The 124068-nt window shown below is 42.1% G+C and overlaps 4 protein-coding genes across 6 annotated transcripts; 2 read left to right on the top strand and 2 right to left on the bottom strand.

The window, feature by feature from the left end:
- Nucleotides 1–9734: 9734 nt before the first annotated feature.
- HSPA12A (heat shock protein family A (Hsp70) member 12A) lies at nucleotides 9735–61442 on the top strand. 2 transcript variants are annotated; one of them, XM_035138290.2, is made up of 12 exons: nucleotides 9735–10031; nucleotides 19169–19254; nucleotides 21220–21344; nucleotides 28106–28292; nucleotides 30874–30978; nucleotides 36077–36190; nucleotides 48475–48646; nucleotides 50186–50272; nucleotides 50395–50499; nucleotides 52135–52393; nucleotides 53839–53942; nucleotides 54251–61442. In XM_035138290.2, the coding sequence occupies exons 1-12, from the start codon at nucleotides 10004–10006 to the stop codon at nucleotides 54883–54885; spliced, it is 2007 nt and encodes a 668-aa protein (XP_034994181.1). In that variant the 5' UTR covers nucleotides 9735–10003; the 3' UTR covers nucleotides 54886–61442. The 2 variants fall into 2 exon arrangements, with proteins under 2 accessions (XP_034994181.1, XP_034994180.1); XM_035138289.2 differs by having other exon boundaries at nucleotides 9736–10031; nucleotides 21217–21344.
- Nucleotides 61443–62645: 1203 nt separating this feature from the next.
- SPMIP5 (sperm microtubule inner protein 5) lies at nucleotides 62646–73611 on the top strand. The gene is made up of 6 exons (XM_035138542.2): nucleotides 62646–62754; nucleotides 65239–65460; nucleotides 68546–68732; nucleotides 70298–70395; nucleotides 71173–71407; nucleotides 73554–73611. The coding sequence occupies exons 1-5, from the start codon at nucleotides 62697–62699 to the stop codon at nucleotides 71340–71342; spliced, it is 735 nt and encodes a 244-aa protein (XP_034994433.1). The 5' UTR covers nucleotides 62646–62696; the 3' UTR covers nucleotides 71343–71407; nucleotides 73554–73611.
- Nucleotides 73612–78724: 5113 nt separating this feature from the next.
- LOC118096365 (inactive pancreatic lipase-related protein 1-like) lies at nucleotides 78725–98741 on the bottom strand. 2 transcript variants are annotated; one of them, XM_035138115.2, is made up of 13 exons: nucleotides 98667–98741; nucleotides 97974–98022; nucleotides 96844–96998; nucleotides 96082–96207; nucleotides 95115–95249; nucleotides 93604–93712; nucleotides 93015–93134; nucleotides 92809–92928; nucleotides 90028–90146; nucleotides 87768–87897; nucleotides 86931–87042; nucleotides 80535–80702; nucleotides 78725–78880 (listed from the first exon to the last, which is right to left on the bottom strand). In XM_035138115.2, the coding sequence occupies exons 2-13, from the start codon at nucleotides 98020–98022 to the stop codon at nucleotides 78817–78819; spliced, it is 1407 nt and encodes a 468-aa protein (XP_034994006.1). In that variant the 5' UTR covers nucleotides 98667–98741; the 3' UTR covers nucleotides 78725–78816. The 2 variants fall into 2 exon arrangements, with proteins under 2 accessions (XP_034994006.1, XP_034994005.1); XM_035138114.1 differs by lacking the exon at nucleotides 98667–98741 and adding an exon at nucleotides 98388–98487.
- A 3898-nt stretch (nucleotides 98742–102639) lies between these two features.
- Nucleotides 102640–123653, bottom strand: LOC118096576 (pancreatic lipase-related protein 2). The gene is made up of 13 exons (XM_035138534.2): nucleotides 123218–123653; nucleotides 120456–120504; nucleotides 118811–118965; nucleotides 117590–117715; nucleotides 115163–115297; nucleotides 113789–113918; nucleotides 109385–109501; nucleotides 109180–109302; nucleotides 108440–108558; nucleotides 106648–106777; nucleotides 105241–105352; nucleotides 104023–104190; nucleotides 102640–103549 (listed from the first exon to the last, which is right to left on the bottom strand). Exons 1-13 carry the CDS (start codon nucleotides 123218–123220, stop codon nucleotides 103486–103488), a joined length of 1431 nt encoding a protein of 476 aa, XP_034994425.1. The 5' UTR covers nucleotides 123221–123653; the 3' UTR covers nucleotides 102640–103485.
- Nucleotides 123654–124068: the final 415 nt, after the last annotated feature.

Here is a 124068-nt window from a genome sequence, read left to right as displayed (position 1 = left end):
GAGGGAGGAAGCCAAAGTTGTTGACCTTTTTTTTAGGACAATATTACTAAGCAAATAGGTAATTTCCACCATCACAATGGTACCAAAGTACTACTATGGTTATGGAAGTTGCTGCAAATACTTCCTCATATGGATAAAATATTTGCAAGGGGAAATGTCGATCGTGCCAAGGTCCATCAAAATCAATAGTTACACTGACTCGTCGGGAATATTTGACGCTATGGAGTAACAGAGCGACCCGGGGGGGGGAGGATTTTTGCTCCATTGCTTTTCACTGCCGCTGTTCCCTTCACAGAGCTACAATTCCCTGGGAAGAGAGATTGACTGATAAACCACACTGGAAATTGTAGCTCTGTGAGGGGAATAGAGGTCTTTGAGCAACTCTTAGCAACCTTAACAACTTTCCCCAAGGTTCTTTTTGAGAAAGCCAGCACTGTAAAAGTGGTATCATAAATAGTGCTTTAAAAATCAATGGCGTGTGTTTGTCTAACTTCCATTGAACTCAATGGGGACTATTTCTGGGCAGACATACTCTGTACATTTTCCTCAGCAAATGTCTACTCAGAACTTGGTTAGGATTTTGAAAAGTCAAAGCAAGCACCCACCACCTTTCCCTCTGGTCCCTTGTCTTTGTTTTTCATCTATGATGAATCTGATAAGCTTTGACAGCGAAGCACCTTGGTGAGGCAGAAACTGACAGAGAAATTCTACTTTTGCCAGCTCAATTCTTTTGGCTCCATTGGATATGAAAGGATACAAACCTAGCCTGGAATCTGAAACCTTGCCTGCAGTGACCTTGTTTTAGCAAACTCTATTCTTATCTTCTAGTACTCATTCCTGTCTGTGCTGCCATTCTTGGCTGTTTCTCAGCATGTATGATTTCTACTTTTAGAAAGGCCTTTTCTACTTCTCTTCGCTAGATGTTTGCATTTGATTTCTAAGGAATGGGATATGGCCATTGTTCTCTTGTCTTCCCCATTAGCATGTACCATCACTACTCTCTTTATCCTAGCTTCCTCAAAGGAATTCTGGGCAATGCACATGATTACTGTCTTTTATCCTGATAGCAATTATAGAATGTAGGCTAGACTGAGAGAGACAGTGTGCCTAGAGTGCAAGGTCACCCAATGAGATTTGAACTCAGGTCTATCTGGTTATAGTTCAGAAATCTAGCCACTACACCACAGTAGCTCACCAAGTAAGCTGCTGAGCATTTTATTACTTGAACAATAAGAGGAATGCATGGAGGTGGGATGCTGAACTTTTTCCTCACTCCCATGCTTTACTACCCTGTAAACCAGAGGTTCTCAACCTGTGGCGCATGGACCACTGATTCTGCACAAAGGTTGTGGAACAGCTGAGAATATGACGACTTTGCAATATCTGGACTTGCACATGATTGATTTTTTTTCCCTGATGGAGATCAAGGACCAGATTAATGTGATTTTTTTTTCCTGATGGAGATCAAGGACCAGATTATTGAATAGGCCAAGAGGCTGCTCCTGGAAACACCAAAGGGGAGGAAAGGGCTGTGGCTCACCGGAAGAGCATCTGCTTTGTATGAAGAAGGTCCCTGGTTTGATACTCGGCATCTCTAGAGAGACACCTGTCTGAAGCCCTGGAGAGCAGCTGCCAGTGTAGTGAGCTAGATGGATCAATGGGCTGACTGAGGAAATAAGGCAGCTTGCTATGTTCTTGTGCTTCTTAAAGGTGGCAGACCCAGGCACCATGAACAGTGGTGAGCTAAATGGCCTCCACAGTCCTTTTTGGGTGCTAAGGTCAGCAGAGGGGCCTTCCGCCTCCCTCGGTCTGGTGGGTGCCCTGGGAGCGGGCCTTCTCTGTGGCAGCCCCCAAGTTGTTGGATTCCCTCCCCACAGAAGTGTGCCCGGCTTCTTCATTATGCAGCGAATGCTGAAGGTGCACCTCTTTCCCCCGACCTTTGACACATGAGATGTGTGTTTCCAGGACCCACCCTGTTCCTATGATCTTGAATTTTAAATTGCTGCATGCTTGGAATCGCTTGGAATCCTCCTCCAGAACATCTGTGGGCTGCCCCCTCACTCCGTATGTTCAAATCTCTCTTTGAAAATGTTCTTCTGAGGCCTTTGGGTCTGTTTAGCTACTCTTATTATACCCAGTGCAATGGTTTGTGAATCATGCACTTTAAACTCTTGGTTTTTATTGCATTGTTTATATTTGGCTCTTTGGGGTAGAATTTCTTATTTTAAGTGTGTACAGAGCCATGTACATTGACGATATTATATAAACAAACAACAACAAAATAATAATTGTAAGCCACCCTGGGACCTGTTGATGATGGGCAGGTCATACATTTAACTACAACACAGACAGCAGACTCCAAGCTTTGCAAAGAAAGCAGACAACACATTGTGGTAGTCACCGCTGGAGACAGAGACAGAGAGATAGTCCCCTGCCCACAACAGCAGAAGTGACATCCACCACTGGAAAAAGCAAAATGTGTGCAGACTTCCTGAGTAGTTCCATAGTAGTTCCCGAGGCTTAAACTCACGGCTTCCTGAGGCTGCTTTTAGGTTTAGCATTTTAAAAAGATATTGGAGGAAAAGTAGTACGAGGCTGTGGGCAACTTTGAATTGGTCCCCCAGTTTTCCAAACCAACCGGAATGGGTCTAAATGGTGGGCCATTAACCCCAATAAATAAAGCAATAATATTAAATTGGCTCTTCCTTCTTTTTAAAATGTTTCTCACCTGCTGCTCTCCCCTCACTTTAAAACTGTGAAATATTATTACTACGGTAGTAGCAATCTATATGGTAGCCAGAAACAAGTGACATCCCTACTAAGATAAGGAGCAAACTGAAATAATGTCTTATAATCAGTATGGTCAAGGGTAGTGCATGGTACAGTATATAAATACTGGCTGCTAATAACTTTCTTTTTTTCAGTTTACTTATGCTGTAGAAACAGGGATTTTTCTTGCCAGGAAGAAAAATCTGTTTTCTGTACATTCACCCTATCCAAATATTGATTCTCTCTCCCTCTCTCCTCTTGCATTCTGCAGACAATTTCAGGAAGCAAAGATTTATGCTCACATCAGAAAACATCTATTATGAAATCTATGGGAACCTTGTATCAGCAACAGTAGTTTGAAAAGCTCTGAGATGAGGCGCTGTGCTTTCAGGTTGTTTGGGTTTCCAAGTGTCCTTGCTGAGATCAGCAGCCACTGCAGGGTTAGGAAGTCAATCTTGTCTTCATTTTCAGCTCACTTCCTCCCTTAAAAACAAAAAAGCCCCGAAAACTAAACTCCCTGAATGGAGTCCCATTTCACTTCAAAGCTAAGGGAAAACATGTGAGTTGGTGAGCATTCTTCCAATGACTGAAAGCAATCTCATTGTCTACACTGAGTGGAATCTCGTGACTTAATGCACGGTGATAAAAGTTGTGGCAAAGTAACATCTAGGGCGAAACAAGTGAAAGCAAATAGATAACAGATGAACCAGTTTGTAACTGTTACAACTAAATAATAACAATAATAACAATAATACCCCGCCCATCTGGCTGAGTTTCCCCAAAGATATTGAGATCAACAAGAGTCTCAATGGCCAATCCCAACTTCATCTGTAGTAAGCATATAGTGAAAAGTTGAGGGAAATCCACTCTTCTGCTCTTGCTTAAGCAATGCGCTTAATCCACATTAAATGAACCCGAGGATGCATGCAGAAAGTACTTGTTACCTCGTATGCTACAGTGTGCCTATCCCTATACAGTAGCTGAATTTCACCTCATTACATTTATACCCCTTCTCTGCTCCATGAGCTTCTTGTCTGAGTGGTGATTTGAGCCTTATTGGCTGTGAGCACTGGAAGACCTGCTCCCTGCCTTGCAGGCCTTTTCCGCCTTGACTGAGGCTGGGGCTGCTGAGCAGAATTTTGGGCTGGCGTATTGTTCAGGGTCTCTTGTTTAGGGGGGTGTTGCTGCTGCTGCTGCTGTTTTTATTTTTTTGTATCTTTATTATTTATCTTATGATTTATGTGGAAATTGTTCAATTTGGTTGCGGACTTTTTGATGTTTTGTTTATTGTTTACGACTACTTTTGTTATGTTTGTAGTTATGTAATGTTTTCATATGTTGTAAGCCATCTTGAGCATGGTTTTAACTTTGGAAAGGCAGCATACAAATAAAATGATTGATTGAAAATGAGTTTCCCCAGTTCAACAACCTTGCACTGACCTACTCCTGGATCATTAGGTAGAGGGAATATTTTTCAGCAATGCAAATTACAGATCCATATACCCCAATCTGGTTCAGGACCAGAGTAAGAGCAAGGCTTAAAGCCCCACTACCACCCACACTATGGTCACAGTGCAGATCAGGCTTCCAGAAACTGCCATTTGTATTGCCAAAGAAGGCTCCATTAAAGGCTTTCAGAGCAGCTTACAAGAATCATTACTAAGGCTCATAATCATTTTATTTCACCTCTCCTTAAGCCCTACTGAGTCCCACTGATAGCTCCTCCTTGTGCATGTCTGGTGCCATGTAGTCTACATAAGAAGCCAGACTTGGAAAATTAGTATGTTGCTCATATAGTCTGGTGTGACCTGCAACAAAATGTTGCAGTCTGCATTGTTCCAATTCAGGGTTCCAGCCATCCATGCTCTTTTCCAGAATGTTCCATTCAGTTTCATTCCCCCCTTTTCAATTTTCTGTACCCCCTTCCCAATGCTCAGCCAGCACTTTGTAGACATTAAGTATGCTTGATTCTTCTTAAGACATTTTTTTGGGGGGGAAGAGTTCCCCCCCAGAGTCCCCTCTTCCCTAAAGTTTTTATGTACTTTTACCAGCCTTAGGATTTCCTCAAGACTGTGAGATCTCCCTTTTGTGTGTTGTTGGTGCCATTTTGACTACATAAGGATCCACACCCTGAAAATGAGTTCACTTTTGTCATACAAGATGATGATGACATCCACACAAATCAGAAGACTTGAAATATAACCCCCATCATTTCAACAAATCACAAACTGATAATAAGAAACTCTTTGATATCAAGTACCCCTTGTTGAAACAGAAACAAATCGAGATGATGTCTACTATTGATAATTTCTGCTACATGCAAGCACACATGTCTGTATACAGTGGAACCTCGGTTTATTAACACCTCGGTTTATGAATTTTCGGTTTATGAACGCCGCGGACCCATCTGGAACAGATTAATTCACTTTCCATTACTTTTAATGGGAAAGTTCGCTTCAGTTTATGAATGCTTCAGTTTATGAACAGACTTCCGGAACCAATTACACCCATGTTTCAGTTTATGAACGCTTCAGTTTAAGTACTTCGCGGACCCATCTGGAACGGATAAATCCACTTTCCATTACTTTCAATGGAAAAGTTCGCTTCAGTTTATGAACGGTTACTCCGCGGACCGTTTGGAACGGATTAATCCACTTTCCATTACTTTCAATGGGAAAGTTCGCTTCAGTTTATGAACGCTTCAGTTTATGAACAGACTTCTGGAACCAATTGTGTTCATAAACCGAGGTATCACTGTAAAGCCTTTTTAAAAAGCCATTCTTATTTATTTATTTTTAAAAATTAAACTTGTTTGTCAGGCCTCCCTGGTGAGATACACCTTGCTTGTTCCTTTCTGCCCTTGCACACACAATAATTTTAACAAGGGCTTTTGATGCTTTACTTCTATTTAGAAGTGCCTATATATTTGGAGAAGACATATCTCTTTACTTCATTTAAAATTGGACCCTGGTGGCCAGTGTACATTAGCCCAGTGTTTCTCAACCAGTGTGCCTCCAGATGTTTTGGGACTACAACTCCCATCATTCCTGACCACTGGTCTTGCTAGCTAGGGATGATGGGAGTTGTAGTCCCAAAACATCTGGAGGCACACTGGTTGAGAAACACTGCATTAGCCCACACTCCAACATGTGGGGGCTGATTTAAACGGCTGTGTGTGGCAGCTGTCTCCCCCTAATGTATTGTTTCTGTGCCTGTCTTGACAAGCAGTTTGGTTGCTTTTCTCCACTGAGCTGCATGATGAGCCAATGCACACCAGCAGTCAGCACATGGGGGTGGGAATGTCATGGGGAGCAATTTAATGCAGCCTGCATGCTGTGGTCACGTCATCATCCCTTGCATCCTTTTAATTTGCACACTGCCCTGAGTACTGCTGTGGGAGGGTGGCATTAAATACTAGAAATCTCTGTGTAGTTTAAGGATGCTGAACTGAGGTGGTTTAGTTACTTTGTGCCCTGTTCTGACCGCAAGCTATGGGGCCTGATGGACACCTGAGGGAGGCTTACCAGCCAGATAGCATCAGGCTAGAATTGCAGGACCTTGGATAGCTCCAGGCAGAGCACCTGTTCAGATGTTTAGAGCTGAACTACCGTAAGCTCTTCTGGGCTTCTCATGGAACTGACTACCTCTCCTAGGCTCAACTCCATCCCCAAGGAGTGGATGACCTCAAAGTGGTAGGCCTCTGGCTTGGAGTCTATAATTCACACACTACTCCATTCATTCCTACATAGAGCTTTGGCTCTCAGATACTGCTACCAGCGATCCCAGGTCAGGGGTCTATGACTTGGGAGGCTCATCACTAGCAGACTTGGTCTCAGTGTCCTGGCCTATGGCTGGTGTCTCTGCACCTTCCAGAGCAGCAAAGCTCCTCTTCCTCTCTGCCCCTTGAGTCCTGGCTGTCTCTTAAGGTGAGGTTCATGCCTCTACAAATATCATAACTACCTGACAGGTTGAAAACCCACATGATGGGACAGGTGAAGCTGATAGATTTCTGGGGCTCAGAGATCTATCTTGTTGTTTCTGGACACACCAGAACAAAACAGGTAGTACTCCAAGAAAGATTGCTTACAGGGACTGTGCTCAAAACACAGAGGTAGATACAATATATACAATACTACTATATATCTACAAAGTCTGCATAATGTCTTGTCTGAGAGCTTCTCTCAGTCCCTGAAAGGCTATGTCATTAAGCACTGATGCCAGAGGAGAAAATTTCTGGAGCCAACGACTTGTTTGTATTTTCTCCAAAATTTTCAACATAACTTCCTGAATTTTATTTGATCGCCCTTTCCCCATATTTGCTAACTCAACCAAATCCAATCACTGTTAGCTGTTGCTAAGTTGCTAAGTAAGTTGCTAAGCTTCCAAGAAAAATGTTTTATTTCTGCACCCACATGCAACACACATGCAACCATACTCCTCTTGCCTTACTCACAACACCTACAATCAGGCTTGTAACTTAGGAAACCTGACTTGAAACAGATTAATGCTGTCATGTGCTTGACATTCAGAAAGATGGCTCTATCGAACAAATTCCATTTCAATGTGGCTATTTGGGTTGCTTCAATTGGGGGGGGGAGGGGGAAGGATGCCTGTCTCTGTGTTGTACTTCCTATTACATTTATTGTTGGTGTTCTAAAATATCTAATTTTAAAGCCAACAACGTAATATGTATCCAGGGGTCTGTTAATTTTTTATTTTTGCTGTTAGGAAACTCTAACATGAAATGAAAGTTGTCTGGTTTCCTGTTTCCTATGAGTTTGCCATCAGATTCTAAATATATAACTGTGGCAGGCTAAAGGCCAGATGTTATTCCCTGCTGTGTGGTATCGAAGGGGAGGAGAAGGCAACCCAGAGCTCCACAGCCTGCTGTCCTTATCTCCCTGGGAATTTCTCTCATAATGATGAATTGCAGGGGCTCCATTGCCAGAGCAGCTGATGCCTAATTTAAATGCTGAGGCTGAAACCCTTTATGACCACTGACGTTCAACGCATAAATATTTCCAAAGCTTTTTTTTAAAAAAAACAATCTGTGAAGACATTTCACAATTCTGCCTCCTGTCCTATAAATTTGTCTCTTCAGCCTTTTGTGCTATGGTTGTTCCCAGGGCTTAACTTGACCCAAGGCCATGTTTTCAGCAGCAGGGTTCACTGAAGGAGAGGGGGAGATAAGATGTTTTCTGGACTCAAACTCCCATCAGCCTCTGCCAGCATAACCAATTGTGAGGAGCGATGGGAGCTGTAGTCTGGAGGACACAACACTGGCTTCAATGGATTATACTCCCCAAGGTGCTCTGCAACTTTCAGTTTACACCTAGGGATGCTGTGATAATCACCAGTTTTTTGGAAATATAAAACCTAGCAGGTTAACTCAGAGAGAATCTCTTTCTGAGCATTTGTAGATACCCCTTGCCAACAATTGGCCCCCTTTTAAAAAGCTGGTTTTTGTGGATTGTGTGTGTGTGTGTGTGTGTGTGTGTGTGTGTGTGTGTGTTGTTGTTGTTGTTGTTGTTGTTGTTGTTGTTTTTAAGGACAGAGCTTTCAGTTTTTCAACAATTTGGTGTGCTCCAGGCAAGCCCTGTGAGCTTCTGTCCCACTGGTTGTCCCCTGATGCTGATTATGAAAAGGACAAGCAGATAAAACAAATGTATCTTTCTTTTGTTATGTAAAGATCATATGCTAGGTCTCTACTAAAGCATTTTATGGCGCTCTGAGAGATTTTTCATTGTCTAAAAAATAAAATAAAATGCCAGTTTGGCACAGTTGGGACTCATTTTCCCGAATGCTGTTTTCAGCAAACTTACAGATTTTTCCCCCCCTGAGATGTAACCTCCAATCCATGAAACCATCTTTTCTGAATACAAACATTTATGACAAATAAACAGCTTTGCTCACCAAGCATGTACTGGATCCTAATATCTCCCCCCCCCCCTCAGTGATTCCTTGTCTACTGTATTTGATAGAGTATACCTTTGTATTTCATAGAGTATACCTTTGTGAAAAGCAGTATTTTTTATATAAAAATAACAACATGATCACAGGACATTGTAAGATGCAAGAACCCTGTCATTTGCTCCTTAACTGTGGGAAGTTCTCCTTCTAAGAGTTGTGTCAAGCTGTTAGCACATCCATCGCTGTTCCACTATGTGCTATGTAAAGTCTTCGTGACATAACTCATAACCAGCAACACTACACCCAAAACCAAGACGGTCACCACTCTGTATCCATTTAAGTTTTATTCTTAATTCTCTCAACCCTGCACACTCCTTCACTGCGTATAGCTGCATAGGAGTGCACATCCAGCCAGTTTCCATTTAATGAATGACAGCAAGCAGATTTTCCGCTGCCTCTCCATCCACATGACAAGCCTATATCTCATCCCTGGTGGGTCAACTGGGACATCTTGCCATGGACACTGCGTCCCCTCTTATGTTAGTTTTCCGCAGTGGCTCCAAGACACTTTCTGATGCACCTTCCATGATCGTGAGGAAACCCACAGACTAGAACCAGTTCACGTCTGGCTTGAGCATGGAGATACATACCAGCGTGTCTGAAAGATGCCTTAAGTGGTCAGATGCATTGGGTATAAGGATCCTAATTGTAGCTGCGATTTAAATAAATAAAAGCCCAAGGCTTTTCCAACACCTTTGGAATTAAGAAGTGTTACTTATTTTTTATTCTTTTAAGACAGCAACAGCATTCTGGTTTGGGCTCGTCCAAGCCTATTCCTTGGAGATCTCCTTTGTCACTTGCTGCCACGACTCCCTCCCGCGCCGGTGCGTGAAGTGGGGTGGCGAAGGGGAGGGGGGGACATGCCGCTCACTTCCAAGGGGAGGGGCTCTGCAGAAATCCGAGCAGCCAGAGCCTTGCAGCAGGGAAGAAAAGGCTCGTGAACACACACACACACGCAGAGAAAGAGACATAGACACAGGGGTCAAACGCTAAGCCCGTCCCTTTGGCTGTCTACACAGCCAGCCGTGGGTGGGGAAGGAGGAGGAGGAGGAGGAGGAAGGAGAAGACGCGAGCAGAAAGAAGCCTTGGCGTCGCCGCTCGCCTGCAGAACTGGGAAGGGAGCGACAGCAGCACAGCCGCCTCGCCCGCGCTCCCAATGGCTCCGGCTGCCGAGTGAAGCGAGCGACGAGCTCGGTCTCTGGCGGCTGAACGCGCCTGGTGAAGCTGAAGGACGGAGTCGAGGGCGCAGTGAACGCCTCCAGCCATGGCGGGGACGGAAGGCGTCACGGCAGGTAATGGGGGCTTGCGGGGAGGGTAGGCAGGCGGGGGCAGCGCGCCTTGCGTGGAGGGGGGCTTGCCTTCGGGAAAAGCGCACCTCTCCAATATGCGCGTCTTAGGCAACGCGCGCGGGGGGGAGGGGAGCCCCAGCTGGGAAGGCGCTGCGGGTCTGGGCTCGTGCGGTGTGAGGGAGCGGGGCCGGCAGGCAGGAGGGGGGCTGAGGGCCGCGATCGACCCCCGGCTACATCGTGGGAGCCGGATACCGGCGTCGCGGTTTTTCTCCGCCCCAGCAGGAAACAAACTATAGCGCTGGATCTTGGGTGGTTCTTGCAGGAGACCGTCTGAAATGAAGCCGAGTCTCTGGGTAATGGATGCGCAGTCCCTCCCAGAGGCAGGTATGGCTTGGACGCCGCTGTGTCAGCAGCCTGAGCTGCATATCTGGAGGGTATGTGCAGAAAACGCAATGCACCCACATACATGCATGCATGAGTTTATGCACACGTGGGATGTGGCAACGTTTTGTGTACGAGCCATATGCCGGCAGGAGGGAGCATACTACAGGGGTCGACGTGTAAAAGTTGCTTTAGGATTTGCTTGTGCGCAAAAGGCATCCTTAAGGCAGGGCTTCCCCTCATTCGTGAATGGACCTTGCACAGTAATCAGCACATCTACCTATGAATTTGCAGCGCGGCGGACGTAAGGCAAAGGAGGGTCGCAAGCAGCCTTTTATATTTGCGCGGCTGCTGCGCGTACGTCTGGAGACGCCTCGATGTGCAAGTCCAGTTAACAGCCCATGACTTGACTCCACTGTCCTGAGCCTCCGGGACCGTCTAGCCAGTAGGAAGTGGGCGGGGGCAAGATCCTTGAGGAGGTGATCTTGGGGGGGGGGGTGCCCTGAGACTAATACAGTCATGATTTAATGGAGAGGTGCTTTTTCTCCCTACTCCCACGCTTAGTTCCCCCACCCAGCCCCACCTCTCTTCCTTGCAAGTTGCGCTCCCAGAGAGCAGGAGTTACAGTACTTGCAAAGTGCCTCCGCCTCGTTTCTGCAAAAGCCGGCCTGCCGTCACGTGGGGATTCGGGAGGGAACCGACTGCGCCGGATCGGGAGGTGAAGCGACCGGCTATAGGATCCAGGTGAAAAAACAATGCGGAGGAATCCGAGGCGGGCACCTCCCCCGCCTCCGCGGCGTCTCTCTCTCTCACTCCGGCTAGGCTGCGGGGAGGGGGGTGCTCCCCATCTCTCCGCATGTGCTCTGCGGCTGGGCGGGGCACTGGGCCAGAGATCGCCCAGGCTGGCAGTGCAGCGAAAATTTCCCAGAAGCTGCGATGGCCAGCTAGGAGAGGCGAAGCCTTCCCTTTCCTTGCTCCTCTGCCTCTTGCGGATCTTTCCCAGAAAAAAAAAAGCGGGAGGGGCTTCTAATTCTCAGGATTCAGGAAGGATATATGAGGGAGCAGACAGAAGCGACTGAGATCATGGCGAACAGGGATTGGAAGCGGATGGGTGGGAAACCTCATTCTTCCAGCGGTTCCTTTTGCAGGCTTCCTTTCCTCTTTGGGAATCGGACACGAGAGTCGCACCACCCAAATTGCTGACAGCCTCGCTTAGCTGCAGTGGCGGATTCTTTCTCCTTCATTCCAGGGCCCTGCTGCCTTCCCCCTATTCCTCATGGGTTTACTGATAAGAGAGCATGCCATTCAGCACAGTGACTCTGCACTTTGCGCAGCCTCTGTGGGGTTACAAAGAGCTCGTCCGCAAGGGGGCACCCATAGGATGGGTCCATTGGGTGCTCCTCCTTGCATTTCCCCAGTGCAGGTGGGCAGAAGCTGTGACCCACCTGATGTAGATAACTCACTTGGTGGAGCATGAGACTCTTAATCTCAGGGTCATGTTGGGCAAAAGATTCCTGCATTGCAGGGGGTTGAACTAGATGACCACTGGGGTCCCTTCCAACTCTACGATTCTATGATTGCAGCGCCCTTCCCAGCCTGCATAGCCAACGCCCTGCATCTGGAGGGCCACAGGTTTCCCTGATGTAAACCTACCCCAAGTAGAGTATCCATAGCTGCCAAGTTTTCCCTTTTCTCACGAGGAAGCCTATTCAGCATAATGGAATTTCCCTTAAAAAAGGGAGAACTTGGCAGCTATGGAGTATACACCCCCACTTAGTATTATTTCAGTTCCATTTTTTCCCAACACTGGTCCAAATGGCAATTCAGCTGGTATAATTTCTGGGTGAAAATGTCACTGCCCCCACTTTGCAACTTGCATATGGTTGGTGGTATGCATTCCTTTCTCATGGGTTATCCATATTGCGCCCCCTTTCCCTTGCTCTATCTGCCTCCCTGGCCCCTCATGTCCCAGCCCCATCACTGAGGGAGGCTCTGTTAATGGTCCCCCATGGCTCAGATGTGCAGCTTGTAACTGCTTGGAAGCAGGGCATTCAGTGTAGTGGTCCCCAGTTTGTGGAGCTCCCTTAAAATTGAGATTAGACAGACCTCTTTGTTGTCAAATTTCAGGTGCATGACTAAGGCTTTCTTGTTCCAGCAGGCATTTTACAATACATGCTTGTTGTTTTAATTGTCCCATTTCCCATGGGCTGTACACCACTGAGAAGTGCAAATAATTAAGTAGTATATGCATGTATATTATTTAATAGATCAAGGAGAAGGGGCTAAAATGGGGGTGGGCATAATAAGCAATTGGACAACCCTAGGCCTGACCCTGTTTTCCCAAGAGTCTGTGGTGAAGAATTGTGGCCTGCTTGAGGGTTTCTCAGAAGAAACCAGTGCTTCTTGATTTCTGATGTATCTGATGGGCTGGCTGGACTAATAAAACACAAGCAGGTAATAGTGACGCTTTAACCCGTGTAATTTGCTTCGTGGTTGTGAGTTTCATAGAAAATGGGAAATCCTTTGTCTTTGAGTCCTTAAATTTGTACCCGTTTACATTGTGGTGACAGTGCAAGGAGAGACTTAAATATCTGAGAGCCGCTTCGTCTGTATGCAGCCTGCAAGGAAGTGGTGCATAATCAAGTTATTTAAATGCAGGGCACCTGAAGCAGGGAGGAAAGGACATCATTTACGGAAAGTGGAATTGTGGAAAGTAGAGTGGGGGAGACACAATCTTTAAGATAGTTGGTTTTTATTTGCTGATAGTGAAAAGTGCTGGAATCTAATAAGATCTGTTTACTTCCCACAAATGAGTGCTGCTCTTTTAAATGTGTTTTCCAAATATCAATTTGGAAATTGCTCTTTTTTGGCGAACATGTTCAACGTATTAGAGATACAGGCACTGGGGAAATGAGAAAGGTAGAAAAGCTGGTTTACTCAGCTGTCGTATGATGGATGTCACATATTTCCCCCCACATGATTATTGAATCTGGTATAAACTGATGCTAAAAGAACACCAAGTAGGAAGGCTTCTATGGTATTCAAGAATGTGATTCAGTAGAGTACCCATTTGTCATATGTGCAATGCTGACATCTGGTTTATTCACTGATATAGTGAACAACAGTGTTGTTTTTAAAAAATGTAAATAATGATGTTGCATTCTGAAACTGATACATGGCAGAACTAATGGTGATGAAATTTGATTGTCGTAAAAACTTTGCTACGAAGACAAAACTGCCTAAATCAAACTCAAGCAGTAAAAGATTGCAGCAGGCATCTGCTATTAATTATTTTTATGGTTCCAGGTCCTACAGCACTGCGGTCTTTTGAGCATAAGGCTCAGACAGACAGCAGAGTTGATCCCCTGAAGCTTTAGATACCACCAACCCAAAGAAGTGCAATGCATTTGGTTTGAATGGTGTCTGTTTAGCAGATCTTTTAGATGAAACATAGCACTTAGAAATACAGACGTCCAGACTGTTTAAAAAAAAAAAGACAAACAAAAGAAACCTAGGGAAAACACTAGAAAGTGTTGTGCAATGCTTATTGGGTGGTCTTCTGTGGGAGTGAGATTCAAGGACATCAGCTACAGTGGGTCTCTGAAGTCGCAGCACAGAAAAGGAGTTTGCCTTGTACAAATGAAAAAAGCAATTAGTAGCTTGAAGAAACTTTGAATTATTTTTCGTAATGGCAGAGTTGGGGAACTTGTTGCCCAGCAGCTGTTGTTGGATTAAGGTCCCCGTCTTCCCTGATCGTTGTGTCTACTGGCAGGGGCTGATGAGAGTTGGAGTCTAACAACATTCGGAGGGCCACAGTTTCCCCTTTCCTTCTTCCAAGTGCAGGAGCCCTGCTGGGTGATGGGAGAAGACGCTCTCCTGCTAGTAAGCTGTCAGTTCCACTGATATTAACTGTGGTGTCAAAGACTGAAGGGCAGGATCTTATCCACAGATAAAGCTCCCTTCCTATTATTTCCCCAGAGTCTAAATAGAAGCTTGAATTACTGCTTGTGGGCCACTCTTGGGGAACTTCTTTCCACTGGGAACTAGGATAGAAGGCCCTGGTGAGATCCTATCAGAACTCGCAAAAGGCCGGCAGGACTAAGAGCAACCTTTGGCCTTCCTGACATTGCTGAACTACAACTCCCATCAGCCCCAGCAAGTATGGCCAATGGGCAGGGGTGATGGGAACTGGAGTTCAGCAACAGATTAAGGGTTGGAAGTGGCATGATGTATTGGTATTATGAAATAGTAGTGGATGGGTTGGTAGGATGCTGCTGTCATCTGACACCTGGTGGCATTGCTGCTGCTTACTGCCAGGAAGAGGGGATAGGTTGGTGTGGTCCAAATGCACCTGTGGATCCAATCTAGAGCTCCTGCCAGTGAATTAACACTGTGCTCACCTTGCCGCCGCCCCCCCCCCCCGCCCCCATGGTAAATAGCAGCTGTGAACGATGATGTTGATGGCCCAGCACAATGTCCACCACTGGAAGTAAGTGAGGCACAGCTGGAAGAGATGCTGTTCTAGCATTTGCCCTGGATATGTCAGTAAAACATCCCTGAGCTAGAAAGTAGCATAGAGTTCCTCTATCCTAAGGCTGCATCCTAAGTGTTCCAGTACTCAAGCACAGACCTTGCATTTGCGCATCCAGTCTCATAATGCATATCTGTATGTTCCAAATATGAAATTGGCACTGTAGGAAAGTGAATCATTGTTTATTACATTTAATTAAATGTTTTTACAAAGAAAGGTTTTAAAGGAACCAAAACCTTTTCATTTAAGACCCAGTAGAACTACAGTGCTTTATTAACAAAGCTTTATTCCTTATTTGGTCTGTGTGCATCTAATCAATCCTATTCAAACTTCTCCAGGAATTAAGTACCACATAATTTGGTGGGACTTAACTTCCAGGAGCATGCTAGATAATTATCCATAATTGGTAATAACAATTGATAATAACTGGTGCAATGGGCGGACAGGAAATATGGGGCCACCACTGCTTAGGAGATTCTAAAGGGAGAAATGCCCATGTTCTTGCTGTGAGAGTGTTGCAAGAGAGGCAGAGGCAGCTGTGGCAGCATTGTGCAGGCACATGGCTCTGGAATGGGTTGATGGCATCAATGCACCCCATGCCTGCAATGGGTGCTTTTAGTGCAGGGGTGAGGAACTGGATCTGACTGGTGGGTTGGATCCAGACCCCTCCCAAGCCAGCAGACCACTTTGACAGGTGGTTGAGGTCACCCACTTCTCAATTACTGAAGAGGAAAGACTCCCTGGACTAGGAACTTGATCCACCCACAGTACCTCCATCTTTTCAGAACATTATATGGCACTTGTAAAAGTGCAGGTTCTGCAGATTGAAGCAGTCAGGTAATCCAATTCAGAGAGTAGAGATGCCCATTCTTTATGAAAGGAATCCCCCAAATCACTATGAAGACAGTCCAAAAAAGACTGATTCAAGTTGCATTGGTATGGAAAGCACATTTCACCCCAGGGGCATCTAAATCTAGGGCAGCAGTTACAGCAATTAATTAGGAAGCATTGTAACATTTTTTGCAGGCTGAGCCTTTGCATGCTTACTCAGAAGGAACTCTCCATCTGTTCTGTGGGGCTTATTCCCAGGGAAGTATGCATAGAATTGCATCTGTGTAAAGCCACCATCTCTTCTCTGAAGTTGTAATCCTGTATACACTTACTGGGAGAAAGCCTGATTGAACTCAGTGGGACATATTTCTGAGTAGACATATATATACAGTGGTACCTCAGGTTACAAACACTTTGGGTTACAGACTCTGCTAACCCGGAAGTTGTACCTCGGGTTAAAAACTTTACCTCAGGATGAGAACAGAAATCGCCCATTAGCTAAAGTGGTACCTCAGGTTAAGAACAGTTTCAGGTTAAGAACAGACCTCCAGAACGAATTAAGTTCGTAACCAGAGGTACCACTGTATAGGATTGTGCTGTAAAGTGTCTTTATTGACCTCTGTTTTCAAGTGTGACTATTATTCCAAAGATTTCATCAAATTGGAGTGTGTGGTTTTGAGCTATTTCTCTGGGTAAGATCTGTTCATGCGGTTTTCCCGACAAAGATGGTCTGCTCATAACATTTACTATTCCCAACAGTATGTAGAAGCATTTCCTCCTCTCATTTTGGAATGACACAAGCAAATAGTTCTGCCCTTGTTCATGATGCAGCAGTTCTGATGATACAGGTAGTACTATAAAAATTAGGAGGAAAGAGGGATTAAAGACCGAGAACAAACCCAATGCAAGTTGCTTTAGCCGCAATTTGTGACTTTTAAATCCCTAAAATAAAAAAGCACTGCTGGTGCCAGTGGCTGCAGAAGATCTCCAGCATCTGAGCTTGCATCTGTAAGAAAGGAGGATGGATCATTCATGTCCTGGAGAGCAACATCAGTCTTCACTTCTTGCAGGATGATGGAATAGCCACAAAGAGTGGGTAGTTATTATAGCAGGGATGGGGTGCCAGTGGTCTTTCAGATGTTGCTGGATTACAGCTCCCATCATCCCAGAGCAGTGGCCCATGGTGGCTGGGGCTAATGTGAGTTGGAGTTCAACAACACCAATATTCCCTGTTCTTGTCTTAGAAGATGGTGAAATATCTGAGGAGGCTTTCTACATGACATTCAGCCATGGGCTGAAGTGGTCCTTTCTGCTTTGTGTTCACATTGCTGTGCACCATCATCTTTGCACATAAGGAACAGGAGACTTAACCATGTGAACCTGTACAAGGTTATTCTAACACCCACATTTATTCAGCGGGACTTGCTTTTTTTCAACTGTGCATTGGATCTCCACCCTGGATGACAACAATCCTGAGACTGCTTCTGGGAAGCAAGTTTCAAATCTCTGCAAATGAAGAATGCCATAAAAATAAGTTGAAGAAATATGGTTTTGTTAAGATCAGCCTGGCTGCATTTATGCACTGGAATAATGACCTATAGATTTCACTGTCCAGGCTACTGAGGACTTGATGAGGCAAAAGCAGGGAAAGGGGAAATGCTGTCCTGACAGCTTGTTTCTTGGATGCAAAAGCCTCTTATGGCAGTGCAAGCTTTAAGCAGTACCCCCCACTGTTTTGATTACAGGATTTGTGCTCCACTGTGGTGTCCATGGAAACCCCAGAGAAAAAAGGTGCAATATTAGCTAAATTAAGCTACACTGCAATACATTTTACTCTGATAAGCCCAAATCAACCTCTTCCTCCTTGAGAGGTGTTAAAAATAAAGTAGTAACAGGCACATGGCAAACATCATGTTTTTCACACAGGTTTCAATATTTGTGAAATTGTCATAGTCGGAGCATCAATGCAACAAAGTCCATGAACAGAGTCATGTGCAATTGCATGTTCCTTTGTAATGTGTGTGATATGTGCCAAAAGAAACACAGTACAGGCTTGCCACGTTGTTGCCTATCTGGGCGTTTTTTCTTTCTTTTAGAAATAGCAACTGTGTCACTTCTCACAATCCAGATCAGGACCGTGTCATGCAGGAAGAGAGATCCTTTCCTCTCAAGCCATTCTCCCCTGCCCCATTCCCTCCCAGAATTACTGTTTCCCTGGAGATGCCATTGCAGGGAATAACATCTTTTCAGGGCAATTACCGGTAGCAGCATGGCCAGCAGGTAAATGGACGCTCCCTATGCACTGCTATTTCACCCTGATTCTGATCTGTGCTGCCCCAGCTTGTATTTCTAAAAGTAAAAGAAACCTAGGATCTATAACCATATGGCAAACATATCCATCTAATCCAGTCCTACATTCCATGTTTAGATCCAAATATTGGGAGGAGAGAAGTCTTGTAAGAAACCAATGCAGTTCTGTTCAAAGAGGTAATAATGCACGTCAAAGCAGAGTTAATTACCGTCGTCATGTCCAGATCAAGTTTTTCGCCTTTAGGGTTCTTTGGTACCATGTTAAGCATGGACATGTCAGTTTCCCTGTTACCTGTCAAGATGGGATCCCAAGCTTCAAAATGGTTCCTCAGATCTCTTCCTTGCAAGTTGGGATCCCCGAGTAATATCCAAGATACTTCATTTAAAGTCAGGACTCCCCCCCCCCCCGAGGTGAAACAATGTTGATTTTTGCCATTTGTCAAGGTTTGGGGAGAGAAAAAATTAAATTGCCATCTTGGTTGCATGACATCACCACTCTCCAACCAGTGCCGTTCTTAAATTACCTACAAAAATATTATTATATCCTGAAGATGGTTCTTCACAGTTATAAAAGATTAGTCAGATAACTGGGTGATCCAACTCCAATTTCTCCACTTAACTCCCTCTGAGCTGGAAAAGAGGGGTGAGGCATGCAAGTCCTTTCCAAAATAGACAAGTGTCAGGTCAAGGTAAAACCTGAGTCCTGGACTCTAACCACTACACCACACTGGTGCAGCATGCAACATTTGCACTAAGAAGGTTCCAGAAAGAGCTTCCATCTCTGCTGCCATTTGTATTACGCTCTATGAATCATGGGGCATATGCTTAGCTGCCTTTGAAGACCAGTCAAAATGAATTAGTTTCAGTTCATTTGTTATTAGAAGAATGTAATTTAATTGTCAAATTTAAATAATTATGTCATTAATTACAGAGACAAGTAACATAGCACTGATGTCTTTCTTTCTGTGACTGTTTTTGTCACATTTGACAAAGTTGGTGTCATTAACTAACATGCGTCTTTTTTTTCTTGTTTATCTGCTCTGAAGAACATTCAGCTGACTAAAAGGCTCCTCCTATTTTCTTTCAGATGTCGTTTCAACAGCTGCCTTTGCATCTCCAGCTAGAAGTCTGGGAGACCCAGGGATAACACCTCTGTCTCCATCCCACATTGCGGTGAGAAATGTAGCCTGTAGGCTATATTACTGGTATTATTTTCTCCTCATGCATGGCTAAGAGTTTATTTCATTTCTTTTTTAAAAAAAAAATCTATAAACCACACTTTCATATAAAAAAGTCATAAGGTGGGTTACAGACTAAAATAATAGTATTACAGTAACTGGGTTACCTTGGGCCAGTCAGTCTCTCAGTCTAGCCTCCCTTGCAGGGTTGTTGTAAAGAAAAAATTCAGAGGGAAAGAATAGTGTAAACCAGGCATCCCCAAACTTCAGCCCTCCAGATGTTTTGGACTACAATCCCCATCTTCCCCGACCACTGGTCCTGTTAGCTAGGGATCATGGGAGTTGTAGGCCAAAACATCTGGAGGGCCGCAGTTTGGGGATGCCTGGTGTAAACGTACGAAATGTATAAATAAACAAAGGTTGAGTTTGCTGCAGGCAGAGGAGAACTTTTGGGATAGATCCTCTTTGCTACTGTCCTGAAGCTGAGGATGAAAATAGTTTGTGTCAGTAGCACTGACCTTCAGTCTATCAAGGCCTGGAATAGCAGACCAATGTGGTGATGTACTAGACTGAGTGATTGTGTTGCATGACAAGGTCAAGAATGTTCTGAGCTTGCAAAATTTCAAAGTCAGGCTTAATCTCCCACAGAGAGTCCTATTTTGACATTTTGTGTGCCTTAGTTAACAATCATTTACAGTTTTTATTGTGATGGTGAGAAGTATGCTTCATGCTTCGTATATAACATCACAATTATTTCAGTGCCCTTTTTTCTTTATGAAAGTTCATTTCTCAAATGAAATTTCATTCCAGCTAGAGACTCCATAAGAACAGATGTTGCTTCAGCAGCAGCCCACCCCAGACTAAGCCTTTAGCAGAAGTCTTATCTGAGAGACTAAATTCATCTTGCCTGGGAGGAGCCTTTTTTATTTAAATGGGCCCAGCCTGCTTTAGTAGTTGGTGGCTCTGACAGAACATGGGCACCTCTAGGGCATCTGAGGTGGAGACAGAGAAAGGCAACACAGTCTCTGTAGGCCAGAGAAGTACAGGCGCACCTGGGACTGATCCGGAGGGCGATTCCTTCTCCCATTCAGAATCCAGATCACGTTCCCTAAAGACTGATCCCAAGGTCCTTCTCTCTTAATAATGTCTACAGGCTCTTAGGGGGAGGTAAAGAAGATAAACATTTCCCCCCACTCATCCCAGGTTCTGATCCCAGTGAGTTACCATATTTGACATGCTACCATTTAGGCTTAGGTGACATATATGTTAAAAGTAAAGGTAAAGGTAAAGGGACCCCCTGACCATTAGGTCCAGTCGTGACCGACTCTGGGGTTGGCCGAGGGAGCCGGCGTATAGCTTCCAGGTCATGTGGCCAGCATGACAAAGCCGCTTCTGGCAAACCAGAGCGGCACATGGAAACACCGTTTACCTTCCCGCTGTAGCGGTTCCCATTTATCCACTTGCATTTTGACGTGCTTTCAAACTGCTAGGTTGGCAGGAGCTGGGACCAAGCAACGGGAGCTCACCCCGTCACAGGGATTCGAACCGCCGACCTTCTGATCAGCAAGCCCTAGGCTCAGTGGTTTAACCACAGCGCCACCTGGGTACATTGATTTAATAATTGCATGCCATTGGCAAGCTGGAGCTTGCTGTTGTGTTTTTCTCATTCTTTTCTGAAATCAGTGACTGACCCATTTAGCTTGCAGAACGTACAAAGAATTTTGAGTGCAGCCATCATTCTTCTGAGGCAGCATCACAGTCACAAAAATTAAGTATTGGCTTAGTGATGTGCTAAATTCCCGTTCCAGCTAGCATCTGGGGCCTGCTGGTATTTGGGGATTGCCAATTTCGGTCACTCCAGAGGAGATTATTGGTGTCGTGTTTGGCATTTAAATATAGCTAGTAACGCTTGCAGCCCTTTCACATAACAGCAAATATATTTCTGTTCTTTTGACAGAAGGACTCTGATGCAAATGATGCAGAGGAGCAGTCCTATCCTGTTGTTGTGGCTATAGATTTTGGCACGACATCCAGCGGCTACGCCTACAGCTTCACCAAGGAACCAGAATGCATTCATGTAATGAGGTAAATGTCACCAGTGCAGCCTTATGTGGATAGTGAGCGCAGGGCCTGTGAGTATCCAACAAGGGTGGGGAGCTCTTTTCTGTGCAAGGGCTGCGTTCCTCCCAGGGACCTCTTGCCAGTGTGGGGCAGGGCCAGAATGAATCGTATGCAGCGCAAGAGAGGCTACTCTTACCCTTTATGCAGCAGGCAACATTCTAGCCAAAAGCAGAGGATTCTACACTGGCACACACCTCTCCATCCTCCATTCATATAAGCAAGAGGAGTTACCATAGTTTAAGGACACATTCTAGCCAGAAAAACACATTTGCCCAGGGCATAGGTGTGTGATTTAGAAGCGTGCATGGCCTATGGACCAGATAGAGAATCTCGCAGGGCAGCATTTGACCCTAGGGTCTCAGGTGCCCCCCCCCCTGAGCAGTGCTTTAGTCACTACCAAACATTAGCTTAAGAAAACTCTGTGGGAAGGTTACCAAATGGTTGGCAGTGGAACTACTGGGAGGTTGGGGTGGAGAATGAATTTTATTCTCTTGCACCACCATAGTGGCTTGCCTTCCAAATGCTGTACAGCGAACTAATAGTTGCATGCTCAGGAAGATAGTAAAATCTGTCCAATCCAGTCAGCAGATCCAGTGACTTCTCTTTCAGCTTTGTAACAATAACATTTGGAGGAGACAATCTCATGAGCGTGTTAAACCGTCACATCTCTATCAAATGTGAAGCTTCACATTTGAACTGTAACATACAAGCTGCGTGACTACTGGTAGTGCAGAGGTTTTTTTAAAGACAATATTTACATTATTAGAATCATTTGCAAAATAATATTTATGTACAGGAAATGAAATTTCTATCTGCAGTGCTCTTGAGAGTGTTTATGTTAAAATAGAAATCTCAAAGTTATAGCCCTGCTCTTTTCAATTTAAAAATGGGCTGCTTTTCCTCGTGGTGTATATCGATCCTTTTCCTGATATTTCCTTTCCAGATCTTTTTAAAAAATTAAAAAATGTTTCCTTGTCTTTAGTTGTTAATACAGCAACAGCATATATCAATGAAGTGAGTCAGGCAGACAGACAATCAAGTGTGAAGCTTATTGTGCACTGACAGTAGGCAAATGAGAAATCGCGAAGCCAACCAAAATCATGGAATCATAAAGCTGGAGGGAATTTCAAGGGTCAGTAATCTATTCCACTGCACTAGCCCAATTTGTTAGACCTAAATAATTCCTGACAGATGCACATTCAGTCTCCCGTTCCAAAAAAAGAAGGGGGGGGATACACCTTCAGGGAAGATTTTATGACTTTCCCAGACAACTTGTTTCATTGCCCAGACATTCTGCCATAGCACCAATTGGCAATGCAAGGGTGAAGATTGGACAGCAGTGTCACACTCTGTTTTCACCAGGGTAAAAAAGTTTTCTCCTGTCCTCTGGATTCACCAGCTGCTGCTGGTCCTGCAGGGAGGGGTGGGGGTGGGGTAGGAGTGTGCTGCAGAGGGAATGACTTTTGAAAAGTAAATTGCAGGCATGGGACCTTGAGTCCAAATTAAGGCCCTGGCATGGGGAATTTTAACCCTTTGCCTCCACCCCCACTGCGACCACATTCTGGATTGGCGGGTCCACACCTGATATTTGTGTGAGGGAAAGCTTCCCTTTAAGCAAGCTACGCACACAGTCCTCTCATCTAGTTGAGCCTGCCCTTGCAAAGAACCAAAAGAGAAAGCGGAATCCTTCTTCTGTCGCTTAACATTTCCTTATTACCAGCAGAATAGTTTGCAGAGAACAGAAGAAGTCCCTATCCAGAGTTCTCCTAGTCTACATTAAGGATGAGGAGGTGATGCTCAGGGTTGGTAAATGTGCAGTGGGGAAGAGGTGAGGGAGAATCAGGAAAGTAGAGAGGTGCAGAGATGGTGAGGGATGGCTGTAGCTCAGTAGTAGAGCACATGCTTTGCATGGAAAAGATTGCAGGTTCAATCCCTGGTTTCTCTAGGTAGGGCTGGAAATGCTGACTGTAATTGCAGAGAGTCACTGCCCAGCAGTGTAGACCAGGGGTTGTCAAATCTGGTCCCTACCACCCACTAGTGGGCATTTCAGGATTCTAGGTGGGCGGTAGGGGGTTCTGTGGCACAAGCGGAATCCTTCCATCAAGCGCTGGTGGGCGGTAAGGAAATTTTACCATCAAGAAAGATGCATTAGTGGATTGTAGGTATAAAAAGGTTGACTACCCTTGGTGTAGACAGCCCTAAACTAGATAGACCAAATGGTCTGTCTTGGCATAAGGTCCCAGAAAGGTTTTACTGAAGAAGTGGGTATGTGGCAAGCTAGCTGGATAAAGAGAGGAGCAATTCTGCAGTCGGGAAGCACCACGGCCTAAAACATGCTCTTTAGGTTCTCCTTTCTTGCTATAATTAAGTCCAAAAGTTCTGCTAGCAAACGTAAACAGGCCATCGCTATGCTGCTCATTTTCACCAGTGGAATCCTTTCTGGCAGAATTTTCTTCGCTTTTAACCTTCGCACATCATCATATAATGAGATCTGTATGGATGGCTCACTGCAGCTTTTGGTGAGCTCACGTATCTGTATTCACCGGGGATCACAGACATTTAAAGCCCTATTTCCCAGTAGGGTTGTCTTTGTCTACATAAACATCACTGTGAGTTACAGGCTAGGTCTGCCAGAACATGGCTTTGAAGGAAATATTCCTGTAATAGCAAAACAGTAGCATTAGATACATTAAATAAAAATTAAACATGGCACTAAAGGCACAAGACTCCTTCAGTTGATAATCCTAGCCCAGGGCTTCAGTTCCATGCCAACAATAATATTCTGTAAGAAATGGGCATATCAAGAATATTTACACACAATTTGTTCTTTTCCTTACCATACTGTGGTGTAAAGGACTGAAGTCTAAACCCTGGTCTACCCCAGATCCTCCTCAGCCCCTTCTCTCTTCTTTTTAAGATGTCATGAGGCATTGCATATTTTCACCCTCATCTTTGTATCCTTATGGACTAGAAACCTGCTATACTCTATAAAGAAGGAAAAAAAGATTATCTGGCAGCTGAATTGTATGTCTGTGTACTGGTTTGTATAGTGTCCAGTGCAATCACTGAATGCACACAGCTTTGCTGTAGCATCACATTTTGGGCATCCAGTGTGTACTACAAATTAAAGGAATTTTGTTTTCCAAAGACTAAATCTTTGCAAATCTTAGCCATGATACCAGTGAGATTACTGATGCTGATGGAACTAAAGTTCAAAGATGTTCATCCCAGAAAAGGGGTCTAATGCAGTTTCTATTTAGGAAGGAATAGATGGCTGTCACAGTTATTCAACTCGTAAGTGCACTTTCTATTAACATAACACTCCATGAATGAGTCAAAATTACAGTCATTAAGGACTCTCAATCAAAACAGTATATTTCTTCTTGCGTTGAATGTGCAGCTGGTGCGTAGGATTTAACAAGCAGCAGTTTTGGCTCAGTCTCTGAACAATCCAGTTTAGAATAGATGCCCTCTTACCTGGTTCTTCCCTTCTCTCTCCCCGCCCCCATGAATATCAGAGGCTCATTAAAATCTAATTAAATCAGCCATCTTAAGGTAATGTCATTTGCCTTTTGAGCAATAGGATTTTTGTACATTCTGGTGACTACAAACAAGCTCAGTCAATGTACTTGTATCCCTTAAAAAAAAAAGAATGAAACATGGAATTGTCTCTAACATGGAATCAGCAGTTTATAGAAATGTCTTTAACAATAATTTTATAGCAGGGGTGGCCAACTCCTAAGAGACTGCGATCTACTCACAGACTTAAAAACGGGCAGTGATCTACCCCCTTTTGGGGTTCAGGTCAAAGTTGTTGAGCTTTTTTAAGGGAGAATGAAAGCCCTGTTTTTAGGGGAGGAGCCAGTGATCTGCCAGTGATCTACCACAGGCATCCAGTGATCTACCGGTAGATCATGATCTACCTGTTGGATGGGCCTGCTTTATAGCATCAAAAAGAAGAAGAATGTAAAAGTTTTGAAAATCAGGAATTTTTGAAAATCAGGTGTTGCAAAATGAATTTCTCACGTGAGTGGGATCTGCAACAGTTAAATTTTATGTATTTATATTATTTTTGTTAGCTGCCTTCACTATTTTTCCGAAAGATGGAATACAGATTGTACAAATGTCTAAATCACTGCAAGGCAGGTTCTTACATACATATAGCAAACAAGGAAGAAGTGAATAGGTTTTAGTAAACAAAACCCAACAGAAATAAATAAACAAAAATGAATTAAATAAAAATAGAGATGTCTTGGGCCACATTCTGTACTCATAGCATTCCATTTGTATAAGCAATGTGCCCAGATGCTGTAGCTTATGACTCCCAGTTAGAGCCATTTTGAGATGCTCCAAAATACAACCAGTAGATCTGGTCTGAGATCTGTAGCCCCAAATAACAGGAAGAGAAATCAGGAAAGTTTTATCATCACAGAGCTTGCCTTCATAGAGATAGTTCTCAAGAATTGGATGTAATCATTCAGCAAAGCTGATCTTTGCAGGCATGGAGACTTCATTCCTTTGCAAGACTGAACACACATTTGTAAAAGGGGAATTCAGAGGCTGGGGACTGTATATACCTGGGGAACATATGTGTCAAATCAAATTTTATTAAACGGTCACAACCCAAATCGACTCATACAACTATTCAACAAAGGATAACACAGAAATAAACAGAGAACAATTTCAATACAATTTAGGCCATAACAACACTTTAAAGTTCAAGGACATAAATAAAATGAAATATTCGCATTCGCCAGCGTATTGACATTGGAAAGCTCATGTTTCCTGCGTCTAATAGCAGATACACAGAATTTGGCAACATTGATCGTAATTTTAGGGACCTTGTCTTCTACCAAGGCTCTCAGACATTGGGATTCTGGTTCATTTTTAAGCTTTTGTAATGCTGGGGTGGTAAAGGTCAGGCGTAGATCCTTGTAGAAACTGCAGTGCAACAATACATGCAAATTTGTTTCCACTTCCGATGAGCCACATGGGCAAACGCGTGACTCATACGGTTTACCCTCATACCTGTCTAGCAGCAGGGCAGAGGACAACACATTAAATCTGGCCAAGGTAAATGAATGTCTATACTTGGGTATTTGCAGTTTTGCCAGGTAATTTGCAGGTGAGAACCCTCTCCCAAAATCTCTTATTGTGGCATGTTTGTACCTGGGGAACTTCTTGTGGTGCTGAGAGCGATGAAGCTCTGTTGTATTAGAGTGTTTTTCCTAACTAAACCAAATTTAAAGGCTGTGGTATCTAGCTCTCTGGTGCTATTGGTGGCATTAATGAAGAGTGAAAAGTGACAGCAACAGCAGCTGGAAGAAAATCTGTGCTGGATGTTGCAGAAGTGGCTCTATGCACACTGCAGAGATTTTCTTCAGGCCCTTTAACATCCACCATCTAAAGCTCATTCACTTTCTCTCTGAAGCTCATTAACAGTGTCACTACTTGGTGTATTCATATGCTTCCAGCCAGATTCATGAGTGCTGAGGAAAAGTCAGGCTGCTGCAACCTGCTTCCTCCCCTACAAGCTTTTCCAGCAAACCTGAATAAAAAAGCCTTGTCCATTATGCCAAAGGTCTTCTGGTCCAGCATCCCTTTTCTTCCAGAAAAACCAGATGACGCTCCATTAATAAGGGGCGGGAAAAGGAGATGGGAAGCTCAAAGAGTGCACAAAAATAAAGATTTCAATGTCCCAGTACATTTTAAAATGCATTGCTTCTTCCATGGCACCACAAATAATAATAATTGTACAAAAATACAAATTATATAATACAATACTATCAAAACAAAGTATCACTAGTTATATTGTCTGTTGTATAATTGTTTTGATTTGAATATATTGCATCAAATACTCATTTGATGATGATTCTACAAATTAGAAATAAGCAACAATTTAACAGTTCTATAACGTTTATTTGTACTGAGTATAACATTCATTGTTCTCATTTGTTGTGTTTTGTTTGCTTCACGTTGCAGCTTTTCAGGTTACGAACGCGGCAAACCTGGAAGTTTACTTCTGGTTTTCGTCGCACACACTGAAGTGATTTGCGTGCTTCGAGCATGTGCAGAAGCGCTCTATCGCACTTCGGCACATGCAGTAGCAACACTCTACTTATAGACTTTTCGGGGTGCAAACAGCACCCCGAAACGGATCACATTCGTAAGTAGAGGTACCACTATATGTTGGGCCAGTAAAATATAGTTTTTTGTGCACCCTTGAGATTTCCTCTCCCACCCCTCCCCATTTTCTCTTCTCCAGGCTTGTTTGCATGGAATGCTAACCATGGTTTATGAACCATGGTTTAGTTAACCATACTAAACCATGGTTTAGTTGATCATCTGAGCAGCTTAACCATGGTTAAACCACACATGTTCATGAAGGTTTGTTAGTTTATAAACCTTGGCTATCATTAAATATTGCATGCAAACCTGAATCATATCCTTAACTATGGTTATGGAGCTGTCACCACCCTAAAGCTATGCTGTGAGTGATCATAAAGCTGTTTTACTCTTTTGATGAGCCTGTTTTATTGTTTTTATGTGGTTTTTGTATACAACTTAGGGAGGTATCACTTAGGGATTTTTATAAAAACTATTAAGTGATTTAGAAATGCTTTCAAATAAATGCATACACTCCAAACAGCTGTTGTATTCTCTGGACTGCATGTTAAAATATGTTAAAATTTCATTGATTTTAAGTGGTGTCTTTTGTATTTTAGGCGATGGGAAGGAGGAGATCCTGGTGTGTCAAATCAGAAAACACCAACCACTATCCTCTTAACTCCAGAAAGAAAATTCCACAGTTTTGGTTATGCAGCCAGGGATTTCTATCATGACCTTGATCCTAATGAATCAAAACACTGGTTGTATTTTGAGAAATTTAAGATGAAGCTTCACACAACTGGTGTAAGTAGCAGATGAATTCTATACTTTTCTCGGGTTAGGGGAGATGTTTGATTCAGTTCACATTTAAAGGCGAACCTACATAATTTGCACCTTCCAAAACAATATGCAAATGGAAGAGTGGCTGTTCTTCAGAGTTTTCGTAAACATGGCTTATTGGAAGAATGTCACAATAAAATGCTGAGGAATTTTCATGAGGACTACTTTTCTGGGGGGGGGATGCAAACTGATATGGAAGTGTGGAGAACTGAAGTTAAGAGCAGAAAATTGAGAGAAACTGAAACTGACAGATTTGCTCATTTCTGTTTCTGCATAAATATTTCTTTTTCCTGGTTCTAGGCAGATGTTATCATAATGCACACAGCTTTCTAGCTAAGCTTTATTTAATATGTGAAACTGGTAACTTAATACTTTTCTGCAGTATTTTTCTTTTCCCTCTCTCTGAAAGGTTATTTAGCCTTTTAAAATTAATACCATTCATGTCACCACCAGTTAAATTCTGTTTCACTTCATAAGCCACCAACACATCATGTCATGCCTGGAGGTAGAATTTCCTTCAATACAGGCAGGTTGCAGGAATTCCGACTGAAATATTTAGGGCTGGTTCAGACTTTCTGTGGCAGATGTGTCTCCCAGTGAACATCATCAAGTATGAAGGAGACATAATGTCTTGGCAGAAATATAGGGGCAGGTAGGGGCCATGAATGGCAGTCAGCTAGGTTTTACTCAGAGTAGACCCATTGAAATTAATGGACCTAACTTCGTCATGTTCATTAATTTCAGTGGGTCTACTGTGACTAAAATTTAATTGAATTCCACCCCATATCCTCGTCTACCACCACATTTAGGCACATCTTATATCTTGCAGCATTCACTATGTCAAACACTGGCATATGCAGAGCTAGTGTATCTGCTGTATGAATAATGATGTTGCATTTAGTGTGCATTTATATAGGACACTTCAATCACGTTGATCCTGTGAGAATGTTAAGGATAGTAGGGAAGGTTATATTGAATAAGTATTATCCTTTCCTCACTAGCTTCAGTTTCTCTCAATTTCACTAGCTTGGTTCACCGAGTTCCAGACACCTATTCCCTATTCTTTGGGTAGAAAGTGACAACTGTTTGGAACAGAATAATGCAGAGATGGCTGAAAAAATGGTAAAAGTAGACAAGGGGGAAATGTTGCAGGCAGACTTCACAGTAAGCTTTGAACAAACGAGTCTTGGCTTTCAAACCAAACGAAGAAACATTGGGAGATTTTGGCAACTTCCTTTCCTGACAGTCATATTATTAGCTCTGAAGTTCTAATGTATAGCAGAGTCTCTTTGACGTGTTAATTCTACCCTCATCCAAAAGAAGTCACACTGTGCTTCAAACAGATCCAGGCAGAGGAAAGCGTTTTGATAAGGAAAGTAACCAGAGTGGATCCCTATGGCTTTGCTGACTCTTTTCTTTCCAATCCACTTTCCTGTGTTTTATAACTAAGGAAAGCCAAAAGATCTCTAGGTTCTGGTTTCATAATATTGTGCATTCTGATCCTAAGCCTTTGGCATAGTTGTTGGTTCTTGTGCTCACATTTTGGCCAGTTGCATGTCATCTCAGGCACTTAAAAGAGCCCCTCACCCTACATGTGCCCACTCGACCTCTTTGATCGGTGGAATTGGCACTATCACAGGTGCCTCATAATACCTGTTCCGCCTTTGTAAGAACTTGAACGTTTAGCATGGCAGCGCCTTAACTTTGAACTCCCTGCCTATTGAGATCAAGTAGGTGCCTTCACTGAGCTCATTTCGGTGCCTGCTAAAAACATCCCTGTTTACACATGCCTACCTAGGTGCTTAGAAAGTTGAAGTAATTCTACGCTGTTTTAGTATATTCATGTTTTAAAATAGGGTTGTATTTCCCCCCCCCTTAAGTTTACTTGTTTATCTTTTGTAAAGTGCTTTGGGGTTTTTTGGGTTGTTTTTTTATAATCAACCGGTGTATACATTTTAGGAATTAAAATAATATTTAATAGCTGCTGGGCACACAGAAAGCAGCATAGGGGGTTAAATTTGGCCTACCATATATTCTGGCGTATAAGACGACCCCCAACTTTTTCAGTCAAAATATAGAGTTTGGGATACACTCGCAGTATAAGAAATATGACCTGGCGTATAAGACGACCCCCGACTTTTGAGAAGATTTTCCAGGGTTAAAAAGTAGTCTTATACGCAGGAATATACAGTACTTTGAAACACAACCAACAAGCAAAAAGCTTGATCCTTTATGAAAATGAAAAATGTCACCCCCAACCTGGTGGCCTCCAGATGTTTTTTGATGAGAACGCCCACGATCCCTGGCCATTGACCATTGGGGCTGAATAGGGTTGTAGTTGAAAAAATCTGGAGGGCACCAGGTTGGGATTGGCTGAATGGTGAACTTCACTGTCAAAAGGAAAAGGTGTAATGCTTGGAGTCACAATTTTACCTAAGTGATGGAGCTCAGCAATAGCAAATTCCATTCTCTCCACCTCAGAGGAATGGATCTTGACACTTACCACTTCCTTTTAAACATGTTCTAAACATTTTCTTCCCCCTAGAATCTCAATCTGGAAACAGACCTGACAGCTGCAAATGGCAAGAAAGTCAAGGCACTTGAACTATTTTCTTACGCTCTGCAGTACTTCAAGGAACAAGCATTAAAGGTAAAGGAACACTTTCTGTCCCCAGCTCTTTGTATTTATAACTGCGACAAATGCTGGCCCAACAAATTTAACCTTGCCATACTTCAGCCTGCAGCAGTTCTTGATGTAAACAAAGTGGAGCAGCTGCAGGAGATGCAGAAACGGTGATGGTGATGAGGTGTCCTAGATACTTACATACAACCTTCTTCCTCACCAGCAAAACATTTCTGCAGAACTCCATAATTCATATGCTGTTGGTTGTACTCTAGCTCTGTAGGAATTAATGAAAGCCATTTCCGATATAATTCTAAAGTAACCAGAATATTTTGGCTACCCCTCAAAGGTCCTCCTACCTGCTCCACTCTGGCTTTATCTTAGGAGCTCCTTCTAATAGTCATGGTTACTCAATGTTCAGAGCCAGTATACCATTGCATACCAGCTGCCAGAGGTAAAATGTTGGTCTTGCTTGCAAGCTTTCTCGAGGTATTTGACTGACTACTGCTGGGAAAACTTGAGTCCAGGGCAGAGATTAGCTCAGTGCTCAAACCAGGGGTGGTGGTGTCCCAAATTAAATCCCAACTTTTGTTGCTATGCTGTGGTATACTTTGTGCTCTATTGTTCCTCTCTTCCTGCCCCCCAGACTTCCCAGCCTTTGCAGAAATGAGCAGACAAACAAATTCAGGCAGCCTCACAATGCAATACATTTGTTCTTCCAAATGTACATATAATTAAGCTATGGAACTCCCTGCCACAAGAAGTGGCAATAGGGCTGATAAAGATAGCCTTAATAGTTCTGTATTTAAATACCTCTGTGTTTTAGATTATTTGGGGGATAAAACAGGGTAAGGCCATCACCTTCATGTCCTGTTTGTGAGCTTGCTGAAGGTGTATGAATGGCTCAAATTCCCCTCGTCCCTTCCTAGATTCTCTTCAATTAGTTCTTTCCCCTGCTGACCCACCCACCACCTATTTTCCTTGTTCACCAGGCAGGTCTGGCCTTGCCATCGGGCAGCACAGGCTGGCTAACTCAGGTGGCAGATGGTTCAGGGGGAGGGTGAAGTGAGGTGTTGTCTGTGCCCTGTGGCATCTGCCTCCTAAGTTAGCCTGTTGTCCTCAGCTGGTGGGTGCTGTCCCCTCCACAGTGCTGAAGTTAGGTTCTGCCGCCAGCTTGGCTGCCTTCTGTTTGTGTCTTGTCTTTCACAATAGGCAGCACAGAGTCTTCGGCTGGCCCATGTCTGCCCTGCATATAATTTCTCAGCCCACAAAGCCCAAACACCATTTCCCCCGTTAGTTAGATAAATGGGTGCCTTTTCCTGCATAGGTAGTGAAATGCCTGCTCTCTCTACTCTTCTTCCAGATGGGAGAGCTAAGGTGTGCAGTTTTAAACGGGCCAGCCACGGTTCCAACTCTTTGTCACAGAGCAGGCGCTCATGTAGTGTTCAAGGCTAGTCTGCAGCAGAGCCAGCTCTACATTATAGAATCGTAGAGTTGGAAGGGATCCTGAGGGTCATCTAGTCCAACCCCCTGCAATGCAGGAATCCCTTGCCCATTTTGGGGCTCAAACCCACAACCCTGATATTAAGAGCCTCATGTTTGTCAAGCTTAAATAAGCAGATTGTTAGAAAATTAATCTACTCTGCTTTTGTGTGTGCTTTGAGTAGGCTTATTTATTCTCTTGCCCCTTTCCCCCACCCACAACTACAGCAAGAAAGATAGAAAAAAATATGCTACCCAATGGCAGGAATACCAAACTCGGGATGTGATTTGCTTGTAGAACATCCCTAAAAATGTGAAGGTAAAGGGACCCCGTGACCGACTCTGGGGTTGCGCGCTCATCTCGCATTATTGGCCGAGGGAGCCGGCGTATAGCATCCAGGTCATGTGGCCAGCATGACAAAGCCGCTTCTGGCAAACCAGAGCAGCACATGGAAACACCGTTTACCTTCCCGTTGTAGCGGTTCCTATTTATCTACTTGCATTTTGACATGCTTTCGAACTGCTAGGTTGGCAGGAGCTGGGACCAAGCAACGGGAGCTCACCCCGTCACAGGGATTCGAACCGCCGACCTTCTGATCAGCAAGCCCTAGGCTCAGTGGTTTAACCACAGCGCCACCTGGGTCCCTTAGAACATCCCTAGTACCTTCTTTTCAAATAAAATAATTTTCTTGTTTACACCAAAACAGCCAGCACACCATACAATTACAAATATATATACAAATAGGGACATGGGTGGCGCTGTGGTCTAAACCATAGAGCCTAGGGCTTGCTGATCAGAAGGTCGGCGGTTCGAATCCCTGTGACGGGGTGCTCCCGTTGCTCGGTCCCTGCTCCTGCCAACCTAGCCGTTCGAAAGCACGTCAAAGTGAATAAACACAACAAACACAACATAAAATCTTGAACGAAAAACATACAAACAAAGAATAAGTGTAAACAAAAATTTAAATCCAAATCATATATACATAAAGATAACACAAAATTAAATCATATGTATAATAAACAAGGACATCCTGAAAATTAACAAAAATCTGAAAAGCTACACCCCACCACCACCACCCCCTCCACCGCTTGTGACTTCCAACCTCTCCTATATACTGATTTATGTTTCCTTGGTAAATTGCATACTTTATTATAATTTTCTTTTCTCTTTTTCTTTTTTGCTTTTTGTGCCCTTCATACCTCTGCTACAAGATTCGCTTTCTCTACCTGTTTCTTTAGATATTGTTTAAATAATTTCCAATCCTTTCCTGCTTTCTCTTCACTTAACCCTTTCAGTACCCCAACTTTTATTGCTAAGTTTTGATATATTGTTAATTTAATTAGCCAATCTTCTTTACTTGGAACTTTATCACTTTTCCAATTTCTTGCAATCAGGAGTCTGCCAGATACTGTCGCATGCATCAATATACATCTATCTCTTGCTTTTATTTCTTCATATAGCATTCCCGAAAGGAATATTTCTGGATCTTTTCTAAACGAATACTTAACTATGTTTTTAAATTCTTTACATATTTCATCCCAAATTTTTAAATTTTTTTTACAATGCCACCATACATTTAAGTAAGTGCCAACTTCCTCTTTACACCTCCAACAAATATTATTACTTCCTTTGTACATTTTCGCCAATCTTGCCAGTGTTAGATACCACCTATATTGCATCTTATATACATTTTCTTTTAAATCATAATTTGAAATATACTTTAAACTTTAAGTTGTGTTGTGTTTATTTCTTTTCCTTTTATTACTGTGTATGTTTTAAAATAAATAAATAAAGTCTTTTAAAAATCAAAAAAGAAAAAGAAAGAAAGCACGTCAAAGTGCAAGTAGATAAATAGTTACTGCTCCGGTGGGAAGGTAAACAGCGTTTCCGTGCACTGCTCTGGTTCGCCAGAAGCGGCTTAGTCATGCTGGCCACATGACCCAGAAGCTGTACGCCGGCTCCCTTGGCCAATAAAGCGAGATGAGCGCCGCAACCCCAGAGTCATCCACAACTGGACCTAACGGTCAGGGGTCCCTTTACCTTCATACAAATGGCGACAATTATCCCAAATAGCACATAACCCAAATGAAAGTCATGATGCAAGGATTCCTACAAAGGATTGACATAGCAACATACCACATTCATTTTGACAGCATTATGATTCATCGGAATGGTTGCCAGCACAAAGTGAGCCCACCCTTGTTGGTTATTGGCTTGTGTTTCAGCAGAAACTGTTTTATAACAAGATAGCTCTATTGGCAAGTACTATCAGGATGAGGAAGAAACATGAGGGAGCTTGTATAAAACCAAGAACAAAATAGTATGTAACTGAGGAGGTTCACCACTGCAACAGTTCCACAACTGCAGGGTCTTCCTAAGCATCATTGATACATGCAGGGTCTTTATAAATGCCATAGTCATACCAAACTTCAATATATATGACAACACATTTTATTATATAGCCGCAAACCCAATGAAAACAAATAACCAAAACCATACAATTTCTAACATACATAGAATTAAAATATATGGCACTTGCTTAAATGAAGGGCAGAAACAAACCAAGATACAGTTAAATTGATGAAAACTCTTTACAGCCAGCAATCTGGCAGCAGATTGAAGAATCCATTAACTGTTTCTGTTATTATTGGGACCATGGGGAGAGGGGAGAACTTTTCTCCCTGTACCCTTTCCTCACTTTAAAACACCATTTGGTGCCGCCTTTTTGCTCTAGAAACACTTTCAAACATGCTGGACCTAAGGCCATTTTTATTAGATTGGTTTGAAATGTGGCACATTCATAGACCTCCTCAAGTTGATCATGGGTACCAAGTACTAAGTTACAAAAGCTAAGCAGATGCCATTTTTAATAAGCTATAGAGCAGGGGTCAGCAAAAAAGTTCAGCAGGGAGCCAGTCCACTGTCCCTCAGACCTTGGGGGGCGGATGGCGGACTGTATTTTGAAAAAAATAATGAATTCCTATGCCCCACAAATAACCCAGAGATGCATTTTAAAAACACACACACATTCTACTCATGCAAAAACACCAGGCAGGCTCCACAAATAACGCAGAGGTGCATTTTAAGTAAAAGGACACATTCTACTCTTGTAAAAACACACTGGTTCCCGGACCACCCACAGGCCGGATTTAGAAGGCGATTGGGCCGGATCCAGCCCCTGGGCCTTAGTTTGCCTACCCATGCTATAGAGCTTATAGCGGCAGAGCCTTTCCCCATATCATGTCTAAACTAAGGGAACATTCCCATGCCTCTTCAACACAGCAAATATGATTAATGCTTAGGAGCATCAATTTAGAGCAACCTACCACTTTTACTACAAAGGCATAAGGTACGCTCTTGTATTTGCCTGGTTTTGTTTGTGTAAGATGAAGAACTTGCCCTTCATCATGGTATGTTTTCCTATGGACCTCCTTGAAGGTGTAACTGAAACCCAGGTTTCAACATTCTATGCATTCTTGGCATGTCAGCCAGTTATTTAAACAGCCTGACATAGACATAGCAACAGAAACCATGAAAAGTGTCAAATTATTTTCACAGGAGCCACTGGGAAACAACATCACTTCTAGAAACAGCTGGTGTCAATTTTGCCTCTCACCACAAGTTTGCTTTCTTTTATTCCAGGAGCTGAGTGATCAGGACTCCGGGTTTGAAAACTCAGAAGTGCGCTGGGTCATCACGGTGCCAGCTATCTGGAAGCAGCCGGCAAAGCAGTTTATGAGGCAAGCTGCGTACAAGGTAAGTATTGAAGGTGACCATCAGCCAAAATAGCAGGCAGAGGGAAGCTTTTACAGCCTCCGAACTGTGCATCCTCAGTCAATTCTCTTGTTAAGTTTTTCTTTAAAAAAAAATCACAAAAAGTAGGTTTATTGTTGAGGAGTTGTTTCATTTGGAATCCAAAATGCAGAAGGAAATAAGATGTTTCTAAGCAGCTCCCTACTCTGATGGGCACAAACTTTCTTAAGTTGCAGACTTTCTTAAGTTGCAGCCACACCCACAGACTTAGAAGCAGAAAAAAGCAGTTGTTCTTCAGAATAAAACCAGACAGGAACTTTTACAGCAGTCTGGACCCAGGAAAAAAAAAAGGCCATCTGATTTTCATGACCATCAAAGTGCTGCCTTTTAAAGAGTATCCTGCCTCCCCCATTGGAACATGAACCAGTCACTGAAATATATAATTGCAAGAGGTAGGGCCTGTGAAAAGCCAATTGGGAGCTGGCTTAGAAAAATGACATCATGCATCATTGGCAGGACAACCCCTGCCTGCAAGCAAGGCAGATTAGCATTTAAATTGAGATTTAATGGTTCATGCAGACACATAATGCACAAAACACTTCCAGGAAGGACCTGATTAGGGTGAAAGGTGTGTGACAGGCAGGAGAACACAAAGGGAATTAAACAATCACGCATTCTAGTTAGGACTGGTTGGTTTGCATTCTTTTCTGACTCCCCAAATTGGAGTGTTTTCCCTTTTAAAATGAAAGTTAGTTAAAGCAAGCAGGCCGATGGAGAGGGAATAATACTTGGTCCTGTGCAGCTTCCAATCATGTTGGTAGAGGGAGTGTTTGAACGGTAGGAGCATCCAGCATTATTAAATCCCCATAGTAAGTCTCAGATCCTTCATGATGCTTTTGATCAAGAAATCAAAATAGAAGTGATGTAGCTCTGTGGCAAAACATTTGCAAGCATTAGGTCTCAGGTTTAATCCATGATACCTCCAGGTAGGTCTGGGAATGTTCCCTGACAGAAACCCCAGAGAGCTGCTTATTGTCTATGTAGGCAATAGTTAGATGGGCCAATGGTTTGACTTGGGTGAAAGGCCTGTGTCTAGTGAGCAGAAAATGTGTCTAAATTTCTACTCTGCCTAGAATTTCTAGCTGCCCAGAGTGGCTGGGGAAACCTAGCCAGATGGGCAGGGTATAAATAATAAATTATTATTATTATTATTAAATAAATTATTATTACTCAGAAATGCCAAATTCTCAAACCAGAAAGAATAATTTTGTAGTCAAACCAAATTAGTCATGATTGCCTACCTTGACTTTCCTCTTTATTCCAGTGGGGAGGGAGGGTTGTGCAAAATTTGGAATTATTGATGGAGATTGAGATAATGGACATTATTTGGTGGGGGGCATTGAAGGTAACACAGGGGCTGGAAGAAACTATGGTGGAGGGAACTGTGTAATTTGCAAAATTCCCGCTCACTGACAGTTGGGAATGCAACTCCACAGGGATTATATTTTGGTTTCTGAAACCAGAATACAGAAGAGAATGGGAAGATGTATCTGCATGCACAAGCACCTGTTTCATGGTCATACTTCACATGGTCTCATGACCCACCTGAGTCTTTTTCAGGGCCTTAGCTCAGTAGTGTGCTGCTACTTCGCATGTGGAAGGTCTCTGGTCCAATCCCTGGCATCCCCATATAGGAATGGAAGAGATGCTTGCATGAAACCTTGGACATCTGCTGCCAGCCAGCACTGAAAACTGAGGTGCCTGGAATAATATTTGACTCGGCATAAGGCAGCTTCCTATGTTGCTAAGATGGCAATAAATGGCAAAAGGTGTGATGTAGAAATGAGGGGAAAGGAAGGTGGTGCTCACTCTGTAGCTTAAAGAAGCACATGCCAACCCTCTCACCTTTTGATCACTTCCTTCTTCAATGCTTAATAATTCCAAAGACAAGAAATTGATGATCCTTTGTTGGGTCCAAGCCTGCTTCAGCTAAGTGATTTTATTCAGACATAAATGTGCCCCTTATCCTTTATTTTAGACCTGTTTGTCTTTGCCATATGTGCATACTATTTTCCCACTAGGATTTCTCGTATTTGATTGTGTGCAGCTAGGAAGAATTACACAATCCACTGGTAGTAGGGTGGTCAGGTGTAAAAGAGGGCAGGATCCATGCATCCTTTGTGAAGGCAAAATTCCCTCCTCAGCAGAAGTATTGAAGAGGAAATTCCCTATTATATGGAGCGGAATCCGTGTTCTCTTTTTGCACTTGGCCACCCTAAGCGGCAGTACAACTATGCAATGCATGTTTTCTAAATGTTTGGGTATTTTGAGTAACCCCTTAAAATGCTGTTTAGACCCCCACAATCACTTTGAATATCTTGTACTTGTCTCTAATGTTGAGCAACATTTTTCTCAACAGTCTATAGTGTGGGATTGCTAATGCTAGTGCCAGAAGCAAATCACTTAAAGGTTCTCATGGAAGGACACGGTTGTAGGTAAAGCTGAAACATTAGAGACTCGTGTATTATCTTTGTCTGTTGTCGCTTGCCTGTTGTTTGTGTGCATGTGTACCTGTGGAATGGTATCTAATAGCCGAAGGAGAAAAGTAGACTAATGTTCTAGCAGCATTTCCCATCTGTGGCGCAATGGAATGTTGTTGACTAATGTCTGCATCTGTGGTAATTTTTTTTTGTCTGTGATTGTGTGTTTACCAAACAGATCAATAAATAGCAATGAAAGAGAGCTTAGGAAGAAATCGTAGGGAGGTGACTCCACAAAAGCCGTAGCAGTTCATATCTACAGTTCTGTTGTGTATTGTTGTAAGCTACTTTCTGTACCTTTTGGGGATGAAAAGTGGAATAGAAATGGATGGGAGGGAGGAACTAAGATAAGAAATTCTGATACTGGGGAGATAGCACTAAAAGAAGGAAGGAGATGCTGTGGACTAGCAGTCGACAGTACAGTGATTTATGATCCCAAAGGACAGATATAGGTCACACTGAGCACACTGAAACGTATTTTAAAACTACTACTCCAGACTAATAGTATTCTACATTCAAATAAGCAGATTTAAGAAAAACAAGTCATCTTATGTCTGAAAAATATATTTGGCAGAAGGTGCAGCTGGAAGAGAAGGAAGTATATTTTGCGTGACTTCCATAGCAATGTATTAGTTATAGTGAGCCACAATGGCACTTGTCAGTTTGTGGAAGTTGTCCATACACATACCCCACACTAAATAAAAAAGGCATCCCTGTTTATCTACTAGTAATAAAATGGTTTTTTTGCTACCCAGGATATGTTTGCTTCTAGGCACATAGTCTACAATATGACAAAGTCCTATAAAGGTGGGCTACACAAGCAATTACACCCCCCATGTACTTAAAGATAATGGCATCTTCCACAGATACTTTCCAAAGCAGTAATGCTGTGTAGCATGATGTTGTCTTTCATACTTGTGGCTGCTAGCATACTAAGATATATCTTAGTGCATCTTTAAGAAAGGATGGGCAAGAAGAAGATTATTCACATGAAAAGGCTAATGAAAGGGATCATAATGGACACACACACAAATTACATCTGCATATATTTGCTTGAGAAATTTTGGCAAGTTTGCATTCTTTCATTAGGAGCTAGCCAGAATATTCTTGTGTCCTGTTGTGATTGCTTGCTTCATCTTTTCTCCCTGAAGAAGGGATATGGAAAGCTGTGGTTCACCAGATATTGTTGGCCTATAACTCCCAGGAAGCATGGCCAACAGTAAGGGATGATGGGAGTTTGATGGGATATTGTTGACCTCTAACTACCATCATCCCTGACCATTGGCCATGCTTCCTGGGGCTGATGGGAGCTGGAGTCCAGCAACAGCTGGAGGAGCACAGGTTCCCCTTCCCTTCCCTACATTCAAAACACTTCAGGAAACATTGTAAAAAAAAAATTCAGCACCCCTAAGAATTGGTTGGCTTTTTGTTTATTTTGATCTTTTGCTCTGAAACTTTTTAAAAAGGCTTCAGACTTCCTGTCAAATATCCACTATAAAATGATGGATGGTCTTTGAATTCTCTGGTGTTGCCTCTTCCTTGAACTGAGCTTCAGGTGCTGAATCTTGATTTTAGAAAATGGGATTGAATGCTCCTGGTCAGAAGGGTTTTCCTTCAGCTTGACAATTTTTTATTTTTTTATTTTCGGAAGGGGGACATTCTTTCAGCTCCCATTTCACTACAAATACTTCAACCACAGCATGTGCACTGCCTGGAATTTCTGTCACATGCCAGTGGAAATCACAATATTGCAGAAGGGGCTGTAATGTTTTTTGAAGGGAGGAAGTTCAACCCTGTTAATCCAGAAACAGCTAAAGGAGATAAGAAATCTGATGAAAATTATCCTATCCAGTAATTTCTGCAAGTCTCCTTTTGAGGAAATGCTCCTGACTGGTATTGAGGGGTTACACGTTTATCTGTTTTCCTGCCTTAACTGTATTATCTAGCTTTTACCCTTCAGTCTATGTGGGGCAATGAAGAAAGCTTGAAGAATGTTGTTTACTACACACTGAAGTTATAATGAGTAGGAACCCCTCAGAACAAAACAAACACAGATGATCCGAACAAAAAGGTCTATGTATAGGTCATTAGCAGTCAAAGAGCAAATTGGATTTCAGTTTTTTAATCTACCCATCAGTCTTGCTTGTGCAAGACTACAATCCCTTCAAACCAATCCTGTTTTCCCATTTCCCTCAGATTAGAAACCCAATCCTGAAAAGTAGTGCACTGTCCCTTGTTTTCAACATGTCCAGTGTACCTGATCGTATAGTTTGGACTAAACGGCAACATTTTTCCTTTGCCTCGTAACAGTTTCCTCTCTTACATAACAAATAAGAAGTTTTATATGCATGAGCAGAATGGCATCCTCAACTTGAGTCGAAGGAAGACCAACTTTTGGTTTTCGTTATTGCTGAAAGCAGACAGATAGCTCATCACTCTGACCAATTAGAAAGTATCTTATTTCTTTTTAAATTTGTGTGTGTGTGTGTGTGTGTGTGTGTGTGTGTGTAATTTGAATGTTATTTAGAATGGGATATATTTAGTGACATACAGTGGTACCTGGCAAGACGAAATTAATTCGATCCACGAGTCTTTTCGTGTTGCGATAATTTCGTCTTGTGAAGTGCGGTTTCCCATAGGAATGCATTGAAATTGAATCAATGTGTTCCTATGGGAGCGGGGAAAGTGCAAAAAAAAGGTGCCAAGTCGCCCGCCATGGCCACTCCAGAAGTTTTTAAGGCTCTGGGGAGGGGGAAGCAGGAGGAGGCCCAGGGGTCTCCTCCCGCCGCAGCCTCTGCTCCTTCAGGCGCCACCGCTGTTCCTGCCAAGGGCTGCCTGGCGAGCCCCGCTGCTGCTCCTGCCGGATCCCGCCAGCCCGCTGGGGAGGAGCCGCCATGGCTGCCGAGGAGGGCAAGGCCGGAGCCGCGGAGGCTGGAGGCCGCCATGAGCGGTGCGCCACCGCAGGAGGCAGAAGCGGCGGCCATGGACCTCACCGGTGGAGTCCTAAAGGTAAGTGGCGGCGGCGGCGGCTTCCCTTCCCTTCCCCTCGCGAGGCTGCTTCGTCTTGCGAAGCACGGCCATTTGGCTTCATCCAAAAAATCGCAAAACGCTTTCATTTTGTGATTTTTTTGGTGCATGAGGCATTCGTCTTGTGGGGTACCACTGTACTAGCCACATACAGCATTGAACACCAATGCTATCTGCACTAGATCTTTAAAGCAGGACAATGCCACTTTAAACAGCTGTGGCTTCCCCCACACAATCCCAGGGAGTGTTGTTCCTTAAAGATGTTGAGAGTTGTTAGAAGATCCCTATTCCCTTCAAAAGAACTGCAGTTTCCAGAGTTCCCTGGATCAGGGTCCCAAACTAAGGCCCGGGGGCCGGATGCGGCCCAATCGCCTTCTAAATCCGGCCCGCAGACATTCTAGGAATCAGCATGTTTTTACATGAGTAGAATGTGTCCTTTTATTTAAAATGCACCTCTGGGTTATTTGTGAGGCATAGGAATTCGTTCATATTTTTTTTTCCAAAATATAGTCTGGCCCCCCCACAAGGTCCGAGGGACAGTGGACCAGCCCCCTGCTGAAAAAGTTTGCTGACCCCTGCCATGGATAGATTGTTAAACAGCTCTGGGATTCATAACTCTTTGAGGGGAATAGGAGTCTCCTAACAACTCTCAGCACCCTGAACAAACTACAGACCCCAACTCCCATAAGACCCAGCCAGTATGGCCAGTGGCTAGGGATGATGGGAGCTGTGGTTGATCAACATCTGGAGGGCTACAGGTTCTGCACCCCTGCCCTTGTGCCACTGATCCAGGAATTCCCCCCCCCCCCCAAATTTCATGGCAAGATATGGTGGAATTCTGAAGCTGGAACTATGTTTGCACTTCCTTTAGCTTGTATACATAATCATTTTTGTGACTGGTCTTTGCAGAGGCAGCTCTCCTTTTTTGTAGGAATTGGAATGTTTCAATGCAGGATTCCTAGGGGTTTTTCCACCAAATATCTGATTTAGTGTTTTCTATTAGTAGAAGCTAAAGAAGTATTTTGGAGAGTAGCTAATGTATTTGATATTTGCAACAGACATATTATAGTTGTTATCAGTTCATTGCTAATTCCTACATCTGGTGTAGAAAGGCAAAAAGATATTAGGGAACAAAGGCAAGTGATGATTTAAAGCTGCAATCCCTCACTCCTGCCTTCATTTTCTGCCTGCAGAATATCAAAAGCAGTGCAAATTAGACACATTAGCAGTATTAGGGGAAATGGAGAAATCCACTTAATTGTCACTTGTTGGTAGAGACAGATTGTTGTCAAAGAATGGATTGGTGTTATTACTGCAAGTTCCTGTGGATGTGATTCTTCTGGTTGATACTTACAAATTACCTTTTCTGCATAAGCACTAATGTTTGTTATGAAGCTATAATATGCTATAAGATTGCAGCATTTTTGAAGCCATAATTAATTAAGGAAGCTTAATTGATCATGGTGTTAAAATGCATAGAGCAAGAAGCACGTGCTAACAAATTTCAATTTACATTTGCTAATTGCTGTGGTTAGGTTTGCACAAATATACGTTCCAGGCTAATGGAATACACCCCCAGTCCTTCATTTGTACATGTAGCGCAGCAAACTGCTAATGGCTTAGGTACTCAAGCAGCGAAGGACCCGCTGTTGCTCCTTGTAAATGACCAGAAACATTTTAGAGCAGTCGTGCAAAAATATGACCTCTGAAACTGAAAGGCTTATGCAGACTAAATGAGCTATCAACTGTTAGCGCTATCTATAAAAGCTGTTTGACTGAGCCTCAGCGCTTCATGGAAGAAAATAAAATGCATCACTGATTTACGCCCTTAGTGCTATGACTTCATCCATTGGACCAATGCATCTTGTCTGCATTTCTGCAGCAGCTGTGGTTTGCGAGAAGTAAAAGCCACACTGCTGCAGTGCAACAGAGTTCTTGCTGGGTAGAGCAATGGCTCTCTCCAGCTTTGGAAGGAAAAAAAAACCCCTCACAGGATCAGAATCTACTGATCTGGCCGTTAAGAGGTTTTTCTTAAAGGATTTGTACTGTATACCTAAGGTCAAAACAAAATAGGACAAAATGCTGTAAACAGTGGTTTCTGCAGCATCCTGGTGCAAGGAAAAGCACAGGCTGCCTCATTTTTGGGCTGGGATGCTTGGTATCTCAGCTCGTCACATGCACAACCACCCCACCCCCAGAATCATCATAAATCCCATAGATGCAGTGGCAAAGCAATCTCTAGGCTTCTGTATTAGTGTAATAAGTGGTCGGCATCCCACATTGTTCACATGTGTTCACACAGTTAACATGATTTGTTGATACTCCAGGTCAATTTTCATGCCCGTTTTTCCCATGTACTGATTTCCTCAAAGCCATTTCCTGTGGAAGCTCCCAGCCTGATCTGATTTCACCACATTCTTCAACAACTTTCAAAACCAAAGCTTTAAAGCAGTTTTCTTTTTTTGAGAAGAGTCTCCTAAGATACACCGCAGTTGGGATTGGGGCAGGTATATGTTTTGATCATCGCTAGCAACATGGCATGGGGAGGAAGAGTTGTACATCTTAATGTAGGGTTTTTTTCTGTAGGTTTTGTCCCTTCACTCTGGTCCAGATATATGGGCTTCAGTCTTTTCCTACTGGGCCCCACTTGGAGCTCCTGAAAGTGGGTCCCCTTGCTGCAGTTTAGGGTTCCAGGTCTGAGCTCAGGACAAGCTGAAGACCACCAGTTTAAATGGACCCAGGAGACTAAATTCAGGCATACTTCCCTCTTACACACATGAGCAGAAATAAATGTCAGAGAAAAACTGGTTCAACTGCCTTCACTGGTTGAATTTATTTTCAGCTTAGCCTTGATGAGCTGTCAGATCAATATTCATGTTGACATGAAAATAATTGGTAGCAGAAGGGCTAAATGCCACTGCTGCCATATATTACGCATAATTCAGTGAGCATTATTTGATTTTCCGTTGAAATAGTTCATTTCAAAAGTATGATTGCTGCAAAATACCACAAATCCTGAAGACTTTGCTTCTTTATATCTCTGATCCTACAAAATTTAACCTAAAAAATATTATTCAACTCAGTGATTATTACAAAAGCACTCAAATAACTACAGAATTTTCAACAACAAGGCACCACCTCTCTTACTCTCCTGGATGCAATTTCCGTGAATCTCACCTGATACAGAAGACAAGAGTGAGGACTGCATTTGCTTTTTGGCTTTCCAAAAAATAAAAATTCTCCCTCTGAGGCATCTGGAAAGGCAGGAGCTAGAGATGAAACAAGTTTAGAAGGGGGTGTCACAGGCATGTTTGGTTTGTTCTGAGTGCATGTGCCACAGAAGCTTCAGTCAAGTGGTTAAGCTCAGCACATGCAGCAGTTGCTTAGCAGAGTTCACTTTTACTGTGCACCAAAAGCACACACCTACGGCATAAACACACTCTGTAAAGTTGTTACCAGTAGGAATCTCTGATCCCAGAGAGGGTTATTTGCTTCAACTTCCTTACTGTTTCAAAGTCTCTAGCAAGTCTGGAGTTCAGCTGCTTCCAAAGTTCTTCACAACACTCAACACTATAACTTGAGCTGAGCTAATTTGACCATCTTTTCTTTGGTGGTTTATTGCTTCCTGGACAGGAATGGGGAAGCTGTGGCCCGTCACTTGTTGTTGGACTCCTCCCATCAGTCTCAGCCAGCATTTCTAGTGGTCAAGGATGATGGGAGTTGTAGTCCAGCAACATCTGCAGGGCTGCAGGTTTCCTGTCCCTGCTTTAGGGGTTAGCACTCAAATGCTGAGAGTTCCCATGTTGAATATGCTGACTTGTCTCTTTGCTGTTGCGATAGATTCTCTCCACACACACCCTTAATACTGTGGCATGTTACAGTATACTGTAGCATACATTTGTTGTTTAGTCGTTTAGTCGTGTCCGACTCTTCGTGACCCCATGGACCATAGCACGCCAGGCACTCCTGTCTTGCACTGCCTCCCGCAGTTTGGTCAAACTCATGTTCGTAGCTTCGAGAACACTGTCCAACCATCTTGTCCTCTGTCGTCCCCTTCTCCTAGTGCCCTCAATCTTTCCCAACATCAGGGTCTTTTCCAAGGATTCTTCTCTTCTCATGAGGTGGCCAAAGTATTGGAGCCTCAGCTTCACGATCTGTCCTTCCAGGGAGCACTCAGGGCTGATTTCCTTCAGAATGGATAGGTTTGATCTTCTTGCAGTCCATGGGACTCTCAAGAGTCTCCTCCAGCACCATAATTCAAAAGCATCAATTCTTCGGCGATCAGCCTTCTTTATGGTCCAGCTCTCACTTCCATACATCACTACTGGGAAAACCATAGCTTTAACTATACGGACCTTTGTCGGCAAGGTGATGTCTCTGCTTTTTAAGATGCTGTCTAGGTTTGTCATTGCTTTGTAGCATACATACAGTACATAATACAACCTTCAAGCTGTTCTCCACAAACACTGTGGAGTGCTTACATGCACTCCATCGTGATGCTTCTTTTTGTTTCTCTGTGCTTGTGACATATTATGACGAAGCTATTAGGTAGAGCCTCTTGGTAAGTATTGCAAATGACAGCCATGACATGACAATGCAATGCCCCCCCCCCAGCCTTGTATGGGACGGTAGGAAGCAAGTGTAACTATGGCAAAACAAGCAAGTTTATACAGCCATACACATCCTTCAATTTACACCATTTTATGCCTCTTCTGCTGAAAGAGAAATAAGGAATCTTTACCGCTGCTCCGTTTCAAAATGTTTGCAAATACAGTGGTACCTCGGGTTACAAACGCTTCAGGTTACAGACTCTGCTAACGCAGAAATAGTGCCTCAGGTTAAGAACTTTGCTTCAGGATGAGAACAGAAATCTTGCTCTGGCGCCACGGCGGCAGCAGCAGGAGGCCCCATTAGCTAAAGTGGTATTTCACGTTAAGAACGGACCTCCGGAACAAATTAAGATCTTAACCAGAGGTACCACTGTAGCATTTTATAAGATCAATCCCAGCACAAATACTATCTATGTGCCGGGAAATAATGTGTATGGTTATGTACACTGTGCAGTGCTTATAGAGCAACCTTACTGGTAGATCAGAGGAGAACTAATACCCAAAGCACTCCTGGAGACATGGCCAGAGAGTGTCATGGTATTTTCCTATCTAGGGGATTCCTTTTTAGGTTTTATGATTACTCTCCATGGCTTCCAATAGAAATGCATACATCAGCTCCAGGGTTTGTGTATGTTTCTTACTGTTTTGGGGTGGGGATGGGGTCCAAGCCTTCTCCCAGCCCACCTTGGCCTCTACCAATGGTGGTATGTCAAGGGCTGCTGAGGGTTTCAATGGTGGGAGGGGCCTTACGAGGTCAGACCATGGGTATCCATGGGAGGAGTAAGGAGCAGTTGGGTCTCCAGCTCCCAGTGAACCATGATCTCCATATCTCCAGCTTTCTTTTCTTTTAAAGTTAAGTATAAATTATCTGTAGAACCTGAGTTATGAAGCAACAATGTAGAGGCATGATTATTCTCATTTTTCCATGGAAAAAAATAGCCTGCTACTCCCCTCTCTAGGGTTAACTACTTCCACCTGAATGGAACAAGGCAAGCAATGAGTAAAAGCATTGCAAAGAAGATAAACCAAATCAGGAAAGCTGTGTGCATTGGTGTCATACAGCATTACCTGATGCCATTCTATGAATATTTTGCGCTCTCTTGAAAAAAGAGTAGCAATAGAAGTTGCAGTATTTCAAATACCAGCAGTCTTCCTTCAGTTCCGTCCTGTATATCTGCACAGAATAAAAAAATTCCTTCAGTAGCACCTTAAAGACCAACTAAGTTTTTATTTTGGTATGAGCTTTTGTGTGCATGCACACTTCTTCAGATAATCTGCACAGAAGTGAGCCTCATTGACTTCAGTAAGGCTTACTCCTAAGTAAGTGGGTATATGATTGCAACCCTAGATACATAGAATCTTCAGCATTCAAGGATTAGGTCTGTGAATTCAGTGTGCATAACTCTGGCAGGAAAGTGTCTAGCATTCACAGGTGCATGGTTATGTTTTTGAAAGTATTACTGGCTGCCACAAAATCTAGAAAAGATATTCAGGAATATAGCAGTTATTTTAGGATGCAATCCTATACCTGCTTATTTGGGAATAAGACCTAATAAACTATATAATAAGACACATATATAGGATTGTTATGTTAGCAGCCCAGATATTTCCATTGCACTAGGCAACATGCAGAACAGAATAGGTTTACTTTACATGATTTGGCATTTTATATTATTTACACATTGGGAAGAGTGTGAGAGCAATATAACTCTGTTTTAATGCTGATGAGGCAGAGAAGCCAAAGCTAATTTTGTTTCTTTTTGGGAAACTTTTTCATGAAATTGAACTAGATGCTTGAAAAGGAGATGAATTTACTCTTTAAACATACCTTTTGTTTATCTTGCTATATCATATGCAGCTATGTCATCCTATTCAGTAGGGAAAATGCATGCATCTCTCCTAGTTATGAATCCTTGAAATGAACTAGATGTTCTTCCCCCCCAACCATGATATTTAGCATATGAAAATAAGAGAAGTGAAAAGAAAGAAGCATAGATGAATGAATGAAAATCTCAGGATTCACAAAGCTACTTCACTGTGAAGGCAGATGAAAATCAAAGTTCAGCTAATCATTTCCTCTCCCCTCCTTGTTTGATTCCTTTATTCACAGGCAGGAATGGCATCCCCAGAAAACCCTGAGCAGCTCATAATTGCCCTGGAACCAGAGGCTGCATCTATCTACTGCAGGAAGCTCCGCCTTCATCAGATGATAGATTTAAGCAGCAAAGGACCTGCCAATGGTTATAACCCAAGTGAGACCATTGCCACTGGCTTTACACCAGGTAGGGCTGATTTAATTGGGCTACGATTAGTGTTCAACCTAATTTCCTACTCACCCTTTCTTGCCAAAATCTTTCATAGCAAGATGTCTTCCAAATTTCCCGGCCAACTCTTGATTTTCACACTGGGAGAACCTGGATGGCTAATTGCCAGCCCCAGCAATAGAAACTACCCTGTCATGCTCATTAAAGTGTGACTTGTCAGCTGTTCCACAGTTTTAAGTTTTTCGGAACTGTGTTATCAAATATGAGCATGTGCCAAAGGTGGAATAAAAAATATGAGAACGTTTTCCAGATGGACAGGGGAATTCTATACCCGTGCTGGTTTTATGAATGGACGAGAATGGAATGGAAACATGCTTAGGTTCATTGATCTGTGCCAGGTTGGGTGGGGAGGAACAGCCAACCCAACACCTGTATTGCTGTATGGCTGCCAGGTCAGGGCTGCTTGGACATACCAGCAGGAGCACCACACTGGCTCTACCTATGTGCCTGCAAAGCCTCCCCCTTGCCATCATCTCACCCTAGCCCTGTTTAGGGTAAGCTGTAGTGACACCAGTCTTGAGTGGGTGGCTCTGCTCCACCACACAGGCCACTGCTGCCTAAAAGGGGTTCAAAGTGCGGCATAACATCTCTGTTGACGAGTGTGAGCATAAAATTAGAATACTATTTCTTCCCAGATTTCCTGTCACTGGGGAACAAATGTTTTGAACATCCATTGAGACATTCTCATGGGAAAGTTCCATCAAAACAATCAGGAATTGTGCAAGACTGCAATTCTGGGGACAGCTGTACATTAATCAAGGGACTAGAGTAGATGACCTTCCAATTCTGTGGTTAAATGCTACTCCTAGCATGATATTAAAAGAGTAACTTCCAACCTGTTGCTTTCCTTGATCTAAAGTAAACTATGATGCCGTGTTCATTCATAGTACAAAGAGTGCTTGCAGTTAAAACAGTTGTTCTTTCTTATTTAGTGATAGTAACGAACAATGTGTATATCTTGAGTCCCCAATTCACAGATGGTTTGTTTAACGTATGCAACTCTCTTATGGGCCACCAAAATAGTTTGCGTTTATGCTACCATGATTCTTGAGTGTCTTAAAACCAGCAAGCAATTGGTAACACACCTGATCACCCATATATATATACATATATATATATATCACCCATATATATATCACAAGTACTATCCCTTAATACAGATTTAATTTAGTCAGACTTCAAATTCTATGTTGATGCGCCCTCTGTTGGCAGAATTGTGATTAAGAACCAACAAAGATCCCAACAGAGATTACAATTTGTTCAGTTAAAAGCCTTTAACTGGTGCCACTGTCCTGTTTAGAACCAATTTGTTGTAAGAATTAATGGAATGTCTGTGAATTGGGGTCACGGCTTTTATCCCCAAAACATTAGGACAAGTGCTTAGCAATATGATGACTAGCCAGCTTTCAGTGTTCTTCCGTTTTGCAGTCTGCAGGGTACACATCCAACTTGTTCATGTTTTCTTACCATAAGTGTTTTGTCTCTGTCATCCTCCAGCTAAAGAACACATTCGGCGTAACCGTCAAAGCCGCACCTTTATGGTTGAAAATGTCATAGGAGAGATCTGGTCCGAGTTGGAAGAAGGTAGTGTCCTTTCCTGAGTCACCTTGGCCCTTGCTGCCTTTTGTCAGCAGCAGCGTCTGTGCAAAAATGTAGTTATATCACTGACTCTAATACATGGCTTGTGATTCCTTTTGTATTAACAGGCGACCGTTACATAGTTGTTGATAGTGGAGGAGGGACAGTTGATGTTACAGTCCACCAGATAAGGTTACCTGAAGGACACTTAAAGGAACTCTACAAGGCAACAGGTGAAGCTGCATTCTTCACTCCTACTCATTGTAGAACATCTGCATTTAACCAGTAGAGGGCAGCATGGCAGGGCAGTGCTGCTCACTTGTGCTTTGGTGGGTCATATAGCTGCTGCTTACCAAACACACCAAAAGGAGTGCCAGATTGGCTCTGCTGGTGTGTTTGCACCGTGTTGAACTCACCACTGCCTCACCTCTCTACCTCCTGAGAAGCAACCAACCAGAGGTCAGGTGAGTGGTGGTTCTGTAACATGCTGCCCACCACTGAATTTCATTGTTATTAAATGAAGTGATGACAATGTTCACAGACATATGCGTGCTTTGTACCAAGAACGAGCAGATTGTGTTGTTGTTGTTGTTGTTGTTGTTGTTGTTGTTGTTGTTGTTGTTGTTGTTGTTGTTACCATCACCGCCACCCACCCTTTACCAGCAGATTCTGAATCAGGTTACAGTAATCTAAAAATCAATATTAAAAATAGTTAAAACAAATCACAGTCACAGGAATAGGGTGGGTCCTGAAAACACACATCTCAGGTGTCCAAAGCTAGCTGACAACTGCATAGGGAAGGTGCCTGAGGGGAGGGATGTTCATAACTTAGGGGCTGCCGCAAAGAATGCCCTTTCCCAGACCATACACACCAAAGTCTGAGGTTGGAAGAAAGACCACTGCTGATCTTAATACCAGAGAAGTCTTGTATGGAAGGAGCCAGTCTTTCAGGTGTTAAGTAAATTGACATTGGTTTCTTTTTATTTAACATGCTTCCCCCATCAGTTTTTCAGGCAAGGCAAAGAGCATTGGCAACCAAAGAGAGGAGAGAAGGGAGAGCTTTGAAGTTTTAGGAGGAGTTGGAGCCAGAAGATAAGAAATGGGAACTTCAGGAAAGGGAGAGGAGATTATAAAAAGCACATTAAAATTGTGTACAGTCATACCTTGTGTTACATTCGCTGCGGGATACGTCTTTTCATGTTGCGAATGGGCCAAACCCAGAAGTCCTGGAACAGTTTACTTCCGGGTTTGGCGCGTCCGTAACCTGCACGCATGTGCAGAAGTGCTAAATCGCGCTTTGTGCATGCTCAGAAGCGCCACATTGTGTCACGTGCGTGCGCAGATGCAGCGCTTCAGGATGCAGCCTTTTCATGTTGCAAACAGGCCTCCGGAACGGATCCTGTTCGCAACCAGAGGTACCACTATACCTGGACCAGACTAGTTGCCTAGTTGTGTCTTTAAGTGCGGAATCCATAGGAAGCTTCTCCATTTCGGAAGTACATGGATTCCAAGCAAACACATAGGGTGTTTGAAATGATTGAACATGGCTGAGTTAGGTCTATTAATTTCAGTAGGTCTCCTCTGAGCAACAATTAGTTGAATTCCACCCATGTAGCTGACTTCTGCTTATGACATGCTTCTCCTGAGGATGCTTACTCAATAATCACCTCCCTGAATTCAGAACTTAATCCCTACTAAGTGTGTTTAAGATTGCAGCTCCAAGTTTGTCTCAGCTGCACACAGCATGCTTTCCTATGGCTTGATTTTCAAGTGCATATCGCAATGCCCATGCAATATTTAAAATCTTTTGGTTGCATCCTTCCTTAAGCGATATGTTTGAGTAACAATTCTAATTGTCTCTGATGCAGGTGGGCCACATGGTTCCTTAGGGGTAGACTATGAATTTGAAAGGCTCCTGTGTAAAATATTTGGAGAAGATTTTATTGAACAATTTAAGATCAAGCGGCCTGCTGCCTGGGTTGATCTGATGATAGCGTTTGAATCACGCAAAAGGGCAGCAGCACCAGATCGGACTAATCCACTCAACATCACCCTGCCTTTCTCATTCATTGACTACTACAAGAAATTTCGAGGACACAGTGTGGAACACGCCTTAAGGAAAAGCAAGTAAGTACTTTTAAGTTAACAGAATCCAAAGAGATTCTTGTGTTCATTGCCACACACACAAAAAAGGAATACAGTGGGACCTCGACTTACTAATTTAATCCGTTCCGAATGCACACTCGTAGGTCGAAAACTTTGTAAGTCAAGTTTCCCATAGGAATGCGTTGGAAACGAAAAAATTCGTAAGTCGAGGAAACCGCATCTAAAAACTCCTAAGTCGAGGAAACCGCACCTAGCCACGAACGGGTTTTCCGTTCGGATGTCGGAAAAATTGTAAGTGCACAGCCACTTTTTCCGCTCGTAACTCAAAAAAGTCGAGGTCCCACTGTAATCAATCCAAGTAAGACTGAAGAAAATTAATTCCTGGCTATATGTGAAGGAGACAGCATTCTATTGTATGAAATATACAAACTGCTTCATGGCCTGAGGCATCAAAGATAAAAATGTAGAGAGTGATTTGCAAATTGTATTATTGAGCTAGATCTGATCCTATAGTTTGCATTGCTTGCATTGTATGAATTCTGACTGTATGGCTGTAGCCCTGGGATGTCTTGCTTGCTTAGAATGCTTTTCAGTGCCTCTGTGTCTCTGCACCAAAGTGTGTCAAAGGGCAAAGCAAAAAGGAACAGGACGCCCAGCTCAAGGCTGGATGATGGCTGGCTTTGTCTGACGCGCAGTCTGATGCGCAGAACAGGCAAGATAAGCCAAGGCTGCTTGAGGCAGGCACCGGGGCAGCATTAGTCAGCATGTGTTTACGCACATGGCGTAATGTGTGTTTATGAGAACCACCGGACACAGGAAGATGCGCACACCCCCTTGCGTGCGTGACCCCTTGCGTGCGCACTCTTACAGAGGAGGGGGAAAGAGCCCAAAAGAAGGGTATAAGAAAGCTTTGCAATTTGTGTTGCTTGACTCATGTTGTGGAGGACCACCTTGAGTCTCTCTATATATAGAGATTAAAACTCTTTCTCTGAAACTCAACCCGGTGTCGTTTTGACTATCTTTGTCCTTGCCTGGGTGCAACTTAAAAGGACCCTTATCAGCAAATAAGGCTGCAAAAATTCAAAAACAAACAAACGAATTCTACAATATCTCAGGGGTCAACTTTCTTAAAACAAAAACATCTTTGGTTGGCACCTGAACATCATGGTAGAAAGAAAAAACTGACAGAAGGCAAACCAAAGCAGCCTTTTCTTCAGCATGGGTGGTCTCCCACTTACTCTCCCATTGTGTGAAGGTGTTCCATTTATCGTGGCCTTAGCTAATGTAAATAAAAAATCTCATTGGTTACATTGGTGACATGTAAAAATCTCATTGGTGACATTGGAATCCTTTCATTTCCAGCTTTTTGAAACAACACATTGAGTTAGTAACATTATTTTGGCTAAGTGAGCAGCATTTCTTTAACTTTTTTATCATTAACTTTTCTTATCATGTCCTGTTTACAGTGTAGATTTTGTGAAGTGGTCATCACAAGGAATGCTGAGGATGAGTCCCGATGCAATGAATGCTCTCTTCAAGCCTACCATTGATGAAATCATACAACATCTCAGTAAGTATCAAGGGTGTGTTTGAATGTCTAAGGACTTTTAAAAGACCCATGAACAGACCTAACTTAGTCAATGGGGGTTAGTCTGAGGAGAACTAACATTGGTGGGAAAGAATGCCAAGTGAGTAGAACTTAGTTGGATACAACATTCTAGATCTGAAGAGCACCTTCTTCGATTCCTTCACAATGTTATTCTGTGGATTCCTCTCACTCCATTTAGTGAGTTTTCCTGTCATTTGTCATTCTGTTCTCTTATTACCTGCAAAGGTATTACTGTTATTCTGACCATGTGGATTTTCCTCTCCACCAAGGTGATTTGTTTGAAAAGCCAGAAGTAACTAATGTGAAGTTCCTCTTCCTGGTGGGCGGATTTGCTGAAGCTCCACTACTACAGCAAGCTGTCCAGAATGCTTTCGGCTCCAAATGCCGAATCATTATTCCTCAGGATGTGGGGCTCACTATCCTCAAAGGAGCAGTCTTATTTGGTCTGGATCCTGCTGTCATTAAAGTGCGCCGCTCTCCCCTGACCTACGGTGTAGGAGTCCTGAATCGTTATGTGGAGGGCAAGCATCCTGCAGAAAAGCTGCTAGTTAAAGATGGCACCCGCTGGTGCACGGATGTCTTTGACAAATTTATTTCTGCTGACCAGTCGGTGGCTCTTGGGGAGACTGTGTCGCGCAGCTATACACCTGCCAAGCCTTCGCAGCTGGTCATCGTGATCAACATCTACAGCTCGGAACATGACCACGTCAGTTTCATTACTGAGCCAGGGGTGAAGAAGTGTGGCACTCTGCGCCTGGATCTCACAGGAACTGATACGTCCGCGCCAAGCAGAAGGGAGATCAAAACACTAATGCAATTTGGGGACACTGAGATCAAAGCCATGGCAATTGACGTTGCCACTTCTAAAAGTGTCAAAGCTGGTATTGATTTCCTAAACTACTAATGCTCCTCCCCTGCCCACCACCTGATAGTTCAATACTCCGTTCTCTCATTTTTCATGTGTCACCAAAATGGACTTGCATTTCAGCCAGATGGAAAAAGGAGAGAACCATTAGAAGGGAAACGTCAGGCATTTTTGTTGTTGTTGTTGTTCTCAAAATTATCTGTTCAGGAATCTGAAATTTACATGGTTATCAGGTGCTAAACATGAAACAGAATAATCCAAAATGGCTAAATGCATTGTGAGAATTAGTCATTGAAATATCACTGCCCTCTTTGATTGGGAAAACAAATAGTTTTACTGGAAGTATTCCACATGTGCTGTATTTGGGGTCCAGAATGTCAAAGCTCATATTCATGGTCCTACATTGAAGACCCCAATACAGCAAATGGCAAAGCTGTCTCACTGATACCAACAAGTCTGCTTTGGACAGCAGGAGGTCATCAGTGCAGCCCTAAATTAAAGTCCTCTCAAGTGCTGCTGTAAATTGTCAGTGGAGATTTATAGGTCTTTAGCAGTTTTAAAACCAGACCTCTCTTATTTATATGCTTTAATCCGAGTGCTAGAGGTGAAGTATCTTCTAGCCTTTCTTTGTAAAATACGAAAAAACAGCACTTACCGCCCAGGCAAAGTACGTTTACTTGTTGGGGATATATGATGACTGCTTCGGGTGGCTTTTGCTTCTGTTTTAGCAAACTCCAAAGCCACAAAGTAGATTTGTTAAGGCTGCAGTCCATTTAAAGGAATCCATTAAATTTGCAAAACATTCAAATACATTTCAAATTAGGAGATATGATACACAATATCATCTTAGGACACGCACACCCTTTTGAGGTGAAGGGAAAAGGGATGATGTTTGCCACCTGCAGTTTGTAGAAGTAGTTTGTATAAATACACATCGTATTAAAAACAATGTGTTGGAACAAGACTTTGTGATACCTAGAGCAGACCCACTGGAATAATGGCACAGGCTAGTTGATCAAGTGCTAGTTGATTCCAGTGGATCTACCTGAAGTGTTAATCTAACCTGATTAATCCAGGAATAGGGGAACCTGTAGCCTTCCAATTCCCACAAGTCCCAGTCAGATCACCAATGGTCAGAGATGATGAGAGTTACACTCCTACGACATCTGAACGGCTCTCCCTGGGTTAGCCATTAACATTGCAGCCCAAGTATTTGAGTATTTCTTCTTTTTTGTTCATTGGAAAGAGACGTTTTTCAAAAGTCTCCCTTCTCAACAGTTTTTGCAAGTTTAAGAGCTCCCACTTCACATTTTCCTTTTGGAAATGTGGTAGGTGGGGGATTTTTAATTTTTAAAGAAATGCTTCCAGCTAGCTGTTGGGCAGACCTCATGCAAAAGAAACGAAGGGGTATGGTGGCAGTTGCTGCCCAGAAAGCACCTCTATTCTCATGTTGGAGAAAGCAAGGAACCATTTTCATTACCTCTCACATACACATTAAGAAACAGGAAATAAATACTGTGTTGGTCCTAGAAAGTGAGATCCAGTAAATGAAAAGGGATACCTTTATACTGGGCCAGCATTTCACCTGTTCATGAAAGAACGATATAAAATGCTTATTGTTATTTAGAATGATTCAGCAGGAAAAAGAAAGCAGGTTGTTACATCCACAATCAAACCTCGGTTTGTGACCGCCTCTGTTTGTGATCGCTTCAGTTTCCGACCACTGTGGACCCAGATGTGTTTACATCCGGGTTCCGCGGCGCTCGGATGCGCAGAAGTGTGCATCAGGGAGCAACTGATTCGGGGAGCGACCAGCTCCGTGGAACGGATTGCGGTCGCAAACCGAGGTACCACTGTATAGAGAGTAGTTAGAGTTACCTGTCATTCATTTGCGTCCAAAATACTTGCTTTCCCATTCTCTTCCATTGATGTAACTGTATACCCAGCCCTGCATACATAAGCCATGAAGTGGGCAATTTCCAGCTTTCCTCCTCACCAGCTTCTGTGATACAGTACATCCAGAAGAAGCTTAAAATCTAGGGGGGGGGGGGGAATTGCCAGGAGATATGTAGGCAGGTTAGGAAGTTCAGCTGTGTTGCATTTGGCCTGCAGAGGGAGCATGAACACTGTTTCTCCAAGAAATGAGAGACTCCCCTACCCTTTCTCCCACACAACTTAAGAAAGGAGGAACATGGCACATATCTTGAACACTGCCAGCTTCAAAACTCTTGAAAGCTTCAGGCAACAAACTAGATCCCTTCCCGGTGTGAATTAGAGCAGCTGAACATAAGAAACACCAACACAGAAGTTGCTTTAAACTGTGGTGTGGTGTGGCTGCATCCACATAACAATTTCTTGGATTTGCACATGGCCTGCAGTTCTGCATTACTACATACCAAATGTGATTAGAGGTGGCTTGGGGAAAATAAGTTTCTCTGTGCTGCAGGTCCTTCAAGACTGGCAATTTGCAGCATGGAGGCAGCTTCCATGCCATGCAGTCTAAAGCCACAATGCAGGGCTTTTGATATGTAGTCACTTCCAGATATACTGGATTTGCAGCCAAGACACCCTCAACACCGATGGGGAAGGTCAGCCATGTTTCCCCGCCCACATTTTGAAAACACATTGTGATCCACTGAACCCCAATCATGCTTCCAAGGCACCAGAATGTTACCGTAATTGTGTAGTTATACCCTTTTCCAGTTAGCTATGCATGAGTGAAAAGCCATAGACCCTTTTTACTTTTAAAAACGCAAGATTGTTGATCAGGCACTTAAGTCATATTTTAGGGGCCATTGTGCAAATGCTTAAAAATTCAGTGAAGAATTTAAAAGGGGCCCCATTTGCATTATATTCATTATATAATTCCCTGATGAAATGTGAATAAAGTTTTGCTGAATTAGCTATCACAGGGATGGATTGGATAATTCTAGTCACAGTATCTAGCTTGCTGTTCCTTAAATAATTATTCTACTGAATAATTAGAAAGTGTGCATGCTGGCTTTCCTTTGTTTTCATCCTGTCTGCTGTGTTTTAAAGGCAAACGATTTGTTTTTCTATATGTGTAAGTGTGTGTGGCCTTCCATGGTTTACAAACAAGCAACTCCTTTGGGTGAGCTATGAACAATATTATGTGATGTATATACAATATTTAAATATTGTACAGATGCTTTCTTTCCAAAGTGCTATTTTCTTGTACAGAGTGCTCTTTACCTCTGTTGATTTGCATTCAGTGGTTAATTTTAAATAACATAGTTTCACAGTCTGCTTCAGTAATTATAGGCTTTTAAAGATGGTGAGATATGAAATGCATAATGCTGATCTTGTAATAACAGGAGGGGAGTATGAAGAGTGTCAGACAATCCCACACTCTTCTTGCTATGCAAAGAATAGCATACAGACACACCTTTGGGTTTTGAATTCTTTTTAACAGCCCCAGTTCCATTTGAAGCAATGCATAGGAATGACAATGGTTAAAGTCCTTTTGTACATCAGGTCTTCTTCTCCTACCTGAAAACTAGATGGTCATTTGGGGCATTTATTACCCCCAAATGTTCTCCAGTATCAAACCGTATGCTTTATTTCAATGGTACAGTATCTCTTTATTATTAGATTCAGGCTAAACACAGACCATTGGCCACATATGGAAAGTTCAGCTTGCTGCCTGCCAGGTACTCTAAAAAAATAGAGGGATTCTCAAGTACCAGAATGGCCACAAAACATGGCTAGTTCATTGCATTTGACTTGGTGATTTGCCAGCCGTGCAGGTCCCTACTAGACTAGAACAGAATGCATATGTCATCATAAGCTAGAACACTGGGGGTGGCAAGCTAGAATGGCAAAAGATTGCTTGATATTAATTGTGTTGGACTCCTTTCGGTGTGCTACATCTTCTGATAGGCAATTGGTGCCTGGAAGATACAATGCAAGATCATCTTACATGACTGCTTCCTTGCTTTGTGACATGGCTCTTCCCAGAATCCCAGTTGTCTTGGAAAAGCATTGTTTCAAGTTGTTGCATCTTCATCATACATGCAGTCAAAGGAGCAAGGGCCAGGGCACCTGCCAGGGCCAAGAATCCCACTACCAGTTTTCCTGGCCCTGCTGCATTGCTTCCTTTTGCAGCTTGTCCCTGTTCACCTGCCTTCTCTGAGTGAGCAATAAGCAAAAAAGCAGTAACCCTACACCTTGTTGTCTCCGGCTGGGAGGTGCTGCACTGGATTGCATTTAGCTAAAGCTGCCCTCCTTCACATTATTCCATGTCTGTATTAGGAAGAGATTTCATTCCACAGGGACTCCTGCAAAATCCTTACCAAACACTATTAAGTCCCCACTGCTGGAAACTGCCAGGGTGGCAAGGAGGATCCAAAAAGGACATAGATTATTTCCTGTAACTCAGTCATTTCTGATCCTTTTACAGCAGCAGAATGCTATCTTTATATTCTTGCTCATTTTCTCCTTTCCATAACCAGGATATTGCTTCTTTTCTCCCAGTCACAAAACATGAATAGATGGTCAGTCCTCAGATTACGGTACATCATATATTCAAGTTGACAAATCAGCTCTTAAAATGTTAAACTCCCTTTTCATCACACAGACAGATTTTAAGCGTGGAATTCTGCAGTTTTCTAGCATACGTTCAAGAAAATGTTCTCACTAAATTGTCTTTAGCCATTGCATCTACCGGTATATATTTTTAAATATGGGATGTTTCCCTAATACATTGTTATTAGAAGCATGATTCCACTTGCTGTATGGAAGGACACTACAAAGTGTACTATAAAACCTCTTACACTTTCTCTTCTGTGAACAAAAGTATGTATAAAAATTATGTGTATTAGCATATCTGCATTAATAGCACATTTGAATGTCTTATCAAAATAGCTGTCATTCCAGGTTAAAGTGCTATAAACCTGCAATCCTGAGATTTCGGTCTATAAATTATCCACAAAATTATCATACCAAACTTTTAAATTTTCCATCCTATTCCCTAAACTTCTACAGGGATATTATTTCACTTGGATAGTAAGATAATTATATTAATCTAGGTGAGCTAAATTTTGCATAGCAATACAACGGTTTACAAGAAAGAACTTCTGTCCGATGGAGGTATGTGAGTGATCTGATTAATTCCCCTGATGTAATTTGCTCAGTGTGCTTGCAGCCAATGAAAGGAGATAACTCATGGATGGCAGCAGCTGCTTAGAAATACATCATGCAGCAAACCAATCACTTAAGCCTGTATTCTTGCAAATATGTTGGCTGAAGTACTGTTTGGGCTACTGAACTGGCTGTTATGTGTACTGAATATTTAAATATAATCAGACTTCAGTAACTAGTTTTTAAAACTCTGCTATAGCACTGTTGCTATTATTGTGAGATTTATAATTTTTAAAAAAGCTTATTTACCCCGCCCCATCTTCATCAGCTCCCAAAGGGGGTATAATTTTGCTGGGCATGCTCTTTGCCACTTAGAATCCATCCCTATTTTCCCAAATAATAGCAAATTAGGTTTGGTGTTTAAGGGAACCTTTTAGAAATAGAATGTGATGCTATAACTACAGGCTTTTGTATGAGCCCTATGCTAAATTTAAAGGAAGTGGCACATGAATGTTCACTTGTAAGTACCGTAGAAACTGGTAAAGTGATAGATGTTTGCCAGATGAGAGTAAGAAACACAATTTTCCATGTGTTTTCTGCTGCAGGGTTGGTTGGTTATTGTTTACAGATCTTGATCAATAGAAATTTAAGGGAAAGGTTCTGCTCTGTGCCATATTACAGAGACCCAAACTTTTACCCTGACAGCAAAACTTGCTTTGCTTTCTGTGGAAGTTTCTGTCTGAACCCAACCATGGAAAACCAAAGCAACTTACCATAAACCTGGAAATTTAAAATTATGGCAGAGTTTGTAAAATACTGTGAGCCAGATGTGGATTAAGTTGAATTTAGTTCCCATTGAAATAAGCGACATGATTTAAGTCATGACAAATGTTTCATATTGATTTCAAAAGGAACTAAATTCAACTAAGTGCAATACTATACATGTTTACTCAGAAGTAGACCCTGTTGAGTTGCCAGGTAAGTAGGTATAGGATTGTAGTCTTAAACTGGATCCATCCCAGTGCTGTTAAAGAAACCTTCAGCCAATGCTCTAAGCACTTTGCAGTAATCCAAATAAACAAGTGTTGGAATATATTATTAAAAGATGTAATTTTATTGCAGTGATGTAACTGCAGTAGCAAAACTGCATTATTTACACTCTTTAAAATCCACAGCACATTGTGTAAAGGTTGTTGGGCATAATGCTACAATATTCATCTCTGCTTTGATAACTCATCAAATATATTGTAAAAAAATAGAAATAAACATCCGATCATTGCAATCTCATTCAATTTCTTCCCTGTGCAAGACTACAAACCTCACTTAAAGTCCTGGAGCAGATAACAGCTTTTCACTGTTGCATCTTCTGAGTACTGTGCTCTTCAAAAAGTGTGAAATAAAACACAGTAATCTGTGAGGGAAGATGTCTTCTGCTGATTATTTATGGCTCCTGTGTTAAAAGTTGTTTCTAACATGATGCACCATCCAGCAGAAAGGAAGGCCTCTTCTACAGATGATCCTAGTCCTGTTTGCCTGTGCGTCACAGCTACGCTCCGGAAGCCTCTCTGTTCCCTGCACGTGTTGTAAAGGTCATGTGGATGAGGTCACAATGCCATGGGAGGGACGGGGCACTGTAGCTTGAGCTCTCTTGTAAAGGGTGGCAAGGAAGCAGCCAGCTTGGGGGATGCTATTGCTCGCAGAGCTTGTCATGGTAAAAGGCCCAGTCCCGGCTTCCTGAGCGAGTTGTTCGTTTGGGGGAATCTCCTGTACAGGTCAGCCTTTCCAGGGCTGCCACATTTTCTCTCTTGTCAGTAGCTGACCATTGTTTGCTGCCTCTCTTGCTTCAACCTTTGTCTTTAGCCCTCATGTGTCTGCATTTGTTATTATCAATCTCAATATTCTTGCCCCCCCTCCTATCTCCTTTGTGCTCTGAGGACATGAAACATTGCAGCAGCAGAATCCAATGGCGCTAGTAAGGTAACGCAAGGCTGCTGGATCCTTTCCACAGGTTGTGTGCCTGTGGCAGCCAGGAACGTAAATAGCTTTTTAAAGGATTAGAAAATTTCATTGCTATCGCTACCAACAGCATGGGAACAGCCTATCAAATCCCCAAATGAAACCTTCATGTTCAGAGGCACTGTATCCCTGAGCACCAAATACTGGGGAGAAACCAGAAGGCAAGCTTGGGTCTAACTTGCAGCTTGTGAGCTTCCCAGAGGCTGGCTGCTGTTTGGAACAGAATAATAGGCCCTTGTTCTCATTTGGAGGGTTTTTGCTCCTCCATCAAATTTCCAGGCTTTCCTGACATAGCAATGCAGCAATCTCAATAAGCCCCATTGAACTCCATATTCTTACTAACTGGGCATGTGCAGGATAACTAGAGTTGCACTGGAAATGAAGTCTAAAGAGTCTGCTTGGATGACTTGCTGGACATAGTTTGTTCATATGCAGAGAGGCGATGGTTCTTTCCTAATGTTTTAACGCAGAGAAATAGATGACTGCTTACCGGAGGGCTGGCTCCCTTGCGGTCCTCTAGCTGCTGCTGAGTTATAGATTCCTTCAGCCCCAGGCAGCATAGCTGATGGGTAGGTCTGGGAACTGTACTTCTGCAACCTCTGACTTAAAGGTTCTGACAACCTGAAACACCAATATGTTTCGATTGGGATAATTCTTGAACAACAGGCTTATTAATTTTGGAGTCTCGATTCAGTTGAAAGTCTTAACTTTCTTTCATCAGAGTTTGAAAAAGCATGGAACCATTTCAGCGACAAGTAGATGAGCGCAACCCTTTGATACCAGGATATACAGGTAAAAAAACTGGGAGTCTTGGCCTGCGCTTTGTTCCCATTTCTCAGCTGATAACTTGGCAGAGAGCAACATAACATGCTAAAAGGGGCAGCTATATAATCACGGCTTTTTCACACTGGCTCCCACTTTGTGTTGATGCACTTTGTACTCAGTACAGCAGTAATAAACAGGATTATGATTTTAGTAGCCTGTTAAAGCTATCTATTTGCTAATGTATGCTGTGAGGCAGGCATTGGCAACCTTCGGCCCTCCAGATGTTTTGGACTACAATTCCCATCATCCCTGACCACTGGTCCTGTTAGCTGGGATCATGGGAATTGTAGGCCAAAACATCTGGAGGGCCGAAGGTTGCCTATGCCTGCTGTGAGGATTGACCCAGCACCCTAGTCTTGCCTGGTGAATGAAGGAAAATACCTTTCAATCTCAGGCTCTCGCGCAAGGGGTGGGGAGCTTATGCTTCTCGCGTCTACAATTTGCTGGGCTACACATCCCATCATCCCTGACAACTGACTTACATCGCTAGCAGAGTGATAGGATGAGCCCCAAATGCAGAACAACAATATGATTGGTGAAGAGTAATACTGTACAGTACACAATACTATCTAAATAGGTCCCCTCATAAGGCTGCTAAGTCTAGAGTCTACAACTACCTAACTGCACCACAGATTTCATGCTTCCCCCTTACAGTACAGTGGTACTGAGACACCAAAACACAAGCACATACCTTGCTCTCTGTTTGAAGATCTGGATAGTTATTTTATACTGCCAAATTAGGCTCTTTTCTGCACTCAGTATTTTTTAGAGTCTGTTACCTGCAGGGGGTGGGGGTGGGTGGGGAGGGAGGGAGGGAGAAGTATGTTGCTGCAGAAATGCTTGAGTGATAATGAGAACTAGAATGTTGTTATGAATTCTCTGAATTCACAGGGTACAACTTTGAGGGTGGTGGTCAGGGGCGTCTTTCCCATTGGGCTGGGTGGCGCAATGCGCCATGGTGCCCGCCCAGCAGGGGCGCATCGAGGAGGCACACGGAGCCACCCGCGAGTCCGCCTTGCCTGCTTCGCTCCTTTCCCTGTGCTGGCGGTGGTGCCTGATGCGAGGGGGCAGCAGCAGCGGTGGAGCTGCCTCCGTCAAGGGGCAGCACCCCCACCCACTCAGCCCAGCCCAGCCGCCCAACGCTGCGCGATCCTCAGACCGCAGATCGCCGCGCCTCCAACATAGCTGCCTTGAAGGCGGGGAAGGGCGCCAGGGATGTACATAGCTGCCAAGTTTTCCCTTTTCTCGCGAGGAAGCCTATTCAGCATAAGGGAAAATCCCTTTAAAAAAAGGATAACTTGGCAGCTATGGGGATGTAGCTGGGACGGTGCCGGCCAGCAGGATGCACAGTGGCCACGCCGGAGACTCGGGCACCCAGCGCTCCTCCGGGAAGTAGCCGCCCGCCCGGCTGCCACTTCATGCCAGCAGTGCCTCCAGCTCCAGCTACTGCCCCCAAAGGTACACAAACGCCAGACCGGCGGGGGGGGGGCTGCGTGCCTCGCTTCTTTCAGGAGGACCCACCTAGGCTGCGTGCTCCCACCAGCGGACCACGCGGCGGGCGGGTGGGTCAGGGCTGCTGGGCGGGCCCGAAGACATCCTCTGGCCACAGAGGCGCAGAGGGTGGGGGGGGTGCCTGAGGGATCCCTGCACCATGGCTCCACATAAGCTTAAGATGGACTGGTGGTGGTAGTACTTTGATTCCATAACTGTATTTTATTGAAAATTCTTATTATGAACTCTGCTGAGTTACCTTGACTGAGAATATACAATACCTTAAATAAATAAAAACAGAAAGCATAACTAAATAAAATAGGCAGCTACAGTGGGCACACCTGCAAAATATTGCTAATACATGCTCTATTCTAACATACAAATGACACTGGCTGTTTTGGCAAACTAAATGTTGAGACTCTCAGACATCTGCTAAATTTCTAGTTGGTTGGGTATAAAATCTCAGTGGTTGGAGTGTGACAGGAGGCTTTGAAATGCTAGGAGGGTGACGGAAAGCTGATGTTCACTTTCACGTGAAGAATTCCAACACTCATACCTACCCTCTGACTAGAAGCCAGGAAATCAACAGCACCCAGTTTTGCAGGCATCAGACACTAAATCAGTATGCCTGGCAGCTGCAAAACACTCAAATTTCATGTTGTGCAAATTAATCAAATGGCAACAAATGTCAGAGTGACAAGCTGGAGCTGAAAGCCCATGTATATGACCCGCCAGATCACCCTTTTGACACATTTACTATGAATGCAACAGAACGTTAAGTTGGCTCCCACCATAGACTATACATAGCCTGTATACACAAATAATGAGTAAACAGTGGGATTATCCTTGTGATAGTCCTGGGGCTGCAGACAGACACAAGAAATTCTGTTGAAGGAAAGCCTAGACTAGTCTACTGGTGGCTTCTTCCTGATGGCTGTGAACTTCTGTTGCCCTTTCCAGGCTACATCCCTTATAGATTCTACCGAATTGGAACTAGCTTCGGAAACGATTCTGTGTGGTGTGTGAATGCGTTTCGTGAGGCTACTCAGAGAAAATGTGACCAAATGGAAGAAATGAGGCTCACAGCGGCTACAGCACCCCAGCTGCCACCTATTTGCACGAATGAAGAAATAATAAACGCACTTGATGACTATAATAGCAAACACCATCCAAATGTGCTGGGTATAGTATGCCTCATTTCTAATCAATTTGGGCTTAGTCAAATCTGTTCCACTATGATACAGTTATTGGAGATGCAGCTCTTGACCCCAAGTTTCTGCAGAGTAGCAGAGTCCATGTTGTTTTCACATCCACACCATACCTTTAAAGCACATCATGACTTTCCTCCAAAGAATCCTCAAAACTGTAGTTGATCCATTACAGCTACAATTCCCAGTGCCCTTAACAAACTACAGTTCCTAGGATTCTTTGAAGGGGAGCCATGGACTTTGAATGTGCTGTAAGCATATGGTGTGGAGAGGAGGTGAGTCACAGAGAAGCTACCACTCTGGAAAACTCATTGCACGTAGCACCCTTAGAGTCACCGTCATATTTAAGGCCAGACTCAAGGGGTCAGGGGGTGGTTGCTGCAAGCTTGGTGGCTGGTTTGCTAGACTGAGTTAAAGTGTATGGTTCCCATTCGAGAGGAAGCCTCCTTTTATCATGATGCTTGCCCTCTGAGGAGAGATACAGGGTTACAAAAGGAGCAGATGTCATGTTAGCAGTGAGCTAGCTTAGGGCATGCAACTGAAAGGAAGTTAAAAAGGAAGAAAAAGAAGCTTGGCTTGACATGGCATGTTATGTACACATTGCTGATCTACAGATGAAATGAAACCTTCCACCCACCCTGATAAGCATACTTATCCACCATGTTTGCCTGCTTCAACATTTTCACTAACAGGCTCTGTTCAAGGTGCTATACAAAGCCCTGTGCAGTTTGGGACCAGGATTCCTAAAATACCTTCTCCCCCTTCATATCCCCAGCTGGTCTGTGTTCTCTGCAGGAGAGCGCATCCTGCAGGTATTGTCTTGCCAGGAGGCCTTTGCCATACAAAGTTGGTCTGTTCCACACCTGCCTTTTGGAAGTCTCATTGGTTACATATGAGACAGCCGCCATCTCTTCCATCTTCTTGTTGTCTGTTGAAGACTTTCACCTTTAACAAGCCTTCTAAGTCAAGATATTTTTTTATCCTAGTCTGTATCTGTATTGGATTTGAAATTGTATTTATATATGTAACTTAACTTTAAAAAACACACACACACACACAAATACACACAGAGTCTTGTGAAATTGCTTCACAATGCTCCATAAGAAATGCTTCATGACTGAAATTAAGTAATTATTAACAACAGACCCAGGGCATCATCTTTAACCCTAACCTGAAACATGAGCACCACCTTTAATGCTTTAGCGATTCCATCTCTGTCTCTTAAAAGAAACCCGCAAACTGGTGGTTGTGCCACTGGTGTAACCTGACCTTAGATCAGGGCATGTTCCACTATACTGTTTTGTTCCTGTGCCTGACTAGCCCACATCCAGGTCTTGACACAAACTTTACTTCTTGACTCTGTTTCCTAATTCACTCCAACGTGGTACAACAGAGATAAGTCTGAGCTTTCAGCTTTGATTGAGCAGTGGAGTAAAAGTTCTGTTTGATGTGAGTCATTGCACACACAAAAAGCTGTCTGTGAATGTTTTCTTTTTAACAGAATGTGGAAACTTTTAGGCAGTTTTTCATTTTCTTTTAAAGCAAAACACTGACCTTTGTTCCTCTGCTGTCGTGCACAGATGACAAATTCTAGTAGCAAAAGCATTTTTGCTTTGCCATAGGGGAAGCTCACTGCAGTGATCCACATGTGGCCTGAACGTTGCATGGGAAGACAGAGGAGATCTTAAGTCTGTTTTGATGAATTGTGGTGGTTAAGGGGGTAATGACGGTTCCCTCTTTGAGAAAAGTACCAGTCACTTTCCCCAGGTCTTTTGAGAGAGAGAAACTCTATCTCTGCAACTAGCAGCACTAAACCATGACAAAGGCCTCTAATAGCTTTGTTATTACAGATGAAGAGCAACAGAAATTGCTTTCTGTCTTGAGTTTTTTTATCTACAGCTACATGGACCTGCCCCATGACCTCTAAAGCTCAGCTGGAGAAATAGAAAGGAAACAACATGCATTCTGAGTTCATTCATCCAAAGGGGAGGCTACAGGCTTGTAGAAACCTAATATGCAAGTACCATAAGACTTGCAACAAAATACTGCAGTGTGATTTACTCCCATTCAGGATGTTCCATTCCATTCACCTTCTCACCTGCTTTTCTGTCCCCCCACATCCACCACAACAGTTGGTCAGCTGTCCATGGCCACTGAGCATGCTCAGTCTTCATTGGGCTGTTTGGGGTCCCCCCAAAAATTATGTTTGTACTTTTGCAAAATTTGGTCCTCCAAAGCCTCCTGATACCTTCCTGTTGTACATGGATTGTGGTATTTTGGCTGTGCTTGGATAATTTAGATTGCTATTAGTATACAGTATATGATTATCTAGCAAATTTGCCATAACACAAACCGTTAACACTTGAGCAATGATACCCATGGTTTTACTTACTACCTAGCACAGTGGAATTTGCTTTAGGCTCTAAACTTGCTGGAGTGCGGCCAGCACTTGTTGTCTCTAAATACTGTAAATGGAGAATTAAGAGGGCTTGCAATCTCTAGCTTTGAACCTTCCTTAGGACTTTTTCAGTGGTCTTCTCTCAGGATATTCGGATTCTTGATCCAACCCATGAGCTATATAGAGCTGTTATTTCTCTTTCTCACTGATGGGAATTGTATACAATTCTTTTCCACTTAGACCCTTTCTCCTGAAACTGGAATGTTTTAAAGAGCACCTGTCTTTCTTCCTGTAGTAAATTATTTGCATTGGTTGGCTGATGATGGAGTAATACACGGTTTCACAGATTTCAGGCTTGTCAGATCTACTTCATGTTTTCATAGAACCCCAAGATCTACCAACCAGATTCAGGCGGGAAAGACATGGTGCAAGTTAAAGAACACGGTGCTAATGCAATGGACCTCTCATTTGTGCTGTTCTCCTCACTCTCTGTAGGGTTATTTTTAGCCTCAGTAAACTTTCAATTCATGCCCCATTTCATCACTTTATATTTGGTCTTTGGTAAGCTCTACATAATTGCATACAGAGTTGTGTGAGCTTGTGTTTCTTTATTTATCTGTATTCCTTTGTGTTGTGTTCTGCCCATTTCATCACTTTGCAGGGCCTGTGGAAACAAAAAGGAGTCTACTTGAGCCACCTATTCCAGGCTGGACTGGCTTTGTGCCCAGGTCTAAGGTTACAGAGTTTGGTCACGGAGCTCGCTACCATGTGATGGCAGAAAATTGCTATCGAGATTTTCAGAACTCCTTGGACAGAGCCAAGCAGGATCCTGCTACCAAGGAATCCATGTATGTTGGCATAAAGATCTTTCACTAGGCTATGCTGCAGCCAAGAAATCATGTGGATATAATGTTACATAATGTTACTCATTCATCTATGCTCAACTATTGTGTTATTTTTATATCTTTTCCTCCTGTGATTTTATATTATTATTAAACACCTCGATCATTTTGCATGAGCACAGGGCCGTTTCAAGCGTGTCGCACACCCTGGCGCCGTGGTGCCGAGATCGCTCCGGCGCCCCCGCTCCGCCCCGTTTCTTGGTGTGGCTGGTGGGCGGGCGCCGGGCCGGCGCCCTGGCACCCTGCACCACCCAGCTTACACCTAGAGCCAGCCCTGCATGAGCAGCTGTTAACATGATAAGACAATATATTTGTTGCTGTGAATCCTACAAGACCTGTCTCTCAGGATGATGAGAAACTATCAGGGTGGAAATTGTTTAGGGTTTGTGTTGGAGATGCTTAATTTTTGCTGTTAAATATTTTTGCTGTGGTTATATTTTTTGTAATTGTGTATATATATTGATGTTGTAAGTCACCTTGAACATGGCTTAGCTAGTATGCAAATAAGTGATGATGGATGAAAACATAGAAAATATTGGATATAAATTTCAAATGTCAGGATTGGGGACACTTCAAGTATGGTTGGACTCCAACTCCCATCACCCTTAGCCAGCATGGCCAATGGTCAGGGATGATGGGAACTGTAGTCCAACAGTATCTGGAAGACCACGGGTTCCTCATCCTTCTTCTAGTATAATCCACCATAGGTGTATTAAAACAAACAAACACTGTGAACATAAGGTGGCAAAAGCTTCCCATGTCAAAATAGTGCTAGGCTGACCGGTATGTCATTATGTTTCATTGGTACCAAGGATTGGAGGAAAGAAGGTTGTTTCAAATCCAAACGTACACTGCTTGCTGCTGTTGTTCCCCTATAAAACAATGTCAGGCAGAAAATCCAAATGGAATGCATTTACTCTGCCTCTATGGAGAAGGAAACAAGAAATCCAAACTCCATTGGCTGCCCAGTCCAGCCAATGTATTGCAGACTCGCATACCCTCCAACATTTCTCTGATGAAAATAGGGACATCCCATTCCATAATGATAATTTTACTATTTATACCCCACACATCTTACTGGGTTGTCCCAGCCACTCTGGGCAGCTTCCAACATATATAAAATCATAATAAAACATTAAACATTAAAAAAACTTACCTATACAGGATTGCCTTCAAATGGGTCGGGGGTCGGGTAACTCCATACCTTCCAACATTTCTCCAGTGAAAATAGGGACATCCTAAGGAAACGTGGGACTTTCCGGGATCAAATCAGAAACCAGAACGACTTCTCTAAATCAGGGGCATCCCTGGAAGATAGGGACACTTGGAAGGTCTGGATGTGTCTTAGCCATATAAAAACCAGAGACATTCTACCTTCTCATAAGTATTTGATAAGACTATCACACGTACTGTTTCAGTCATAAGCAAAGCTGCTCATAATATGTTGTTACAGTCAAGAAAGGTGGAGAATGGCAAGCACAAAAACATCATTTATTTTATTTATTTTGTAGGAAAGAGAGCCCTGCAACCAAACTCAAAGAACCACGCCCATACCAGAGATTCTACAGGCCGGAAGGAATGATGCCTAAGTATACTGGACATATTCCACGTAAGGCTTTAGGACTGTATTATTTGAAACTGGCCACTTACTGTGGGCCTGTTCACAAGACTATGTTCACCTGTCTCAAATCTTGGACTGGAGAAGAAGAGAGTCAGCACCGAAAAAAGCTGGTGCTTAGTGATGATAGGGGTATTGCTCGATTTGTTTTGGTGCTCAGAGGAAAAGGGTCTTCACGTGCCTTACTTGGCCATGTGAGTTAAAATAACTCAGTCAAAGGTTCTCATGCTTTCTACTATATCTTCATTGAGTTGATTGAACAGGTTTTCTGAAGCAGGGCACACAAGAGCCCCTTTGCCTCCAAGGAAGACCTTGTTAGTCTTGTAGAAGTCAGTTGGCCCATATCCTGTTATACTGGGCCCACCTTCTGTTGCTGATACTACACCACACTTTGACCACTATGATCAGCAGAGTATGCACAGCTCCAGCAAAGCCGTCTAGCAGAACATTGGTGTCTTCCTGCTTTCCAGCCTTTTATAGAGCTCCTGGTTAAGAAAACTCCTTTCCCACACAGTTCAGTTCAAAGTATAAAGTGTTTATTGCCTCATGATCCCTGTGTGTGTGTGCACATGAGTTGTGGCCCCTCAAAATTGTGCACCCAGGGTTATGGGCCCTGCTGCCTCCCACATCATGCCCCTGCAAATACTCACCCTACAGATGGGAGCCCACCAATCTGAGCCTCTCCATAAACTGCAATGAACATTTAGACCCCTTGACTGTACTCGTCACATGGCTTTAAGCATTGAAATAGGCCTTTTTGTCTTGTAGATGAACGTTCTGGCATCGGAAAGACCTTTGGTAATGTGAGCAGAAGCTGTTCTGTCTGCAATCACCCGGAAGTGAGCTATGGCACTTATCTTGATAAGAAACGGAAGGCTGTAAAGTGTCAAGAACCGATCAAGGAAGAAAAGATCCCCTTAACTGCAGCAGACAATTAAAAATATACAGAAATACCAGAGATTATATGAGAACAATCCTATCATGTTGTTTGCTTAACCACTTGGTATGAAATACCATTATTTACATTTTAAAGTATCAAGTTGTTAGACAGATGGTTGTGGTTTTGAAACTGACACTAAAAAATCTACACCAGTATTTCTGCCTAGAGCACATGTGGATCACTGCTGCAGCATCACTTACTGCTCTAGCTGTTGACTTCACACCCTATATCTTATATATTTGAGCTGGCACAGAGATCTTGAGGCTGTGTGGAAGGTCATTCAGATGCTAAGATGCATAGTCTAAAAACTCTTTGAACTAAAACATGGTAAGACATTCAACTAGTTTCCTATCCTGGTATTGCCATGCAGCTGTCAGTTTCCCATAGTATGATAGCCTGTCCAGATGTGGGTAATGACTCAAGCCATGAGCTGCACATCTCTTGGCTCTGTGCCACCATGGAGTTTGCCTGGTTTGGCCTTTGCATCTGGAAGTGACATCAGTCACAGCTGCAGGTGGACTGCAGACTGGGCCAGAAAAGGAGCAGACAGTTTGCCTTGAGTAGGGCTACTGCTTACTGCTGCTTACAAAAGAGACTGAAAGGATCATAAGGCAGAGGACTGAGTGAGTGACAGGCTGCATCCTTCACAGGTTGACAGAAGTGGTGATTCAGGCCAGTTCAGTGGCCCACTACAAATATGTAAAGGGAGGGCTGTAGTTTATTTAGAGCATTTGTACCCCACTCTTCAGCCCAAAAGTCACCCAGAGTAGCTAACATACAATCAGTTAGAACAAAACAATCCCTGCCTGCAGATTTATAATCTCTCTCTACATATATAAAGAAAAGTGACACACAAGGAGAAAAGAACAGGGAGGGAAGAGGAAAAATGAAACTCAGGCACCAATTCTTAAGCAGAATTCTTAAGCATTCTTTTAATGTGACCAGCTGGCACAGCTCAGGTATAGATGGTGCCTGATACAGCTGGTGTGGTAGAATGCAGGGGAGTCTCTGGTTCAATCTCCAGCCTTTCCAGCATCTCCAGATAAGGCTGGCAAATGCTCCTGCCTGAAATCATGGAGAGCTGCTACCAGTCAGTGCTTGGGAAATGCTGCATTCTAACGACAGAAGGGGCAGCTGGTGACATTTGGGTTCCCTGCAACAATGGTACAAAGAAACAAGCATCTGAAAGAGTTGTTCCAGTGGGTTTCTGAGGCACATTTAGAATATGTAGATTTGCTTTCAGTGCATTTTTCAAAATTACCTTTTTCAGACTTCCTATCACAACTGAGGTACATTTATTTTCACCTTCTTTTTCACTAGAGTATTCCTTTGCTTGCATCTGTTTAGTTAATGGAGCAGCCCTGCATTTATTTTGTCTAAAATCTGAAGGAAACGTTCTGAGTTCAGCTCTCTTTAATCTGTCTCATAATATGTGAAGGGTCTGTGTGCATCTGCAGTGCTTGATTTTGTGGGAGGTGGGCTTTCTTTCTTTTAAGAAATATGTAATTTAATTACACTGATTGATGGTGTAGCGGTATGTGTGAGGGTGTTGTATAGTACTTTGTTGAACATTTAAGTACCAAATCTTTGACTTAATCTTTTAACCTTTAGACTTTGATTTTCTTACTCAGCCTATAATTTGTACAGCCTGCCATCAGAAGAGGGAGGTAAATTAGACTGCATCTGCTATATTACAAATTATAATTATTAACATTACTTCCATTAGAAGCTAGGTCTTAAAATTCCTTCTTGGTGGAGTAGTGCTACTCCAGTAAAGCCATGTATGGGAAAATGGCATAGGCCACTGAAGCAGCTGAACTAATAGGTAGAGATTATTCAGATACACAGAAATAGCAATGGAATATCCCATTCTGGACTTTACCTCTTGAGGCTGAAAGCTTGGAGTTTTGAACATACGAACCTGCCCATTTGGTGGGGGTGCTGGAGAAGGCCTCCCCAGTGGCTGCTCACAAAATTTGGAACTCCCTACTGAGGCTATATTGGCTCCCTCTTTGTTTTCCTTCCACTGGCAGGAAGTTTTATTCCGGTGGCCTTTGGGAACTGACTGCTTTTGAGGAAAGGGCTTTAAATGGTGCTACTTTTAGTGCTTTTACTATCTGTAGTTTAATAGATTTGGTCTTTTCTCTTTTTTTACATTGTTTTAATTCCACTATAGCTTAATTACTTTTAAACTATTATCTTTTGTTAGGATCTCTTACTCACAAGTAGGACCCTGGTAGAGACACATGCCCCACTGGCATGTTCCCTCCCTCCTGGTCGATCGTTCAGGAGCTTCAAAAGCTTTCTCCAGCCCAAACATCACAGCGACTGATGCCAACTGACATCAGCACACTTACGGATCCGCAGAGTTTGCGCAATTGCGTAACAGACCACAGCAACTCAGCATTTGGCTAATCTACGTTTATTTACAAAAAAAAAACACTCGGAGCACTGCAACATAGCTCCCTCTCTCTCTAGCATCAGACAGCAAAGAGAAAGAACAAAGGACAATAGTCCCACTTCAGGAAATACATCCTGTTTCTGTCATGTCCGACTCTGTGGAATGAAAACCTACATCGTCATGTGATAGACAACAATCCCATGACAGCAGCACGGGGAATGAATCTCCAACATCTATATGTTTTTTTTTAGCTTTCTGTGATTGTTTTAATTTTTGTAAGCTACCTTGAGTCCTGGTTCTGGGGGAAAGGTGGAATGTAAATAAATAAAGTAATGATAATACTTCTGATTTTATTTTTTTAAAAGATAGAGAGAGAGATTGAAAGATTACAGATTTAGGGTTGCCTAGCTACCAGAAGGCTAATCCTAAAAGTAGCTTCCATGTGCAGGAAAATATCAGACATTGGCATTTGTAGCTTTGGATAGAGAAGGGCTGTACCGCAATGGTAGAGAAGAAAATAACCTTATACTGCAAACGGCCCATTCAGATTTAAGTCTTCTGTGTGCGCCTTCAGCAAAGTAGCTTCCACATTTCCCCATTCCCCCAATTCTGATATTCATTGCTATTACACCACTTCCCATCTGCACTGGCGAGCAGAGCTTGTGCAGGTATCTAAGGTGTGTTTGTCTCTCCAGTCACCCCTTCACTCGACTCCCCACTATATTTTTTCATGCTGGGCATGGACATAAGCATTTCTATTCCTGTGCACCAACACCTTTTGAAAAAAATGGAAACACCACCAGCCACCAAAATGTCTCCACAAATTGCCCACCCTCCCCGGAAAATACCTTACAATACAATGTAGAAGTAAATGAAATAAAGTTTAGGTGTATAAGAACACTTACAACATACCAGATTATCAATCTATACTTGGATGTTATCACACTGTTCCTTCTCACAGTGGCAATGTTTTCAGATGTTAATAGTGAAAGCTACATTTTGAACTGTACTAATAAGCCTCACCAGCTTTTCAATTCAAATGCCTCTTAATTGATACGATGCTGATCAAATCTTGGAACATGTTCCCTTTTCATGTTCAAAACAAAAACTTTGCTGTGAATAACACAATATTAAAGTGAAGAAAGACCAATCTGCCCGGTACATATTTTGAACATGTTTTGTTGCAAATAGCATTCTAATAGATAGGGCTGATTATATGGTAAAGAGCATAATTTATATATCACAAGCAGTGGGGGCTTTTGTCACTGACATAGCTAAGGAATTTTGACACCTTTACAAGAGAACAATACATGTCAACCAAAATATATACCAATTAAACCTCAATGAGACACTGAAATGAATGATGCAGGAACATGTTGTATTTACAAATAATATATGGTTAACAGCCACTTGCATTTTCAAACAACAAATCTTTTTGTGTTATTTAGGGGGGGGGAATAAGCATTTGGAAATGGTCACAAAAATATCTCCATTAGCACTGAAAGCTGCGGAAATGGACAGTAATTTGATGTTCATTTAACTTTGCATTTTATGTGATAGCTTTCCAAAGTGTTTGTTTAAACACTACTCAACAAAGTGAATGCTGTTGCACTTCATTATTAAAAGAGGACGTTTGGTAACCCATAGTTAATGGTGAATACATTGATGTTAGGAGCAATTGCACCAGAGGACATAAATATGGGGTGGGAAGAGGAGGTTTTCTATGGAGGATCTGGAAATAAAGAGGAGAAGAGAACACACTTTTGACCCCACTCTGCTCCCAGTGCTACCCATGTCCAAGAAATGTTTGTAAAATTATACACTTTGCAAAAGTGGCTACACCAAAGGTGAGACTGACACTTGAAATCCATATAATGTCGCCAGGTGTGTTTTTCTTTTTCTCCCAGGTTCTCTTGTGTTAACAAGCTACCATATAACCCTATACACTACAGTACATGTCTACTCACAAATCTGCGGAACTTATTCCCAGGAAAATCTGTGGGATTGCATACTTAATGAGAAGCACAAATTTAGCTTTTTCCAGGCATGAAAATGTTATGGTGGGGAAAGATCACCTATCAAATTTCTTCTTACTACAAAGGTAAAATAAAGGCATAGGAGCCAAGTTCAGGGAAACTAAAAGGTAAAGGTACCCCTGACCATTAGGTCCAGTCGCAAACAACTCTGGGGTTGTGCGCTCATCTTGCTCTATAGGCCGAGGGAGCCGCCGTTTGTCCGCAGACAGCTTCCGGGTCATGTGGCCAGCATGACTAAGCCACTTCTGGCAAACCAGAGCAGCGCATGGAAACGCCGTTTACCTTCCTGCCAGAGCTGTACCTATTTATCTACTTGCACTTTGACGTGCTTTCGAACTGCTAGGTTGGTAGGAGCAGGGACCGAGCAACAGGAGCTCACTCCATCGCGGGGATTCGAACCACTGACCTTCCAATTGGCAAGCCCAAGGCTCAGTGGTTTAGACCACAGCACCACCCGCGTCCCTCAGGAAAACTAGCAGCCCGAATAATGCTGGGTGTTTTCTAAATATGAAATCCATTTCACTGTTACAGCATAGGCAAATGCAATGCTTGCTTGAGTTTAAATGAATTTGCAAGGGCAAAAGATATTTCAACTTCCTTAGAAGGAGTAAAAAATGTATTCTAAGTGCACGTAATCAATCTAATGTTTATGCACTGCAGCAAATATGCATTTGAAATCACAGGGAAAGGAGCACAAAACATGGCTCTTAGGGTTTTCTATTGCATTATATTTCCTTGGTTACTTCCTATTGTGATGTGATATATGAGAACTTTGGTTCCCAATCCGTCTTTCTCTAATAGAATCAGCAATCTTTGTAGACCAGAATATGATGCAGCTTTCCCAGAGACGGAAATGTGGGCTTAAATATTTTCTTAGGCTTGTTCACCCATTTCACTAACTGCCTCTACTACACATGTACATATATGTCTGTGTTCATATGTGTGTACACTTGATTTGTACAGCTCGACTATTATTCTTACTGCACAGAGTGCGGTTTTTGTTCTCAAAGTGGTTGTGCTCTACATTTAGCTACTGCCTATGCATCACAATGCACCCACTTTGTTGTTCTTTGGGAGCATGACTTATGTCATAAAGGAAGTAATCTACTCAAAGTGAGACAGCCTGGAAGTGCCTGGGGAACTCCCATAGGCAAATCTATAATTTGGCAGATCAAGTGGATTAACCTATTAAACCAGATAACCACATGAAGAAGAGCATTTGTCATAGCACTGGTATGTCATTTGTCATAGCACTGGTACTTGCCTGAAGCACCAAAACTCCTACCTGATGTAACAGTGGAATCCTATGTATTATTTAGACATTCAGATGTACTGCTGAACTCAGTGGGAGCTATTCCCAGTTAAGTGTGTGTAGAATGGCAGCCTAAAATACATTTGCAGCTTGCCTTGCTCTGCTTACAGGTGTGAATTAGCTACTTTTGCATTTTTGACTGGTGTTATATTGTATATCTCAAAACCTTGTCTAAACCTATCATGAGTTCTCACCAGACCCATTTTATACATCTTTGTTTCTATAAAAACAACAATGGTCTGTATCAAACTCTGTGGGGAAGATGATTTTCTAAATTAAGTACCTTTCTCCTGTGAATAATCTACGCTTCTTGGGATGTTAAAGGCATACACAGATAATTACATCCCAATCAAAGGAGCTCTACTAACACTTTATGCTTAGCTGAGATGTGTGTGTGAGAGAGAGAAAACAATGAACAGTTTAACAGTGTCTTTTGTGGGGGTTTTTTGCACATTCATAATTGAACTACTATACTCTGCAACTAAATTGTTAAACACAACGAAATAGCTTCCTCACAAACTCATGAGCAGCTATTCTATAGCTCTATAGGTATGTAATGATGACTGGTCTGGAAAGCTAAAAGTGACAAGTCTAGCATTGGATGAAAACAATCACAAAATTCCCATAAACATTTTTAAGGGGGACAGAAAATTTGTTTTTAAAAAGTAGCCCTGGGGTTCTCTTCCTCTCTTGCTCAGTTTTTGGTTTTGTGACTGAATATCCCTCTTGGCTGTTTTAAAAGCTTTGCAGTCGTCCAATCCAGTCCTTCCCCAGTCCTTAACTCTTTTGCAAGCACTATTCTGTTTGTGAAGGAAGGTTCTCAACAGGAAAGGGAGCTTTGGTGGAGGGAGACTCCTGCATGTGAAGGGGCGATGTACAGCAAGAGACTATTTTATGCCACTGATTTGGCGCCATCTGCAACTTTGAGTCTCCTCTTTCATCCAAGCCATTTATAAAGATATTGAGCAACACAGTACCTCCTTGCTACTTCTCTCCAGGTTGACAAGTTGCTGTTGATGAACACCCTTTAGGTACAGTCCATCAACCTGCTTGTCCATTTCCACTGCATTTATTTCAATGGGGTGTGCATTTTGATGCAAGTAGGTAAGCTTAACCGGTGCTTTTCTTCTGGGTGTACTCAAGGGTACGTAGTACCAGCACCTTGATTTTCTAGAAGAAAAGCACTGGTTAAAAGTGTGACAATTACTGTAACAACTTCATGGTGAGTACTGGAACCTTTTTTCCTTGAAAAAAAAGCTTAACTATATACTGTAGCATGCTGGATTAAAGGCCGGTAACCAGTGCATATACAGATCCTCAACCTGCAAAGGATGCTCTCTTCATGTTGATAGGGATAACACACATACATTTGCATTTTATGCAAAGGGATCTGTGCCATCCATTACAATTAATTTGGCACTTCATATATTCAAGAGCACATGGGGCTGGAATGTGCCTCCACTAGGTAAACATTCCCCTGTAGTTTTGCTGCTGTGGTCTATTGCAGCTTAGTATGCCTATGTTTGGGTCTTTTAAATGGAAAAGCAACATTTTCTTTTTTATATATAAATTACTCACCCATTTCACATTCTAGTACAGAAAAATTATCACATAAAATAATACAAAAGCAGTTAACAGCCAAATGTCCTAGAAAGTGGACTGCGGAGCATTATGACTTTTTATTAAGATTTGCATAAAAGCTTTTGCTATTTTTTCTTGTTTTTCAACACGGTGTAAGTGTTTGCAGAACATCTTTTCTCACTGTGTCACTACCACAGAAATTGTATCTGAGGATTAAAAAACACATATATATTCATTAATTTAGAAGTGTTAATGTTTCATTTTTAATGCAAGTCCATTTTAGTAGGATGTTTTAATTTTGCATCACACGCTCCCAGAAAACGCAATAAATACAGAGTGTGCATTTATTTAATTTTGTATCAGCATTTTTTATAACTGTGTTGATTTTATCTTCATCTATTGAATATCTCTAATGCTAGAAAAATGCTGGTTATTTAAAGAACATTCTAAAAGGTTACAGTACTTAAAGAATCTTGGGCAGGGAGGATTTAAGGCCCAGGCTTTTTGCAAAATGAATATTATACATCACCACATTGTATCCCTTTCCAGGGCCTTCTTATGTCACTGGGACCAATGCTAAAGTACTTATTTCCTGCAAGAAACTACCCATGATCATTCATTCTTATACAGTACTTTGATCATATTTGCAACATTCATGCAAACATGGCAGGTGTTGTGAAACATTGGCTCTCCAGAGGTTGCTGAACCACGACTCCCATCATCAATAGTCACCACAACTCCCATCATCAATAGTCACCACAACTCCCATCATCAATAGTCATTAGCTGCTGGGGCTGATGGGAGCTGTAGTTCAGCAACATCTGGCGAACCAAAAATTTCCCACATCGGGAAGGTTTTAGGGGCACACTCAGCAAAAATAATTGGAATGTTCCCAAACACAGTAGGGTTGGCTGATTGCACTTTAAACTACGTGAAATTAGACACCTTACAATCTAACCAAGGGAGGCCCATAAGACCACAAAGTCCAGAGGGAAGGGCCATAAGGCAATTCACTTCAGTGGCTAACATTGCCTAACTGAATGAATAATGATAACTGAAAAACTTACATTTAAATGTCCATTCCTAAAGATACTTATCTGGGAGCAACCTTTGCTAAACTTAATGGAGCTTATTTCTGAGTAGACATGCAGGTTGTGGTCCTAAAGATTCTTACTTGAGAATATATTTATGTGTCACATGGTTGCTGTTCATATAATTTATTGTTATAGGTAAAATTAAATTAATTTTAAATGACACATTGGACACACTGGGGGTTCTGTGTAAGAATGTATAAATCTGCCCTGCACAACTATCAGTTTTAAATGCAACACCCTAACAATAGCTAAATCAAAATAGCAAGAGTCAAATTATGTACAACATACATACTCTTTCCAATACTACTTTTAAACAGGTACCCAACCAATGCCAGGGCTAAGAGAGATGTGAGACCCTGACTGGCCCAAGGTCACCTAGTGAGCTTCATGGCCGAGTGGGGATTTGAACCCTGGCCTCTCGGGTAGCTCCTAATCCGATGCTAAGCATTACACCACTGGTTGTGTAGCATGAATGGCTAGTCTGTGGCCCTCCAGACATTGCTGGACTCCAAATTCCACCATTCTTGACCATTTGCTAGGAACTGCAGTCCAGCAACAATTGAAAGACCACAGGTTTAGTCACCCCTAAATTTGTTTTTAAAGTATTCAAAATATACTAAAAACAGGCTACTGATTAGCATCTTTCTCTTCAAAACTCTCCTGCAACAGTGTTGGGCCTTTGGTCTATTTTGAAGATAATTGTATATCTTTAATAAGTATTTATGTGTTGGTGCTTTTTTGTATAAAACAGCGAATGGATACATACACTGTCCCGTCTTCTCCATCCTGTACTGTAATCTTTGCTGCTCCCAGTTTGGGCAAAGTTGGGTTTATCATATTGTTGTCCCACAGAAATTTAACCTTAGTAACTGATCCAACATTAAGTTGTACATCAATTAGGTGGGTATAAGTTTCATCAGGTTGGAGTTTCCCCCTTGGAGAGAAAAAATATGATACATATACACAAAGAGGTTCTTTTTATATATATACTTATACATACATATGTCCATCTTCTCCATCTTGCACCTGAATCTTTGAGGCTCCCAATTTGGGAAAGGTTGAGTTTTTGATATCATTGTTCCAAAGGAATTTAACTTTAGCTACTGCTCCAACACTGAAGTCTATGTCAGTGAAGTTGGTATGTATAGTGCTAGGCTTCAACATTCCCCTTGAAAAATAAAAACAGGCAAGTGATTTCCTTCATTATTGACTGATCATGCTGTGTCATGGTGAAGTCCAATTGACACAAGAAGATGTGTTGGCCATTGGTCCAGTCACTGTGGTTTCTAGGATGTTGTGTCCACAAGTGCATCATGTACTATTCACAGTACCTAACATTGTAAGAGGTAACACACATAATCAGATTTGAACTTCTCATTGGTACTATCAAATCTGAAGATACCAGCACACCTATCAGCTCCTGAGAATTTCACTTGCAATGCAGAAAGGGTGAATTCAGAAAACCGCTAACTGAGAAGAAGGAATGCAAGAGTTTAGTGCAAGAGAGATCTGCAGCTCTTGCCCACATGGTAAGCCTAGGGTTCCCACCTTCCGTCAATTTTTTTGAAAAATTGGGATTACTCAAGTAGGATGATGAAGCTAGGTTTAGTGATTATGGACAACCACCTCTTAAGCTAGCACAGTAAGGTGAAAAATAGGGAACAAAGCACACAATTGGGTACGAGCAAAAGATGCAAGGATTATTATTGCAATATGTACATAATAATAGAATTCAATTTTAAACTTTCCAAAAATATGGAGAAATGTAATAAGATAACAAGTAACCAGCAAGAATGCTGAGAACCAAAAATCATGTGACCAGCAAACATGAATTGCTCAGCAATTATCGTTGTTGTAGTAATATAAATTTATTTATTTATATGCCACCCTTCACCTGAATATCACAGAGCAGTTTACCATATAAAAACATAAAAATTTCCACAATAACAAACAAAAACAATACCTCACCCACCCCAGTTTAAAAGGCCGTAGATTGGCTAATTGATCAAAGGCCTGGGAGAAGAAGAAAAATGTAATATGTAGGTAATGAGGGCGCCAGGTAAGTCTCCCTGAGGACAGCATTCCACAATTAGGGAGCCACAGCAGAAAAGGCCTGTTCTCATGTTGCCATGTTCTGGACCTCTTGTGGAGGAGGCACACAAAGAAGGGCCTCATATGATGATTGCAGGATCTGGGTCAGTTCATATGGGGAGAGGCGGTCCTTCAGGTATTGTGGTCCTGAGACATTTAAGGCTTTATAGGTCAAAACCAGCACTTTGAACTTTGCAACTGGTTTTTTCCTGTTTACATTGCAAGCCAGTCAGTTCTAAATGCAACATCTTTAGATATAAGACTCTGAAATGCCTCATAAATTGGAAACTGCTTTATACAAAGTCAGATAGTCCATTTGGGTTAGTATATACAAATCTCAATGTTGAATGTTACTGGAGGGAATCATTTGACTGGTCTTTATAGATATCGTGAGCTGACCTGTAAGGTATACAAGTCTGACTAGAGCTGACCTTACCAGGCTAAGGTAAAAACTCTAGTCTGATGAAATCCCCATATATTTTTGTGTGCATATATGGTAAGTCTGGAAATCTATAGTTTGATATGTGTTGCTCTGAGGTGCATTCCAATGCACCACATTGATTCTAGGCAAGTTTATTTCAAAAGGAGACAACCTTACCACATCTCCACATGGTTAGAATCACCACAGCCAACTAGCACCATTAAAGTGTGTAAATTATACAAGATGGGGAGAGGAGAAGGGGATAGGGGGCAGCCCCTCTCCTGACCTGCATTTGAAGATTGGAATGGAACAGTAAACACAAAGGCTCTTTGAAACAACCAAAGTTCCTTAAAACTATGAGAGCTTTATCCATGTAGATCTCAAAAAGGCCCTCAGCTCTATGCATCCATGGAAGACATGGCAGAAAAATAGTTGGATAAGCATAGGATCATTTAAGAAAGCCTATAATCCTTCATGCAATTTGGAGTAGATTATTTGGAGCAGATTATTATACAGTATTGCCTGGGGAGGTGTGAAACCTGCCAAAGGAATGCTATAATCCCAGTAGATAATGTATTGTCTAGACCACAATGGAGAAGACTGAAGGCCAAACGCATGACAGGGATAAAAAAAAAAAGTGCACCCTCTCTCTATATATGTGGGTGTGGGTGTGGGTGTTTGTTTACTACTGTGTGCCAGAGTTTCTTTCCCCTCCACCATCCTTATATTGCATGACAGACAGGCAATATTTGGCTTAGATTAAAATGATTTGTTGTAGAAATCATTTAAAATGTCCCTGCTATTAAATCTACTTTTCAGCACTAAAACACATTGCTGCTAGCTAAACTAAATAAATAGCAGGCTGAAAAGTGACATTTTTGAATAGCTATAATGTACCAGGGCTTTTAGCTCAGACAGTCACAGCAAACAAAAAGCGGAAGCTTAAAATCACAATTCGGAAAATATCAGAGGGGCGTTTTCTCCCTCTTAGAGCAGATGACATTTGAAAATAGAGTGACTAATGTGAAAAAGTGTAGGTGGTAAGTGTTCTAAATAATTTATGAAAGCAGGACAGTATTCGACAAACAAAATTCTACAGCATTGGAAACTTTGGAACTCCCTGCCTATTGACATCAATTAGGCACCTTTGCTGTATTCCTTTCAGCACCTGCTTAAAACATTTTCGCTTGGATAAGCCTATCCAGACACATAAATGTTGGTGTGCTCTAATTTCTTTTTTTGTTTACTGCTGATTTTAAGTGTTTTTAAAATGTTTCTAATTACTTGTTTTTAACTGTTTATATAGATAATTGTAATATTTCTTGTAAATTGCTTAGAATCGAGATTTAATCAAGCAGTATATATATATTGTTAACGAAATTTAAATACCCAGAAAAATCCATGTCAATAAACTTGATATCACGAAAGATACATGAAAATTGAAGGCTTTAAATTAGAATCCTGACCCAGTTCTACCTTTGTTGCTAGGAATTTCTTTCTATCTTTTCAACCATTTATATATTGCTTAGCATCACCATATTTAAGAACTGTGCAGTAGCGTTCACATGATGCAATAAAGATAAAACGACTTAAAACTAACCATGGAATAAGAAAGCTGACTTAAAATGCCCACTGAAATAAAATTTTAAAAGGGACTCATTAGAGGGGGTCTTTCTGATATCAGCTGGGAGGGAGCTCCACAAAACTGAGACATGGTTCAGTTTTTGCATTCAAAATTGCTGGTGGGTTGTCAGGGCCAGCCCTATCACTAGGAGGAGTGAAGCAATGGCCTCAGGGTGGCAGATGCTGCTCTCTCCCCCCCCCCATGTGTAGGGGGTAATATATTGCCTCCTCCTGGGCAGTGGCGGAGCTTCATGCTCTGGCACCGGGGGGCGGAGAGCAGGCGGGGGTGGGGCCGACACGCATCCCAGGGCAGTGCATGCTGCTCGCAGGGGCATGGTGCACACCTTGGGGGTGTGATGTGCCACCTGCAGGGGCGGGGCCCGTCCAGCGCAGGGCAGCTGCGATGGCACCCTGCCGGGATTGCACTGTCGGGGGCGGTGCGCTCCCCCTGCACTCCTCTTCCTCTGCCAGTGCTCCTGGGCACCTTATAAAACAAGCTGTGCAAATGGGAGAGACACAGAATTGTGAGAAAATAAAACAGGAGCCAGTTAAGGAAGGGCTTTTGGCTGAGGAGGGGAAAGAAAAGAGTTGTGCAAAAGTTGAAGGGAGAGACCTACAAAGAAGGGAATGAAGCTGACAGTGAAGAAAACAGAAAGGCAAACTCTGATAAACTGAAATATCAAAGAGAGAAACTACTGTTTCTCCTGTCTGGCTGTTTCTCCTGAAATCTCCTGAAATTCTCCTGGCTGGCTGTTTTTCCTGAAATCCTGGGTCATTCTCCTCCGTTGGAAGACAGAACTGGGTGTGCCACATGGCCTCTCCCAAATCCATTAAACTAGGCCAGTGCCCTTGGATACTGTGGGGGATAGCTGTCCCATTGTCTGAGCTGAGGTAAATTTCAACTGCCACACCAGTTGACCTATGGATATGGGTAGGGGGAGGGTTCTTGTCATTTGCACCAGGGGCAAAATGTCTTGGACTGGCCTTGTTACTGATCATCTTTTTCAAGAAATTTGAGTTGCAAACTAACCAGCAGTGGTTTGAGGCTAGGCCATGGGGGGCCATTGTCAGGGTTGGGTCACTGTTGGCTGTTGGCTGTTGCCAAGCAACCAGCTGTTCTTGATTGGAGCACACACAGAAAAATTGTAAAAGGGCAAGAACTCTGACCACAGAAGTAAAATTGTGCTGGATTAATACACCAGGTGAAGTTTATACACCAGGACAGGGGACAGGGCCCTATTTCGAAAATTCTTCTTCAGTGAATAGTCTTAGAGTCAATGTGTGCTGGTAGTTTCAAACTACACCTGGTGTATAAACTTCAAGAAATAAATCTATCCTAAGAGACTTCTTGAAAAATTTGAATCATTTGAACTATTAATCCAGCACTATTTTACTTCTGTGGCCAGAGTTCTTGCCCTTTTACAAATTTTCTGTGTAAGCAACTAGGGTTGCCAGACTCAATAGAGGACAGGACTCCTGTGCCTTTAATTGCCTTGCTCTCTTTTGAGTCTGGAAACCTTAAAGAGAAACCAGCAGACCCTTTGTTTAATTTCCAAGCAAAGGGTCTGCTGGTTTCTCTTTAAGGTTTCCAGACTCAAAAGAGAGCAGAGCAATTAAAGGCACATAAGTCCTGTCCTCTATTGAGTCTGGCAACCCTATAAGCAACCAGCTGTGGCAGGGAGCTGGGTCATTTATTCCGCCCTTTCCTCAGTCATCTGAGGAACTGTATTTAAGTTTTATAAAGCTGTATTTAGGTTTTATACTTATTATAAATAATTCCAAGCCAGGGACTCACAGGGAAATGTGCAACTTTGCCCATGATAGTAAACTGGGGGCAGAGAAGTGTAAAAGAGGGCAGGGCTCCTGCAACTTTACAGCTGAGCTGAAGAGGAAATTTCAGCAGGTGTAGCCTGCATGACTTCTACACAACTAATGAAAGAAGGTGCATAAGCCCTGTGCTATTTTGGACCCACCCATCTTAAATTATTTCATTCGAGTTCCTAAAACTGCAAATGTACTGTGAAAACCACCACAACAGGTTGACTGGGCAGCAAAATGGCCGAAAAGAGTTACTGTAAATCAAACTGATGTGGATTAGGGGGGGGGAACACCCTGGTTTGATATATATGATTCCTAAAATCTCAGTAATTAGTAATTTTTGAAACCTTTACCGTGCAATCTGAATTCCTGGCACAAAGGTTGGAAGGTTGGGTTAGGCTTATCAGCTACTATACCCACTGGCGGATCCTGGTGGGGTGCCTATACCCCAGCAGCGTGATCCTGGCGGGGTGCCATCACGGCTGCCCCCCACCCATGCTGGGCACCATGCCCCTGCGGGTGGCATGCCCTGCCCCTGGGATGCGCGCCAGCCCCACCCCCACCTGCTTTCCGCCCCCTAGTGGGCCAGAGCATAAAGCTCCACCACTGACTATACCTTGACTGAGTTAGGATCCAGTGGATCCTTGGCGAACCCCGCTCTGTCCCTTTCTGCTCCCACAAATGTCTTCTTTCAGGGGCTTTTGCTTGCATCTGCCAGCCCACATTTTGGCAGGCATAAGAGGGCTTTTCACACTGGAAGGGTGCACCTCACACTGGTAGAGTCTAGCAGAGCTGAGTAGAGCAGAGCAGAGCACACTTGAGAAGCAAACTGGGTTTTTGCTGCTCTGTTATTTGTGTTTATTTTTTCATTTGTGTCTGTATTTTTTGTTAACTAGCTTAGAGGCTTTATTGCAGAAAGGTGGGTCATAAATTCAATAAACAAGTAGGCTAACCAAACAGAAAAGAGCTCTTGAGGTTAATGTAGAAAACTCCAGTTGCTAGAAAATTGTTAGAAGATGAAATAGAATATATTGTAATGCAATATAAATCTGTTGTTTGGCTTTATTTGCATTTCTGTTCACCCCATATGAAAAGAAAAAAATATCAGGTCATCTTGGACTGCCTTACAAGTAGAAAAAAAGAAACAGAAAAGCAAATGTCAAGTAGGAACACATATTTTAAAATCTATTTTTTACCCACTGTACTTACTTGAAAATCTGATATTGCTTTGTGTTCCCTCCACTTCCGTATAGGGCAATATTTATGTATCCACGGACACTGCTTCTTCCAGACAGAGTGACTGATATTTTGTACCTCCAACCTGAACAACACAAATAGCAAGATTTTGATTTTCATCAGGCAAGTTCCTATTGTTCTTAACATTTAACTCTTCTTACTTTGTCTTAATTTTGTGTGTTGATATCATATTCTTTTATGTGAAGGATTCAGACCAGAGAAACTTTAGCCATCGTTTACAAAACCAAATGTATTAAGCAATATCCTCTTTCACTTCAAGTTGTGGAATTAATTGAATACTTCTCTAGGCAAAGAGTATGGCTCCAGGCTATAGTTCCTGGCTAGGGCAACTGCTTTGCATGCAGAAGGTCCCAGTTTCAATCCCTGGAATCTCAGGAACAGCTGGGAAAAACTCTCGACTGAATTCCTGGAGAGCTGCTGACTGTGTAGACAATACTGAGCTAGATAGACCACTGTGAATCGGAACACAGGTGCTCTTAATTATGGCACATTTGATGTACATCTGTTTCTGATCTCTGTGCACAAAAGCTTGCTTTGTGTGTGGCTCTTGCTTGCTGAAACACTACACCTGTTTAGGCACAATTTAGCACCATCTGAAGTGTTGTCTTGGCTTTTGGGAAAGATGCTGCCTGTTATCTAGGATATTTTTTGCTCCACGTACAAGATGGAAATCCAGACCAATAGAGCACATTGTAATCTTTGTAGCGAACTATTGTTTCACACAGTTCTCTGAGCTGCCAACATAGGTTGAAGGTCAGCCTTTAGAGTTTACTCCAAAAGTGAACTTACGGGCAAAATCCTTGGCATCTCCAGTGTTCAGATAAAGCTTTGTAAATGAAGAGGTGAATCTGTCTTTAGATTCAATTGCATAGTGACCCATTTTAGGGCATCCACCATTTGGACATGGGAAGCAGCCATCCTAGTGAAAACAAGAAAGCTCATTTTTTGCATGTTCAGACCCAGAGACCTCCCCCCTAAATAAACACACATTTGACTCAAATTTTAGTTTCGGTTTTTGGCAGAATTTAGGCCACAACTCTATTGATTACAGAAAAGTGAGTGGTTGCATAGGCTCTGGCTCAACTAGCTCCCTGCACCCTTGCAGGTAGCGCTGACCCAGAGCTCTATCATAGGTCAGCCAAGGGTGAACACCTGAGGTAGGTGAAAAGCCTGGGAACAGACTATGATCATTCCACAGATGCTCCCCTGGACTCAGTCATGGGCACAACCCCCTCACAGGGGTTGACCAAACCAAGTTGAGACCCTGGGTTCCTTTAACGGAATACCCTTCACATAGGGATGGCGAGATCGTTCTCCCATCCCTATCACCTGAACCAGTGCCTATCCACAAATTTACAAGTTGTGATGATTTGCTACGTGGCAGGCAAAACCCAAATGGCACCAGCCAATCAGCCAAGTGGGGAAAATTCCTGCTGTGCCCCTGTCCCAACGACAGACGACACACGACGGCAAAGCAAGGTCAAGCGCAAAATGCCCTAAAATTAGGGAGAGGTGGGCAGGTGTTCTGATGCACGAGCCGAAAGAGGAAGCTCTGGGCCACGTGCATAGGTCCCTTGGTACGTTTAGACTGCACCCCATTGGCCAGATTACACCCAGCAATGAGGGACCTACCAATCGGGTGTTGTGGCTATCCAATATACCAGTACCCACCCACAACCAGGAGGTTGGTCTCCAGGTCTCACCGCAACATGTGCCCTCTTTTAGGGAGGACACGCTTATTCATATTGCAACAATTATTTCTCTCACTTGCACTGTTGGGAAGCCATACCTAATAACTGTTCAACACCTCTTTCATTGCTCTGCCCTGGACAATTGACTTGTTGTTGTGGCTCAAGATCAGCCTGGAGGGCACGTGCTGGGGTACTGCCAGGTACTTTAAGGGCCCAAGACACAGACCCGTGACACAAATTTGCATATGCTATTTTTTATGTACAGATTCCCTTTGGCAAATTAAGATCTGCACTATGGAGTGTGCCAAGTTGTCCTGTAGGCAAAGTGGTGCTTTTTAAAAGGTTTTACAAAGGCAGGACATCCAGGGCTGGTGCCCACTCACTAATGCCACACCTGACCCATGCCAAATTTCCAAGACATTTCAGAAGCAACTTAGTATATAGAACAGAATTAAGGCAGCCTGTTCTCAGTGGTCTACATTATAAAAATGCTTTGCATGGTTGATAACCCTTTAAGTTTAAGATGACAGAAGTTACATTGTACGTGCCTTTCCTTTTGCCATGGGAAAATAGCACCCTAGAGTTTATTTTAGCACTTTTACATTTGAAGAAGTTGACAGTTGCTATTCAGAAAACAATGACAATATAATATGAATCTAGATTCAGGTAGGTAGCCATGTTGGTCTGACGCAGTCAAAATAAATTAAAAAATTGTCCAGTAGCACCTTAGAGACCAACTAAGTACCTAGTTCTGGGTATAAGCTTTTGTGTGCATGCACACTGAAGAAGTGCCTTGCATCATTCTGCTACTAGTCCAGTAACCTATTCACAAGATTCTAATTATTCTTTTATGGACCTTGACCTGTTGTACTGATACAACTGCCTTAGAGTGAGTTGGTTCCCATGGCTTGGCATTACATGGTTGAGTCTCCACTTCATGTGCTTCCTCCTCCTCTCATTCATTGTGCTTAATTGGTTACTTTCTGGTTTGTGACAAACTACAACTTGCAGTTGTATCCCAGCTGGCAAACTATGGTTTGCACTTGCCCTGGTTTGCAGTCCCAGCATGGAGGATAGTTGAAAACCAGTTTTCTTATTTGGATATAATTCCAAACAGTGATTTGAAGCAAATTAAATGACATATGAGAGGGAAGAAGGAGGATGAGGAAGACCACGTGAGCACAGGTCTTGTTCCCATACTCCTAAAGCATGGTTTGGCATTACACGTGAACAGTCTTTTTCTTCACACATAACCTAGTGTCAAGGGATCTTAGCAAACTGGAAAACTGCATTCTACTGCATGTGCATGAAGAAGCAATAACATGAGGCGTTGTTCCTGAGATACACAAATAACATACCGTTTCAAATAAGTTGTATGCTGCGCAGGGGTAACCCAAAAATCCATCTGGAGAGACAATGCTATCTGAATAATACTTGTAACTTCGCAAGTGATTACAGGCCACAAAGTCACGAGTTCCTGTGCAAAAGAAACTGCTGTTATGTGCTATAGTTTATTTTTTTATTCTTCTTTGTATCACGTGCTTTGGCCAAGGCTATGTGCACAGCTTCTGCTTCTATCCCCCTTTCTGGATTTAACTACATTCTCTCTAACGGTTCACAACCACATTGTAGATTCCAACATACCCCCTTGTAAGATGAAACATACATCAACATTGGTGGGATAAGCATAGGCAAAAGATTGGTTACACTGGGTTACTTTAGCTCATGGTTTGTTTTGCTGCAGTAGCATGAAAACTACTGCAGGGAGGAGCAAAGCACCCATGGTTTTCTAAAATTGCACTAGCATATTTCTTCGTTCATACTTAGCCATGGTTTGGCTTAGCATTATGTTTAAATGTTAAATCTGATATTTAACTTCTAGTAGTATCCCAGGTTTCATATCCCGAATGTTGCTAATATAATCCTTGATTCTTGATTCTTTTTTAACTTTGATAGTCAGTGTTTGAAACAAAATTGGTATTGAACAGTTCTTCAGTCTTTGACACTCATAGGAAAAGCCACAGGAAAGTATTCTAACCCTGTACATTGCCACAATTGGTCCCTGTATCTTTCTGAGTGGCCTGTGCTTTATTAATAGTGCACAAACAGCATTGGGTACTATGACCAAAATCAATGTTGAGGGGTGAAATCTCATTTTTAACATTCAAAATTCCCCTTGAGTGATGTGTGAAATTGCAAGCATAGACAACTGATCTGCTTCATCCCTAGCTCATTGTATCTGTTAGTAGAATCCCTTGTTCCTTTTCAATTCCATTTTGAATAGAAAAAGACGTGATAGAATTTAATTATTTTCACTGCCAAAAGCAATAATCACAAATGCAGCAACATACCCAAATATCAAGGTCATTCCTCATACGCTAACATCATTGTCTAGCACTGCTGCCAAAAACTAAGTAAGAGAGATTAATTATGTTCTGTCCTCAATCTTCAAATCATTGGAATAGTTTAAGCGGTATTTACTTCTATCATGGGCAGCTTTTATCAACTGAATTAATTCCTGTTTGTTTCTATTCTGTATGCTAATTAGGGGAAATATTGGATGCAACAGAACTATAATTAAGTTTGTGTCTTTTTTATATCTGCCATCATATTGACAGATTTTATGCCTGTTGAATCAATGTAATGGAACAAGTTCTTCATAAATGAATCAGATAGGAGGTTTGGGGACTTATAAGGATGACAAGGTTTGGGATATTTTACTAAGGAGGATTCATTAACACTTGCTATGCTTCAAAAAAGCAATCTTGATTTGTGGGGTTGGCAAGAAAACACAGTTTTTATTGCTGTATGCCAGGATGTCTAGGCCTTCATTTTCTTAAATTAACAAAGATTGAAAATTAATAGTAAATTCAAAAAATTCAGAAATAATTACACATGTACTTATATACATATTTGCTAATTTTCAAAATAAGTACATAACCCAAAATATATACTGTACACAAATTATCTTCCTATCTACTATATATTTTGGAAAGTTGCTTATCTCTTCAATAGGGGTTGTATCCAACACTAGTCAGAATTGATCAACTCAAATTAATAGACATGACAAACGTAGGTTCATTCATTTTAATAGGTCTGCTCTGAGTAAAACTCAGGCTGTGTATACATTACCATTAACTCTGGCTTCAGTGCACTCCCATACAACATGTTTCCTGCATCAATAATACATTGAAAAGTCTCCTTTCCTCTCCTTCTGCCCACCCCCCAAATCTGCTCCAAAGGGTCCCCTCAAACCTCAGGATCAGATTTCTAGGGTGCACAGTGGGCTGAGGGTTCCACCACACAAGTCAAAGTCTGATGCATGAGCATAATAGCAGTGTTGGAAACAACCCATTCATTCATACAAATTTAAGCATTCCAAAGTCCTATTAATTTCAGCAGAAGAGATTTGAGTATGTATTTTATTCTCTCATGGAAGTCAGTGGGATTTAAAAGGCTAAATGAACCTACTGTTGTAAGTATTTTGGTGGCATAACACAAAAAACTAAAGAAGGTCTTGAACTGGAACCTCCAGCAGACAGTCTTTAGTGCCAAACCTTCTGCAGCACCAGTGCTCTGGAGCTTAGTCAACCAGTCAGATCGAGGGCACCTCTATAGGCTGCAGAGCTGGTCTTAGTGCTGTCAGCTGACCCTACAGGCTAAAGCTGGTCAACTCACCATGCAAAGCAATCATAAGAAGACCCCTGTAGGGTTAGGCCAAAGGCTCATCTGGTCCAGCATCCTGTTCTCATGGAGGCCAACCAGATGCCAGTGGGAAGCCTGCAAGCAGCACCTGGGTGCAATAGTGCTCTCCCCACTTGTAATTCCCAGCAACTGATATTCCTCTGACAGTGGACGTATAGCACAGCCACCATGGCCAGTAACCATTGATAGCCTTATCCTCCATGAATTCTCTTTTAAAGAGAAGGTAGGTGACCATCACTGAATCTTGCAGTTGCAATCAAGAGGAAACAGACATTATAAAGCTCTTCCTTATAGGCTGGTCTAGCAGTCAGCAACTGATTGAAGTAACTATGCAATCCCTCCCCCATCTCTATCTTTAATCCAGCCTTTGGACTCCAGCCTATTCATGACCACACATCCCACCTCTGTCCCTGTTTACCTGACTTGATACATACCTTCCCAGATTCCATCAATGTCAACTATTTGTGAAATAGCATTCTTCTTACATCCCGGCATATATTCTCCTCCATTTGGATAAAAATCAAGGTGTCCTATAGCTTGACTTATACCAAACCCTGGAAAAGTCATAGCAGATAAGCATATGTTAAATTTGAAAGATTGCATGCATATTATTGCACATGTTGTATACTGGTCAACTTACCCATGTATGGAATGGTTGGGGCTGAATCAGTATGAATAATGTCAACAAAATCAGCTTGACTTTTATCCAGTCTGACCTCAGTTGGTGTGCCTTGAAAATAGGGTTGAGCAGGATCCAGTCCTATAAATATTTAAATGTTTGTTTCAAGATATGAAAATTTACACAGTAAGTACCGGTATGTTGAACCACAGTTAACTGAAGTAACAACTAACAACGTATTATTGGAAATGGGAGCATAGCTGGGACAGTTCTGATTCCTATCAGAACAATTTTGCATTCAATTATGTGCCAGGAAATCCCCTCAAACAAATTATCTGGACCTGTGCAGGATTGTAAAACACCTGTAGCTGTACTGATCCTGAAATATGCCAAGGCAGTGTTATATTGCTGGACTTTCAAATGCCATTCTACAGTAGACTAGGCTACACTCAACAGCAACACATGCCAAAGCATATTCACACTTTCCCATTCATTAAACACTTTCCCCTCAATATAAGGAGCTATTATAATTACATAAGTACAACATGGCAGATAAGATTCAAAGTCCATATTGATTGTCTTGATACCAATTTGCATTGCACCAACTTACCAGTTATTCTTCCAACTCCTGGTACTCTTCTTCCCATCTCACCAGCTGCATGTGCCCCAAGGCTATGGCCAATGAAATGAACCATGGATGGAGAGTATCCATACTTTGACTAAAAAAAGAGCAATTGTAAAGAAAACAGCATACACACTGGTAGATGTGTATTATGATTCATTCAGTTTGTAACTCAATCTACATGCACCTTTATCCTTACAAGCTGAATTTAGCTTGGAGCCACTCCATGTGTGAGGGAGGGAGGGAGGGAGACTTTACCGGTAGCTTAAAGGTGCTGAAGTACATTGTAAAACTACAGAGTTGAAGAAAGACATTTCATATCTTTTAAATAAGATGCCAGCTAGGTTAAATCAACTTTCCTCCATATGGTGACCTCCAGCTGTTTTTGATCACAACCCTCATCAATCCTAAGGGACGCGGGTGGCGCTGTGGGTTAAACCACAGAACCTAGGGCTTGCTGATCAGAAGGTCGGCGGTTCGATTCCCCTCGGCGGGGTGAGGTCCCGTTGCTCGGTCCCTACTCCTGCCAACCTAGCAGTTCGAAAGCACACAGTGCAAGTAGATAAATAGGTACCACTCCAGCAGGAAGGTAAACGGTGTTTCCGTGCACTGCTCTGGTTCGCCAGAAGCTGCTTAGTCATGCTGACCACATGACCTGGAAGCTGTACGCCGGCTCCCTCAGCCAGTAAAGCGAGATGAGCGCCGCAACCCCAGAGTCGTCCGTGACTGGACCTAACGGTCAGGGGTCCCTTTACCTTTACCTCATCAATCCTAGCCAGTACATTGACTGGGGATGAGAGGAGTTGTAGTCCAAAACAGCAGACACCACAACATTGGTGAAGGCAGCATTGGATCTTAACTGGTGCTTGTTTCTTAGCACAAATAATATATTGAGATGGTCTGTAGCCCAATGGATATGATACCTTTTGGATTTTGACACAGGAGTTCTGAATCCTGTTCTTAGCCATGGACTTCTGCTTGGTTGCCCTGGGAAAGTTACTACTGGTATTGTTATCTTATTTTATTTCTAAACCATTTGTATGTTATCTATGTATTTATTTTATATTAAGAGTTCCATTTTTGTCTGACTGCTTTGCATATTGCAGCATTAAATTTGAATCAAGTGCATGATTAATATATGGCTTTGCAAATCTTGCATTGGGAATCTTGCGGTAGTCAAGAATGCGTATTTAAAACTGAATACTAGGATTATACTTCCTTGCTAAAATTTCAAGATTGGCTTAGCTACAGGTGACAACCTTTTCCTCTCCCCAACAAAACATCTTCCCAGAATATGGTAACTGAATTTTGACACTAAATTCACTCTGTCCACCAGATGATATAAGAAATTGTTTCTTGTATAAAATAATGCTTGGAAAAGTACTGGGTTGGGGGGGGTTGCCTAGGTTTTATCAAACGATTTAATCTTTCTTGTCATGGATGCCTTCCAGTAGCTGTAGGATTCATAACTATGACATAGTGAATGGAACCGCTCTTACCTGAAGGACATTTACAAAGTAGGCCACTTCAGCTCCCACCACACGGATATTGTTCGATGCTTGGGTGTATTGACACCTGGAACCACTACTCCAGTCTATGCAGATGCAGTTCACATCTTCCACTTGAAACATCCTCTGACGCAAACAGAGTAAAAACAAACTTGAAGGAGAATGTGGTCGGCTGGTCCAGATGTCTATCCCATTCTACAGACATCCCTTTCCACCGCCAAAATTTCAATATCATCGCCCTCCAAGAGACTTGGGCAGCGGAAAATCCATCATTGGAAGGATATTATACATATGCAGTTAAAGCGGTCCCAGGCAGAGGACAAGGGAGACTCAAAGGGGGGGGTTATGTATCCTGATCTCACAATGCCTAAATGCCACTTGTAAGGAGCTGCCCCCCTTAGATCAACTAGCAATAGCCTTGCATATATCCTGGGGAAACTGCAGTCTGTTAATTATTAATGCTTATATCCCCCCAACTAGCAAAAAAAATGACATCGAGAGCAATTGGATTAAACTGGAATCTTTTGCCAGATCACTGCTTGCAGACTATCCGGGCGCAAAGGTTCTGCTGGTGGGAGACCTAAATGCAAGGCTAGGGCCAGACGACTCCAGTTTAGCAACTAAATACAGGCAAAAAAATTGGGTACCCGGACAACCATGGCTTGGAAGCTTTCCAGCCACCAAGGCTGTCAAAGGACCAACATTCAAATTACGCTTTCCAGCCACCAAGGCTGTCAAAGGACCAACATTCAATTTTTCTCAGCAGCTAAGCTTTTATATCTGAACTCACAATTAAGTGCAAGTTCATAATTCTTATGGTTGTTGCTGCTGCTGCTGCTGTTGTATGTTCCCTGTGGAAAATTGGTAACAGGCAAAGAGCTATGATAATTGTGAGGGCTATGTATCTGGATATGAATGTATTTCAGAGCTATTCCATGAACGTTACATTTTACTGTACCTTGCACATGTCTGACAGCCAGTTTTCTTCACCTTGATCTACAAATCCATGGGTAATGAAGCGAGTTATCTTGCTGGCATTAAAGTTTGAATAATCAATCGTTTCTGGATTAATTGCAGTGATTTCCTGTGAAAGGTATGAAAGAATATAAACTTTAATTGCTTCTCCCAACCCACCTAAAACTCAGTGAAAGTACCAAACATCATCCATAATCATAGCTGCCAAGTTATCCCTTTTTTACAGGGATTTTCCCTTATGCTGAATAGGCTTCCTCGCGAGAAAAGCGAAAACTTGGCAGCTATGTCCATAATGATTGAAACGTGCTTTAATTCACCCACACTGTCTGTGAATTTCCATATGTTTCACAGAGGTATTTATCTGAGGGCACCTCCAGATGACCTGCTTTTTGAGCACTCATCCTGATTTGTTTGCAACGAGATTAGATGATGTTGGCCGTTTAACAGGCATTCATTAAGATCTGAATGTAGGGATGTTAGACAACATTGTTCAACACTTTCCAGTTCATTTTTCTGCCACTTTCCTTATTGCAAAATAAAATAAAATAAAAGTCAGATATTTTGGGAGAAGTGAGTCTGTAGGGCAAGACCTCCCAGTCAACTATAATTGCCCATAACTATAATTTGCCCATATGTGATTGAATCCTACCTGAAAATAGCAAGCCTGGAAGTGCCCTTAGAGTATCATCCACATTTATTCTGTGTATGGGAAAATCTTGCAATTTTACTTGGTTGTGGGCCTTACTTGGAAGTTATTAGGGTTCTGCTTTGTATAGAGAAGGAAGCGGGTGTTTATTCTTTTTGGGTCCCAAGGTAACTTTGCGATTGGTCGTTGTACAGTTCCAGCCCATGGTATATCATCTGAAAAGCAGCCCAGTCGGTCATAGCAGACTTCTTTTCCTGTTATATGGGAAGCAAATAACAAAAGTGTGAGTGACCAAAGTACTAAAAGAATTCACAGTCTGTCCTTTTTTGATGTTCAGGCAAGCTCATGTAAAATAAGACAGTTATTTAAGACTGCTTCCAGCAATTGTCTCATCTTCAGAAACACTCCAGAAACCTGAGAAAGCTTTAAAAACATTTTTTGATGCACCACAAACACCTGCAATTGGGGCAGGGGAATAGTGGCACATTATAATGCAGAAGGACTTGTACGTGTTAAAGGAGCAATTGGTTTGTAAATAAAATGTTTAGATAGGTTAATCTTTCCATTTTGGTTTTTCTCTGTTTTCATTTTTTCAATCTTAAATTCAGTTCTCCAACTTTCCACACAAATTTGTGTTTCTTAAAATTCATCAGCATTTAGCATAAATTTCTCCAAAAACACACACTTTTATGTAGTTTGGCCAATACAAACATTTTTGTAAAGCTGTTTTCCTTAATATACTGCACTTTGATATGTTAATTTCAATAACAGATGCCTTTTATACTTTACCCTAGTATATGCATTTTTTTACACATCACTTGGCTGAAGAAGTGCATTTCAAAATTTGGAGACTTGTGAATTTTGAAGGATGATTGTGTTACAGTTTGCATATTGTTTCAGAAAATCCAGATTAGGGAGGTTTACCTTTAAATGTGAACTAAATCAAATTTCTCTTCCATTCCTAATAATACATATTTGGGATCTAAATCCCAACACTAACTTGCACCTTAATTTCCCTCTTACCATCTCTCCAACAGTAAGGAAGAACTCAGTCTCTCTTACTACAGTATTACTTCAGTTTGGCACCCTTCAGCAGACTTACTGGGATGTGTATCACACTGCACAGCTTCCTTTCCCTGACGCACCATATCTCAGAGGCACATTGCTGCAAACCAACATTAGTCTGGGGATCATGCGCCGCCGCATTAAAAGTAACAATTGGATCTCACCTGTTGTTGCATCGAGCAGTAAAAGTGCCAAGCTCCAAAAGGCAAGCATCTGAAATGGATTTTTAAAAGAGTAAAAAGATAGGGCCAAAGAAGGCATCAATCAGTATTAATTTTGTCAGAGTCTCAATGGCATATTGAAGACAAATATATGCACATATATATTGAGAAGACTGATATCAGTGATAATTACATAAAGGAAAAGGGTTACAGTGACAATTAATAATGCAAACAACCTGGTATTGCACTTAGTCTTTAAGTACAGACCAACAGCCTTTGCCTGTTTTTGGTGCAGCAGACTAGCACAGCTACCCCTCCGGAAATTATTGATTTTGTTCTCACTGTTACAATAGCCTTCGCATACAGTGAAAATGCATCAGTTGCAGCACTGACTTGATGAGATAAGATGTGACTTACCGCACTGTCTTTGGATGGATTCCTCCAGCCAAGTCTTCACTACCTACACATGGCCTTTTTATAAAGTGACATATCCTTGGGGGCTATTATTGAAAGCAAAAAAGTGTATGAAGATAGAAACTGACGTCTATTTCTGATTAAGGTTATCATAAATACACAAAGCACGGCAAGCATATCACAGATAAAATGGACTGAGTGACCAGGCAACATTTCTGAATTACATATAAATGTAAGATCAAAGATCCTGGTTTGCTAGGGAAAGTGATATTGTCCACTCACCTGGGGTGGAGAAGGGAGGGGGTGTTTGCTGCACGGCGAGGCTGAAGGTGGTCCAGGGAGGCCAACATAATCCTGTGCAACCAGGGAGGGGATGGCCACCCAGTGCTGCCCAACTGGACCTTCCAGGTGGGTTGCCCTGACCCTCTAGGCCAATTGGGGCAGGGCCATGCTGGCCACAACATGCCCACCCCTGGCATATTTAAGAGAGCAGCTTCTATTTTTGTGTGTGATTTTCTTAAAAGGGAATTTAGTTCCTTTCATTGCACTCCCATGGCCAAAATATCAAGAACGTAAGTGGCAATCAGCAGGACTGCCTATGGGAAGGAGTATTCAAAGTGTCATATATTGTGGAAGAAAATCAAGCCTTCACACTGTGATTAAAGGCATGATCAAAACTGTATATAAAGACAAGGCAATGGCATTGGAGAAGACCACAATCAGTCAGAATCTCTTCTCAACTGATCAATGTGATGTTGTGATTGTATAGTGAGCTAACAGCATTTTTATAGTGATCACAAATTTATCGCAACCCAGTTAATAAGAAAGCACGAGAAACTAGCTTTACAGGAAAAACACAGGAGAAGCAGCATTACTGAAGTCAAAAGTTCCAGCATTCCATACTTCTTCATTCTTTCACATTCTCTCTCACCTTCATGCCAACTCTATACATTCTGCTTCCACAATGTGTATGGAAGAAAACGTAGATTGCATGTTTAGCACCAACTCCCTTAATAGGTGCTGAAATGTTCTACTGGAAAAAATACTTGACTATTCTTCACAGCTTTCACTTCTGGAGCTTATAAAACTTGGAGGGGTCAGTTTTCAGCCTGTGCTTGCAAACCATCAGTCCCACACCCTACCATAGTAATAGGGGCCCTACATTCATCTGAAAAAACCTAACATGTACAGGATTTCTGAGGCATTTAAAGAGGACTTTCCCAGTTGCTTTATTTTAGAATTAAGGAAGAAGAAAGCTTTTTTAAAAAAAATAACTGAGGCTGCAAGTCTCTATACACTTACCTGGGAGTAATAATCGAAATTACATCCGGAGTAGCCATGTGTAGGATTGTGCTGTAAGAATACACTCCTATTGCATGTTTATCTAGACATCAATCCTATTAAGTTCAACTGAGTAAACATGGATAAGATCAGGCTATACAGATGGCAGAATTGTGATTTGATGACAACAAATTAATATCCTGTACAGAGGCACTACATAATAAACATGTATTCTCACATCCCACTGATATGCTTGGGATAAGGTGGTACATATACCCTTCCTCTTTTTCAGGGGATTCCATTTCACCTGTGGTCTTATAGCCAGAAGCAGTATTCCTAGAATTGCATTTTATTGCAGGCTTTGGTAGCTCCAGTCACTAGATGTGTGAAGGAATAAAAGGACACCACCTGTGCACACAAATACGAAGCTGCCAAATTATATAAGAAAAGTTCCATTAAAAACAGCCGGCTAATTTTTATTTGTATTCAGGGACTTATTCCAGCTGTTGCTAAGCAAGTATGGAAGGACCTTCACCTTTTTTTCTCAAAACATACTTTTGTTGTTTGCTAAGATTATTGCAAATATTTTAAGACTGCTTTTCTGGTCAAACGTCCATCAAAAGCAACTTATAGTTTGAAACAATGACATATAAAAAGAACACAAATCTGAAAACCACAACTCAGCAACATTTTATTTTTTTCTCTCTGTGTGTGTGTGTGTGTGTGTAAAAACATAATTCGACCACCTAATTAATAAACAATACCTGGAAAGCCAACTGAAAAACATAAGTCTTCAGCATCTTCCAAAAGCACTCCCACCTGGATGGCTTTAAAAGAGGATTGGACAAATTCATGGAGGATAAGGCTATCAATGGCTCTGTCTTCAAGGAGCAGAAACAAGCGTATGTTCATAAATGTTGCTACAGCTTGTTTTGTTTTTCCTGATGGGGAGCAAATCAAAATCTGTAAAGGTAATAGGGGACTTTGCATTTTGACAGACTGAGGTCACCCTCTGAAGCCCCCCATGATTTTTAACATTATTTGTAGCATATGCTCTGCCCACAGTGCTCTGCCCCATGACTTACACAGTGATACAATGTGATGGGGGCTAAATGGTTTGGAAGAGCTGCAAGTCATTGATCTCTGGGCTTTTGTATGTGATGAAGAGACAAAACTCACCTGCTGCAAAATATTTGAAGTTATGTGCACAGGGTAAGGTAAAGGTAAAGGGGCCCCTGACCATCAGGTCCAGCCGTGTCCGACTCTGGGGTTGCGGCGCTCATCTCACTCTATAGGCCGAGGGAGCCGGCGTTTGTCCGCAGACAGCTTCCGGGTCATGTGGCCAGCATGACAAAGCTGCTTCTGGTGAACCAGATCAGTGCACGGAAACGCCGTTTACCTTCCCGCCGGAGCGGTCTCTATTTATCTACTTGCACTTTGATGTGCTTTCGAACTGCTAGGTGGGCAGGAGCAGGGACTGAGCATAACTGGCAGATGAAGATGATGGAGTTTATGGAACTGGCTGAGATGACCAGAAGAATCCGCAACCAGGGAGAAGAAGCGATGGAAGAAGAATGGAAAGAATTTAAATTATATCTTTAAAAACATGCTAAAGTAACATATTAGAATAGAAATTAAGTTGTAAATAAACTGTGGAAATTAATAAGATGTGAGATGATAAATAAGATATACAAGGTGATTAAAATGAGATAGAATTTGCTAATTATAAACTTATTAAAGGACCACAGGGAGGGAAACCCGAGGGGGTCCCTATAGACAATGTGAAGGGATTAAGGAATAAGCAATTTGATTTTGTGTGTCTATTCTTTTTGTAGTGTTATTATTGTTGTGTTTTGTTTTTTCTTTTGTGCTTTTTTCTTTTTGTATTCTGAAAAATCTTAATAAAAATATTATTTAAAAAAAAGGAGCAGGGACTGAGCAATGGGAGCTCACCCCGTTGCAGGGATTCGAACCGCCGACCTTCTGATCAGCAAGCCCTAGACTCTGTGATTTAACCCACAGTGCCACCTGGGTGCACAGGGTATCATTTATATATATGAAATATTTGTCAGCTGTTGTCAGATGATGGAAGCAAGTAAACCATTAACGTGTATTGGACTTCTATGTACAGAAGCAGCTTATCTGCTTCTCTCTCTTTTTTAAAAAAAACCTGAACCCCTCACCCACCCACCCTCTTGACTTGTATGAGTTTTAGGTCAACAGTTCATACTGAGTGAGCAGATAACTCTGAAGATGTGGCCTAATATACCTGACATGTTTCCAAGTTGCTAAAGTACTAGAATAAAGAGGGTGAAATTAATTAACATATTGTAAGCTACAGTGCCCTCCAAGTTACTTAGAGGTCCCACGGGACCCTCAGTTTATGGAACTAATCTTCAAATAACCATTTGGAAGAAAGGTCATGGACTATTACGTTCAGGAGTTGAAACTCAAATATGGCAGGACTGGAGTTATTGTGTTGTGTTGAAGATTTTGCTGTTGGCATCCATCTGTCTCGAGAGATAATGACGTGCACTTCTGGGGGGTGAAGTCAAACGCTGCATCTGCAGCACCAAAGTGTTCTCCCCTGGGCACAAGTGTGGGTAGCGTGTATGGAAATAATCAGGCAAAAAATGATAAAAAGAATAACTGACTCATGTTTTAGTCATGTGTAATCAGATATGTACACCAATTTCTTAATGAGGAATCAGTTTATAAATTTACTGGATAAATGAAGCAGATAGATGATAGATAGATAGATGATTGATAGATAGATAGATAGATAGATAGATAGATAGATAGATAGAGATTGATAGAGATCGATAGATGATAGATAGATAGATAGATAGAGAGAGAGAGAGAGAGAGAGAGAGAGAGATAGAATTCTTTCACCATTTATAGACTTTTGTAGAGAGAGTTTGGGATTCTATCACAGGTATTAAAATAAGAAGGCGAGCAACATTTTTACTCAGTTGTTGCAATTTCTTTATTGTGTTGTTGTTTTTTGCAGCCATTCATTAATTAGTCTGAAAAAAATGCATACATACCCCTGCTCTTCAGCTAAAAGGCACACAGCTATTGTAACAGATAATAATATACTATCTCTACGAAGCACTAAATACAATATTTTGCATGAGGGTTCAATATAGTCTGGAGCAGCTATTGTTATGTACATATCATGCTGTGCTACTTGATGGTCAAAATGTGAGGTAGGATGTCTCTGTAGAAATGTGAGCAACAGATTCCTATTACACACACACACACACACACACACACACACACACACACACACACACTTCCCCATTTGGACATATCAATTCAATCAGTTGTCAGAATGTACAGACATGGTTGGATTTGTGCAATGAGGGTGCTCAGGATTAACAATTCAAGGGTCTCTTTGCCTTCTAGGGGACCTCTCTTGAGGACACATCATGACCCTACGTGGCTGTGTCCTTTCTTTTCTACTGATCTATTGTGCCCTATTTCTGGATCAGGAATGAACTCCCAGTATACATCAAAACCTCAATTTTTTATGTTTATAGTACTTTCATGTATTTAGAAAGCAGATAGAAATTATAACAATGACTTCTTGTTTTAAAAACAAACCATGATTTTGCACAGAGCAGACTAAGAAAGAAGCACAAACATGTTTCAGACATTCAAGCTCTTTCAGTGGCCAAGTGAAAAAAGCAGTTCTATGCTCTTGTAGTTTAGATATATACAATCTGCTTCCTTTTAATGTTCTGAGAATGTGGAATAGTGTGGTAGCTTTTTGTGTGCCGTCTTTGTGCTGCTTATTTCATATCGGTCCTTTTAATGCTCAGCAAGGTGTAAGTATTTGAGGAACTCCATCAGTTGCTGTCCCACTGCCACAAAAGAAAGATCTGGGAAAGAAAAGGCAGAAACAACCATGTCAATAAATCTCCCACGTCCAGTAAGTTTTTCTTGCCCCTCCTCAATATATTTTGCTGAATGTTGAAAAGAAGCAGAGATAGCCAAGTGTGAGCATAAGACTGGTAAATTAAGGAATGTACATGATTTTCTCAACTGGAAAGCTGTGGTTTGTTCCAACAGAATTGTTAATTATCCAAGTATGTAGTCTTTAAAGCAGGAATAGGGAGCTCTGGCCCTGACTACAGCATCTCAGTGGATGCTGTGACTGCAGGGACTCGTAACTTGTAATTTCTGCCTCCTGCATTATTTTTGCTGCATTCACAGCACCAAAGTGCACTCTCTAGGGCACAAGCCAGGGAAGTTTGTATGGAGGTCCTGGGCTGCCCAGATGATGACACCCCCCACCCCCCACCCCTGATGGTATAAATTATTAAATCAAAACATTCAGAATAGCCATACTTACTCCTGCCCATCCTCTCCACGGACTAGGCGCACTCTTTCAGCTCCCAGTTTAACCCAGAGTAAAGTGAAGAATTTCTTATGCCAAATAAATTCAACTCGTGAAGCTTTTGCAGGATTAATTTCGACACTGATGAGCTTTGAGTAGGTTTGCCCTTGGTTAAGGCTGCCACTGAAAGTGGGCAAACAAAGAAGGTCATTAGAGAGAATCAATACAACAGTTGTGCTTTGCAATTGTCAACTTCATAGTCAGGTAATCTGCGAAATTATTGTTGCTCATTCACATTTCGTGTCACTCACATACATATATTTCAAGATGGATGAGCAGGTGAGGCTGAAAGCGTGGCTTGTTAAAGATCACCCAATAAATCCATGAAATTGTTGTACGTTATTATTACATACCAACTTCTAAAAGAGGGCATCAAGGTGTTATAAAATCTGCTCTTGAACTTTTACAGTGCCACCCATTAAGTTCTCCATTGCAAAGACTAGTTGATCATGTAATTGTTTTAGTTCTTTGTTACAGTTTCCTCTCTACATCTGACAACTTTTTTGTTTAGGATTTCATTTAAGAGAAGTAGAAAGGTGGCCGGGGGGGGGGGGGGCGACGACAAAATACACAATCAGAGAAAGAGAGAGAGACAGTCAAAAGAGCAAAAGTAGGTTCCATGTTGAAGGTTAAAAATTGTTGGTGTCCATAGCAGCCCTATGCATTCCTCAGAGCATCAGCAGGCTGTGGACTGTCATACCTGCAATTATTTAAGTGTGACAGGCAGGGCTATCTTACCCATAGGCGCTAGGGGTGTGGGGCACCTGGGCGCCAGGCTCTCAGGGGCACCAGGCCAAGAGTCCGGGGCCCAAGAGTTGAGTCCGGGGAAGAGCCCATCCGTCGGTCAGAGTGCCACGGCGGACTCTTCTGCTGCGGGTGGTTCTGTGCCACAAGTTTGGGGGCGACCAAGCCAGCGAGACACTGAGGCGGCTGGCCGGCTCCGCTCTCCTGGCACCTGGGACTGGGCAACCAGGGGGCGGGCCGCATATGCTTAAGACAGCCCTGGTGACAGACAACTGAAACTAAGTATACATTAACATTACAGCATATAAACAGAACAGCTGACTTGTGAAATATCTGCACCCAACTTATAAACAGGTATAATGGTGATTAATATATTCATGTATGAGCAAAACTGCAAAACCTGCTATTTCACTACATCATAAAACATACCTCCCAATTTGGTATTCTTTTGTCTTTCCATCTTTCGTTTGGAAAGCTATGTCCATTTCTCCCTTCACGCCTGTCATTCCAGATAGCTTGACCGATATATTATATAGCCAGCCTGCACAAAAAATATATAATGAATCAAGATGTGAAAGTAGGAAGAGCAAGAACTGCAAACAGAGAGGAAGAATTTTATGCATTTAGCATTTATGCCTGATGCAAATGAAAAAGCAACCGTGGTTACTTTAATAGCTGGTAGTTTTAAAGATTCTTAAGAAATTTGGGAAGAGGTGAGTTGAACAAGACTTTCATTACTTGAAATTTGGATCCAGGCCACTGTTGCTGTGTTAGTCCGAAGCTTAGATTTTAAAAATAAATTTAAAGGTGTATTGTTTTAAATCCACTGCAGTGTGGGAAGAGCTTAATTTCTTTAATTTTTAAGAAGCTGATGTTACGTTTGACCCAGTTATCCCCCCCCTGACACCTTGAATTTTAAAACTAGCAACAACAAAAAAAGGAAAATGTGCAGTGCCCAAATGTGTGAAGTATTTCATTGCCTCTCCCCATGTATTTTGCCCATAAAAAAACAGCATTTATTTGTACCTCGATCATCAACATTGCCCAATTAGACAATCCTAATTAGGAGTGGGAATTTTATGATTAAGAAATGAATCTCAATGAGGTCAGAGATTGCAGCATGAAGGTGTGTGAATATTATCCACGCATATATGATTGCTTCCTGTGCTTTTTTATATGTGATCTTTAATCATTTCACACATTAGGGATGGGCTGTAGCTCAGTGGCAGAACTCGTGCTTTGCATGCAGAAGGTCCCAGGTTCTATCCATGGCATCTCCAGGTAGGATTTCTGTCTGAAACCCTGAAGAGCAACAGCTAGTTAGTGAAGACTGTACTGAGTTAGATGGACCAATGGTCTGACTCAGCATAAAGCAGCTTTCTATGTTTCCTATCCAAGACAGGAGTGCCTGGCGTGCTATGGTCCATGGGGTCACGAAGAGTCGGACACGACTAAACGACTAAACAACAACAACAACAAATGTTTCCTATCCAAGGTTTCACACTTGGAGAGAGAGAAAATTGACCAGGAACTTTGTAATCTGTTCCTTGCAACTTCAAACACATTCTTGGGGCTTGTACAAGGTCACCTGGGATAAGAAAATCCACAGTAATCCTCCCTGCACTGTGTTGGCGCTTGGAAATGATTCCAGTTGAAAATGTGTTCATTTCTCTGCATGGAAAACAATAGGGGAAGTCACAGCTATGTGTCCTGTTTTGATTCCCAAAATTGTGATCACCGCATGGACTGCTGAAAATAGTCTTTTATATCAACAGATTTCACAGCAATGACACCTATGTGTATCTGTACTGAACTGACTTTAATTTGTGCACTTACTGGTAAATGGCTTCTTAGGTGCTGTATCTAAAAAGTACTTTGGGTTGTTCATCCTCAGTTTATTACGGAACCGATCAGCATAGTGGCCCATCATTGGGCAGCCTTCTCTGGGGCATGGAAAGCAGTTTCCCTAGGAGAAAACTAATGCATTGGTCAAGAGAGCATAAGCTTGTTTCCATTCGAACATTTGTTATGGTGTCAGTTCACGCCTCCTTTGTTGCTGTTCTGCCGTATTGTCTCAAACTATGAAGAGTAAGAACTATTATTTTTCGGCAATTTCCCCCATACTAACCCTGAGTACTCAAGACCTGCAATCCTAACCCTGAGTACTCAAAAGCAAGTCTGGTAGAAGACAATGGAACTTAATCCCTGGTAAACAAGGTTTGGAGTGCTGCTGATTCATGGGATTGTAACCAACATACTTCTAACTTTCTTGTTCCATCAACACAAGGTTTTCTGCTTACACAATGGATCATTCTCCCCTCTCCTCCACCTGCACACTCCCTAAATCTGTTCTAGTGGTTCCCCCAACTCTCCAGGGCAGATCTGGGGAGGGCTTGGGGCATGCTTGAGGGAGGGGGAGGGGGAAGTCCTATTGTGCAAGCAGAAATCCTTGCACTGATGGGATGTGGTAGTTGAATTGCCCTTAATTTCTACAGTGAGGTGTTGGTATTCAAGGCTGACACATTCTGCTCTGAAAGTCTTTGTGCCTAACCATAGCTGCCAAGTATCCCGTTTTTACCGGGAAACCCCCTTTTTCCCCTACCGTTTCCCGGTAGTCTCCCGTATAGGTTTTTATCCCATTATTCTCCCTTGAATCCACTTCTGCCAGCGGCCATTTTTCTGGTGCCACTTTGCCCTTCTATGGGCACCAGAAAATGGCGATGCCGGCACCGGAAGTCGCTTCTAGGCGTGTCTGGAAACACTTAGACGCAACTTCCGGTGGCGCTTTGCCCTTCTATGGGCACCAGAAAATGCCGGCGCTGGCACCAGAAGTCGCTTTTACACGTTTCCGGTCATGCATAGAAGCGACTTCCGGCACTGGCGCCGCCATTTTCTGGTGCCCATAGAAGGGCAAAACGCCACCGAAAGTAGCGTCTACACCACTTCCGGTGTCACAGGCTGCCGATCTCGGATTTTTTTGTCCAGGACTTGGCAGGTATGTGCCTAACCCTTGATGTGTATGGAGTCTGTGCAAGTTGTGTTGGATATTTTAAATGCATTGTATTCAAGTTACTGTAAATAATGTTTAAGCACATGGCCAGTATTTTTCCATGGAACTGGTGTTTTTACCACTCAAGGTGAGGCAGCTTGAGCTTGTGATTGAATCACAAGGTTTGGATACTACTACAAATGTTTATATATGCTAATGAGATTGCTTGCATGTGCAAAAACTATGTGTAGTCTCTCTCTATCTGGGTTTTGGCTCAGAGAGACAGAGTACCTATTTTGTATTGCTAACTGGAAAAGCTACATTTTAGTAAAATATGTTCTTAAGTCTCACACTGGGCTCAGTAAGTGTGAGAAAGAGGTTTTGTAAGATTAACATTTGAAACTTGAGTTCTGCTAGTAAAGCTTTGAAAATGTAATTCTTCTATGGGAAAAAATAGATGCAGGCTATTTATTAATTTCATAAAACTGTAGTCCATGCTAGGCCCTGCCCCAGTTGCAGGGTGGGGGTGGAGGGCCCCTCATTGGCACGGCACCGCGCCAAGTCATGTGTTCCTTTCCAAGTTTGGTATTGGCCCTGCTATGCTGATATAATGTAATCAAATTAGACCACCATGCTTACCTCTTTGAAGGATTCATATGTTTCACATGGGTAAGCAACAAATCCTCCAGGAAAGAGAATGCTGTACCTATAGTACTCATGGCTTCTTGAGTGGTGGCAGTTTCCAACACCTTGCATTTCTGCCAAAGAAAAAATATATCCCAAAAACAAACCCCTGTGTTGCAATGAGAACCAATCACAGAAATATAGACAATAGTTTTTTCAAAATTAACTGTCCTTGAGACTTTTGGGACGTCTCCCACTGAAGCTTTTGAAAAACTATTCAGAAAACTTTACTTTTTAGACTTTTGAGAAGTCTTCTGTTAATAGCCATTGTGAGACTGATCTTTGATGCCTATCTTGAACACATGGCTTGATGTTCTGCGCCACTGGTCTGTTATATTGTATATATGAACTCTAATAGATTTATTTCTACTTTTTGAATGATATCATTATTCCTGCGTATAAGACTACTTTTTAACCCAGGAAAATCTTCTCAAAAGTCGGGGGTCATCTTATACACCGGGTCGTATTTCTTATATGGCAAGTACAGTATATCCCAAACTCTATATTTTAACTGGAAAAGTTGGGGGTCGTCTTATACGCCCAGTCGTCTTAGCCTACATCTAATTTTATGATATGGCACTCTCCCCACAGCAGCCATACTTGTGACCGGTGTCCCCAGCACACTTTCAAAACTTGAACTACACTGGTCCAAAAAGTTTGGCAACCCCTGCTATTAACAATGCAGACAGGCTTACCTGTATCAAAGTCCTCAAAGTCAGTTTGAACTAGTGTTGTATTCTTCTCATCACATCCCGGCATAACCCTTCCACCATTAGGGTAAAAGTCAAGATCACCAGTGGCGTTGAACATACCAAATCCTGAAATAGATTCATAGGGCAATAATTAGTTTGGTCCATGCTTCAACTTTCAGCACAAAATCCATGTTTGTTTAGCAGTTACCTATCGTGGGAAACTTTCCAGCATTGGTATGTATGACATCCACAAACTGAGCATCAGAAGGATCCAGCCTGACCATATCAGGGAAACCTTCAAAACCTATCCCAGCTGGATCCAAGCCTAAATAAACATAAAACAATCCAGTTAGGAATTAGCAAACCTGTTTTGTTTTTTTCTGGGTCCAAGAATACAACCCCCCAAATCCCTGACCATTAGCCTTGCTGCTTCGAGCTGATGGAGGTTGTAGTCCAACAACATTTGAAATCTCAAGCTTGAGAGACACTTCTGCATCCTGATTATGAATGGTAATGAAGGAGATTTTTCTATCTCCCTATATTTCTGTGTTAGGACTCTATTTGGTTTGTTAAAGCTCCATATTTGCTGTGTGTCAAGGCCCCATGACCCACACTTCCCTAGTGGTTAATAAACACATGGACATGAGTATTTAGGTTTATGGGTTCAAATGGGCCACAACTTTATTGATTACAGATGTGAGTGGTTTGGCTTAGGCATTGGGTATAGCCAGGCTATATCTCTACCCCTGCCCACCTCCAGGGAGTCCATCTAAGGGTAAACCACCAATAGGAGGAGCCCTATGACTTACATCAAATATGGACACCCTGAGGGGTCCCCATTGGGGTCATGGCATGGCCCTAGCCCACATCCGGGCATCAGACAGAATCCACACCCCCAGATACCCTTAATGAGGAGGGGCAGGTGGAGGCTACAACCTCCCCTCCATCCAAACAAAGGCTTACTCAATGCCTAACCTCACAAAGTTGTGACGATTGCTACAAGGTAGGCGAAAACCAAATGGCTGGTGTCAATTTGCCAAGTGGAAAAAAATTCCTACCCAGTCCCAACAATATGGCAGACGACATTTGTCCATAGCAAGGTTGTGTCATTGCAAAGCATAAAAAGAGGGTGGGTGGGTGGGTAGGCAGGCAGGCAGGCAGGCAGATTCGGCAAAGGGCAAAAGAGGAGGGGCCCCCACCTGCGCTGTGGTTTAAGTTTCCCACAGCCATGTCCCCTACCAGCGCTGATTGGACAGCAGGGCCACCCCTAGCTGTGGCCCCACCCAGTGCCAGTGACGTAGCCAGGATGGCACGAGGGGGGGGTCAATCTCCGCCCCCCCCGCCAGATCACTGCAGCAGCCTGGATGCCTGGCTGCAATGCCACCCACTGGAAAAGGCGAGCAAACATATTAGCAGTGCTCTTTAGCAATTCATATATGAACCCTCACCAACTCCTCTAGGTAGGAAAAAAACAGATTGTTTTAAGTGGAGATTAATAAAATTCTGAAAGGATGAAAACTGAGAATACATGGAAGGAGATTGGCTAGGTGGAACAGTATCATTTAATTTTAAGTTAACATAGAGAAAGGATATATTAATAATAAATTAATAACAGATGTTTGTAGAAAGGTAAAGAATAGCTTAATTAATCAGAAATTAATTAAATTAGTTCTTGAAGGACAGCAGTGTTTAATGATATATGAGAAGGTTGGGGTAGGCTAGCTAAGGATCTCTGATTTAGAATGACGACTATGGATTGTAATTGCTTTGGGAAAGTTGTTGTAATCATTTGATTGGTTGGTTGTAATCACAGGCTAGCGTAGAAGTGTATAAGAGTTCATGTTCCTGTATGTTACTTCAGAGCCTCTTTATTTTTGGGCTGTCCCTGTGCACATCTTTATTTCAATGAAGGCCTGTATTTTCACATGCAGCCTGCACCCTTTTCTTTGGGTTTCTGGAAGCGCTACCTCTATTCTAGGAACCCCTTTTAAATTTCTTCAACAGTAACATCTACACCAGGCCATTATGCTGACACAGTAAACAAGGCTCAAAAGATGCTGCTGTCACATGAAACTATAGAAACCTCCTTACCCACCCAGTATCTTTGTCCTAAAAATCAGGATAAGGCACATCTATTCCCTGTTCCTAGCTCCTTGCGTTTCACTCCCACCTTCTTTTTCCAATCTCCAGCATGGCTGGAATGTGGTGAGAAAGCTGAAATGCAGAATGTATGACATCTTTTTCAGTCAGCTATACTGTTATGATGTAATGCTTTGCCTTGCAATTGTGTTACAGTGCATTTTATCAATGGTCCTTATACATCCAACATTTCCTAATGATGTTGCATCTGAACGAGCTTGGCCATAGGTCAGCATCTGGTTTGCCTTTATCAATCAGATGAGATCCCACATTTTCCCAATGACTATCTTTCACCAATCAAGCTTTCTAATGTGGTATTCACACCAACCATTTAAAGCATATCCCCTGTCCCCCAAACGGAATCCTGGGATCTGTAGTTTGCTATGGATGCTTGGAACTGTAGCTCTGTGGGAATAATAATAATTATAATAATAGTAATAATTTATTATTTGTACCCCGCCCATCTGGCTGAGTCTCCCCAGCCACTCTGGGTGGCTTCCAATCGGATATCAAAACAATACAGCATTGAATATTAAAAAAACTCCTAAACAGGGCTGCCTTCAGATGTCTTTTAAAAATAGGATAGCTGCTTATTTCCTTGACATCTGTTGGAAGGGTGTTCCACAGGGCGAGTGCCACTACCGAGAAAGCCCTTTGTCTGGTTCCCTGTAACCCCACTTCTCGCAATGAGGGAACCGCCAGAAGGCACTTGGTGCTGGATCTCAGTGTCCGGGCTAAATGATGGGGGTGGAGACGCTCCTTCAGGTATACAGGACCAAGGCCGTTTAGGGCTTTAAAGGTCGACACCACCACTTTGAATTGTGCTCGGAAACATACTGTGAGCCAATGTAGATCTCTCAGGACCGGTGTTATGTGGTCCCGGCGGCCACGCCCAGTCACCAGTCTAGCTGCCGCATTCTGGATTAATTGCAGTTTCCGGGTCACCTTCAAAGGTAGCCCCACATAGAGTGCATTGCAGCAATCCAAGTGGGAGATAACCAGAGCATGCACCACTCTGGCGAGACAGTCTGCGGGCAGGTAGGGTCTCAGCCTGCGTATCAGATGGGGCTGGTAGACAGCCACCCTAGACACAGAATTTATTGGATAATAATATATATGTGATAAGAATAATATTGGAGAAAACTGGATATTGAAACCTGCTCAACCTAAATCATATATCCCAGTTTTACACCGGCCCTTTAAAGTACGCTTCACGCAGAGTATACGGAGTCAAAAGTTGACCTGGCTAAGAAAACACCACCAAGAGCGTAGGGAATTATCTCCCTTAAATGAAACCCCTTACTAGCTGCATACTTGTAAAAGTATGCAGATGAAAATATAAACGGTTGGGTTTCTTTAACTGAAAAACAAACTGACTCTAAAGAGACTTTAAACTAAAGATAAATGCTTTCTCTCTTAGCAATGTAATCTACCCACATTCAAAACCTCCCACAAAACTCCCATTAAACTACCCAAGAATTAACAGCAAACTAGCATTATAACTAAGCAACTCTCATACTAAGATTCAACTAAGGAATCTCTTAAACTGAGAACAACTGAGAGAGTGATCTACTTAGAGATGAATCAAACTGGAAGATCTAACTAAGAGATGCAGAAGGCTTTCTGGCAGAGTCTTCTATACAAAAAGCAGAGCCCACGCCTGTGGGCAATTAACAGAAATCACCTGCACCTGTTTCTCTTAAACAGACAGTATTTACATTAGACCGGCTCTAAAGTAACTTGACTATTCAAAAAATCCAAAGAATTAACCTGCGCCTCCATGGACAGCTGTGAGTCCAAAATGACTCCCTGGCTGCACACCTGGTCCTTCAGGGGCACAATTACCCCATTCAGGACCAGGGAGTCCCCAACACCCACCCACCCCCTGTCCCCAAAAAACAGTACTTCTGTCTTGTCAGGATTCAACCTCAATCCGTTAGCTGCCATCCATCCTCCAACCGCCTCCAGGCACTCACACAAGACATTCACCGCCTTCACTGGTTCTGATTTAAAAGAGAGGTAGAGCTGGATGTCATCTGCATACTGATGAACACCCAGACCAAACCCCCTGATGATCTCTCCCAGTGGCTGCATGTAGATGTTAAAAAGCATGGGGAAGAGAACGAAACCCTGAGGCACCCCACAAGTGAGTGCCCAGGAGTCTGAACACTCATCCCCCAACACCACTTTCTGGCCCCGGAGAAAGGAGCAGAACCATTGTATAACAGTGCCCCCAGCTCCCAACCCCTCTAGACGGTCCAGAAGGATGTTATGGTCGATTGTATCAAAGGCTGCTGAGAGATCCAGCAGAACTAGGAAACAGCTCTCACCTTTGTCCCCAGCTCGCCGGAGATCATCGACCAGCGTGACCAAGTGCGAACTACAGTTACCAGGATTCTTTGGGGAAAATGTGCTTTAAATGTATGGTGTATACACAACACAGATTAAAATGCAGTTTCATAGGAATTCATACCAGTTATTCTGCCAATGCCTGTAAATTTTCTGCCAACGCCTCGAAGTCGTCTTCCTACTTCTCCAGCAGTGTGAGCACCAAGACTATGACCAATGAGGTGGATCTTGGATGGACAATAGTGATACGCTTTCTAGTGATTCAAGAATGGGGGTGTGGAATATATAAGCTTAAATGATTAGTAAAGGAGACATCATTCTTACATTATAAAGCAGAGAGTTTTGCATATGTGCTGTAATGCAATTGACATGGACTCAGGAATTATGTTGACACTGTCTGCATTGAGTGAACTGGATAAGTTAAGGATTCTTCAGCAGGGGCAGCAGAAGCAAGGTGGGGGCACTTCCTGTTTTGCCTCAAGCTGTGAAACTAGACACACCATCCTTGCTTCAAAAGATGACTAAAACTGTACATGCAACTTGTTGGCAGTGCAATAAAAACAGAATGTGAAAAAATGAATGCAAAAATTACATAAAAGGGTATAAAGTAGGAACGGAATAAAATCTAGGATGTTACATACAAAGTTGTATCCATTATAACATGCAGTAATACCTCATCTTAAGTGCATTTGACTTGCACAATTCCGGCTATACACAGTTGAAGGTGGGCTGATTGAAACTGCTCAAGTCAAGGCCGAGAGATTTAAATGCTGTTTTCACACCGGGTCCACTTTGGGTGACCTGGTACAAAAATAGCTTTTAAGCTTTCGACCTTCTTCCCAGGCAAGGCCATTCAATGTGCTGTCTCTGCCACTGGTAGGGATGCTCTCTTGAGACTCCATGGGACAATTTGACTTCCTGCAAGGTCTTGCAAGAGTATCCCTAACACTTCTAGAGTCAGCACAGTGAGCAGGCTTCCCCAAGAGGCAAGGCCAAGAGCTTCAAAGCACTTGTCACGGTGGGTAACTCCAAGCGGTCCTTGTGTGAAAAGAGCTTTTAAGCTCTTAGCCTTGCTTGTGGGACAATGTCCACTTAGCACACTGGCTCTGGGAATGCTGAGGGTCCTCTCTTTCCCTCCCCCCTTATAGAAGGCAGGCTGGCTAGTTGTGGGGTGGATCCAAGGGTTTGGCAAGATGCAATTTCCACATCTACGCATAATCCCTGGAACTGAACTCCTATGTAAGATGAGGTGCACCTACATTTGACCTGGCGGAATTCATATTGGGAAGTTTGTGCTACTATAACGAAATAGATTTGACATTTTATTCGAATATACTCGGGTCTTCTATCTGCTTAGAATCTTCTTGCATGTATAATGTTTCTATTATATGCATTTTTATTTTCTATACCTATAGAGAAAAACATAAAATATATTTTAAAAATAGAGCTGATTTGGTAGGATATAGTATCTGGCTCTGAAACGTAACATAATTCTTACCATTAAAGTGTTGATAAGATAAGCTGTTACAGCCCCTAAAACACGAATGTTGCTTGCGGCTGTGAAGTAGGTACATTTGGCACCATCTTCCCAATCTACAGCAATGCAGTTTACGTTCTCCACCTTCACCAGCAGCTGCATCACATGTATGTTTCAGAAAAAAGTAATATGTTAGAGGTTGCTAATGCAATCAGAAACATTGGAAGTTCTTTCAAATGTACTTGATCACCAGTTTCAAAGGATCCAAAAACTAGGTAGTCCAATCTCACACCCAGAGACAGGGCTAGCCTCCTGCCCACCTTCTACAGTTTAGCCTATACAATCCAGGTCACAGTGCACAACAGGTAGACAGCAACTGTACAGTAAGGTGTGACTTTAGAGCAAGAGCCCAAAGACTAATGCAAACCAATGCATCCCACAAGTTTGGAAAAGGCAAAATGACATACTGATGTTATTGTGACCCTGTGTGTCTGCATAATTTTCCCCATGTCCTAGATTCTGTAACTGAAGAAGGAAACTAGTCAATATAAATCTCATACCAGAAAGTGTTGCGGAAGCATTAGAAGAAATTGATAGATTTGGACAGTTGGCTGGATTTAAGTTGAATAGAGGGAAAACAAAAATGATGGTTAAGAATTTAAGCAAAGAAGGAAAAGAGGAAATCCAACAAAAACATGGAATCGAAGTGGCCAAAAAGGTAAAATATTTGGGAATCTGGATGACAGCAAAGAATATTAATTTATTTAATGACAATTACGATCCAGTATGGAGGGAGATAAAGAAAGATCTTGAGATAGGGAACAGAATGAAGTTGTCGTTTATGGGAAGAATTACTGCTATTAAGATGAACGTGTTACCCAAGATGTTATTGTTATTCCAAACAATTCCTATAATAAAAGGGAGCGGACAATTCAAAGAATGGCAGAAAATTTTATCAAGATTTGTTTGGCAGGGGAAGAAACCAAGAATAAGGTTTAAATTGCTAACTGACAAGAAGGAAAGAGGTGGATTCTCCATGCCAGACTTAAGGTTATATTATGAAGCGTCCTGTCTCTGCTGGATAAGAGAATGGATAACATTTGAAAACACAGATTTGTTAGACCTAGAAGGTCACGACAATTAATTTGGATGGCATGCCTATTTATGGTATGAAAAGATTAAAGCCCATAAAGGTTTTTCAAATCATGTGATAAGAAGGTCATTATTTGAAGTTTGGGAAAGAAATAAGATGCTGTTAGAGGTTAAAACGCCTTGGTGGATTTCACCAGTAGATGTATTAACGGTTAAAAAGTTAAATATGGAGGTAAGGAGGGCCACTGATGAAGAAATGTGATAAAGTCAGATAGAGGTTGGAAATTAAAACCATTTGAAGAAATTAAGGAGGTTTTGACAGGATGGCTACAATATCATCAAGTGAATGATGTATTGACAAAAGATAAGAAATTAGGATTTGAAAACAAAAGGTCCAAATTTCAAACAGAATTGTTGGGAGGCAGAGTAAAATTATTGTCAAAGATGTACAATTTGTTGCTTGAATGGTGTACAAAAGATGAACTAACAAAAGAAGTGATGATAAGATGGGCAAGAGATTTTGGGTATAATATTGACTATGATGCGTGGTTGAAATTATGGAATGAAACATTGAAATTTACGGCATGTACCGCATTGAAAGAAAATGTTATGAAAATGATGTATAGATGGTATTTAACACCAGTTAAATTAGCAAAAATGTATAGAACAGGTAATATAAAGTGCTGGAAATGTCAAGAGAAGGATGGTGAATTTTATCACATGTGGTGGACATGCGAAAAGGTCAAAAAATATTGGGAATTAATATATAATGAGTTGAAAAAGATGTTAAGATATACCTTTCCCAAAAAACCTGAAGTTTTTTTAAAAAATGGGTATAATGGGAGGGGAAATAGCTAAAGAAGATCAGATACTTTTTATGTTTGCTACAACCACGGCAAGAACTTTATTGGCCCCAAAATGGAAATTACAGGATTTACCGACAATTGAGGAGTGGAGGAAGAAGATGATGGATTATGCAGAATTAGCTAAGCTGACCCACGGGATCCGCTATCAGGGAGAAACAAAGTTCCAAAAAGAATGGAGTAAATTCGTGGAATACATGGAGAGGAACTGTAGAGGTCTAAGGACACTTGCAGGACTAAAATAAATCCTACGAATTGACTTGGAATGAGTAGGTAAAAGAAACTGCAGGATAAGGGTGGAAAAAACAAATCCGAAAGACAGGAGGGAGGGAAGTCGTTTTTGTTTTATCTTTTTTCCTTTTCCTTTTCCTTTTCCTTTTCCTTTCTTTTTTGCTTTAGTGGGTATGTTTGTTATATGTTTGTTAATTTGTGTGCTTATGTGAAAATTAATAGAAATTCTTTTTTAAAAAACAAAACAAAATAAATCTCATACCAAGCACATCTCCACAACCCAGCCATATTTTCCGGTGCTGGTAAATCCATGGATAACAAAGTGAGTTTTCCTCAATGGAGAGAAATAAGAATTTCGAACAGTTGATCTTTCATTGTATAACAGTTTCTGTTGGGAATTTAAAATATAAAATTAATTTATTTTAAGGATCTTCAAGCAAAGTATGTTTTCTCACTTATTCTCAGGTACCAACATTCTCATAAAGTTCTACTGGCTAGAATTGTGCTTGATTTTTCAACTGTTGTCACTAATATCTTGTGAAAAGACCCTAGAATCTGAGCTTTACCAAATCCTCAAGTGCCTCATATGCTCCTTGGCAATACAAATTTCAATGCTAGCTCATCTCTAGCCTGCGTTACAAGCATATATATCTCAATTCCTATCATGAATTAGTTATCCATCAGGATGAGTAAATATGTCTATATCAGTTTCTCATTTTCCCAATCTTCAGCTCTCCATATTCCCACATTTGCAAGCTATTTTTAATATTAAAAAGTTGTCATGAAACTTCTTCAGTGCCAATTTCTCCTAGTAGACACATTTTTGTATGCAATTTGCCCAAAGTACACATTTTTTCCAAAGCATTTTCTCCTATTATGATGTATTTTCTATTTTATTTTCAGTAACATATGCAATTATGTGCACACTTTACATGAGTAGATGCACTTCTGTGCACATTCTTGGCTGGAGAACTGCATTGCAAAATCCAGAGGAGTGTGAATTTCAAAGCACAGCTGCATTTCAGTTTGTGATTTGTTTTGGAAAGCGTGACAGGTGAGTTAGTTTTCAAAGGAGAACTGAATTAACTTTCTCTCCCATCCCTCATTAGCAATTATATACCACAGGCACAGGCAAACTCGGCCCTCCAGATGTTTTGGGACTACAACTCCCATGATCCCTAGCTAACAGGACCAGTGGTCAGGGATGATGGGAACTGTAGTCCCAAAACATCTGGAGGGCCAAGTTTGCCTATGCCTGAGATACCATTTTCAATGTGGAAAGAGCTTCATAGTCTCTGTCATTCACAGGCATGGCAACCCTGTCAGATGGTTGCTGTAATACAAATGGTGAGACAAGGAGGCTGAGAACCTCTGTCTTAGCAAATGCCACTGTCTGATTAGACAGGATCAGACCTAGCACATACAGGCATACACAGACATTGCCAACAGTTCTTAAATAAACAATTAAAAAAGGTTGTCTCACCTGTGAAAGATTCCCAGTCTCTCTAGTGAAAAGCGAAAAAGAGATATTCATACTTTCAGGAGATGCTGGTAAGCCAAATAGCTTTCTCCCAGGTATTCCTGACCAAGGGGGCTTATCAGAAAAGCAACCTAGACGTTTATAGCAGACTTCATTGGCTAGAGAGCGTGCAAGGCAAAAATTGTTAAGTACATGGCATTCACCAAACATTGTATCCCCTATAGCATCGCCTATTACAAATGTCTAATATTACGTATTATAGTGAGTTTGATCCAGACTTACAGGTAAATGTGGTTAGGACTACTGCCTACATTTTAGTGGTATAAATTAGCCTCATATATCCAACATGATTAGCTCTAGTTAATGCATGAAGGGGTTAAGACCATAGAACAAGCTATTCTGCTAGACTTAACTAGATCACGCCCGCTCAACTTGGAATTAATGAAGTCAAGTTTCTTTGTTCATTCCCTTCCACCATGTGAATCTGACCACAGAAGATGTCTGGGCTAATCACTCCAAGCCCAGACCACATGTTTAAAACCATTTTACTACCAGTTTTGAAGCTAAGCTTTATTGCCTCTCTTCTCTTGCTGCTGTATGGAAAAACACATGAATCTGACCTTTGAAAATGTTTGTAAGTAAAAAACATTTTTAAACTTTCCAATCTGCATGGTCTTTTCTATGCTATACAGGGGGAGCCTTGTAAGTAACTTAAAAAGGGATATTTTAAAAGTCCAGCTGCCTACATTCCCATGCTTTACTTTGCTGGAAGTTTTGTGATTTTAAATATCTGCTGTGGCTCTCTTACCAGACAGGGATTCAGGAAATGCTTCTTTTATTAACCAAAACCAATAATAATCAACCGTTTTATACACCGAGTTTCTTGTGCGCTACTTAGAGACAATTGTAATTAAGCAATATAGAAACTGTTGAATTGAAATAAATTATAAAGAAGTTAACCATATCTTGATTCCCATTAAAATCAATGGGATAGGCTAGACATTACTTATGTAACATAGTCTGCATTTGACCCATTGCTCTTGTAAGAATGCATATGTTTAAATGTGTTTCCACAGATCATTTTAAGGATGTCTCAGGTTGGATGTTATAAATGTGTACATGCATATGTTCTATGCAGAGGCCTAATAAATGTGTGGAGGTTGACAATAAGAGCCTATTCTTCCTCCATACTTACTTACTATCCTGGGGAAAAAGTTGTCCACACAGGAAAAAAAGAGCCTGGTTGTCACTGAATTTCAGTCATAACATCTGGGAAGTATTGCCACTAGTCCATCTACTAGTTCACTACACTGACTGGCAGTGACTCTCCAGGTTTTCAGGAAAGGAATCTCTACCAGTCCTGCTTTAGCAATTTTGTGGATTGAATCTGGAAACTTCCACATGCAAAGCAAATGTTCTGCCACTGAGCTGTGGCGCATCCCCTAAATGTCACATTGTCATGCCACAAATTGCAAAGTGACATTTTCTAGAATGTTTCAGTCTTTGGTTCTCTGCCTGTTTTTTGTCACTCATGAAGTCAAAAGGATGTTGATGCCATTTGGTGGCAAACTGGGAGAAGCTTTAGCTTAGTTTGTTTAATCATGAAATTGTTCTCTTGAAATACATAATGTAAAAAGTATTCCCTCACCTTTTGCTGTGCCAAGGAGGAGGAAAGCACCAATCCAAACTACAGGAATCTGCAATAAATTTAAATAAACATGCTAAGTAGATCTATACAATGGCAGTTTTGCTATTCCAGAACCACTCATTTGCTGAAACAAGTTCCTTAACAGTGCAGCCAATATACAGCACAGTACAAGGTCCTCTTCCACCATGACCTTATATCCTTTCCTGCTAGACGTGAAATACTGTGGATAGTGTTTATTTTCTTCTCTATAGCAAACATAATAGGGATGCATTGGGCCTTAGATATGTGACACAAAAAAAAACAAAACCTGCCTCGATGGGAGACTCAAGCTTTTAAGGCAGAGACTGTAAGCCCCTAAGGTGGAGAGTGAGTTATTAATAATACCAATAATGCTTAGTACGACAAAAACACTGTTGGACTGTTTGCATCATGCGGCAATTGCTGGACAAGATGGTGAATGAAAATGGACCAGAAAAGATGAGGTTAAAGAAGACACAGATCCTTTGGAGACTAATATTGATAAAGGACTGCCAGAACAGGAAAATGGAACGGTAAAGCTAGAGGCAATAGATGGTGAAATGGAGAGGAGCTTCACACAGGTGTCTGTGAAACAATCAAGCGGTGGAGTTACAATGTTAGAGGAGTGGAATGAAACCATGGGTGGAGATATTCTGAGCTGGTAGAGATAGAGCTGAGAGAGAAAGGAATGTGTGCTCAATTTGGAGTGAATTTAGAGGGAAAAGCTACCAAGCCTCTGGCAACATTCCTGGAAAAAGAATGTAAGAAGCTGAAATGGAAGGAGTAAAAATTTTTAAAACAATCCAGATGAGAGATCACGGTCAACAGGAAATGGGATTGGAAGATAAGGAACTGAGTGTGAATTAATGAATATACAATAATAAATAGCTATGGATCACTATTTTAATAAAAGACCACAGCAGAGAGACTTCTGTGTGAATAAAGATGAAGGATATATTCTTTTTCAACATGGAGGAATGGTTCTTGAAGTTTTTGGAGGTATAGCTGTTGTGCTGGAGTGGGGAAGACTATTTTTGACATTTATCAATAATAATAATTGGAGAAGCCCTTTAAATCTTTTTTGTTTGGAAGGGGAAATGAACAAACTTGAGATGTCTGGATCTGGAGACTGGGAAAATATCACCTAGCAGAAGGAGGAACAGCTGCATTTCATTCTGGAATGAATACTTTGAATAACCTTTATATGTATATAACTGACAGACAGAGAATTAGAAGCCCTTTTTATTTCTCTCTCTCCCTTTTTCTTCTTTAATTTTTTATTATTTTTATCTTCCTGCTTCTTTTTCTTCTTTTTTCTTGTTTTGGTGTCCTCTGCTCTGGGTCACTAAGGGGATCATACACACATGAAGGTGAAGGACCCTGTGTGAGAGGCAGGGAAGGGAAGATATCTCAGAGTGGGAAGCTGGAAGAAGAAAGGGAAGCTCCCAGGTGAGAGCTGGGGGAGTTCTGACTGGGATAAGAGTTAAGATTTACCCTTGAGAAGGGGACTGGATTGATAAGCTCTGTGAATATCTGGAGCTAGCTAAATTAACAGACTTGATACGTAACAAACCTAGAAATTGAACCAAGATCCAGTGGGAATGTCTAAACAAATACTTAAGGAAATTAGGAGTGGGGAAGGAAACATGGTTGTGTTTAGAATAACTATGCAGGGTAAATGTATAAAAAGAAGTTTAAAGTGCTTCTTCTCTTAGTATACGTAATTGTGATTGCTATTTAGAAGACAATTGTATAAAAGTATTGAAAGGTTTATTTCTGTGTTCAGTGCGGTGGAAGTACTATAAGATGTAACAAATGTAGATAAGAGATGACTGTTGATCCAGTTTTTCTTTTCCTTTCCAATTTTTCTTTTCTTTTCTTTTTCTTCTTTCTTTTCTAATTTTCTACTTTTTCCTTTTTTTCCTTTTTTCTTTTCCTTTTTCTATCTTTATTGCATATCAATTTTTTGGGATTTTAAATATATGTAAATATTATAAAAAAAATTTTTTAAAAAAGATTTACCCTTGAGAAGGGAGGACTTTTTATTTTCTTTGCTCTTTACTTTTTTATATTTAATTTGTTTTTTATTGTATTGTTTGATGGAAAGGAACCCTCCTCTTGTGTTGCAAAAGTCTTTGGGCTTGCAAAACCCAGCAAAGCACTTGTAAACCAAGTTACAGGTAGGTAGCCGTGTTGGTCTGAGTCGAAACAAAATAAAAAAATTCCTTCAGTAGCACCTTAAAGACCAACTACTTGTTAACCAAGTTAAAGACCAATTACTTGTAAACCAAGGCAGGCAGTAGTATCAAATACAGTACATGAAATACCTAAGCCTCATTCCTGGCCTCCTACACTATGGCAGTGCTTCTTGGAATTGAACCAAGATAGCAATTAAGAAGCATGGTATGGGGTGGGTGTGAGAATTATACTGCAAAATATTTGATATGGATCAGAAGGCACATGAATGTGGAGATGTCATTAGTTCACCACAACATAGCCTTAGTCTTCCACATAGTCTCCCACATAACCTTCAAACACTAGGAATTCATCGTGTCTGACATTTCCTTTTGGATCAATTTACAGTAGTATTCATTAAAGTATTATTGGTTGTCTTTCCCTATTAAGACTGGATAATAAAACCTAGTTTCCCAGTGGCATTTCCATTCTCTTTACAGAAAATAGTATTTTCTACATCAAATAAGTTACAGTACCCTGAACATCAGTATGTATGACCAGTCACTTACCATTCTAAAGCCTGAAGTTCATAAATGCTGTGAAATCCCCTTTCAGGTGGTTCTCTCCTGCTGCTGTGCTATTCCACCCTCTCTCTCCTGTGCACATAAGAATCACAGAGAGAGAGAAATATCAAAGAATATTCTTCCGGAAATGATATGTCTGGAGAAGATCCAAGTTGGTGGGAGTGTATTTTCCCTCTATGGATGCTAATCAGGCAGCTTTATATGCATGAAACAGCCAGGCAGCTTGTAATATTTGGGCTTCTGCTATTCCTTCCTTCTTGCTTCATCCTCCTGCCTCTGTCATCTTTGACTCATTGTTTGTGGACCGACTCCCTCTGAAGTTTCACCATTTACTTCAACAACAGACATAGGAGGAGCTAATATTTTGAATGTTACTTGCTGAAGTCACAAGCTATGCAAAAGAAGCAAAGCAAGTGTATTTAAATTGATGAAAGAGACTCTGAGGACGAGAAATGTGGAGTTACCTAATGCTTCTTCATCTATGTATGAGTAAAGAGTTATCCAGTTAGGACCCAGGGCTGCTAAGAGCGGGCGGTGACAGCGGGCGTCCGCGGGCCAGATAAAAGAGGCCTTTGGGCTGTATCCAGCCTGTGGACCGTAGTCTGGGGACCCCTGCTGTATGACAATGGAGAACATTATGCCTGCTGCATCAGTACAGCTCTGGACTTCCTGATTGCTTTCCCTTTCTAAAATTATGTTTGTTTGTTTGTTTGTGCCTGATCTCCTTTGGGTTATGAAGACTACTATGATATTGTTATGGGTTTGCAGGGGGCAAGGATCACCCCTAAAAATCCTGGGTTCAAGGTTCTCCCCTTAATTTCTAAAATTGGTAAATG

This window comes from Zootoca vivipara, chromosome 5, assembly GCF_963506605.1.
Source record: "Zootoca vivipara chromosome 5, rZooViv1.1, whole genome shotgun sequence".
NCBI lineage: Eukaryota > Metazoa > Chordata > Lepidosauria > Squamata > Lacertidae > Zootoca > Zootoca vivipara.
Note: the sequence above shows the minus strand (reverse complement) of the source record. Positions and strands in the feature narration are given on the sequence as shown.

Coding starts and splice junctions, on each gene's coding strand:
- SPMIP5 (XM_035138542.2), top strand. CDS start 62,697: ATGGAACCATTTCAGCGACAAGTAGATGAGCGCAACCCTTTGATACCA. Junction 65,461..68,545: donor ACACCATCCAAATGTGCTGG/GTATAGTATGCC, acceptor ATCACTTTGCAG/GGCCTGTGGAAACAAAAAGG. Junction 70,396..71,172: donor GTATACTGGACATATTCCAC/GTAAGGCTTTAG, acceptor TTTGTCTTGTAG/ATGAACGTTCTGGCATCGGA.
- HSPA12A (XM_035138289.2), top strand. CDS start 10,004: ATGGCGGGGACGGAAGGCGTCACGGCAG. Junction 28,293..30,873: donor TGAAGCTTCACACAACTGGT/GTAAGTAGCAGA, acceptor TCTTCCCCCTAG/AATCTCAATCTGGAAACAGA. Junction 48,647..50,185: donor TGCCACTGGCTTTACACCAG/GTAGGGCTGATT, acceptor GTCATCCTCCAG/CTAAAGAACACATTCGGCGT.
- LOC118096576 (XM_035138534.2), bottom strand. Junction 117,716..118,810: donor AGACTGGGAATCTTTCACAG/GTGAGACAACCT, acceptor AATTCCCAACAG/AAACTGTTATACAATGAAAG. Junction 109,303..109,384: donor TGGAAAGTTTCCCACGATAG/GTAACTGCTAAA, acceptor AATCTATTTCAG/GATTTGGTATGTTCAACGCC.
- LOC118096365 (XM_035138115.2), bottom strand. CDS start 98,022: ATGCTTGCCTTTTGGAGCTTGGCACTTTTACTGCTCGATGCAACAACA. Junction 96,999..97,973: donor ACTGCTCGATGCAACAACAG/GTGAGATCCAAT, acceptor CCCATATAACAG/GAAAAGAAGTCTGCTATGAC. Junction 93,135..93,603: donor AGGAGTTGGAAGAATAACTG/GTAAGTTGGTGC, acceptor AAATATTTATAG/GACTGGATCCTGCTCAACCC.